Source organism: Tachypleus tridentatus, chromosome 3, assembly GCF_004210375.1.
Source record: "Tachypleus tridentatus isolate NWPU-2018 chromosome 3, ASM421037v1, whole genome shotgun sequence".
NCBI classification, from domain to species: domain Eukaryota; kingdom Metazoa; phylum Arthropoda; class Merostomata; order Xiphosura; family Limulidae; genus Tachypleus; species Tachypleus tridentatus.
In genome coordinates, this window is record NC_134827.1 from 26,565,217 (window position 1) to 26,709,395 (window position 144,179).

A 144,179-nucleotide genomic window follows, 5' to 3' on the forward strand; every position below is an offset into this window, starting at 1 on the left:
TAGTTTAATAGTTTAATAATAGTTTATTTTAAATGGTTAGTTTAATAGTTTTACTTTGTAACTTCATTTTTTTAATATATCAAAATAAGACATCCCCCGAAAATAAGCCCTAGTGTCATATTTTGGAGTGAAAATTAATATAAGCCCTGTCTTATTTTCGGAGAAACACGGTAGTACAAAACATGGTTGGACAAGTAATACTTTTAAAGGTTGGTTGAACACTCACAGTATCAACATTGTTTAAAATGACATTTATTTTATCTTTTAGAAAGAATATATCTGAGTCGCCAAGAGTTCGTTTTGTGGGGTTAGCTAAAAATGTAAATTGAGTTAAAACTTTATATATTCATGTCTAACTTCGACAGGTTTTGCTGGTTATATTAACAATTTCTCTGTTACGAAAAGTGAACTAACAAACTACAATAGCACAGAATCTGTGTTAATTGTAAGTTTTATGTAAGATAATAAATCACAATTTAGAGAAACTTTTTATTATCATCTAGGAAGAGTTTATTCAGAAAATTATGCACATAATGTTTGTTAGATATACATAAACGTTAGTATATCACTTGATTACTATAAACTTTATCATAATTTAACTTCTTCATTTATCTACTTAAGCAAATTTATACTTCACTCCAAAAAACACATACATAGTGTTTTTTCACTCTAAATATTTTCATAATAACATCCTTAATATATATCATATATAACATATATATATTATACAGCAATATACTGAATTACATAAAATATTAAGCCTAACCACACTGTCAACCAAAAGTAACAATCGTTTATATTTAATAACAGAAGTAAGCTAGAAGTGTCACTATTAGAAATATTTCTATTGGTTGTAACTAACATAACAAGATCCTCACTGTCAATCAACAGCTAAGAGCCTGAAATATAAAACACGTTGTTCTTATTGGAGTGGTGAGGTGCTATCTTTTAATATGAATGTCCGTTTCTATGTTCAATCTTGAGCGTGACGTCAGAGACTTGGGTTAATCCTGCTGCTGGAAGAAACTTCAAAGGAACCTGGAGGATACAAACATTAAATTTTAAATATCTGTATAAAAAATAACTTATAAAACAACTAAAAAACTATCGAGAGTTTTCATAATTCATCAGTTAATCAAGCATTATTTCAAATATTGATATATATTATATATACGGTGTAGCTAAAAAAACCACATAATTTTATTTTCAACATATACTAAAGAGCTACAACATATGAACATTTATTTACTAATAGCATATATTCTACAAAATAAAGATCTCAATGTATCACAGAATAATTTCAATGGTTTTCCTGAGAATGATGGTTGTACGCAGACCCACAAAGAACAGAGATCAAAGCACTCTCATACTGAGTACACATACATGTAATATCATAAATCAAAGCTCCATATAGAGAATATATTCAAGCTATCACATTAAAACTGCAGATCAAATATGTCCTATGCATATACAAAGTATATTCCAAAACAGCCCCATACAGTGTATAGACCTAAATAGCCCAATATAAGTACAGACACAAATAGCATAGTCCAATAGAGAGTACCGACGTCAGTAGGTCAATACAGAGTGCACATCAAAGTAATCTCACAGAGAGTAGAAATCCATTAATTCTATCCAGAGAACAGTTCCACGCAAATCAGAAGCATAAAGATCAAAGTAGTCCCACACAGAATACACCATTCAGTTGAGAAACACAATTCGACTGTCTACAAAGTTGACCTAGAGAGGATCAATTTAGATGAAACTTCAGGAAAGAACTTACAGGTTCTCATACCATAAAAAGATATCAGGAAACATGCTGTAAGAATATATAAAGTTAGGCCTTGGGTCAATATCCGTCATGATAATAGTATTTAAAGTAAATTTAACATTTATGATGCTACTTTAAGTAAGGTCACTTGTAAAAATCCAAGAAAAACAACAAATTAACACATAATAAAATATAAGAATAATTAAGGTTTGGTTATCTAAAGGATTTTCTGTATTTTGACAATTTACTGTCAATCGTAATCCAAATAAACTACATCGGAAACAGAATAATGCTTTAAAAACTGTTAATTTTCGAAGTTGTAGGATTATCAACTAGTGCTATGTGATTTTAAGTAATGAAGCTAAGTTAAACTGTAAGTAATCAAGTTTGTATATGTTATTATTATCATACAATATCTCGATATCTTTCTTAATAAACTACCAAACCTAATGGCTCAAAATAAAGCACAATGAGTTAAAATATTAATTTCTAAAAAAAACTTTTAATCACTAAAATAATAGTACTTTAAAGGGAATTTTAAATCCTTATAATAAACAGACAACTTTTAATCATTTAAGTAATAGTGTTCGAAATTGATATAAAGTACCTGTAAGAAACAATAACAACTTTCAGAAACTAAAGTAGTAGTGCTCCTAATCGATACGACTCAACAACATCAATGAAAAGACTTTATTTATTTACATATAGCTACTTTCTTAATTTCTCAATCTACAAAAATAAAGGATCGTTTTATGTAAAATAAAGAAAACTCATCTTTACCTCAGTTTCAGAACAAGGTACAAAACGCAAATGACGTAGGATGTGGACCAAACATAATTTTATTTCCATTAGAGCAAATCGCACTCCTATACAGTTCCTGGGACCAGCCCCGAATGGTATGTAGGTGTATGGTACAATGTTGGATTTTTTTCAGGAAGAAATCTGCATGTGTATCTGTATCAGATCTGTATCTGGTCTCTAAAACTTATATTTGATCTCATTAAAATTATCCAATATATTTCTTGACTTTTTGTTTTAATTCATGGAAGACAGCTCTTCCCACATTAACATAATTTTAACCTAATGTTCTTAAGGCAATATGTAAAATGAGGTCAGAATAATGAAAGTATATAGATAAATTATTATGACTTAATGAGAGTCTTTTGTATTTGTCACTCGGACTGATGTTACAGAAGAACAATAAAGTGCAAAACAGAATGAAACAATTGAACCTAATTTAAACCTAAAATCAAAGGTATTTTGAGTGTAAAAGGTGTTTTAATAGGTTGAATTAAATCATTGTGTAGTAAAGTCCAGAAAATTAGAATGGAAACAAATATAAACGATATGTAACAGAATTCATTCCTGTCAGTACTCATTGAAAATCAGTATTAGTTCTTCTTTGAAATTCCAGATGGAGTGGAACTTCTCTTTTTATATTAATTCTTTTTTTCCCGGAAACTGGTACTTGGTTCCATTAGTTTTTGCAAAGTTTGATAACTTCGTTTGAAAAGAAAATCGAAATGTAACGTTATTTTCCAAGTATCCTGGTAGTAAAATATTAGTTTAAATGGTGCACGGTAGTAAATACGAAGAGTTTCTTTACGAGTCCTAATGAAGAAGGGCTATTATGGTCATGTGATTAAGGCACTCGACTCGTAATCCGGGGGTCGCGGGTTCTAATCTCCGTCACACCAAACATGCTTGTTCTTTCAGCTGTGGGATCGTTATAATTGAACCGTCAATTTTACTATTCATTGGTAAAAGAGTAGCCCAGTAGTTTGGCTATAGTGGTGATGACTAACTGCCTACCCTCTTGTCTTACTCTTTAAAATAGGGACAGCTAGCGTAGATATCATTATTGTAGCTTTGAGCGAATTTCGAAAACAAAACAAATCCTGGCAAAGATCAACAACTGTACCAGTTTTAAATATAATTTGACCACTGATAGTTCATGAAACTTAAAAATGTTGAGGTAAATATAGTAGAAGGTCAGAATGGGAAATAGAAGTTGAACGTAATGTAATGAAATATCTAAGATAAATATTTAGTGATTCTCCTGATAATAAGAGTAGACTATTTAATAACATGCAGTAATCAAGTTCCACCATTTCTTTGAGTTTCGTTTTTATTCTGAAAGCACTGTGTACAACTAACTAATGCTTATATACAGACACTAACGTCTCGTGTTATATCAAATATCTATAGAATATCTTTTACGGTATCAGCTGTTGCTTACAGCGATGAAGGAGGATAGATTTGAATACTTTCACATACAACTGCATCCAAGTATTTCATGGAACAGACAGTTTTCTTCTTCCTAGACAATACAGGTATTACAACACTTTAATTCAGTTAAAGTTCCTGTCCTTAACATACAGCTAGAATATATATTGTCTGTGTAAAAAACGCAATTAATCATTAATTATAAAATTCGACTGTTTTTAAAATATAAGGAACAATTTCTCACTATACCACACTTGTGTTAAACAAACTTTGAACTTTTGTGACACTCTTAATTTACGGCACTTTCACTATCATAATTTCAGAGGATCACAATTCATAGTAAACTGACGGATATTTTTCTAATGGTTTATGTAGTTATCTTGTTCTGTGTCTTTATTATACTTTTCTAATTCGATGAACATTTTTACTGGAATATTTCTCGTTTTACTAAGTTAGTTTTATGTTTTATACACACAACATGTTTTATTTATTACATATTTCCTGTCATTATTGCCTTGAAATTGAATTTTAGGCTTATCTGTGAATGTAAGGTTTCATCTGTTTCCTGATATAATTTATTTTGGCAATCCTGATTTAAAGCCAACAGATACACAATGTATGATAAAGCACTAGACGTAGTCTCGTAACCAGCCAAGAAGAATATAACGCATTGAGCTACAAGCTCGTCTTCGGTCAAATCTGGAACAGTAATTATATAGTAAAGTGTATTTGTTCATGTTCGATAACAAATTCAATAACATAAAGATATATAAATAAATCGAACAAATGTCGAACTTTCTCGCACGCGTAAAACTAATAAATTCAATCAGTAAGAGCTTTACTGAGTTAGCTAGAGCTTGTACAGCTGGAAACAGGATTAGTTAAATAATGATGGTGTAGAATTTGTTATATAATATAAATACTTTTCTTAAAGGCTTATAATGCTAACATTCATGGTTTGATGAATCAATTGTGTAGCTTTATGTTTACCAACAAACTCTTCCGTAAAAGAAAAAACTAAAAAAGAATGTACCTAAATAAAACCTAAACAAATTACAATATAATCAACAGTTATCAATATTATGTCACAACATTGTACAATTAAATTATTAAAGTATCCTTTGTACACATATAGAAGGATTAAACTCATGATACAACACGATTTATCGTAATTCAATACAATGAAGTTCTTTAATAAAATCCTGTCTTTACTAATTACAACCTTAAAAATAATTAAAAATAAAGAATGAACATCAAACAATATGTTACGAATCAATTAAAATCCAACAACGTTTGTATTTCTGTCGCTAACAATGCTGTTTATAGTACGAAATTACCTTCACTCGAAGTAACAGTAGACACGACAGATAGACTGATGTGGCTTCACTGTAAGAAAACAAAAACACACACATCCTCGACGTAAAAACCAATGTCTCACAAATAATTTAACTTTTTATCTTAATCCTTATTTATTTGATTGGACAAGGGTATTTAGGAGTTTGTTATGAAACTAAAAGTATATTTGATTTGTTGTCATGAGAGTTTATATTAAGTTATCTTGCTTAATATAAAAAGACACTAAATATCATATAAATATTTTAAAAATTAATAAATTCCACGCTGTTTCAATTTGTTTAAAATTAAACAATTAAACACTAAACAAAATAATGGAGAGTAGTGGATTCTGGAACTTTATATTTCTATCAAATATTATTTATATTTTAAGAGGCGTTAGAATAAAACAAAAAGTTCTCGGTATTAGAGTACAATCTCCTTTATGTTCAAATAGCAGCAGTTTAAGTTGTTAGTTTTACAGTTACAGTCAAACCTTATTTAGATTCATATAACATTGGTTTAAGTAGACAGTTTCACAATTAAAGTAATATGTTCTTTATATTCATAAAGTAAAAGTTAAAGTAGTCAGTTTCACTGTTTCCATAAAACCTTGTTAATATTCATATAAAAAACCTAATTGTGATTTCCATGACTATTAAATGTTTACTGTCGCCACAAGTTCAGTGAAACAGTGACTTAGCCATTACGATTTCAGACTTTCGGTAAAATTTTACAATCGTCAGTCAGATCGTACAAATAACAGTTATAACGGCTGTCAAAATGTGTTTTAGAACTCGTGAAAACAAAACTCAAACTATTACATTTGATTCTCTAGGTCAAGTCTAAACACATTTTTAAATTTTCTCAAATTTATTTTGTAGCCTGTTGTTGAAGAATTTAAAGTTTCCTTCTTCGTATCCATAATTGTTGACATAAATTAAACAATATATTATTTTATTGTATTTCAGATATTACATGTACATTTTATAATAGTTTTATTTAACAATTAAAAAATATCTGTAATAGATTTTGAGTAAGGATTTTGAATGTAATATCAAAAGGAGTATAACAGATTCCACTACAATGCGAATTCTGCTGCAACACGATGAAATGTGTTGTTTATTTTCAGTAAATGTTAAATAGAAGTGGAAGACAAGAAGAAGGACAGCTTATCATCACAATCCATCGCCAACTGTTGGGCTACTCTTTTACCAACGAATAGTGGGATTGACCTTTCACATTATAATGGCTGCCAAGTCCAATAACTCACGGCATTTTTACATGCTATCCTTGCCACTTATGTGATTCTGATTGAGAAAGAGATTCTCTTTGAAAGCTATGCATGACACAGATTTAATTCTTACTCAAACGACACCAACACGCAATTCACATGCAAGTAAATATCGCCATCTGTTGGCAGAAATAAAAGCTTTTTTGGCAAATTGAGTAAAAGCATTGTCAGGGTTTCTTAGAGCATTTGTTTTAGTTTCGAAAGAACAGCTGGCAATCACATCCATGGTGAATGCACCAAAATAACTGGAGGAAAAAGAAAGCACAAAAAACTTTAATTACTTGTGAATATAAACTTTTCAAGACAAATAAATTAAAAATGCTAAAGGTCAAAATAAAAGAAGCTGTTGAAGCTGTGTTTACCCCAAAATTACCTTTCACAGCCGGTAAGATCAATATATGACGTAGTAATCAGTCTCTCATTTTTCTTCTATTAGAACTTTTGTCTGAAAGAACTAATCAAAACAACTGAGAAAAATCACTAATTTGCAATTTAAAATACGAGGACTTTTCTAAAAACTCGGGATCCAACATAAAAATTATTTTCTATTTCATATATGATTTATTTTCAACATAACCTATTGAGTCGGTAGACTCGTACGAAAGATGCTTTAAGGTCTGTATGTCCTTTTGAAAGAATTTGTCGTCGACCCGTGATTTAACATATCAGACCATTAATAATCTGAATTCTTTTTGCATTTCAAAGGGATTTTAAGGTTACCGAATTAAAAAATGTCACTTGAAGCTACATTCGGTGTGTAAAAGAATAGTGAACGATATGGGGCATTGTCCTCATAAGATGGCAGTTTTTGTTATCGAAGAGAACAATGTTCTGACGGAACAGCACATTCTCCTCTTGGAAAACAACATCGTCCTTATGGAACATTACACCTATTTATCAGCAATCGTTTTCTATTTTTTTATTTCTCTTAATAGTTGTTGATTTACCATATACAATAATCTACTATGAAAGGTTTAGACATCTCTAAATAATCAACTACTTAAACGTTTGACATCCCAAAGAATTGATTACATTACCTTCCTTGCAGAGAAGGTAGATGAACTTGAAGGACTCCATTCCAAAATTTAAATTTTTCTATCTTGATTAAAGTATTGAACCCACGTTTAATCCACAGTTATAACACTAACGACAAAATGATGAAACGTTTTGAATAGAAATTGAATAGAAACAAAACATAATTTTTCAGTATAGTGAAAGTCTATCGTCGAAGTAAGAGAATTGGATATGCATATTACATAATTAAACATGGTCTCTAGAAGCAACTGCAGGAAGTCTATTCGCTTTGTCTGAAATCATCGGAAACCTTTCGTTATTGAAAAAAAACATGTGACATTAATAACTAATGTTGAATAAAAGAAAATTTTTTTATTATTATTTTAAAACACATAATAACACTATTACACGCCCCTAGAAAACAGAGATTAAATATTAATTACCTCAGGACTGTGTTTACGTTGGTCAATTATCTTGAGAGTCAACTTTTTGGAAAACTCCATACCCGATGGGTCGATCATGGAGATTTTAAACAGTTTCATGATGCTAGGAAAGGCAACTAAAAGAAGAAAGGTAATTCATTAGAATGTTATTGTGTAATTTAGACAATATATTATTTTCATACATTTCAAAATATACATGAGCATTTTATAAAAGTTTTGCTTAACAATTAAAAACACAGCTATAATAGATTTTGAGTATTACTTGGCAACGCTTATAAATGTTATATGGAAGGGAGTGTTGGACATTTCAAGAAACTGTAAATCTCCTGGAACGCGATGAAATGTGTTGTTTAATTTTCAATCCAGTAAATGTTAACTATCAGTGGAAGACTAGAAAAAGGGCACCTAATCATTACAACCAATCGCCAACTCTTGGGTTACTTGTTTTTGTTTGTTTTTGAATTTCCCGCGAAACTACTCGAGGGCTATCTGCGTTAGCCGTCTTTAATTTAGCAGTGTAAGAATAGAGGCAAGGCAGGTAGGCATCACCACCCACCGCCTACTCTTGGGCCACTCTTTACCAACGAATAGTGAGATTGACCGTAACGTTATAACGCCCCCACGGCTGAAAGGGCGAGGATGGTTTGGTACGACCGGAATTCGAACCCGCCACTCTCGGATTACGAGTCGAACGCCCTAACATGCTCGGCCATGCCAAGCCTTTGGGTTACTCTTTTACCAGCGAATTGTGGGATTCATCGTTCACATTATAATGGCCCCCAAATCCAATAAATCACTGCATTCTTACATGTTATCCGTGCCACTGAAGTGATTCTGATTCAGAAAGAGATCCTGTTTGAAAGCTGTGCATAACGCTATGTTAATTCTTATTCAAACTAAAGCAACTGGCTACTCACGTGCAAGTAAAAATCGCCATCTGTTAGCAGAACTAAAAGCTTCTTTGGCAGTTTTAGTAAAAGCATTGTTAGGGTTTCTTAGAGCATTTGTTTTAGTTCCAAAAGCACAGCTGGCAATCACATCCATGGTGAATGCTCCAAAATAACTGAATGGAAGAGAAAACACAAAAAACTTTAATTATTTGTGAATTTGAACTTTTTCAAGGCAAATAAATTAAAATGGTAATAAAAAAATATAGAAAGCTATTAAAGGTGTTTTTACCCCAAAAATTACATTTAACTGTTGTTATGATCCTAATATTTTTTAATACTCATTAATGTCTTTTATTTTTTTATATTAGAACTTTTGTTTCAAAGAACTGATCAAACCAACTGAGTAAAATCACTGATTTGCAGTTTAAAATACGAGAACTGGAAGAAAAACCCCGGGATTCAAACTAAAAATTAAATACTATTTCAACTATGATTTGCTTTCATCATAACCTAGTGAGTCTGTAGACTCGTGCTTGAGATATTGTAAGGCCTGTATGACCTTCTGAAAGAATTCTTCCTCTCTGTTTTCGGTCCGTGATTAAACTTCACGGGTAAGATCATTAATAATCTGAAATCTTTGGCATTTCAGACTGATTTGTAGGTTACCGAAAAAAAAAATTGTCACTTGAAGTTACAGCAAGTGAGTAAAAGAATAGTGTACGATATGGGGCATTGTATTCATAAGATTGCTCTTTGTGAGAAGAGAACAATGTTCTGACGGAACAGCACATTCTCCTCTTGTCCCAATGGAACATTACACCTATTTATCAGCAATCGTCTTCTATTATTTTATTTCTCTTAATAGATGTTGATTTACCATGTACAATAATCTACTATGAAAGATTTAGACATCTCTAAATTATCAACTACTTAAACGTTTGACATCCCAAAGAATTGATTACATTACCTTCCTTGCAGAGAAGGTAGATGAACTTGAAGGACTCCATTCCAAAATTTAAATTTTTCTATCTGGATTAAAGTATTGAACCCACGTTCAATCCACAGTTATAACACTAACGACAAAATGGTGAAACGTTTTGAATAGAAATTGAATAGAAACAAAACATAATTTTTCAGTGTAGTGAAAGTCTATCGTCGAAGTAAGAGAATTGGATATGCATATTACATAATTTTAATTAAACACAAACTTAACGTTTCGATTACCATTAATTGGGAAGAAAAGAGGTGATTGTTTTTTTTATTTGTGAAGTTAAAGTATTAAGCACTGCATATTATTATGAATCTCAAACGTGTTATAAATAACATGTCAAAAATTAATAGTGACTTTACGGTAGTTAGTGTTATGACAAAGTGTAGCTTAGAGGTGGTTGTGTTTTTTTTAATTTTAAGGTACTAAAATGTCACTTCTGAATTGTATGTCACAATTTCGGAGTTACGGTGTTTATACAGTTTACATGGAGACGAGTAATTACAGATTATATTGTGGTATTTGAATGTACATTAAGATGTTTAAACGTTGATCAACCATGTCACATCTTTAAACAAATGCCAAATGAGATTATTCTACTACACTCGGTGCATACAAGTCCAAAAGAATTATGAGCTAAATGCATTCTTATAGTTCAAAGTTACTTTCGTGTCATATATTTAATATTATGTGCAGGGTATCAAAACTAAAATTCTAGAATCCTATGCCTGTTTACTTTCAACTGAGCCACTAGACTAGATCGGGTATTTAGAATTTACAAAACAGTAATATACCTTGTTCGTAATGGAAATGAAAAATAAAACATGAGGAACAATTCGTTTAAATTACTAGACGAAACATCTATACATTTCGGAACGATCTGAATCTTGAAAGGTGTACTTAAAATTCTTCTCCTACATGGATGATGCAAAGCAATTAGAGAGGAATATTAAGCTTAGGAGATGACAGCCTTACTACTGAACGTATTATTGTGGAAACTTGTCTGCATGGTTGCTATCGAGCGGTGTGGTTATTAGATAAAGCATCACAAGACTTGATGATCTGGTATGTTTGGTGATTTTCCAAAACTGTTTTAGTATAATGTACACAATCATTTGTATCTTTAAATGTATACAAACAGAGTTAAATTTTGTGGTAAAAATGTGTACATTTTAACAATTATAGCACATGAAGATGAAGTACAAACATTACAATATCTTCAGTAGATAGTTATATCCAACATCTTACCCATTACACTCAACAGCTTTTCCATCTTTTGCAATCTTTAGAAAGTTTTCAGTTAATGTGTCAGCACACTCAAGAACTCAACTTTGCATCTATAAAGAAACAAATACGGTAAAGATATGGTTGGTGGATAAAAAATAGCGTTGAGATGTTTTTTGGTTTCTTTTCACTTTGACAAAAAAAAAGGTAAAATTGTCATTAGAACAAATAATTTGTTTTAAAAAATCAAGACCATTATATTTTTATGGCCTTACCTTTCGACTAGCACTTCTAGCAATTAAAAAATGTCTTACCAGGTGGCGCTATAGCTTAATAGCCCTTTGTATCAGTTGATTGAACTCTAGTCTTGAGTGTCAGGTCTTGGGATAAAATTCAATGCTAGGAAATATATAACAAAATAAAAAGTGCTTCTTTTATTTGGCAGATGCCAAACGCATTTCCTGAGGGCAATGCTATAAAAATTTTGATATAATATGAAAGTAGTGCATAACAAATATGTTGGTTAAAATAAAATAAAGTTTGTTTGTTGCAAAGCACATACACACTAATTGGATCACCTGTCCTGTTCAAACCTCACAGATCGATCCTTTAACTCCATATTGAAATAATATTTTCCCTATTTTACCAGAAGTGTAACACAAGAGAAAAGACAGATAATCGTCATAACACACCGCCAACGCCTGGGTTACACTTTTACGAATAGTGGGATTGACTGGAACTTAATAACACCCTCATCACTGATAGAGCAAACATGTTTGAGGAAACAGGAATTCGAACTCTTAACCCTTAGATCACGGGTCTGGTGCCTTGACCAACTCGTCATGTAGGATCCACACTGAAATACCATCGTTTTGTAACAAGCAATCAAAGGTGAAATTGTCAGCAGGTGTCTTGTGGAGCGTGATCTGTCTCTTCTGTCTTTAATACCGACCAGAAGACTTGTGAAACAACGTCCTATTAATAGGTGCTACTTCTATAAAATATTTCTCCAAGACTTCCACCATAAGAGTCACGATGTACTAGACAGTTACTACCAATTTTGTCTTTGTTTATTCTTAATGAAGACTGGGCATAAAATCAGTTGTAAAATAAAAAATTGATGAAGATCCATAAACGGTAAGTGAAGTGGTGAGGCAAAAATCCCGCAAAAACATAAATGAAACCGAGGAATGAAAAACATGAAAACCTATGTGTATTTCAACCTGCATTTAATGATCCTCCACGTCAATTTTAGTGAAGATCCATCCACTCTCTGCGAAGTATTTACATGGGCATACAACAGACAGAACTATTATATTTACATAGATGGGGCTGGTGCATTAGATCCGCGTGAGACGTATTCATTACGTCATATCTGCACACTGAAAATTGAAAAATCATAAACTTCACCGTAATAAGTACTAGAGGCGAAATGGAACATTTGTGACCCATACTGCGAATCTACATACATACGAGAATAAAAATTCGTGAAGTGTAAATTTGCACATAGAGTATTAAAAAGAAATTTCTCGTATAACATAAACAAGATTTATATTATAGTATGATTACTAATATAATGCTTACCCATATAATCGTCCATATTTCACATAATTATCTTGTTCCAAAATATGGAGAGGCTAGAAAAACAAAAGTGATATAATGTTCTACTTAAAGATTTCAGTGTTCAGAAAAATAAATAATTTTCATAAATCTTAATCAAAAGTACTTTAGTTTGAACAGATACAATTGCACAAAGCCATCCAAAACGTAGACGTTTCACAAAAAAGAAAGAAACCCAGACAACAACACTGACAGCCAACACTTCGGCCACTCGTGTGTAACCGAATAATACGTTTGACCTTTTATAAACTTCCTCACCAGAAAGTTTAATTTCATTTTTTATTGTTATCTCTATTCTACAATAGCAATATTGCAGTACACTTCCTGTTACAATTGAAAACATTGTAGTGTAAAATAGCCATAAACATTAAATTCGAGACCAGAATTGGTTTCAATAATCTATTCGTAGATCCCCATCACATCTTGTATCTCCCTTTACTGGGTAACCCCTTAATACAAATAAAGTAAACCCCTGGTAACGTCTAGGCACTGGTTTTTAAAACTAGAAGTTTATACACCAACTATATGTTAGTAATACTGCCGACATGCAAAATATATTACTGAAGAAACAGTGTGTTTTATTTTAATTTATAAAACTGTTTGAAACGATGGTATAAACCTGTTAAATTCACGTTTTAACATAAGTTATATAGAAACTGTTTATTCACCTGTAAAGTCCGATGATCACCGCAACAGCACAAAGAAACCAAGGAGGATGGATGGTAATGCAGGTAGATCCATAGTTAGACAACTTTCTAATCAACAACATAAAGAGCACAGTGACAGATTAATAAACCTTTGTACAAATATATTCTTAGATGTTACACACTAGGATAAAAGTTCAAGGACACACTGATAGAAAAACAAATATATATATAGAACACATGCTACACTGGGATCAAAAGTGAATGACAATGCGCATCACTTCAGAAGTGATAACGTCACACAGTCTCTGGTATGATCGTATATTATCGATCTGTACTGATTTAGTTGTTTATGATTTCTAAGTAAGCAATAACATATTTTTAGTTGTATTTAATAATTCAAAGTGAAAAGAAACTAGAGGAGTGACTGATGAAAGAAATTATGAAGGACAATGATAATTATGTTATTATATATATATATACACACAACAATGATAATTATGTTAGTATACCTATATATATACACACAACAATGATAATTATGTTATTATATGTATTTATATACACACAACAATGATAATTATGTTATTATATGTATTTATATACACACAACAATGATAATTATGTTATTATATGTATTTATATACACACAACAATGATAATTATGTTATTATATGTATTTATATACACACAACAATGATAATTATATTATTATACCTATATATACACACACAACAATGATAATTATGTTATTATACGTATTTATACATATATATATATAAATACACACACACAAATATTTTATGTCGAATATCTACGCTAGTTATATGTAATTTAGAAGCAACAGATTAGAGTGAAGACATCTAGCTGCCATCTTTTCAACTCTTATTTTATCTACGAATAGTGGGACTGACCTTTACGTTTCAACACCTCTACTTCTGAATATGCGAACATGTTTGGTTACGGAGATTCGAACCCTTGACTTACAGGTTGCGAGGCTAGCGTTCTAACCACCAAGTCAAGCCATGTCGCGAAATTTATTATTTCTTTAAAGACACTGTAAAAAGTACTTTTAATACAAAAACACACTGTTATAATAAATCACTGATACTAAAGGCTTCACGTCAATATTTACCTTTGTATCATGTCCCCATTGTTATACATTCTCGTGCCTAAGTGGTCACGATAACATTGATGTTACTTATCACGAATCTACTCTCGTATTGCTGCAGGTCTGATTATAGAAAAATAATATATGTTAATGGATCAAATTAAAAAACTGAACAACAATCGATACACTCATATGAAAAAAAAACATTTGTGAGAGATCCCTTGCCCAGTGGCACAATAGTATTTCAGTTAACTTACAACACTAGAAACCTGGTTTAGATACCCGTGGAGCGAAGAGCACAGACAACCAGTTGTGTAAAGAACATACTCTTCCCAATACTCATAACATCAAACAAACTAAACCCTTATGTCAACACCAGTTTTAAATAATTTTGTTTACTTTCCCTTCACCTATGTACTTTATGTAAGTCAAAAAGAACAAAGGTCTTTAAACAGAAGTACCTCACATGTGACATTAATCAACTTTGTGATTGTTTGTTTTTTGAATTTCGCACAAAACTTCTCGAGTGCTATCTGTGCTGGCCGTCACTAATTTTGTAGCATTGTGTAATTTTGTGGTCATCACCACCCACCGTCAACTCTTGGGCTACTCTTTTACCAACGAACAGTGGGATTGACCGTGAACATTATAACGCCGCCACGGCTGAAAGGAAGAGCATGTTTGGGGGATGCAAACCCGCAACGGTTTGATTACGAGTCGCACGTCTTAACAATTTGAATTCTCAGATTTCAAGTTTTTATTTTGTAAATCGATAATAATTCTATTAAGAAGCTAAAGTTATTTGTATAATATAAAACAGAATGTACTAGTTTTAATTAAATCAGTTTTCATTTAGATTTATAAAAAATCGTAATTTTTGAGAACGCTGAATACTTCTAGTAGATCATTGTTTCATTTTTTAGCCTCTCCATATTGTGGAACAAGAGAATTAAATGAAATATGGACGACTACACGGGTAAGTTTTCATATCACTTACTATACTATAACGGAACTCCTGCTTGTATGATATTCGATAAAAAACATTATTACGCGACATACAAACCCCCAGTTTCCGGAAATGTTTATTCCATGTGCCTGAATATTTGCTATAAGGGTCACGATTTTCCCTATTTGCCTCCTTTTCCCATCAGAGATAACTTTATTTGTCTCCATTCTTAAGATGCATATATGACATCATGAGTACGTCACAATAGGATCTAATGCACTAGCGCTGTATATATAAATATAATAGTGCTGTCTGTTGTACGTACATGTAAATATTTCGAATGGTGTTCATAGCTCTTCATCAAATTGGTATGGAGACTCGTTATATTCTTGGAAAAATACATACACATTTGAAATTTTTCTTTTGTCTGTTTTTATGTGATTTTGTACCACTACTTCGAATCTTTTGATGGATCTTCACCAAATTTTCCATAAAGGTTTGATTTGTCCATAGACTGTGTATATACATATATAACTTAGAAACGTTGTCGTAGGTTAAGGACTGGAATTTTAACTGAATTAAACTATTGTAATACCTGTATGGTCGAGCAACACGAGACATACGAAGCTGTCAGCTCTATGAAATACTTGGATGCAGTTGTATGTGAAAGTATTCGAAGCTACCCTCTTGCAACAGTGTAAGTAACAGTTAATATCGTAATAGATATTCTATGGATATTTGATATAACACGAGACTTTAGCATTACTTAGTTGTACACAGAGCTTTCAGAAATAAAACGAAACTTGAAGATATGGAAGTGGATTATTGCATCTTAATAAATAGTCTACTCTTACCTTCAGAAGAATCACTTAATATTTATCAATAAATCTCTCTTTCAATTGTTTATCTATTTCTTATCCTGACATTCTATAATATTTACCTTAACATTTTCAAATTTTATGAAGTATCAGTTGTCAAATTATATTTAAAACTAGTACAGTTACAGATCTTTGCCAGGTTTTGTTTCGTTTTTAAAATTCGCTCAAAACTACAACAACGATATCTGCGCTAGCCTTTTATATTTTTACAGAGTAAGAATAGAGGGAAGGCAGGTAGTCACCACCATTACCGCCAACTTTTCCGCTGCTGTTTTACCAACGAATAGTAGGAGTGACCGTCACATTATAACATCTCGACTACTGAAAGGAGGAGCATGATTGGTGAGAGCGGAATTCGATCCCCGATCTTTGCTTTACGAGTCGAGTGCCTTAATCACCTGACTATAATAGCCCGTCTTTGCTAAGCTTGTAGAGAAACTCTTCGAATTTACTACCGTGCACCATATAAGCTAATATTAGATTACATGGAAGATAACGGTACAATGTCAATTTTTTCAAACTAAGTTATGAAACTTTACAAAAACTAACGGAACTCAGTCCAGATTTCCATGAAAAAAAGAATTAACATAAAAAGCGAAGATCCGCTCCATCTGGTGTTCCAAAGATGAACTAATACTGATTTTCAATGAGTACTGACAGGAATGACTTCTGTTAAATATTGTTTATATTTGTTTCCATTCTAATTTTCTGGACTTTACTACACAATTATTTAATTCAACCTATAAAAACACTTTTTCCAGTTAAAATACATTTGATTTTAGTTTTAAATTAGGTTTAATTGTTTTATTCTCTTCAACAAATTATATCTTTCTGTAACATCAGTCCAAGTGACTTGTCTCAAAAAACAAATACAAAAGACAAGCATTAAGTCATAATAATTTATCTGTATATTTTAATTATTCTGACCTCATTTTACATGTTGGCTTAACATTAGGTTCAAATTATGTTCATGTGGGATGAGCTGCCTTCTATGAATTAAAACAAAACGTCAAAAAATATATTGGATATTTTTATTAGGTCAAATACAAGTTTTAAAGACCATTCATTGTTTAGTTGTTATGTATTACAATTTCAAATAGCCTGATTTTACAACTTTAGTGAATAGCCTAGAATTTCGCAATGCATATTTAATAGTATGAGTGAGATTCATTTTTAAATATAAATTTAACTTTAACAAACGTTAATATTAAAATAAATACACAATGTGTAATGTGATTTGATTGGTAACATCTTAATATTTATAAAGTAAATTACTAGTTCTTATTGTTTAACTATTACATGGAGCTTATTTAATTATTTTTACAGTGGGGAAAGACGTGCTTTGGAAGATTATACGTTTGATGATATAGGGCTGACTATACCTAAAGACACACCAGTGAGGTTCCCAATATACGCCATGCACCATGACCCTAAAAACTTTCCAGACCCGGAGAAATTTGATCCAGACAGGTAACGGCATATTTTATTTTACACAGAAAGATAACAGTTGCACAAACGTGCCACGGCTGTTTTTTTTTATATATTCCAAACAAGTATGAGTTAGTTTTATCCGAACTGGATGGGCAACAGCTATTTTATTTTGCTCTCTAGAAGTGAGAGATTTTGTTGTTTAGGAAAAGTAATATGTCTTTTCAAGTGGTTCCGAGAAGTTACTGTTGGTTTCATGTGATACAGTCAGGTAACAGGTGATTGTCATTTAATAACTTGCTGGTGTGACTTTACTTTTTTAGTTAGTTGTTCTTAATAATTACGTGGTTATTTAAAAAAGTCTTACCTTAGATCTCCAATTAAAATTAAAGTATCTGTTAAATACAAGAGTTACCACTTAAGATAGAGACCAAAGTCCATTACAGACAACATTCTTATGTCTGACGTTGTAAGTCAGAACATTATATAAAGTGTGTAAACATGGACGTTTTGTTTATTGTTTCTTAACTTTATTAAAACATATTTATTTCACTATAAAGTCATAAACTTGTCAAATGTAATATAATTATATGTGTTGGAAATACTGGTTGAATCTGACTATTAATGTGTGTTAACAATACTTATGGAACCTCACTATTAATGTGTGTGTTAAGAATACTTGAGTTTCAATCTTGTTGAGTGCCAGGTTTATTCTAAATTTTTCAATTTTGTTGTTATTTTGATATCTACAATTGTAACACAGCTAACTCCAAACAGAGATAATTTTCATATCTTTAACTTCGTGTACATATTTCTTTGGTGAGATATGTACACATTTTAGACACCTGGACACTAATTTACAGATTTTGTTTTTACATTAACCTTGTGAACAAAATGATTTACGCTGATTTCCATACTTTTCTTCACAATCGAGGTACGAGTCCAGGCTGATTGTATCTTCTACAAAATAATTTAGAATAAATATTGCGTGAGGAAAATAAATGGTTGAACATTTAAATTACATGTTTAAAAAATTCATTTCGTAATTTGTCCATTACTATTATTAATATTTTGTTTTAGGAAATTTCAAATATTGAAAGTCGAAATAAACTTCTTGTACATACAGATTTCTTCCTGAGAACAAATCCAACATTGTACCATACACCTACATACCATTCGGGGCTGGTCCCAGGAACTGTATAGGAATGCGATTCGCTCTAATGGAAATAAAATTATGTTTGGTCCACATCCTACGTCATTTGCGTTTTGTACCTTGTTCTGAAACTAAGGTAAAGATGAGTTTTCTTTATTTTACATAAAACGATCCTTTATTTTTGTATATCGAGAAATTAAGAAAGTAGCTATATCTAAATAAAAAAGTTCATTGTTTTGTTCAGACATATGGCTTAAGAGCACTGTTACTTTAGTGATTAAAAGCTGTTGTTGTTTTTTACACATGCTTAATATCAATTTAGAACACTATCACCTTAATGACTAAAAGTTCTTATTGTTTCTTAGAGATACTTTATATCAATTTAGAACACTGTTACTTTAGTTACTGAAAGTTGCAATTATTTTTTACAGATGTTTTATATCAATTTGAAACACTATACTTAAGTGATTAAAAGTTTTTTTAACAATAAATTTTCCGCGCTGTGCTTTATTTTCAGTCTTTGGGTTTGATAGTTTATTTACAAAGAGATCGAGATATTATCTGAAAATAACAACATTTCCAAACTTCATTACTTTCAGTTTAACTTAGTTTCATAACTTAAAATCACTTAGCACTAGTTGATAATCCTACAACTCTTTGTCACGTGCAGTTCATTTGATTTACGATTGACAGTAAATTGTCAGAATCCAGAAAATCCTTTAGATAATCAAATCTTAATTATTCTTATATTTATTATGTGTTAATTTGTTGTTTTTTTTGGATTTCTACAAGTGATATTACTTAAAGTAGCATCATAAATGTTAAATTTATTTTAAATACTATTACCATAACGAATATTGAAATTTATATATTCTTACAGACTGTTTTCTGATATCTTTTTATGATATGAGAACCTGTAAGTTCTTTTATGAAGTTTCATCTAAATTGATCCTCTCTAGGTCAACTTTGTAGACAGTACGAACTGTGTTTCTCAACTGAATGGTGTATTCTGTGTGGGTCTACTTAGATCTGTATTGTTTCTGGGATTGCGTGGACCAGTTCTCTGAATAGAATTAATGAATTTCTACTCTCTGTGAAATTAATTGGGTGTGTACTCTGTATTCACTTACCGACTTCGGTACTCTCTATTTGTCTATTTAGGTCTATACTCTGTATTTGGCTGTTTAGGTATATACACAGTATAGGATGTTATTATAAATGACAAGTGGAGGAGATAATGTATGGTAATGTTTATAGTAACAAGTGATAAACTAACGTTTATGTATTTGTAACAAACACTATGTTGATAGTTTTCTGAATAAACTCTTCCTAGATGATGATAAAAAGTTTCTCCAAATTATGATTTATTATCTTACATAAAACTTATAATTAATACAGATTCTGTGCCATTGTAGTTTGTTAGTTAACTTTTTGTAATAAAGAAATTTTGAAAATTACTAGAAAAACCTATCGAAGTTAGACATGAATATATAACGTTTTCACTCAGTTTACATTTTTAGCTAACCACACAAAACGAACACTTGGCGACTCAGATATGTTCTTTCTAAAAGTTAAAACTAAATGTCATTTTAAACAATGTTGATACTGTGAGTGTTCAACCAGCTTTTAAAAGTATTAGTTGTCCAACCATGTTTTGTACTAGTTAATAGGATATTCATGCCACGGTAAAATATTGAATTTGCAAACAAAGTTTTATGAAACTACACAGTAAAACTGTTCAAGACTCAAATAAAATCAAAACATGAACAAACAGTCTTTACTGAAGTAGTATTGAAGCTACTTATCGTACGATTTAGTTATATATTTAATTTTAGCATATTATTCTGTATATCTAAAAGTTATTAACTTCTGGTCAAACTTTGGTAATGGTTTCTTACTTGACCTCATACATAAACAATAACTTTTGTTGTAGTGCTTTAGCGGAGATATTTATGGCATTTCATTTGTTAAAAACATTTTTATGGAGGGGTTTTGAAAGGTTTGTTTGTAAACAGTAGCATCATGTTTGATAATTAATATTACATTAGTTTTTGAAGATAACGGATGTTTGTTTTGTATTACATAAATAATGTATAAACAGTTGTTTCTTTATTATCATTTTTATTCATACTATTGGTTAAATGTTTAACATAGCGAATTTTATTACCTTTTTGCTGTACTTTTATTATAGGGATTATTTTGTACTGTTAGCCTGCGGTGTATGGATTTAGAATTAACCTAAATCATCTGAACAAAATATCGTTTAACGGAATGGTACCAAACTGATAAAGTAATAGACTATAACCTTTAGAAGTAAGATAGTAAAAGATATACATTTAATTAACTTTTCTCATTACCAAGTTAAGGTTCTGTCTTTTCCTAAGTAGGTAGCGTGCTCTGATCAGAAACCAATATAGACAGTATAGAAACATGTAATATTTACAGCATTCTAGTAGTCTTTATTTCTAATGCTTCTTGACAATTAATCTTTTATACACCAGGTTTCGAAATCTTATTTTAACATTGGTGTCTGATTTGAACCCATTTGATAAAATTTGCGCTCTGTAGCTAAAAATAAGGAATAAGAAATGATCACGAGATCAGTTGGGCTACAAATAATATCAGATTGAATTTAATCACGTTGTAGTATGGTGTTCACAAAACAAAATATAAATAAAACATGGATCCAACCTGACTAAAGTGTGATCTTCTCAGATTATCCAGAAGTTGGGTGGTTACGTTCTTGAAAGAATTGGATTGTAACCAAATACACGATCAAGGTTTTATATAAAACTGTAAAAAAATGCAAAGAATTTGATAAATAGATATCTATATCTTAACTGTAAATAGAGAACAAGGAAACCTAGCACTTTATTCAATAATGAAAGTTCTGATCCGTGTAACAGTTAAATCCGAGGTGTTCTCCCGGATGCCCTCATCAACAACTCAATGTCCTTTATTAACTAATGAGCCCAAGACTGAAGAACAGAAAAATCTAAATGTAGTAGAAACTGGGTGGATGGAAAGAAGCAAAGGGTTGTTATTTATGTGGTTCACACAAACTTGATTAATGTCACAAGTGAGGTACTTCAGTTTTAATACCTTTGTTCTTTATGATTTACATAAAGCACATAGGTGAAGGTAAGGTAAACAAAATTATTTAAAACTGGTGATAAGATTATGGCGTAGTCTGTTAGTTGTGATGAGTATTGGGAAGAGGATGTTCTTTTACACATGGATTTAGTTTATTTGGTGAGTTGAGAAAATAAACAGGTGGATTTTTGTATTAAAATACATACAAGGTGATGTATGCCAGAAAACTCTAAAATCTACAACATCAACAGGATGGAGCTCACATTTTAAATATCCATTATGTAATTAATATTATTATTTTTTTAATTTTCGTACTCCAATAATCTATGAGCCTATATTTCAAAGGAGTTTCTGTCATTAAAATAGTCTAAACTTAACCACATTTCAATTATACCGCTATACAGTGTACCCAAATCTTCACTCTTATACCTCAATGAACAATTTATTCGACCATTAAGGTACGTATTATATTATTATTAATACTGTCTATGAATCACATTGTCACCTTCAAACCAGTTATTCTTTCAATAAGTTTCCGTGAAAATTTTTCAATTTTAGCATCTCTATTTCTTTTAAAATTCTCTCTTTTGGTGCCATATCTTAACTTGATAGACATTTAATGTAAAAAGATATTTAATTCGAGAAGACCGAATATCCTAATTTTATTGGAATGGTACCGATACAGTTAAAATTTATTATTCAATAATTACTAAAGATAATAACGAAATGTTAAATTAAATGTTTAAGTTCAGATTCTATTATTTCCGCGCGTTGGAATAAAGCGCGTCCTCTACTAATACGTATCGTTTTGCCAAATTGTAAATAATAATAATAAAACACAAAATAATTAACTCCATCAATTGCAATAATCCCTTAAGACAGAATTTTTTAAGCATTATGATGTGAAATACAGAAAATAAATTTTTAGTTAAACATACATCATAATCCTTTTAAAATAACTGATTTAGACAAACTTATCTGTAATATAAACAAAAATAGCTTCATGGTTGGCAAAGCTTTTCAGCCTTTCGTCGTTTGGGGTCTGTTATAGTTTGGTCGTTGAGGCTCGATGTTATGTTAAGTTACGTTATTTTGAATCTCGCGCAAAGCAACTCAATGGCTATCTGCGCTAGCCGTCCTTAATTTAGCATTGTAAGACTAGATGGAAGGCAGCTAGTCATCACTATCCACCGCCAACTCTTGAGCAACTCTTTTACCAACGAATAGTGGGATTGACCGTCACATTATAACGGCTGAAAGGGCTAGCATGTTTGGTGCGACCAGGATTCGAACCCTTGGATTACGAGTCGAACACCTTAACCCACCTGGCCATGCCGGGCCCGTTGGGGCTCTATCACCATTCGTTGCTAAAAGAATAGTCCAAGAGTTGGCGGTGATTGGTGATGACTAGCTGTCTTATACTTCTAAAATAAGGACGGCTAACGCAGATAGCCCTCGAGTAGCTTTGCGCGAAATTCAGAACAAAACATAAACCTTCCAAAAACTCGAATTTAAGCAAACGAGTCACACACAAAAAAAATTCAAAGCTTGAAAGATATTAAAGTCCGTATTGATTGTTAAAGACAATACTGAGTGAATGATAAGTAGTGAGCAGACACAATCTTAGAACTTGTCTCATATATTAGTTTAATAAGGTTTCATCACAGGTACTGTTTGCTGCACAATAGGTTGTCTGTGCTCTTCCCACCACGGGTATCTAAACCAGGTTTGTAGTGTTGTAAGGTTACAGGAATACTATTGTGCCACCGGGGAAGGGATCTGTTACAAAAGTGCATCGATTTTTGTTCAGTTCTGTTTTTTGATCCATTCACATATATTTTTCTTTCCATAATCAGACCCACAGCAATGCGAGAGTAGATTTTATGATAAGTAACATGAATATTATCGTAACCATTTAGGCACGAGTATGTATAACAATGGGGACATGATACAAAGTAAATGCTGACGTGAAGCCTTTAATATCAGTGATTTATTATCACATTGTGATTTTGTGCAAGAAGTACTTTTTCCAGTGTCTTTAAAGAAATATTAAATTTCGCGACATGGCTTGACTTGGTGGTTAGGACGCTAGCCTCGCAACCTGTAAGTCAAGGGTTCGAATCTCCGTAACCAAACATGTTCGCACTTTCAGAAGTAGAGGTGTTGAAACGTAAAGGTCAGTCCCTCTATTCGTAGATAAAATAAGAGTTGAAAAGATGGCAGCTAGATGTCTTCACTCTAATCTGTTGCTTCTAAATTACATATAACTAGCGCAAATATCCTTTGTGTAGTTTTACGCAAATTTGAAAATTAATGAAACCAACATTCAGTTTATATATTGAGTTTATATATATATTCAGTATATATATATATATATATATATATACGTATAGTAACATAATTTTTTCTTTCATCGGTCACTCCTCTAGTTTCGTTTCACCCCGAATTATTAAAAAAAACTAAAAATATGTTATCGCTAACTTAGAAATAACAAACAACTAAATCAGTACAGATCAATAATATACGAGCCCAACAACGCCTGTGTAACCTTATCACCTCAATGGTGATGCGCAATGTCCTTGACTTTTAATCCTAGTATAGCACGTGTGATATATATATATATATATTTGTACAGAAGACGTGTTTTCAATCAGTGTGCTCTTTATGTTCTTGATTAGGAAGTTGTTTAACTATGGATCTTCCTGCATTACCATCCATCCTCCCTTGGTTTTTTTGCGCTGTTGCGGTGATTATCGGACTTTACAGGTGAATAAACAGTTTCTATGTAACTTTTGTTGAAGCCTGAATTCAACAGCTTTATACTATCGTTTTAAACAGTTTTATAAATTAAAATAGAATAAATTGTTTCGCTAAGTAATAAAATGTAGTTAATATTACAAACATAGAATTGATGTATAAACTTCTAGTTCTAAAAACCAGTATCTGTAGATGGTTAGTTAGTTTCTTTTATATCTTATTATCCAGCTATCTCACCAGGAACTATGGCTTTTGGGAATCAAAAGGAATTCCTACGGTTAAAACAAAATTTCCTTTGGAGAATTTATGGAAAGGGTACAAAATGGTAAGTAGAAATATGTAAAAAAAATTGTATGCAGATTAGAAGTTGCCAGGGGGTTACCCGATAAAGGGAGATAAAAGATGTGATGGGGAACTACCAATAGATTACTGAAACCAAATCTGGTACCGAATTTAATGTTTCTGGCTCTTTTACACTACAATGTTTTCAATTGTAACGGGAAGTGTAATGCAATATTGCTCTTGTAGAATAGAGATAACAATAAAAAATGAAATTAAACTTTCTGGTGAGGAAGTTTATAAAAGGTCAAACGTATTATTCAGTTACACACGAGTGGCCGAAGTGTTGGCTGTCAGTGTTGTTGTCTGGGTTCCTTTCTCTTTTGTGAAACTTCTACATTTTAAATGGCTGTGTGCAATTGTATCTGTTCAAACTAAAGTACTTTTGATTAAGATTTATGAAAATTATTTATTTTTCTGAACGCTGAAAACTTTAAGTAGAACATTATATCACTTTTGTTTTTCTAGCCACTCCATATTGCGGAACAGGATAATTATGTGAAATATGGACGATTATACGGGTAAGTATTTATATTAGTAATCATACTATAATATAAATCTTGTTTATGTTATACGGAATTTTTTTGTTTTATTTCGTGATGTGCAAATTTATACTTCATGAATTTTTATTTTGTATGTATGTAGATCTACAATTTGGGTCACGAATTTTCCATTTCGCCTCTGCTTCCCATTACGGATAACTTTATAGTTTTCAATTCTCAGTGTGCATATATGACGTCATGAATAAGTCACACGCGGATCTAATGCACAAGCCCCATCTATGTAAATATAATAGTATTGACTGTTGTATACCATGCAAATACTTCGCAGAGAGTGGATGGATCTTCACTAAAATTACTGTGGAGGATCATTAAATGCAGGGTGAAACACACACAAGTCTTGCACCGTTACTTCACTTACTCTTAATGGATCTTCATCACATTTTTAATGAAGGGTTGCTGGGTCCATGAGGAGATACATGTTTCCCACTAGTACAGCGGTGAGTCCACGGATTTATAAAACAGGTGTTCATGTATTAGTTGGATCTCTTCACCAACCTTCGTGGCTCTTTCATTTTTCTTCATATTCTTGTTAATTACCACGTACGTCATCTCTACCATCCGCTAGTTAGCCAATAGCCCCGCCCTCTCCAAATTAGAATAAAACGAGAGGATATACGAGTATTTATTACCATGATATTACAATGTAACATAAAAACGAGCTCCGTAGCAACATCTAAATTTAACGATGTAACTGAGAAATAAAACGAAAGAAACAACAACAATGGAAAACATAAATCTGTGGTAAAATATATACATGTTGTTATTTGTTGCATGGTTGTAGTCTTCTTGGTCTGGGATCTGAAATGGAAATGTTTATAAATGTTAAGTGGTTGCAGTTTACTGACTTGATACAGATGTGTCCTGGTGGTGTAAGATGTGAGTCAATATGCTTTCCTGGCGTTTCTGAATTGTTGATACTAAAAGAAGTTATACATGCGTTTTTAACTGTTACATATTATCATGCTATCATATAGAATGGTATAGTTTAAACTTTGTCGTATTTATTTTAAGCATGTCAGAAAATTGATTATTGAGATTTAATATTCGACTAAATAAGTTATCCTCAAGAATTTAACAGAGTTAAGTTTAATAATAACTTTGTTTATTATTTCTACGATTTATGAAACAAAGTCGTTTATGTTTGTTGCAGTGTTACGACTACACGCCAGGTGTTGCACCATTTTATCACATTGTTTAGAGTAATGCTTTTAAAACACAGATCCGTGAAATGTCGACGAAAAGTCTAATAAAACATTATCTGTTTGTTTTTATACACAAAGTAACACAAAGAGCTATCTGTACTCCACCTACCAGGGTTATCTGAATCCGGTTTGTTTTTACAAAAATAACAATTTTTGAAAATCATTATTCAGTTCTTATACGGCATATTATAATCGTATACCAATTTACAGCTTTATGTAAACAATTACTGTCACTTTCGTGTTTCGTTAAGTTCATTTTATAAAGAAAACACTGGGAAACTGATCACATATCAGTATAAATATATAGAAAAATAATATTCTGCCTCAGGTAATAAGCAAACTTAAGATGGACTAGAACCCTTGTCTCTCACCTTAGTAAAAGGACGGTTATGATTTGTATCCATAACATTCAAAACTGAAACTCAGTCATTACTTTATGAAATTTATTTTGTATTTATATTTTCAGGAATATGGCGAGTTGTGATTTTCTATTAAAGTTGTTTAAGACACAAAAAACAACAACAAAGGATGGAATATTTTTATATTGAAAATACTTTTTAAATCCTGGAATGAGAATACCTATTTCATTATTTGTAATAATTGTATTTTCAAGGTAGTATTATATATTTTAATGTACCCTACCGTTTCCTCAGCTATAAATTTAAGGGCTTTCCACACTAAAAGCCGGATTTTGATAACTAAGGTGAGCATAGCATAAATAGCCTCTTGTATAGCTTTACCCCAAACAACAATAAAAATAGAAATAAATAACAACAACTGAAAATATCTTTTTTGTTGTGCCTCGTTTTTACACAATGGGCTAAATGTGCTCTATTCTGAAGGGTATCTAACCCTGGTTTTTACTATTGTAAGTCAACAGATATATGGTTGTGTTACTAGTGGGCCGAAGTTAATGAACGTTAAACTTTTAACTTGAAACAAATTACACTACTACTGGAGTTTAAAATATCAATACCCATTTAATTAACTAAAAATTTAGTGCAAAACGACCGAATGATCAAAGTTACTTGTGTTTGTTTCAAATTACAAAACACAATAGCCTGAGTTCTTTATTTTACTAAAAAAACTGCTTTATTGAATGAAACTTAAAAGATCACCTAAACAATAAAAGAACTGATATTTTTTTATTTAAACTTTAAGATAAAAACAAGAAAAAAAAAACACGATAATATTTTTTCAAGTAGTTGATGATCTCCTGATTGACACTCTGAATACAAAAAAAATGTGGCCTTGTCACTCAGGGCTTATCTCTCTCGGTGTATAAGCTTACGATAAATGTTACTAATATTATGATTTGAAACTTAACCTTCGATATTATAAGATAAAAATATCTATAGGTCGACCACAAAGCATACACGAGTGAAAACACTGTCACTTTACATTGGTTATCACCCCCATTACCCAGTGACATAGCAACCCCAATTAAATAAAATCCTTCCCAAAAAGGACCAAAGTTCGTTAACAGAACAATACCAATTGGAAATTCTAATATATTTTCTTTCATTGTAACTTCTGGCTGTTGTAACTTGGTTTGTTTAATGAAGTATCCAAAATTATTTTAATATAAGATGCTCCAACGTGTATTATTGGAGCTTGTCGGCCTTTTCATGTGAAATTTACATTTGTAGGCAACCAATGAATTACAATAACACAATATCCCAAAAAAACTGTCTTTACTGCAAGCACTAACTAGAATTTCTGAATAACATAATAATTATACGGACTTATGTATCCATAGATGTTATCAGAATCAGATGACATCATGTTTAATTAACTAGCCAGTTAGTGCACCCAGAAACAATACTTATTATACATCATGTCATTAAATGGAGTTTTTTTAAAAAATAATAATTGTCTAAAGGAGTATTAATATTACGTTAATGATTATTCTTCACAAAGAATGTCGGTTATTAAAGTAATTTAATGCTTTAACTACTGGTAGTGTCATGGTGACCCTAATGACCTGTCGAATTCACTATTCCGCTGCCCTTATTATACAAAGTGGTTTTTACCTCTTTAAATGCTATTTGAAACAATCGATGACGTATGCAACATTGTATTGTGGTAACAAATTTAACATTTTTATCTTAATTTGAACCGTAAATCATGGTTTTTCTCTAGTGCCCAGTAGTAGGATGTTCCCCAGTCCCGGCTGCTTGCTTGACGTCAGACTACTGAGAAGTGAATAATAAACACAATAAATGAAAATAAGAGGTTTTGTTTCGTTTCCTTCCTCTTGGTTGGTTTGTTTCACCTTTTTATTTCTTCTCTACATAATATTTCGGGATCTTCTGTTCCTGTGAATAATTTTAAATTTATTTTCTGTGCATCATTGTGACTCCAAACAAACCAAATCTTTGTGTGACTGTATATGCAATCTTAATTCGTCTTAGGGTTAATGATCATCCATTAGTATTATTTAAGAGAAGAATTTTACTTTTTTATTTCAGGTTCTATGATGGAACACAACCAGTTCTATATCTTGCAGAACCACATTTACTGAAGACCATGTTAGTGAAAGATTTCCACATTTTCACAGAACGAAGAGTAAGTCACATAGTTTTATTTCAATCTCGTATAAATATACACGATTCCATACATATTTTAATAACAATATTATATTATAGTGATACATTCACTGAATAATTTGGATTTACATTCAAAGCAACAAATTTTTGTTCTTGACAAAAGTAGAAAGAAGATAAAACAAACAAACAAACAATTAGTCTTACAAAATAACAAATCATGTTTATAATGATAATATGAAAATAATAATATTTCATTCGATGCAAATTATTCATTATTTTTCTACGCTCTTTCTGCTGTTAGGCTTAGGAGTTATTATTTAGTCTTTGTTTTATTAATATTGTTATATACTTATTAAGTGTAGAAGTATCCTGTACTTATATAAATCTGTTTTTCTTTCACACGTACATGTATTGCTAGATATCGCAACAACTATTTAGTAAAAATAAGAACAAATCCAAATATGACTAAAGTAAGAATATTTTACACAGCTAAACTTTCAAATTTTCATTAGAAATTACGTAACAAACGACATCATAAATTTAGCTGTTTTTACAAATTTTATGAACTTTTGATATCAGTTACTCTAATTATCTCTCTAATCAGTTGTAAATGTCTTTTGCATTTACGTCATATTGTAACACAAACAAACTTACTATAGTTTTAAGATACATAATTTACTTAGACCCAAGATTGCTATTGATCACTTTGAAGTTTCAGAGCATCGCAAAGTATGTTGACTGTTAGCGCCATCTGATAAACAGGAAAACTTTATTTCGCTGCTGGTTAAGAAATGAAATGAGGGACCTTAAAAAATTAAAACGTTTTAATGGTATTCCGGTTTTCAAAAGTTAAGTTGTTGCATGTATGTTAGTTACATAAATTCTGTGGTAAAAATGCATTATTTAACAAGTTAATGTATACAGCTTTCTTCCTATAATTTATGAGTGGGTCAGGTGATACGTACAAACAATGTAATAAAATGAGTCGTACATTATAAGAACGATGTTCCATTTCCCGTGATGTCCTTAGAAATACTTATGACCATGACCTCTCGCTATAAAAAGTTACAAACTTCTGCGAAGGACCATGAAGTCTGTCTTGCACACTTATCAGCTTATAAGACCACATTTAACCAACTATCTGACACAAAACTCGTGTGGTGTTGCATTGAAGAACTTCAAATGTCCGTGAACAACTGTGATTTGTTTTCTTCAGATATCGTTCTTAACAAAACAATCGTTGATTTAGAATTGTGGCTGGAACTATGTTAGCCTTTGTTAACTAGCAGATGTTGTGAGTACAATCATAAAATGCAGAACTTAAATAATGTATATTAATAACTTACGGACTTTCAAGTGCTTTATACACCCATATCAATATTGTCTATACACAGTGTTGTTTTTGGACTAGGACTTTCACTTCGGACACTCGATAGCAGACAACATGCTTTTCTCTTTAAAAGGAGATTCCTGGAAGCGAGTCCGAACCATCATTACACCTGCTTTAACTTCGGGGAAAATGCGTAAGGTATGGTATCTTATATTTATGGCAAAACTGTTTAGACTAAGTACCTCTGTCCTTATTTTGGATCTACCCACCAGAAGGAAGAGAGCCATTTAGAAGCATCTATCATCTACGTTAAGGAACTGACTGCCACTCTTGTAACGCTGCTATAGCTAATATTTTTTATTTCATTTTTAGAGAAAATCGAACCTGCTTATCTGCTTTGATACCAGTACAGATACATTTTGCTCCCTTTTGATACTAAGCAACATAGATGATAGTGTTTTAGGTGTAACATCATATCATTACACGGGTTTTATTTTACAACTGATTTTAAGCCCAGTCTTCACGAATAAACAAAGATAAAATTGGTAGTAACTGTTTAGTATAGCGGGACTTTTCTCGAAGAAGTCTTGGAGGAATATTTTACAAAAGTAGCACCCATAAAAAGGACATTGTTTCAAAAGTCTTCCGGTCGGAACTAAAGACGGAAGAGAGAGATCACGCTAAACTAGACACTTGCTGACAATTTCATCTTTGTATGTTCGTTACAAAAGGATTTTATTTCAGTATGAGGTGGTTAAGGCAATTACTCGTTATCTAAGGGTCACGAGTTCGAATCCCTATCACCTCAAACATGCTCGCCCTTTCAGTCAGGAAAACATTATTGTGTTTCAGTAAATCGCACTATTCGTTCGTAAAAGTGTAGCCCAGGCGTTGACGATGTGTGATGACGACTATCTATCATCTCTCTAATCTTATACTTCTGGCAAAATACGGAAAATATCATTTCAGTATTGAGTTAAAGGTTCGGTGTATAAGATTTGAACACGTGCTGTTCAATCACAGACCGAGGACAAACAGAAAGAATTCTTTCAGAAGGACATATAGACCTTAAGGAATCTCTAGTACGAGTCTACAGACTTGCTAGGTTATGTAGAAAATAAACCATAGTTGAAATATTATCTAATTTGTAGGTTGGATCCCGGGTTTTTCGAACAGTCTTCGAATTTTAAATTGCATATGAGTGATTTTACTCAATTGTTCTGAGCAGTTCTTTGAAACAAAAGTTCTAATAGAAGAAAAATGAGAGACATTACTGAGTACTATGTAGTATGTGGATGATATTGGTGAAAGGTAATTTTAGGGGTAAAAACAGATTTAATATCCTCTTATATTTTTTTATAAGCATTATTAATTTATTTGCTTTGAAAAAGTTCATATTTAGAAATAATTAAAGTTTTTTTGTTTTCTTTTCCATTTAGTTATTTTGGAGGATTCACCATGGATGTGATTGCCAGCTGTGCTTTTGGAACTAAAACAAATGCTTTGAGAAATCCTGACTGCGTTTTTACTAAAACTGACAAAGAAGCTTTTAGTTCTGCCAACAGATGGCGATTTTTAATTGCGTGTGTGTAGCGTGTTGGTATTGTTTAAGAATTAACTTTGTGTTATGCATAGCTTTCAAAGAGGATCTCTTTATCAATCAGAATAACTTTAGTGGCACGGATAGCATGTAAAATTGCCGTGATTTATTGGACTTGGCGGCCGTTATAATGTGAAAGGTCAATCCCACTATTCGCAGATAAAAGAGTAACCCAAGAGTTGGCGATGGGTTGTGATGATTAGCTGCCCTTCTTTTGGTCTTCCACTGATATTTAACATTTACTGGCCTGGACAAAAAAAAACAAACACATTTCATCGTGTTCGAAAAGATTTAAAGTTTTCTGAAATGCGTAACACTCCCTTCGATATTACATTCTAAATCCTTACCAAGTAATACTCAAAATCTATTATAGGTATATTTTTAATTGTTAAATAGAACTTTTATAAAACTATATGTATGTTCTGAAATATATTAAAATAATACATTTTGTTCAAGTTACACAATAACATTCTAAAGAATTACCTTTTTTTCTTTTAGTTGCCTTCCCTAGCATCATGAAACTGTTCAAAATACCCGTGATTGACCCATCAGGTATGGAGTTTTTCAAAAAGTTGACTCTCAAGATAATTGACCAGCGTAAACACAGTCCTGAGGTAATTAATATTTAATCTCTGTTTTGTAGGGGCGTGTAATAGTATTATTATGTGTTTTAAAATTATAATAAAAAAATACATTTATTCAACATTAGTTATTAATGTCACATGTTTTTCTTCAAAAACGAAAGGTTTCCGATGATTTCAGACAAAGCGAATAGACTTCCTGCAGTTGCTTCTAGAGACCATGGACAACAAACTGCAGAACTCCAAAGAGGACATTAAAAATGTCAACAATTATGGATACGAAGAAGAAAACTTTAAATTCTTCAACAACAAGTTACAAAATAAATGTGAGAAAATTTAAAAATGTGTTCAGACTTGACGTAAAAGATTAAATGTAATAGTTTGAGTTTTGTTTTCACGTGTTCTAAAATATATGTTGAGAACTTTTACAACTGTTATTTGTACGATCTAACTGACGATTGTAATAATTTACCGAAAGTCTGAAATCGTTATGACTAAGTCACTGCTCCACTGAATTTGTCGCAACAGTAAACATTTAGTAATCATGGAAATCACCGTAAACTATTTATATGGATGCTAAGCAGGTCGCTTGTGATATTAATATCTTAACTGGTTCACGTATTTTGTTATTAACCTTGTGTATAATTTCTGTTACATTAATCTGAATAAGGTTTTACTGTAATTGTGAAACTCACTACCTTAACTTTTGTTATATGAATCTGAAGAAGGTTGTAATTTATTTGTGTAATCGATTAATTTGATTTCTCCCATATGAATCTAAAGTAGGTTTCACTGTAACTGTGAAACTGACTACTTTAACTTCTGCTATTTGAACATAAGGGATATTGTGCTCTAATACCGAGAACTTTTTGTTTTATTCTAACGCCTCTTAAACATTAATAATAAAGAACATTTGATACAAATATAATGTTCAAGATTCCACTACTCTTCCTGCTATGTTTAGTGTCACACTGACCTGATTGAATTCTAAGTAAATTAAAACAGCATGGAATTTATTAATTTTTAAAATATATATATGATATTTAAAGAAAGATAACTTAATATAAACTCTCATGACAACAAATCAAAAATACTTTTTGTCTCATAACAAACTTCTTGAGACCCTTGTCCAATAAAATAAATCCGAAGTATGATAAAAAAGTAAAATAATTTGTGAGAGACTAGTTTTTTTATGTGTGTTTTTGTTTTCTTACAATGAAGCGACATCAGTTTAACTGCCTTGTTCACCGTTACTTCGAGTGAAGGTAATTTCATACTATAAACAGCATTGTTAGCGACAGGAATATAAACGTTGTTGGATTTCTTCTTGGGTGATTAGTAACATATTGTTTAATGTTCATTCTTTATTTTTAAATATTTTTAAGGTTGTAATTAATAGAAACAGGTTTTTATTAAAGAACTTCATTGTACATGAATTTTGATAAATCGTGTTGTATCATGAGTTTAATCCTTCTATATCTGTACAAAGGATATTTTAATAATTTAATTGTACAATGTTGTGACATAATATTGATAACTATTGATTATATTGAAATTTGTTTAGGTTTTAGTTAGGTACATTCTTTTTTACTCTTTTCTTTTAAGTAATAATTTGTTGTTAGACACAAAACTACACGATAAGTTATCAAATCTTGAATGTTAGCATTATAAGCCTTTAAGAAAAGTAATTATGTTGTATAACAAATTCTACACCATGATTAGTTAACTAATCCTGTTTCCAGCTGTACAAGCTCTAGCTAACTCAGTAAAGCTCTTACTGATTGATTGAATTTATTCGCTTTACGCGTAAGAAAAAGTTCGAGACGAATTCGATTTATTCATATACCTTTATATTATTGAATTTCTTATCGAACATGAACAAATACACTTTATTATATAATTACTGTTCCAGATTTGACCGAAGACGAGCTTGTAGCTCAATGCGTTATATTCTTCTTGGCTGGTTACGAGACTACGGCTAGTGCTTTATCATACATTGTGTATCTGTTGGCTTTAAATCAGGATTGCCAAAATAAATTATATCAGGAAATAGATGAAACCATACCTTCACAGGTAAGCCTAAAATTTATTTTGAAGGAAGTAATGATAGGAAATATATAATAAATAAAACATGCTGTGTGCATAAAACATAAAACATAAAGTTAGTGTAAAGAAAAATATTCCAGTAAAAAATGTTTATCGAATTAGAAAAGTATAATAAAGACACAGGACAAGATTACAACATAAACCATTAGGAAAAGATCCGTCAGCTTACTATGAAATGTGAATCTTGTTAAATTATGATGATTGAAAGTGGTATTATAGTAAGAGTGTTATAAAAGTTCAAGTTTTGTTTAATACAAGTGTGGTATAGTGAGAAATTTGTTCCGTATATTTTAGAAACTGTCGAATTTAATTTCTTTCATAATTTAGAATTAACGCATAATTTATTTTTATCAGACTGTGAATATACGGATATAATGCAGAAACGTTGTCGTATGTTACGGACCAGAATTTTAACTGAATTTAACTGTATGGTCTAGGAACACGAGACTTACGAAGCTATCAGCTCTATGAAATACTTGGATGCAGTTGTGTGTGAAACTACTCGAATCTACCCTCCTGCATCACTGTAAGTAACAGTTAATATCGTAACAGAGATTCTACATATATTTGATATAACACGACACGCTATGTATGTCTGTATGTAAACATCAGTTTGTTCTACACAGGGCTTTTACAATAGAAAAGGATCTCTTAGATATAAGATATTTGATATAAAACGAGACGTTAGTGTTTGTATATAACCATTAGATAGTTGTACCCATGAACTCGCACAAATGGTGGAAATTGATTATTGCATGTTATTAAATAGTCTACTCTTACATTCATGACAATCACTAAATATTTATCTTAGATATTACATTGTTTATCTATTTATCATCTACTCAACATTTTCAAATTTCATGAACTATCAGTGGTTAACTAGTACAATAACTGATCTTTGCTAAGTTTTGTTTCGTTTTTGAAATTCGTTCAAAGTTACAACAAGGATATCTGCACGAGCCGTTCCTAATTTAACAGAGTGAGACTAGAGGGAAAGCAGGTAGTCATTACTACTACCGCCAACTCTTGGGCAACTGTTTTAACAACGAATGGCAGGATTGATCAGCACGTTATAACGATCTCACAGCTGAAAGGACAAGTATGTTTGGTGTGACGAAGATTCGAACTCTCGACCTTCGGATAACTAGTCGAGTGTCTAAATCACCTGGCCATAATAGCCCTTCTTTGCTAAGCTTGTAGAGAAACTCTCCGAATTTACTACCGTGCACCACACAAACTAGTATACCAATATTAGGTTACATGGAAAATAACGGCACATTTTTATTTTATTTTCAAACTAAGTTATCAAACTTTACAAAAACTAACGGAATTCAGCACTGGAAGAAAAGAATTAATATAAAAAAGAGATGTTCCACTCCATCTGGAGTTTCAAAGAAGAACTAACACTGATTTTTGATGAGTACTGACAGAAATTACTTCAGTTACATATCGCTTATATTTGTTTGCAATTATAATTTTCTGGTCTTTATTACATAATTATTTAATTTAACGTACAGAACACCTATTCCAGTTAAATACTTTTGATTTTAGGTTTAAATTAGGTTTAATTGTTTCATTTTGTTTAACAAATTATATCTTTCTGTAACATCAGTCCGAGTGACTCGTCTGAAAAACAAATATAAAAACACTCATTAAGTCATAATAATTTATCTATATAATTTCATTTTTCTGACCTCATTTTACATATTGTCTTAAGAACATTAGGTTCAAATTATGTATATGTGAGAAGAGCTGTCTTCTATGAATTAAAACAAAAAGTCAAGAAATATGTTGGATAATTTTTATAAGATCAAATACAAGTTTTAAAGACAATTCGTTGTTTAGTTGTTACGTATTACAATTTAAAATAGCCTGATTCTACAACTTTAGTGAATAGTCTCGAATTTCGCAATGCATATTTAACAGTATGAGTGAGATACATTTCTAAATATAAATTTAACTTTAACAAACGTTAATATTAAAATAAATACAAAATGTTTAATGTGATTTGATTGGTAACATCTTAATATTTATAAAGTAAGTTACTAGTTCTTGTTGTTTAAATATTACATGGAGCTCATTTAATTATTTTACAGTGGGGAAAGACGTGCTTTGGAAGATTATACGTTTGATGACATTGGGCTGACTATACCTAAAGACACACCAGTGAGGTTCCCAATATACGCCATGCACCATGACCCTAAAAACTTTCCAGACCCGGAGAAATTTGATCCAGACAGGTAGTGGCATATTTTATTTCACACAGAAAGATAACAACTGGACATACATGTAACAGCTGTTTTTTATGTAGTCCAAACAAGTATGAATTAGTTTTATCCTAACTGGTTAGGCAACAGCTATTTTATTTTGCTCTAGATAAGTGACAAGTGTTGTTTTTTATGACAAGTAATATTTCTTTTCAAGTGGTTCCGAAAAGTAAGTAACTGTTGGCTTTATGTGACATAGACAGGTAACAGGTGATGGTCATTTAATAACATGGTTATGTCGCTTTACTTTTTTATTTAATTGTTCTGTTGATCAATTACCACGTATTTATATATTTAAACAAATACTTACGTTAGAACTCCAGTTGAAATTAAAGCATCTGTTAAATACAAGAGTTACTTCTTTAGATAAAGACCAAAGTCCATTATAGACAACATTCTGATATCTGACGTTATAAGTCAGAACATTATATAAAGAGTGTAAACAGGGACGTTTTCTTTATTGTTTCTTAACTTTATTAAAACAGATTTATTTCACTATGAAGTTATACACTAGTAAAATGTAATATAGTTATATGATTTGGAAATACTTTTGGAACCTCACTATTAATGTGTGTTAACAATACTTATGGAACCTCACTATTAATGTGTGTTAACAATACTTATGGAACCTCACTATTAATGTGTGTGTTAAGAATACTTGAGTTTCAATCTTGTTGAGTGCCAGGTTTATTCTAAATTTTTCAATTTTGTTGTTATTTTGATATCTACAATTGTAACACAGCTAACTCCAAAGAGAGATAATTTTCATATCTTTAACTTCGTGTACATATTTCTTTGGTGAGATATGTACACATTTTAGACACCTGGACACTAATTTACAGATTTTGTTTTTACATTAACCTTGTGAACAAAATGATTTACGCTGATTTCCATACTTTTCTTCACAATCGAGGTACGAGTCCAGGCTGATTGTATCTTCTACAAAATAATTTAGAATAAATATTGAGTGAGAAAATAAATGGTTGAACATTTGAATTACATGTTTAAGAAATTCATTTTGTAATTTGTCCATTATTATTAATAATTTGTTTTAGAAAATTTCAAACATTGAAAGTCGAAATAAACTTCTTGTACATACAGATTTCTTCCTGAGAACAAATCCAACATTGTACCATACACCTACATACCATTCGGGGCTGGTCCCAGGAACTGTATAGGAATGCGATTCGCTCTAATGGAAATAAAATTATGTTTGGTCCACATCCTACGTCATTTGCGTTTTGTACCTTGTTCTGAAACTAAGGTAAAGATGAGTTTTCTTTATTTTACATAAAACGATCCTTTATTTTTGTAGATTGAGAAATTAAGAAAGTAGCTATATGTAAATAAGAAATATTATTTACTGATGTAATTGAGATATTTCGATTAAGAGAACGGTTACTACAGTGGTTTAAAGTTGTTATTTTTTACAGATGTATTACATCAATTTAGAACACTACTACTTAATTTTGAGTCTTTGGGATTGATAGTTTATTTACAAAAGTATCGATGTATTGTCTGAAAATAATAACATATCCAAACTTGATTACTTTCAGTTTGACTTACCTTCATAACTTAAAATCACTCAGCAATAGTTGATAATCGGACAACTTCAAAATTTAACATGAATTATAGGTGTATTCAGATTGAGAGTAAGTTTCCAGAATACAGAAAATCCTTTATATTAACCAAACCTTGATTATTCTTATATTTACTATGTGTTAACTTGTTGTTGTTTTTCTCGAATTTCTACAAGTTATCTAACTTAAAGTTGTATCATAAATGTTAAATTTAATTTAAATACTATTACCATAATGTATATTGACCCAAGGCCTAACGTATTATCAAAGTACTTTATATATTCTTACAGCCTGTCTCCCGACTTATTTTTTACGGTAAGATTTTTATGGTATCAGGACATGTAAGCATTTTCGTCAAATTGTTTCTTGTAAATTTGTTTACTCACGGTGAACTTTGTAAACAGTGTGAGTTGTATTTCTTAACTGAATACTTGAAATTAATTACAATACTTAAAAGAAATTAATAATCATGTTACATATTTAATTAAAAACTCTTGTACAAGTAAGCCAGTGGCTTCTTATTTTTTAAACACAACATAATGTTGTTTTTTAGACACTGAAGTTAAGTATTTCGCTCAAAAATAATTGGTTATAAAACTAATGTGTCGTTGCTTTCATGGGCAATAACATTTTAGAAGTTAAAGGTTAGATCAAGTAATTTATAATCTAACGTACCTATTGTTCACTAGTGGGGATCACTTGTAGCAGTTGTACAGGTAGAATGATTAAAGGCACGGATCACTTGTAGATCTTGTACGAGTACAATCTCTAAAGACCGTTCTAAAGTAAACACAGTAATAATTGTAAACATCTGTAATTGTTACAGATTAAACGGACTCTGTGTCACACAAGTAAACGAGACTAACTGTGTCACGTGCAGTCACACTGTATAGTACACCACAAGTTAACATGACCAGTATCTTTTTTTTTTCTGTGCTACACATGCATTCCACAGTTGATTTGTGTTTGCCTTTGCTTTAGCAATGAAACACTTCATTACAAAAGTTTCTTGTATTCTGAATTATCAACTCTGTCTTAGGGAATCCCATCTACACAGGAAAATTCCCTCAATATGTGAGTTTTATAGTTACACGGTATATATATATATATATTAATATTTGAAATAATGCTTGATTAACTGATTTATTATGAAAACTCTCGATTGTTTTTTGTTGTTTTACAAGTTATTTTTTATACAGAGATTTAAAATTTAATGTTTGTATCCCACAGGTTCCTTTGAAGTTTCTTCCAGCAGCAGGATTAACCCAAGTCTCTGACGTCACTCTCAAGGTTGAACGTAGAAACGGACATTCATATTAAAAGATAGCACCTGACCACTCCAATAAGAACAACATGTTTTGTAATTCAGACTCTTAGCTGTTGATTGACAGTGAGGTTCTTGTTATGTCAGTTACAACCAATAGAAATATTTCTAATAGTGACATTTCAAGCTTACTTCTGTTATTAAATATAAATAATTGTTACTTTTGTTTGCCAATGTGGTTAGGCTTAATATTTTATGTAATTCATTTACATATTCAGTAATTCAGATATATATATATATAAAGGATGTTATTATAAATGATAAATGAAGAAGATAAAGTATAGTAATGTTTATAGTAACAAGTGATAAACTAACGGTTATGTATTTGTAACAAACATTATTTTGATAATTTTCTGAATAAACTCTTCCTAGATGATAATAAAAAGTTTCTCCTTATTGTGATTTATTATCTGACATAAAACTTGTAATTAACACAGATTCTGTGCCATTGTAGTTTGTTAGTTTACTTTTTGTGATACAGAAATTTTGAAGTTACTAGAAATACCTATCGAAGATAGACATGAATATACAAAGTTTTCATTCAGTTTACATGTTTAGCTAACCACACAAAACGAACACTTGGCGACTCAGATATGTTCTTTCTAAAAGTTAAAACTAAATGTCATTTTAAACAATGTTGATACTGTGAGTGTTCAACCAGCTTTTAAAAGTATTAGTTATCCAACCATGTTTTGTACTAGTTAATAGAATATTCATAGCACGAGAAAAGATTGAATTTATAAACAAAGTTTCATGAAACTACACAGTAAAACTGTTCAAGACTCAAATAAAATCAAAACATGAACAAACAGTCTTTACTGAAGTAGTATTGAAGCTACTTATCGTAAGATTTAGTTATATATTTAATTTTAGTTTATTATTCTGTATATCTATAAGTTATTAACTTCTGGTCAAACTATGGTGATGGTTTATCACTTGACATCATACATAAACACCAACGTTTGTAGTAGAGCCTTAGCGGAGTGATTTATGGTATTTTATTGATTAAAAACACTTTTAGGTAGTTTCTCATTGGTTAGAAATATTTGTAAGGAGGAGTGTTTTAAGTTTTTTTCACACATGGTAACATCATGTTGCATAATTAACATTACATTAGTTTTTGAAGGTAACGGATGGTTGTTTTCTAGTACGTAAATACAGTATAAACAGTTGTTTCTTTATTATCATTTTTATTCATACTATTGGTTAACACTTTTAACATAGTGAATTTTATTACCTTTTCGCTGTACTTTTATTATAGTTATTATTTTGCATTGTTAGCCTACGGTGTATGGATTTAGGACTAACCTAAATCATCTGAACGATACATCGTTAAATCTAATGGTACCAAACTGATAAAGTAATGGACTAAATCCTTTAGAAGTAAGATAGTAAAAGATATATATTTAATTAACTATTTTCTTTCCAGGTTAACGTTTTACCTTTGTCGAAGTAGGTAGCGTGCTCTGATCAGAAGCCAATATAGACAGTATAGGAACATGTAATATTTACAGCAATCAAATAGTCTTTATTTCTAATGCTTCTTGACGATTAATCTATTATTTACCAGTATCTTAAAGCTTGTATAAACAATGCTGTCTGATTCAAATATGGTTGATTAAATTTGCGCTTTGTAGCTAAAAATAAAAAATAAGAAATAATCATGAAATCAGTAGAGAAATCAATAATATCAGATAGACTGAATTTAAACATTTTATAGTATGATATACACAGATCAAAATATAAAAAAAAACATGGATCTAACCTGATTGAGGTGTGACATTCTCACACTATCTAAAAGTTTGGTAGTTAAGCTCTTAATGGACCTGGCTTTTGATAGTGTCCATGAATGAGAAACTTTTCATACAGACTGAAAATTATTAGAACTCTTTTTCAAAATGACTTCAAACTGAGAAGCATATCCATTTTATATTTACAATACAAATAATAGTCTATAATTATAACAAGTATTCTTAATTTTCACGCACTAACCAAATAATAAACCCGAATTTGTTTTCTATATGCAGAGAAAAATAAAATAAGATAGAAATTAATAACTGAAATAACATAACTATAAAACACTGTTCAGACTAAAAATGTTTATTTCTTTGATCGTGATGTTTATCTTAGCTCAATAAAATTATGTACAACTCATAAGCATTGTGACCAAAACATGACCAATGTTTTACATAAAACTGTGAGAAAAATTCACAATATTTTTTTTTATGAAAGTAAATTTGTAGAGCGTTATTAAACCGTTTTATTACGTCATATACTGGCAATATGTATTAGCTCCTTGTTCTTTCTAGCTTCTTTCTATATAGTTAAAAACAGTTTATGGTATAGCATGATATTTAATTCGGACTCTTAAGTTTGATCAGCATGTTTATTTTGGGAGACCTCTTTTGACCTGACCTTGGTAAAAGTACATGGGAATGTTAAATAATGACAAGTACATTCAGACTGGTTCGTTCAGTTATCAACAGAGGTCAGCGAAGTGTTACAGTAGTGTTGAAATTCATTTTAAGTAATGGCATGGAAAAAATAGCACCATGAAATATAAATAACGAAGAACTGTTTTCTTGTCCTAACATTCCTATGCAGCACTGTGCTATGGGATGATAAGAACTCATGTGGTTGATGATTACTCTCTGAAGAGATGACCTTATGTTTATATACATAGTGATTAACTTTCTTAGTGTCCATTCAGCTTCAGCATACTGAGAATTACCCCTTATAGTCATGTGAAAAAGTGAGGACACCCTATGAAAGCCTGTGTATTTGTGTAACATTTTTGGATATATAGATATTTAATCTCAATTTCAATAATACTGAGATATTATAGGAATATAACTAAACAATTAAATCTGAAGAAAAGACTTTTCAAGATCTTCTGTAAACATAATTCTACAAAAATGCATATTCTAACTGAAGAAAAAGTTAGGACACCTTACTCCCTAATAGCTAGTGTTACACCGTTTGGTTGAAATAACTGCAGTGAGACGCTTCTTGTAGCCATCTACCGGTCTCTGACATCGGTCTGAAGAAAGTTTGCCCCACTCCTCAACGCTGAATTCTTTCAGCTGTGAGATGTTTGAGGGGTTTCTTGCATGTACAGCCCATTCCAAGTCACCCCACAGCATCTCAATGAAATCAAGATCTGGGTTTTGTCTCGGCCATTTCAGGGCTCTCCATTTTTTAGTTTTCAGCCAGTTCTTGTGGATTTACTGGTATGTTTTGGGTCATTGTCGTGTTGCAGGATCCAGTTCCGCTTCAGCTTTAATTTTCGTACAGATGGTCTCACATGATCCTCAAGCACCCTTTGATACACAGTAGAATTCATGGTGGATTCTATGATTGTGAGTTGTCCAGGTTCTACTGCAGCAAAGCAGCCCCAAACCATTACACTTCCACCTCCATGCTTCACAGTTGATACGAGGTTTTTTTCCTGGAATGCTGTATTTGGTTTACGTCAAACTCGCCCTCTATTCTGGTGTTCAAATAATTCATTTTTGAACTCATCTGTCCAAATAATATTATTCCAGAAGTCCTGGTCTTTGTCTACATTCTCTCTAGCAAACATCAGTCTGGCCTTGATGTTTCTCTTAGAGAACAAAGGTTTCCTCCTTGTACACCTCCCATGCAAGTTAAACTTGTGCAGTCTCTTTCTGATTGTAGAGGCATGTACTTTCACATCAACAGTAGCCAGAGCCTGCTGTAGGTCCCAGGTCCCGTGATGACATATTAGTGTGTTTGGAGACCTGTTTTAGCATCTTGGGGTCTGTTCTTGGGGTGAACTTGCTTGGACGACCAGACTTGGGCATGTTGGCAGTTGTTTTGAAAGCCCTCCACTTGTTGACTATTTTCTGGACAATGGAATGGATGATTTCAAATTCTTTTGGGATCTTTTTAAATCGCTCACCAGTCTTATAAGCTGCTACAGTTTTCTTTCTGAAGGCCTCAGACAGCTCTTTTGCTCTCACCATGGTGCTCACTCTCACTTCAACAGTCAGGAGCACATCAAACTAAATATCTGAGGTTTAACTAGGGCAAACCTCATTTCAAATTCTGAGTAACAATCTTCTAATCATGTGCACCTGGTGTAATACACCTGTGTGTGAGTTGAGCCATTTTAAGTGGGAATAAATGTGGGTTGTCCTAACTTATTCCTCAGTTAGAATATGCATTTTTGTAGAATTACATTTACAGAAGATCTTGAAAAGTCTTTTCTTCAGTTTTAATTGTTTAGTTATATTCCTAAAACCTCTCAGTATTGTTAAAATTGAGATTAAATATCTATATATACAAAAATATGGCCCGGCATGGCCAAGCGAGTTAAGGCATGCGACTCGTAATCTGAGGGTCGCGGGTTCGTATCCGCGTCGCGCCAAACATGCTCGCCCTCCCAGCCGTGTGGGCGATATAATGTGACGGTTAATCCCACTATTCGTTGGTAAAAGAGTAGTCCAAGAGTTGGCGGTGGGTGGTGATGACTAGCTGCCTTTCCTCTAGTCTTACACTACTAAATTAGGGACGGCTAGGTGCAGTGGGCTAACAACCTACTCACTTAAAAACCAGCCTGTTACGGAAACCGCAGTGATTGCGGCCCTATGTTCCTTAAGGAATCGAGTGGCAGATGATGTTGATGATATACAAAAATGTTACAAAAATACACAGGCTTTCATAGGGTGTCCTAACTTTTTCACATGACAGCATACAGATCATTCACCATCTCGTAAAAAAAAAACAAAGCCACTGTACTTCACTTTCTTTACACATGCCTGTCATGTTGAATAAATAAACATTTTTTTACTTCATAATAACTCTTCATATGATTTTCATCCACTCCGCATTTCCTTGTGTTCGTGGGGCTTTCACAAGTCTTCTTGTATGAGTGCATCGATTTTGTTCAGTTTCTATTTCAGTCCTTTTACATACATTTTTATCAGTAAACAGACCTTTAGCAATACGAGAATAAATTTTATGGTAAGTAAGAGAAATATTATAGTAAATGTTTATGGAAGAGAATGTGTAATAATGGTATAATTATATAAAAGTAAATATTGACGCACAGCCTTTAATATAACTGTTTTATTTCCATATTGTGATAATGTACTTGTTCTTTAAAGAAACAGTAAATTAGGCGACCTACTGTGGCTTGTTTGTAAGAACGATCGACTAGCAACTTGTAGGTCACAAGTTCGAATCTCCGTCATCGTGAATGTTCACAGTTTTACTAGTGTGGATGTTGTAATGTGATGGCCACTTCCACTATTCGTTCAAGTATTTGCTGCTAGATGCCTACACTCTAGTCTACTGCTACTAAGTTAAGGATAACTAAAGTAAATATCTCTCGTGTGGTTTAAGTAAAATTAAAAACTAATCAAACCAACATTCAGTTTATATATTTGTATATATTATATATGTATACTTTTGTATATATTATATATTATATATGTATACTTTTGTATATATTATATATTATATATGTATACTTTTGTATATATTATATATTATATATGTATACTTTTGTATATATTATATATTATATATGTATACTTTTATTGTTAATCATGTTTTTGGGTTTCATCGGTGACTCCTCCAGTTTATTTTGACGAGGAATTATTACATAAAAGTAAAAATTATTATCGCTTATTTCGAAATCACTAAGAATAAGGTGTGTAGAGGCCAGTAATAAGTGAGCTCAAAGGCGCTTGGGTGACATTACCACTTCTGTGACGTTGTGTTTTTTCCTTGACCTTTTATCCTAGCGTGTAACATCTAAGAATATATTTGTACAAAGGTTTTTTAATGCGTCAGTGTGCTCTTTATGTTGTTGATTAGGAAGTTGTTTAACTATGGATCTTCCTACATTACCATCCATCCTCCCTTGGTTTCTTTGTGCTGTTGCGGTGATCATCGACCTTTACAGGTGAATAAACAGTTTCTATATAACTTATGTTTGATAACCTTTGATTTTAACATCGTAAATCCGTAGACTTTCCGCTGTACTTGCGGTGAGCTTAATGTGAAGGAAGATACTGTTATGTTGAAACCATCTTATGAATGTCTGTTTTAAATAAGATCCGGCTCCAACTTTATTTTATTTATATATTTCCAGTTCATTTGGTCAGTCCAAACAGAAATCAACTGGCAACGGTGACAAGCACACAACAAATTTACATGATGAAATTAATATTAATTAAAATTATTAATTTGTGATTTACATATTTCACTATATTAGTTTGATAGTGTTTCAGTATTTATTGTATTCTATCAGTAATTAGTAATTTCATAGATTTATGAATGCAGTCCACAGTTTAGAAACCTCTGCTTCAGTTCAGATATGCACGTATTCACGTAAATATTTTACCATACATTTTATAATTAACACTAAACAACACAAGACTACTCTCCTGAATTCATCCATAACTTTTAAGTCGGAGACTAAAAGTAAAACAGCTATTCAGCATCGATAACTGAAGGCCTACCCTTGTTAGAGTAAATAGTTGGGTTTGACAGTTGCTCTTATAACGTGCCCAAAGTGATTAGTAACTTGTGTTTTTTTAATGGGAGGTAGTAACGGGATTTATATATAAAATGGATATTATTTAAACCAAATTGACACAACTATTCTTCTCCCAATATCATAACGAGATAACATAACAGTGATGTTAAATACTTAAAATTAACATTCAATTTTCTATAATCTACCTATTTTTATAGTTTATTGATTCTTTGACCTACATTTCCCGTGAACTGACATGAGGGCTATCTGCGCTAGCCGTCCATAATTTAGCAGTGTAATGCTAGAGGGAAGGCAGCTGGTCATCATCACCGACCTCCAACTCTTCGGCTACTCTTTTACCAACTAATAGTGGGATTGACCGTAACAATATAACGCCCTCACAGCTGAAAGAGCTAGCATGTTTGGTACGGCGGGGATTCGAACCCGTGATCCTCAGAGATGGCGGTGGGTGGTGATGACTAGCTGCCTTCCCTCTAGCCTTACACTGCTAATTAGGTACGACTTGTGCAGCTAGCCATCGTGTAGCTTTACCATAAATAGAAACAAGCAATCAAAACGATTTTGTCTGTCTTATAGTAAAATATATTTTCTTGTTGTTATATGTCAGTTTATTGTGAAATATAGGATAATAGATTAAGACAAAAAAACTGAACTTCAGTTGTTATATAAACACAAACTTTAGTTCCGTCAAAAAACCACTAATTCTAACGAGAGAAATAACATTTACAACAAAGAATATAGTTCTTGTAATTCCTACCGAACCAGTACGTTACATCTACTCCATTAATAATCTCCTTTAAAACGTCACAGTTTATTTTCAAACATGAGACGCCTACGATAGAAATTGTCTAAATGTCTTTACCAAAAAGCTTAATTTGTTTTTTTTTATCGATCTCTATCCTATGAAAGGAATTTTAAGTGTTCGTTACCATTGTAAACACTGTAGTACAAAAGAACCAAAAACAATAAATCCGATTCCATATTTGGCTTCAGTGACATTAAAATCCCACTCTTAGGACTTATCTTTTGTGCCTCCATTAGGTTTCCCCGAAATATAAATAAAGTAACCCATGGCCACTCCTTGTTGTCTTGCGTGTTTTAGTGCAAGAACGTTAATCAATATAGCAGTGCAGAGTTATGTAACGGTTTGTATACTTGATAAGTTACTAAACATTTACAGATAAAACTAATACTAGGGTGCTGGTTAATTTGGATTTTCATACACCTATTGTTGCCTCTCAATGGCATGTAGCGATAAAATACTGGTTTCAATTTTAAACTGGAAACATCAACGTTTTAATTACCTACGGACAAATTTAAAAATAAACCTTAACAAAAATACATTTAACAAGTTGCCATTTTTGAACAAGGTTTTAGTCCTTGCAAGAGACTCTCATTGTACAACTTTACAACAAATAAACCAAATACAATTTGTTGTCACATGTTTCTACTTAACATTTTGTACCCTTTCCATAAATTCTGCAAAGGAAATTTTGTTTTAGCCGTAGGAATTCCTTTTGATTCCAAAGAGCCATAGTTCCTGGTGAGATAGCTAGATAATAAGATATAATGGCCCGGCGTGCGACTCGTAATCTGAGGGTCGCGGGTTTGCATCCCCGTCGCGCCAAACATGATCGCCTTTTCAGACGTGGGGCGTTATAATGTGATGATCAATCCCTCTATTCGTTGGTAAAAAAAAAGTAGCCCAAGAGTGGGTGGTGATGACTAGCTGCCTTCCCTCTAGTCCTACACTGCAAAATTAGGGACGGCTAGCCAGGGACAGATAGCCCTCGTGAAGCTTTGGGCGAAATTAAAAAAACAAACAAACTGTTCTGTTTCGATTTTTCGATGGTTGTCCAAAACGTTTGTGGTTCGATGTAAAAGAAACAAGTAAATTGAGTTTTGTTCTGATAAATATTAACCGTGAAACTTCTTGTGAGTGAATATAAATTCACTAAGGAAATTCACAAAGACGTTGAGACAGCATTATGAAATGTCGATACAACACATTCAACAAAGAAGCGTGGTGAACAAACATTAAAGTATTGTTGGTACAAGTCTGTAGACTCACCAGGAGGTTACGTTGAAAAATAAATCATTGTTGAACTGGTATCTTTTTGTAGGTCACGTTTTCTTTCGAACAGTCCTCGAATATTAAATTCCAAACGTGTGATCTTACTCAGTTGCTCGAATATTAAATTCCAAACGTGTAATCTCACTCAGTTGTTTTATTCAGTTCTTTAAAACAAAAGCTCAAATAGAACAACACCAACAGACATTACTCAATATGACGTAATATACGGATCTCACGGGCAGCAAAAGGTAATTTCATAGGTAAAAACAGCTTTAATAGCTTATTATATTCTTTGTATAACAATATAAATTTATATGCCTTAAAAAGTTGACCTTCACAAACAGCTAAAGTTTCTTTGTGATTTCTTATTTATCCTGTTATTTTGGAGCATTCATCTTTGCGACTGCTTTTAGAACTAAAACAAACGCTGTAAGAAACTCGGACAGTGATTTTAAATTTTAAGTGGCTGAAAATTACACGAACGGTTAATATGAAGTAACAAAATGACAGTTTATTTATTCAACATGACTGTCATGTGTAAAGAAAGGGAAGTACAGAAGAATTTTTTGTAGGAGATGGTGAATGATCTGTGTATGTGGTAATTGTGATTAGACTGAAGCTGAATCAAAACTAAGAAAGTTAATCACTATGTATGTAAACACAAGGTCATTTGGACAGAGAGTATTCATTAATCACTATGTATATAAACACAAGGTCATCTCGACAGAGAGTATTCATTAATCACTATGTATATAAACACAAGGTCATCTCGACAGAGAGTATTCATTAATCACTATGTATATAAACACAAGGTCATCTCGACAGAGAGTATTCATTAATCACTATGTACATAAACACAAGGTCATCTCGACAGAGAGTATTTATTAATCACTATGTATATAAACACAAAGTCATCTCGACAGAGAGTATTCATTAATCACTATGTATATAAACACAAGGTCATCTCGACAGAGAGTATTCATTAATCACTATGTATATAAACACAAGGTCATCTCGACAGAGAGTATTCATTAATCACTATGTATATAAACACAAGGTCATCTCGACAGAGAGTATTCATTAATCACTATGTATATAAACACAAAGTCATCTCGACAGAGAGTATTCATTAATCACTATGTATATAAACACAAGGTCATCTCGACAGAGAGTATTCATTAATCACTATGTATATAAACACAAAGTCATCTCGACAGAGAGTATTCATTAATCACTATGTACAGAAACACAAAGTCATCTCGACAGAGAATATTCATTAATCACTATGTATATAAACACAAGGTCATCTCGACAGAGAGTATTCATTAATCACTATGTATATATACACAAGGTCATCTCGACAGAGAGTATTCATTAATCACTATGTATATAAACACAAGGTCATCTCGACAGAGAGTATTCATTAATCACTATGTATATAAACACAAGGTCATCTCGACAGAGAGTATTCATTAATCACTATGTATATAAACACAAGGTCATCTCGACAGAGAGTATTCATTAATCACTATGTATATAAACACAAGGTCATCTCGACAGAGAGTATTCATTAATCACTATGTATATAAACACAAGGTCATCTCGACAGAGAGTATTCATTAATCACTATGTATATAAACACAAGGTCATCTCGACAGAGAGTATTCATTAATCACTATGTATATAAACACAAGGTCATCTCGACAGAGAGTATTCATTAATCACTATGTATATAAACACAAGGTCATCTCGACAGAGAGTATTCATTACCCGTATGAGTTCTTACCTTCCCATAGTACAGTACTGTATAGGAATGTAAGTACAAGAAAACAGTTCTTCATTATGAACATTTCATGATGCTAATTCGTCCCTGCTATTACGTAGAATGAATTTCAACCCTCCTGAACCACTGCACTGACCTCTGTTGACAACTGAATGAACCAGTTTGAATGTTTTTATCATTCTTTAAAATTCCCATGTATGTTTACCAGGTCAGGTCACAAGAAGTCTGTTTAAATGAACATGCTGATGAAACATAGGGTCTGAAATAAATGTCCTGGCACTCGTGCTGTGTTTTAACTATATAGAAAGAAGTTAACATATGGTTCCAGTGTATGCTAATAGAAATCAATTTATTAACACTCTACAAATTTACATTGACAAAAAATGTTTTGTATTTTGCTCACTGATGTATGTAACACATTGGTCATCTTTTTTGTTAGAATTCTTATACTATTTAATTACTAATTTCTATCTTAGATTATTTTGTCTACATATAGAAAACAAATTCTGGTGTATCATTTGACTAGTGGGTGTAAATTAAATACATGCTATAATTATAGACTATTATTTGTATTGTAAATGTAAAGTGGATATACTTCTTAGTTTGAAGTATTTTTAGGTTAGTTCTAAATCCACACACCGTAAGCTAACAGTGAAAAATAATCATTATAATAAAAGTATAGCGAAAAAATAATAAAATTCGCTATGTTAAACATTTTAACCAATAATATCAATATAAATGATAATATAGAAACAACCGATGACATTGATAATTGTGTAATACAAAACAAACATTCGTTACCTTCAAGAACTAAAGTGATATTAATTATCTAACGTGATGTTACCGTTTTTAAACAACACTTTCAATATCACTCCCTAAAAATGTTTTTAATCAATGAAATACCATAAAAAGTTCCGTCAAAGCACAACTACAAACGTGACTGTTTTAGGTATGGTGTCATCCTTAATATATATATATATATATATTTATATATATCATATAGTAATATACTGAATTACATAAAATATTGTGCCTAACCACACTGGCAACCAAAAATAACAATCATTTATATTAAAAAACAGAAGCTAGAAGTGTCCCTTTCAGAAATATTTCTATTGGTTGTAACTAACATAACAAGATCCTCACTGCCAATCAACAGCTAAGAGCCTGAAATATAAAACACGTTGTTCTTATTGGATGGTCAGGTTCTATCTTTTAATGTGAATGTCCGTTTCTACTTTCAACCTTCAGAGTGACGTCAGAGACTTGGATTATTAATACTGATGGAAGAAACTTTAAAGGAACCTGGAGGATACAAATATTTAATTTGAAATCTCTGTATAAAAAATAACTTATAAAACAACTGGAAAACAATCGAGAGTTTTCATAATTCATCAGTTAATCAAGCATTATTTCAAATATTGATATATATTATATATACGGTGTAGCTAAAACACTCACATAATTTTATTTACAACATATACTAAAGAGCTACAGCATATGAACATTTATTTACTCATAGCATATATTCTGCAAAATAAAGATCTCAATGTATCACAGAATAATTTCAATGGTTTTCCTGAGAATGATGGTTGTACGCAGACCCACAAAGAACAGAGATCAAAGCAGTCTCATACTGAGTACAGATCCATGTAATGCCATAAATCAAAGCTCCATATACAGTATATATTCAAGCTATCACATTAAAACTGCAGATCAAATATGTCCTATGCATATACAAAGTATATTCCAAAATAGCCCCATACAGTGTATAGACCCAAATAGCCCAATATCGAGTACAGACACAAATAATCCAATAGAGGGAACCAACGTCAGTAGGTCAATACAAAGTACACACCCAAGTAATCTCACAGAAAGTAGAAACCAATTAATTCTACTCACAGAACATGTCCACGCAACCCCAGAAGCAATACAGATCAAACTAGTCCCACACAGAATACACCAATCAGTTAAAAAAGAAATGCAACTTGCACTCTCTACAAAGTTCACCGTGAATGGACGAATTTAGATGAAACAACTTGATGAAAGATCTTACAAAACCTGAAATTATTAAGGATTTACAGGTCCTGAAACCATAAAAAAGAAGTCGGGACACAGGCTGTAAGAATATATAAAGTACTTTGATAATACGTTAGGACTTGGGTCAATATCTATTATGGTAATACGTTAGGACTTGGGTCAATATCTATTATGATAATACGTTAGGCCTTGGGTCAATATCCGTCATGATAATAGTATTTAAAGTAAATTTAACATTTATGATGCTACTTTAAGTAAGATCACTTGTAGAAATCCAAGAAAAACAACAAATTAACACATAATAAATATAGGAATAATCAAGATTTGGTGTATCTAAAGGATTTTCTGGATTGTGACAATTTACTGTCAATCGTAATCCGAATAAACTACACCGGAAACAGAATAATGCTGTAAAAACTGTTAATTTTCGAAGTTGTAGGATTATCAACTAGTGCTAGGTGGTTTTAAGTTATGAAGCTAAGTTAAACTGTAAGTAATCAAGTTTGAATATGTTATTATTATGAGCCAACATCTCGATATCTTTCTAAATAAACTATCAAACCCAAAGACTCAAAATAAAACACAATGCGTAAAAATATTTATTTCTAAATAAAACTTTTAATCACTAAAGTAATAGTACTTTAAATCGAATTTTATTCTTTATAATAAACAAACAACATTTAATCACTGAGTGTTCTAAATTGATACAAAGCATATGTAAAGAACAATAACAACTTTTAGTAACTAAAGTAATTGTGTGTTATATTGATATAAGGTACCTGTATAAAACATCAAATTTAGTTACTACAGTAGTAGTGTTCATAAACCATATGGCTCAACAAAATCAATGAAAATACTTTTTAGTTACATATAGCTACATTCTTAATTTCCCGACGTACAAAAATAAAGGATCGTTTTATGTAAAATAAAGAAAACTCGTCTTTACCTTAGTTTCAGAACAAGGTACAAAACGCAAATGACGTAGGATGTGGACCAAACATAATTTTATTTCCATTAGAGCGAATCGCATTCCTATACAGTTCCTGGGACCAGCCCCGAATGGCATGTAGGTGTATGGTATAATGTTGGATTTGTTTTCAGGAAGAAATCTGTATGTACAAGAAGTTTATTTCGACTTTCAATATTTGAAATTTTCTAAAACAAAATAATAATAATAATGGACAAATTACGAAATGAATTTCTTAAACATGTAATTCAAATGTTCAACCATTTATTTTCTTCACTCAATATTTATTCTAAATTATTTTGAAGATACAATCAGCCTGGCCTAGTACCTCGATTGTAAAGAAAAGTATGGAAATGAAGGTAAATGATTTTGTTCACAAGGTTAATGTAAAAACAAAATCTGTAAATTAGTGTCCAGGTGTCTAAAATGTGTACATATCTCACCAAAGAAATATGTACACGAAGTTAAAGATATGAATATTATCTTTGCTTGGAGTTAGCTGTGTTACAATTGTAGATATCAAAATAACAACAAAATTGAAAAATTTAGAATAACACTGGCACTCAACAAGATTGAAACTCAAGTATTCTTAACACACACATTAATAGTGAGGTTCCATAAGTATTGTTAACACACATTAATAGTGAGGTTCCATAAGTATTGTTAACACACATTAATAGTGAGGTTCCATAAGTATGTTCCAAATCATTTATAACTATATTACATTTTACTAGTGTATAACTTCATAGTGAAATAAATCTGTTTTAATAAAGTTAAGAAACAATAAACAAAACGTCCCTGTTTACACTCTTTATATAATGTTCTTATTCATAACGTCAGACATCAGAATGTTGTCTATAATGGAATTTGGTCTTTATCTTAAGAAGTGACCGATGCTTTAACTGGATTTCTAACGTAACTGTAAGTAACGTAAGTTTTTTTAAATATCTAAATACGTAGTAATTGATCAACAGAACAATTAAATAAAAAAGTAAAGCGACATAACCATGTTATTAAATGACCATCACCTGTTACCTGTCTATGTCACATGAAGCCAACACTTACTTTTCGGAACCACTGCAAAAGAAATATTACTTGTCATAAAAAACAACACTTGTCACTTATCTAGAGCAAAATAAAATAGCTCTTCCCAGCTAGTTCGGGTAAAACTAACTCATAATTGTTTGGACAACATAAAAAAAACAGCTGTTACACGTATTCCAGCTGTTATCTTTCTGTCTTAAATAAAATATGCCACTACCTGTCTGGATCAAATTTCTCCGGGTCTGGAAAGTTTTTAGGGTCATGGTGCATGGCGTATATTGGGAACCTTACTGGTGTGTCTTTAGGTATAGTCAGCCCTATATCATCAAACGTATAATCTTCCAAAGCACGTCTTTCCCCACTGTAAAAATAATTAAATGAGCTCCATGTAATATTTAAACAACAAGAACTAGTAACTTACTTTATAAATATTAAGATGTTACCAATCAAATCACATTAAACATTTTGTATTTATTTTAATATTAACGTTTGTTAAAGTTAAATTTATATTTAGAAATGTATCTCACTCATACTGTTAAATATGTATTGCGAAATTCGAGACTATTCACTAAAGTTGTAGAATCAGGCTATTTTAAATTGTAATACGTAACAACTAAACAATAAATGGTCTTTAAAACTTGTATTTGATCTCTTAAAAATTATGCAATATATTTTTGACTTTGTATTTTAATTTATAATTAACACAACATGAACCTAATGTTCTTAAGACAATATGTAAAATGAGGTCAGAAAAATGAAAATATGTAGTTAAATTATTATGATTTAATGAGTGTTTTTATATTTGCTTTTGAGAGAAGTCAACTGGTGTTACAAAAAGATATAATTTGTTAAACAGAATAAAACAATTAAATCTAATGTAAACCTAAAATCAAATGTATTTTAACTGGAATAAATGTTTTCATAGGTTGAATTAAATAATTATGTAATCAAGACCAGAAAATTAGAATTGCAAACAAATATAAACGATAAGTAACAGCAGTAATTTCTGTCATTGAAACTCAATGTTAGTTCTTCTTTGGAACTCCAGATGGAGTGGAACTTCTCTTTTTTTATATTAATTCCCTAGAATTTTTTTCCCTGGAAATTAGCACTGTATTACTTTAGATTTTGTAAAGTTTGATAACTTAGTTTGAATAGAGGATGAAAATGTACCGTTATCTTCCAAGTAACCTGATATTAGAATATTAGTTTATTTGGTGCACTGTAGTAAGTTCGAAGAGTTTCTGTACGAGTCCTAGGAAAGACAGGCCATTAAGGCCTTGTGATTAAGACACTCGAGGGTCGTACGTTCGAATCCTCTTCGCACCAATAATGCTCGCCCTTTCAGCCGTCCACTTGTTATAATGTGACGGTCAATCCCACTATTCGGTGGTGAAAGAGTAGCTCAATAGTTGGTGGTTGGTGGTGATGACTAGTTTCCTTCCCTCTAGTCTTACACAGTTAAATTAGGGACGGTTAGTGCAGGTACCCTTCTTGTAGCTTTGAGCGAAATTCAGAAATAAAACCAAACATAGCAAAAATCAGTAACTGTACTAGTTTTAAATATAATTTGATCACTGATATTTCATGAAATTTGAAAATGCTGAGGTAAATATAGTAAAGAGTCAGGATAGGAAACAGATAAACAATTAAAAGAGTGATTTATTGAACGTAATGTAATGAAATCTAAGATAAATATTTAGTGATTCTCCTGAAGGTAAGAGTAGACTATTTATTAACATGAAATAACCAATTTTCACCATTTGTGCGAGTTCCTGGGTACAACTCTCTAATGGTTATATACAAACACTAACGCCACGTGTTATATCAAATATCCATAGATTATCTTTTACGGTATTAGCTGTTACTTACAATGCAGAAGGAGGGTAGATTCGAATACTTTCACACACAACTGCATCCAAGTATTTCATAGAACTGACAGCTTCGTAAATCTCGTGTTCCTAGACCATACAGATATTACAAAAGTTTAATTCAGTTAAAATTCTTGTCTTTAACATACGACAACGCTTCTGCATTATATCCGTATATACACAGTCTGATTAGAGAAATAAATTATGTGTTAATTATAAATTATGAAAGAAATTAAATTCGACAGTTTCTAATATTTAAGGAATACATTTCTCACTATACCACACTTGTATTAAACAAACGTTGAAATTTTATGACACCCTTACAATAATATCACTTTCAATCATTATAATTAACAAGATTCACATTTCATAGTAAACTGACGGAACTTTCTCTTATTGTTTATGTAGTAATATTGTTCTGTATCATCAATATGCTTTTGAACTTCGATAAACATTTTTACTGGAATATTTCTCGTTTCACTAACTTAGCGTTTTATACACACAACATGTTTTATTTAGTATATACTTTTCAAAAAAGAAACGCAAAAGGCAAAATATGAGATAAATTGTTAATAAGTTTATTCCGGGTAGTTCTGTATGACATGTGTAAAACTTTGCACATTCACTGCTGAACATCCAAAATCTGCAAAGGCGAAGTCCACGCTCACTAGTTAATGTTTAACGTCACTCAACGTCAATAACGAGTATGCCCCCCGTGAGCATCAATAACTACTTGGCATCTCCTGCCCATGGAAGCGATGAGATGACGAATCACATCATGTGGAATGGCTGTCTACTCAGCCTGCAAAGCTGCTGCAAGCTGAGGTAGAGTCTGTGGTTGAGGTTGTCGCCGTCGCAGACGTCGGTCCAACTCGTCCCAAAGATGTTCGATGGGGTTTAAATCTGGTGATCTGGAGGGCCAGGGAAGAACGTTGATGTTGTGGTGTCTCAAGAAGACAGTGGTGAGTTGGGCTGTGTGAGGACGGGCGTTGTCATGTTGAAAACGTCGTTGACGTTCACCATGATTGGTTGCACATGGGGCATAATTATCTCGTCGACGTGTCGTTGAGCCGTAAGATTCCCTCGAATGTGCAAAAGGTCTGTTCTGGCATTGTAGGCTATGGCAGCCCACATCATGACGCTGCCACCACCAAATCTGTCAACATCCTGCACACGAGGTCTGCCAGATCGTGGACAGTCACGAGTTGATCCATGTTGTTGGTGACGATTACATAGCTTTGTGATGGTGCTTGGGTGGACATTCACAGCTCTGGCAACATCTGATCGAGATTCGCCTGCTTCCAAGCGACCAATGGCGTTGTTGCGTTGTGCTTCAGTCAGTCTTGGCGTATTGAGTGTCGGTGGTTTAACATTGAGCTATGGAAACCGAGATCCCGTCACTTTTATAGGGATTTTGCACATGTTGCACTTGCAGAACATGCAGGTCTCTCAACCAAATTTATTGGACACGCATGCGTTTTGGCGAAAAATCCGATGTTTTCCTCCGTTATCAAAGTGCACAACTTTTATTGTCATTTTGGAATGACAATCAGTGCCTTAACACGTGTAACATCACATACTCTGAGCTTGTAACGTTATTACATATATTTCTCTTTAAAATAAAAAAATATCCCTTTTGCGTTTCTTGTTTTGAAGAGTATATATTCCTGTCATTACTGCCTTGAAAATAAATTTTAGGCATACCTGTGAATGTAAGGTTTCATCAATTTCCTGATATAATTTATTTTGGCAATCCTGATTTAAAGCCAAGAGATAAACAATGTATGATAAAGCACTAGCCGTAGTCTCGTAACCAGCCAAGAAGAATATAACGCATTGAGCTACAAGTTCGTCTTGGGTCAAATCTGGAACAGTAATTATATAGTAAAGTGTATTTGTTCATGTTCGATAAGAAATTCAATAACATAAAGATATATAAATAAATCGAATTACTTTCGAACTTTCTCTCACGCGTAAAACTAATAAATTCAATTTATCGGCAAGAACTTAACTAAATTAGCTAGAACTACAGCTGGAAACATGATTAGTTAACTAATCATTGTGTAGAATTTGTTATATAATATAACCATTATATTGATAACATTCAGGGTTTGATAACTTATCGTGTAGCTTTGTGTTTACCAACAAATTATTCCGTAAAAGAAAAGAGTAAAAAAAAGTGTATCTAACTAACACCTAAACAAATTACAATATAATCAATAGTTATCAATATTATGTCACAACATTGTACAATTAAAATATTAAAATATCCTTTGTATCAAAGTTAAAATTTAAGAGGGTTTTTATTCCTGTCACTAACAATGCTCTTTACCTTTCGAAACTATCTTCACTCGACGTAAAATTTACTTCGTGGTTTAAATGCTCGAAGATTAACACGATACAAATTTTAACTATTCAAACCAAAATCTCACAAATAAATTTTACTTATTTTTAACTTGCGTCCGTTTTATCTCATTTCACACAGAATTCAAGACGGTTTCTAAGAAATTAAACATATCTTTGATTTGTTGTCATAAAAGTTCATATTATTTTCTCTTCCTGAATATAACAAACACGAAAAATCATGTATTTTTTTAAAAAATTAATAAATTCCGTGATGTTTCTTTAAAATTCATTCAGATCAATGTGACCCTAAACATTATAAAAATCTGGAACATTATACTTCTCTCAAATATTATTTAATATCTTTAAGAGACTTTACATTAAAAACAAAGTCTGAGAATTAAAGCAAAATCTTCTTAATGTTCATATAACAGAAGTTAAAGAAGACAGTTTCACAATTAAAGTAATACGTTTTTTGTCTTCATAAAGTAAAAGTTAAAGTGTCAGTTTCACTGTTACAATATAACCTTCTTTAGATTCATATAACAAAACTTAATTGTGATTTCCATGACTACTAAATGTTTACTGTCGCCACAAATTCAGTAAAACAGTGACTTAGCCATGAAGATTTCAAACTTTTGGTAAGTTATTACAATCGTCAGTTAGATCGTACAAATAACAGTTTTAACGGTTGTCAAAATGTGTTTTAGAACTCGTGAAAACAAAACTCAAACTATTACATTTGATTCTCTAGGTCAAGTCTAATCACATTTTAAAATTTTCTCACATTTATTTTGTAACTTGTTGTTGAAGAATTTAAAGTTTTCTTCTTCGTATCCATAATTGTTGACATTTTTAATGTCCTCTTTGGAGTTCTGCAGTTTGTTGTCCATGGTCTCTAGAAGCAACTGAAGGAAGTCTATTCGCTTTGTCTGAAATCATCGGAAACCTTTCGTTATTGAAGAAAAACATGTGAAATTATTAACTAATGTTGAATAAACGTAATTTTTTATCATTTTTATTTTAAGACACATAATAATACGCTTAAACACCCCTGCAAAACAGAGATTAAATATTAATTACCTCAGGACTGTGTTTACGTTGGTCAATTATCTTGAGAGTCAACTCCTTGAAAAACTCCATACCTGATGGGTCAATCGCAGGGATTTTGAACAGTTTCATGATACCAGGGAAGGCAACTAAAAGAAAAAAGGTAATTCTTTAAAATGTTATTGTGTAACTTGAACAAAATGTATTATTTTATTATATTTCAGATATTACATGTACTTTTTATAAATTTACATAATTATAAAAGTTTTATTTAACAATTAAAAAATACGTATAATAGATTTTGAGTATTATTTAGTAAGGATTTTAAATGTAATATCAGAGGGAGTGTTTCACATTTCAGAAAACTGTAAATCTCCCGGAACACGATGAAATGTGTTGTTTTTTTCAGGCCAGTAAATATTAAATATCAGTGGAAGACTAGAAGAAAGGCAGCTAATCATCACTACCCATCGCCAACTCTTGGGCTACTCTTTTACTAGTGAATAGTGGGATTGACCGTTCACATTATAATGGCCCCCAAGTCCAATAAATCACGGCAATTTTACATGCTATCCATGCCTCTAATGTGATTCTGATTGAGAAAGAGATCCTGTTTGAAAGCTATGCTTAACACAAAGTTAATTCTTACTCAAACTATACCAACACGCTACTCACATGCAAATAATAATCGCCATCTGTTGGGAGAACTAAAAGCTTCTTTGGCAAATTGAGTAAAAGCATTGTCAGGGTTTCTCAGAGCATTTGTTTTAGTTCCAAAAGCACAGCTGGCAATCACATCAATGGTGAACGCACCAAAATAACTGGATGAAAAAGAAAACACAAAAAACTTTAATTATTTGTGAATATGAACTTTTTGAAGGGAAATAAATTAATAATGCTAATAAAAATATATATAAGAACCTATTAAAGCTGTTTTTCCCCAAAAAATTACCTCTCACAGCCGGTGAGTAAAAGAATAGTGAACTCGGGTCCATCTTTGCTCTGACGACAACATTTTTGAAACCAAACTGGTACAAAATTTACTCATGCTAGAAATGTCACTCAGAATGATTGGTACAAGACTTTTCTAAATTAAAACTTACTATGCTAATTTTTAAATGAAAATTCTTTTATCGTACAGCCACAGCCAATTGATTAATGTGTTCTTATAATCGACACAGTCACAGATCATCATGTTATTTTGTGTGTGTGTTTATATACAGTTTTAAACAATGTAATTTCAAGATACATGGGGTTCTGTGTGAAACCTACTCACAATTATTGGGAGAAACGCGCCATCTATTGTTCAATATTGCACAGCACTTATGACTTCTGAAAATAAATCACTAAAAAATTCCGATAAATACAAACTGTCTAAAAGGTGCTGTTCATTTCGTTTCCTGTTATGGGAAAAAAGTTTAAGGAAAATATAATGTTCAAATTCATATAATTGTAAATAAATAATAATTATCTAAATGGTCAGTGTATTCTACAGTTTAATTGTCATAGATACCTATTCTAAATGTAATTTAGCTTATGTACGTTCCTTAAACATTAAACTGAACCAAAGTAAAAACAATCATTGTTTAATTGGAATAACAACTAAAAAATATTTGTTATTCCATATATTTATTTCAAGCTTCTCAAGTTGTATATGAGTTAGTCGTTCCCTAATGTTGAACTCGCAGACTAGAGACAAAAGCAGCTAGCTTTTAATGCTCTTGAAAACCAGAATCATATGGTAAGATTCCACAGACACATTTTAAAGATTACATGAATGAATGTAACAACGTTTTAAAAACAATATTAAAAGAGGGTGGCTAACCAACCCCACCCCCAGTAAGTCACCCACTACATTGATCTTTGTACACACAGTCAGGTTTTGTTTCAATTTTGTAAATAATAATAATAATAATAACAAAACATAATATATCAGTACAGTAAAAGTCAATAGTCGATGTAAAAGAATTACATACTATTAATTAAACAAAAACTTAACGTTTAGATAGCTATTAATTGGGAACAAAAGAGGTGATTGTTTTCCTTATTTGTGAAGTATTAAGCACTGCATGTTACTTATGATTCTCAAAAATGTATTAAAGAGAACATGCCAAACATTAACAGTGATTTGATGGCAGTTAGTGTTATGACAAACGAGTATAGCTTATAGGTGGTTGTGAGATTTTTTTAGTTTTAAGATACCAAAATATCACTTTTGAAATGTGTGTCACAAATTAGGAGTTACGGTGTTTATACAGTTAACATGGAGACGAGTTAGTATAGATTATATAGTAGTATTTGGATGTACATTAAGATGTTTAAACGTTAATCGACCATGTCACATCTCTAAACAAGTGTCAAATGAGATTATTCTACTACACTCGGTGCATACAAGTCCAAAAGAGTTATGAGCTAAATGTATTCTTATAGTTCAAAGTTACTTTCGTGTCATATATTTAATATTACGTGCAGGGTATCAAAACTAAAATTTTAGAATCTTATGCCTGCTTACTTTCAGCTGAGCCACTAGATTAGATCGGATATTTAGAATTTTCAAAACAGCAATTGTTCGTAATGGGAATGAAAATAAAGCAATATGGGTCAACTTAGGACACCAAAACCATCGAGAAAAATACATCTGAAACAAGTCGTATCATAGATCAGAATATATGAATACATGGGTAAGAAGCAGATGTTCACACGCCCCAGAAATTTTACGCGAAATAATAAATTAGGATTTAAGTTTCAGAAAGTGACATAAGTCACGAAAACAAAAGCTACATTCACATCACATCCATTCAACAGTTGTGCACCTTAAACAGACAGAGAAGGAAACCAGATTTTATGATATTTTTAAAGGAAGAATTTGTTTAAGTTACTATCTATATATTTCAGAGCAATTTGAATATTCAAACGTGTACTTAAAACTCTCCTCCAACATGGTTTATGCAAAGCAGTTAGAGAGGAATGGTGAGCTTAGGACATGACACCCTTACAACTGAACGTATTAATGTGAAAACTGATCTGCAAGGTTGCTATCGAGGGGTGTGGTCATTAGATAAAGCATGACTAGACCTGATGACATGGACTGTATAGTGAATTTACAAAACTGTTTCCATATAATGTACACAATCATTTCATAGTTAAAGTTTTTTGAAATGTATTCAAAGAAAGTGATCTCTAACACCTTACACTTTACAGTCAATATATTTTCCATCTTCTGCAGCCTTTAGAAAGTTTTCAGTTAATGTGTCAGCACACTCAAGCACTAAACTTTGCATCTATAAAGAAACAAATACGGTAAACTAAAGAACTAGATTTTCAGTAACACATTTCTAATACTATTTATATCAAGTATAAATAACATCAAAGATGTTTAACATTATTATAAGTTTAATAATTATCTTTCATTGCCATTGTTATCTTCCGAGTTTCTGACAATAATAATACAACCTTATAATTTATCTTATAACTTATACATTGTGTGCTTTACGTACATAAATATTTATTTTACCGATATTTTCTCTGAGACCTATTGTTATTATACATCTGGTATTGGCCTGGGATGGCCTAGCGCGTTAAGGCGTGCGCTTCGTAATATGAGGGTCGCGGGTTCGCTCCCGAGTCGCGCCAAACATGCTCGCCCTCCCGTCCGTGGGGCGTTATAATGTAACGGTCAATCCCACTATTCGTTGGTAAAAGAGTAGCCCAAGAGTTGGCGGTGGGTGGTGATGACTAGCTGCCTTCCCTCTAGTCTTACACTGCTAAATTAGCGACGGCTAGCACAGATAGCTCTCGAGTAGCTTTGTGCGAAATTCCAAAACAAAAAAACAAACAAACATCTGGTATTACTCATTAATTATATTAATTATTACTTGTAATAAGAATAACAATTCGTGCAGTTAATCAGAGGTTGTAGTAATTTTGCTCATGATGTAATAACTTTACAAATATTACATAAACTAAATACATACGGTTAACCACTTTAGTTTTTGTTTTAATCACTTAGCAACTTTAAATTATATGATGCGTTTGTGTGTTTTCTTATAGCAAAGCCACATCGGGCTATCTTCTGAGCCCACCGAGGGGAATCGAATCCCTCATATAGCATTATAAATCCGAAAACATTCCGCTGTACTGACGGGATGCGATAAATTATATGATTCAAAAATTTAAACAATTAGTTCTGGAATAATTTTTTTCATGATGAAGTGGTAAAAGCTTTAAGAAAGGAAACTTTGACTGTTGTAAGTGACAAACCCAATATTTGATTTACACTGTCATTATCAGCAACTATTATAGTTGTCACAGAGGTTTAGTATTTACATCTTTCTAATTACATTTAACGTACTTGATCCAAAACCACAAAGACTAGTGGCGCTAGCTGTCTTAACACTGAACTCCTCTTTTGTTTCGCAGATACCAAACATTTTTCCTGAGAGAAATGTTGGAGAGATGATGGTATAACAATAACAAATATGTTGGTTAAAATAAAACAAAGATTGATTGTTGACAAGCACATACACATTTACTGGATCATCTGTTCTGTTGAAACCTTTGGATCGAACCTTTAACTCAAAACTGAAATAATATTTTCCGTATTTCTCCAGAACGGTAGGGCTAGAGGGAAGACAGGTAGTCTTGATAACGAACCGCCAACGCCTGGGCTACACTTTTACAAACGAATAGTGGGATTGACTGTCACACAATAACGCCATCGTGAATGATAGGGCAAACATGTTTGAGGAAACACGGATTCGAACTCATGTCCCTTACATCACGGGTATATTGCTTTAACCACCTCACCTTGTAGGGCCCATACTGAAAACAAATCCTGTCGTAACAAACAACCAAAGATGAAAGTGTCAGAAAGTGTTTAGTTCAGCGTGATCTGTCTCTTCCATCTTTAGTTCCGACTTTTGAAACAACGTCCTTTTCATGGGTGCTACTTTTGTAGATTATTCCTCCAAGACTTCCACCATAAGAGTCACGCTATACCAGACAGTTTCAACCAATTTCATCTTTGTTTATTCTTCATGAAGACTGGGTTTAAAATTAGTTATAAAATAAAACCCTTATAATGATATGATCTTACACCTAAAACACTGTCAGCTATGTTGGGTAATATCAAAAGGGAGCAAAATACCTCTGTACTGGTTTCTTAGTAGGTGATCGGGTTCGATTTTCTGCAATAATGCAAAATATTTCATACTCTATAAGCTATAGCTGCGTTGTAACAGACAATTCCTTAACGTAGATGATAGGTGCTTCTAAGTGGCTCTCTTCCCTCTGGTGGGTAGTCATAAAATAGGGACGGTGGTAGGTAGTCTAAACAGTTTTACCATAAATATAAGATACCATACCTTACGCATTTTTCCCGAAGTGAAAGCAGGTGTAACGATGGTTCGGACTCGCTTCCAGGAATCTCCTTCTAAAACGAAAAGCATGTTGTCTGCTATCGAGTGTCCGAAGTGAAAGTCCTAGTCCAAAAACAACACTGTGTATAGACAATATTGATATGGATGTATAAAGCACTTGAAAGTCCAAAAGTTATTAATATATATTATTTAAGATCTGCATTTTATGATAGTTCTCACAACATCTGCGAGTTAACAAAGGCTAACAAAGTTCCAGCGACAATTCTAAATCAATGATCGTTTTGTTAAGAACGATATCCGAAGTAAACAAATCACAGTTGTCCACGGACATTTACAGTTCTTCAATGGAACTTTTGTGTCGGATAGTTGGTTAAATATGGTTTTAAAAGCTGATGATCTCGTGCAGTAAGATGATCTACAGATATTTTGTCAATCTGTGGAGTCCAAGACAGACTTCACGGTCCTTAACAAAAGTTTGTAACTTCTTATAGCGAGAGGTCATGGTTATCATAGTTATTTTTAAGGACATCACGGGAAATGGAACATCGTTCTGATAATGTACGACTGATTTTATTACATTGTTTGTACGTATCAGCTGACCCAATAACAACTTATAGGAAGAAAGCTGTATATATTAACTTGTCAAATAATGTGTTCTTACCACAGAATTTATGTAACTAACATGTATGCAACAACTTAACTTTTGAAAAGCAGAATACCATTATCACGTTTTAAATTTCTTTACCACCAGCAAAATAATGTCTTCCTGTTTATCAGATGGCACAAACATTCCACACACTTTGCGATGCTCTGACACATCAAAGTAATCAATAGCAATCTTCAGTCTCAGTAAAGCATGTGTCTTAAAACTGTAGTAAATTTGCTTGTGTTGACGTAACACAATATGACGTAAATGCAAAAGACATTTACAATTGCTTAGTAACTGATTTCAAAAATTTATAAAATTTGTAAAATCAGCCAAATTTATGATGTCGTCTGTTACGGAATTTCTTATGGAAATTTGAAAAGTTAATTATGTAAAACATTCTTACTTTGCATTTATTCTTATTTTCACTAATTGGTTATTACGATATCTTGCAATATATGTATGTGTGAAAAGAAATATTATAATTTTCACATTATTATTATAAACATGATTTGTTGTTTTGTAAGACGAATTGTTTGTTTGTATTATCTTCTTTCTACTTTTGTCAAGAACAGAAATTTGTTGTTTTTAATGTAAATCCACATCTTTCAGTGATTGTATCACTATAATATAATATTGTTATTAAAATCAGGATGGAATCGTGTGTATGTTTATACAAGACTGAAATAAAACTATGTGACTTACTCTTCGGTCTACAAAAATATGGAAATCTTTCACTAACATAGTCTTCAGTAAATATGGTTCTGCAAGAGATAGAACTGGTTGTGTTCCATCATAGAACCTGAAATGAATAATAAGGTTCTTCTATTAAATAACACTAATGGATGATTATTAATTTTAATATAAATTAAGTTTGCATTTACAGGGTACTCACATAAATATTTGGTTTGTTTGGAGTCACAATGATGTCCAGCAAATAAATTTAAAATTATTCACAGGAACAGAAGATCCCAAAATATTATGTAGAGAAGAAATAGAACACTGATAGTAAAAGAAATAAAAAGGGAAAACAAACCAACTAAGAGTAAAGAAACGAAACAAAATCTTTTATTCCCTTTTATTGTGTTTATGATTCACTTCTTATTTGTTTGATGTCAAGTAAACTGCCGGGGTACGATACAGAGACAAAAACATGATTTACGGTTCAAATTCAGATAAAAATGTTAAAGTTTGTTACAATTATACAATGCAGCATACGTCATCGTCTGTTTCGAAGAGCATTTACAAAGGTAAAAACCACTTTGTATAATAATTGGAGGGGAATAGTGAGTTCAACAGGTCATTAGGGTCACCATGACACTACCAGTAGTTAAAGCATTAAATTACTTTAGTAACCGACATTCTTTGTAAAGAATAATCATTAACGTAATATTAATACTTTTTTAGATAATTATTATTTTTTTAAAAAGTCTATTTAATGACATAATGTATAATAAGTCTTATTTCTGGGTGCACTAACTGGCTAGTTAATTAAACATGATGTCATCTGATAACATCTATGGATACACAAGTCGGTATAATTATTATGTCATTCAGAAATTCTAGTAAGTGCTTGCAGCAAAGACAGTTGTTTGGGACATTGTGTTATTGTAATTCATTGGTTGTCTACAAATGTAAATTTCACATGAAAAGGCCGAAAAGCTCCAGCAATACACGTTGGAACATCTTATATTAAAATAATTTTGGATACTTGGTTAAACAAACCATGTTACAACAGCCAGAAATTACAATGAAATGAAATATATTAGAATTTTCATTTGGTAACTTTGGTCTTTTTTGGGAAGGATTTTATTTGATTGAGATTGTTTGCAATTTATCAGAAAGCAACGTGTGGGTTATGTGAACGATTCCAGTTAATTGGATTCACGATCAAATTTTCCTTGTAAATATATTTATATTGCAAAGCTTGGACTAATCAATTACGTCAATGATAAAGCTTCACAATGGGTTAACCAAAGATGCACAATGGGTTATCAGTGGTCTACCCACCAAGAGTGTTGAAACCCAGTTTCTTGTGTTCTAAGTCCAAAGTCGTACTGCTGTTTCACTGGGTAGTGGGGGTGAAGACCAATGTAAAGTGACAATGTTTTCACTCCTGTATGGTCTGTGTTCGACCTTTAGATATTTTTATCTTGTAATAACCTAATACTTCGATAGAGATAAACCCTGAGTGACAAGGCCACATTTTTTTTCTATCCAGAGTGTCAGTCAGGAGATCATCAACTGCTTGAAAAAATCGTATTGTATTTCTTTAAATTCGTTTTTTGTTAATGTGTGAATGGAAAATATCAGTTCTTTCATCGCTAAGGTAATGTTTATAAGTTTCATTCAATAAAGCAGGATTTTTTTAGTAAAATAAAGAACTCAGGCTATTGTGTTTTGTAATTTGAAACAAACACAAGTGACTTTGATCATTCGGGCGTTTTGGGTTTGGCTTGACTAGGTGGGTTAAGGGTCGCACCAAACATTTCGCTTTTTCAACCGTGGGGGCGTTATAACATGAGGGTCAATCACACTCTTCGTTGGTAAAAGAGAAGCCCAAGAGTAGGCGGTGAATGGTGATGATTAGCTGCCTTCCCTCTACTCTTACACTGCTGAATTAGAAACGGCTAGCGCAGATAGCCTTGGAGTAGCTTTGCGCGAAATTCCAAAACAAAGAAACAAAAACAAATCGGGCGTGTTTCACTAAATTAAGTGGTTGTTGATAATTTAAACACAAGTAGTAGTGTAATTTGTTTCAAGTTAAAAATTTAACGTCCATTAATTTCGGCCCACAAGTAACATGTTGACTTGCAATAGTAAAAACCAGGTTTGGATACCGATCAGGGCGGAGCACATTTAGCCCATTGTATAGAAACCAGGCAGAACGAAAAAGACATTTTATGTTGTTGTTATTTGTTTTATTTTTTATTGTTGTTCGGTGTAAAGCTACACAAGAGTTTATTTGTGCTATGGTCTCCCCAGTTATCAAAACCCGGCTTTTAGTGTGGAAAGTCCCCTAATTTACAGCTGAGCAACCGGTCGGGAGCAATAAAATATATAAAACTACACTCAAAATAGAATTATAACAAATAATGGATTAGGTATTCTCATTCTAAGGTTTAAGAAATATTTTCAGTACAAAAATATTCCATTATTTAATGTTGTTTTTTGTTTTTTATAACAACTTTAATAAAAAATCATAACTCGTCATTTTCCTGAAAATGTAAATACAAAATAATCTTTATAAACTAATGACTGAAGTTCAGTTTTGAATGTTAGGGACACACACCATAGCCGTTCCTTCACTAAGGTATGAGACAAGGGTTCCAGTTCATATTAAGTTTGGTTATTACTTTAGGTAGAATATTATTTTTCTATATATTTATACTGTATGTGATCAGTTACCCAATGTTGTTTACAGTAATTGTTTACATAAAATTGTAAAGAGGTATACAATTATAGTATGCCGTATATAAACTGAATAATGATTGTCAAAAACAACCAAACAAGTTGTAAACGAATTGACTGTCTGTGTGAAAGTTTGCTTGAAGTCGTTGCGAAACGTCGTTCTTTCAACAAGAGCGACTTCTGTAGATTAGTTAACCAGGACTTTCTTATCAAGTGTAACTACAAACTAATCCCTTGCTGCCCATTCCAACTTTATCCGTTCACCATGCCCTGTAAAAGAATTACAGTCTTACACTTTTGTGTTTTTGGGGTGAGTGGGTATACATGGATTTTAATTATAATGCAAGAGACAACTTCGAACAAATACAGTTCATGACACAATTATAAAATCTCAGAAATAATAAGACCCAGAAAACAGACCTGTAACCTTCCTCAGAAGTAACAGTAGTGTAACAAAAGCACATAGTTCATATTTGTGATGTATAGAAAGTCTTGTGTTTCCCAAATAACATTTCAGGAACGTTTAACTTACTGTGTTTTGCATGAAAGCCAATGCTGTTTTGAAAACATTTTATGGGCAATTTCAATCTCTTTGTGCTATTCATTATTTTAGCTATTTTTGTTAAAATGTCTGAGGTGTATCCTATGGTGTGAGTGTGTAAGCGTGTGTGTTTTCTTATAGCAAAGCACATCGGGCTATCTACTGAATCCACCGAAGAGAATCGAACCCCTGATTATAGCGTTGTAAATCCGTAGACTTACCGCTTTACTAGTGGGTTTCTCCTCATGGACCCAGCAAACCTTCGTCCAAAATTTGATGAAGATCCACAAACTCTAAGTGAAATGGTGGAGCAAAAACCTTAATGAAACCGAGGAATGAAAAACATGAAGACTTGTGTGAATTTCAACCTGCATTTAATGATCCTCCACATCAATTTTAGTGAAGATCCATCCACTCTCTGCGAAGTATTTACATGGTCATATAACAGACAGAACTATTATATTTACATAGATGGAGCTAGTGCATTAGATCCGCGTGTGACGTATTCATGACGTCATATTTGTACACAAAGAATTGAAAATATAAGGTTCTCCTTAGTGGTAACCAGAGGAGAAATGGAAAATTCGTGACCCATATTGCAAATCTACATACATACAGAATAAGAATTCATGAAGTGTAAATTCGCACATCGCGAAATAAAACAAAAAAATTCCGTACAACATAAACAAGATTTATATTATAGTATGATTAATAATATAAATACTTACCCGTATAATCGTCCATATTTCACATAATTATCTTGTTCCAAAATATGGAGAGGCTAGAAAAACAAAAGTGATATAATGTTCTACTTAAAGTTTTCAGTGTTCAGAAAAATAAATAATTTTCATAAATCTTAATCAAAAGTACTTTAGTTTGAACAGATACAATTGCACACAGCCATCCAAAACGTAGAAGTTTCACAAAAGAGAAAGGAACCCAGACAACAACACTGACTGCCAACACTTCGGCCACTCGTGTGTAACCGAATAATACGTTTGACCTTTTATAAACTTCCTCACCAGAAAGTTTAATTTCATTTTTATTGTTATCCCTATTCTATAATAGCAATATTACATTACACTTCCCGTTACAATTGAAAACATTGTAGTGTAAAAGAGCCAGAAACATTAAATTCGGTACCAGATTTGGTTTCAGTAATCTATTGGTAGATCCCCATCACATCTTTTATCTCCCTTTACCAGGCAACCTTTTAATAGAAATAAAGTAACCCCCTGGTAACTTCTAATCTGCATACAATTTGTTGTCACATGTTTCCACTTACCATTTTGTACCCTTTCCATAAATTCTCCAAAGGAAATTTTGTTTTAACCGTAGGAATTCCTTTTGATTCCCAAAAGCCATAGTTCCTGGTGAGATAGCTAGATAATAAGATATAAAAGAAACTAACTAACCATCTACAGACACTGATTTTTAGAACCAGAAGTTTATACACCAACTACATCTTAATAATACTGCTGACACTTAAAATATATTACTCTGGAAACAGTGACTTAATTTGTTTTATTTTAATTTATAAAACTTTGTTTAAAATGATAGTATAAAGCTGTTGAATTCACGCTTCAACATAAGTTATATAGAAACTTTTTATTCACCTGTAAAGTCCGATGATTACTGCAACAGCACAAAGAAACCAAGGGAGGATGGATGTTAAGGTAGGAAGATCCATAGTTAAACAACTTCCTAACGAACAACATAAAGAGAACACTGATAGAAAAACATACCTGAGGTACAAATATATATAAATACACACGTGCTACACTGCGCATACGACAATGCGCATCACCTTAAAAGTGATAACGTCACACAGGCTCTGTTGTGATCGCATATTATCGATCTGTACTGATTTAGTTGTTTGTAAATTCTCAGTAAGCGATAACATATTTTTAGTTTTATTTAATAATTCAGAGTGAAAAGAAGCTAGAGGAGTGACTGATGAAAGAAATTATGAAGGACAATGATAATTATGTTATTATATATATATATATACACACACCAATGATAATTATGTTATTATACGTATATATATACACACAACAATGATAATTATTTTATTATACGTATATATATACACACAACAATGATAATTATGTTATTATACGTATATATATATACACAACAATGATAATTATGTTAGTATACCCATATATATACACACAACAATGATAATTATGTTATTATACGTATATATATACACACAACAATGATAATTATGTTATTATACGTATATATATATACAACAATGATAATTATGTTATTATACGTATATATATATACACAACAATGATAATTATGTTATTATACCTATATATATACACACAACAATGATAATTATGTTATTATACTTATATATATACACACAACAATGATAATTATGTTATTATACGTATATATATACACACAACAATGATAATTATGTTATTATGTATATATATATACACACAACAATGATAATTATGTTATTATACGCCTATATATATACACACAACAATGATAATTATGTTATTATACGTATATATATACACACAACAATGATAATTATGTTATTATACCTATATATATATACACAACAATGATAATTATGTTATTATGCATATATATATATCACAACAACAATAATTATGTTATTATACGTATATATATACACACAACAATGATAATTATGTTATTATATATATATATATATACACACAACAATGATAATTATGTTATTATACGTATATATATACACACAACAATGATAATTATGTTATTATACGTATATATATACACACAACAATGATAATTATGTTATTATACGTATATATATATACACAACAATGATAATTATGTTATATATATATATACACAACAACAATGATAATTATGTTATTATACGTATATATATACACACAACAATGATAATTATGTTATTATACGTATATATATATACACACAACAATGATAATTATGTTATTATATATATATATATACACACACAAAACAATGATAATTATGTTATTATGCGTATATATATATGTTATTATACCTATATATAATAACAATGATAATTATGTTATATATACAAAGATAATTATGTTATTATATATATATACACACACAACAATGATAATTATGTTATTATATATATATATACACACAAAACAATGATAATTATGTTATTATACGTATATATATATACATACACACAAACAATGATAATTATGTTATTATACGTATATATATACACACAACAATGAAAATTATGTTATTATACGTATATATACAAACACAACAATGATAATTAAGTTATTATACGTATATATATACACAAGAAAGATAATTATGTTATTATACGTGTATGTATATACACACAACAATGATAATTATGTTATTATACGTATATGTATATACACACAACAATGATAATTATGTTATTTTATACATATATATATATACGCACACCAATATATAAACTGATTGTTAGTTTCATTAATTTTCAAATTTGTATAAAGCTACACAGGATATTTGCGTTAATTATATGTAATATAGAAGCAACAGACAAGAAGGAAAATATATATTTGTCAACTTTTCAACTATTATTGTATATATGAATAGTGAGGCTAACCTTCACGTTACAACACCTCACTTTTGAAAGCGCAAATATGTTCGGTTATGGAAATTCGAGCCCTTGACATACAGGTTGCAAATCTATCGTCCTAAGCACCAAGTCAAGCCATGTCGCAAAATTTATTATTTCTTTAAAGACACTGTAAAAAGTACTTTTAATACAAAAACACACTGTGATAATAAATCACTGATACTAAAGGCTTTACGTTAATATTTACCTTTGTATCATGTCTCCATTGTTATACATTCTCGTGCCTAAGTGGTTACGATAACATTGATGTTACTTATCATGAAATCTACTCTCGTATTGCTGCAGGTCTGATTATAGAAAAATAATATATTTGAATGGATCAAATTAAAATACTGAACAACAATCGATACACTCATATGAAAAAAAAAACATTTGTGAGAGATCCCTCCCCCAGTGGCACAATAGTATTTCAGTTAACTTACAACATTAGAAACCTGGTTTAGATACCCGTAGAGCGAAGAGCACAGACAACCAGTTGTGTAAAAAACCATCCTCTTCCCAATACTCATAACAACAAACAAAAAAACCCTAATCTTATCACCAGTTTTAAATAATTTTGTTTACCTTCCCTTCACCTGTGTACTTTATGTCAATCAAAAAGAACAAAGGTCTTTAAAACAGAAGTACCTCACATGTGACATTAATCAACTTTGTGATTGTTTGTTTGTTTGTTTTTGAATTTCGGAAAAAGCTACTTGAGGGCTACTTGAAACTGAAGTATGTGACCTTAATCAACTTTGTGTGAACCACATAAATAATAAACCCTTTGATTTTATCCATCCATCCGGTTTCTACTATATTTAGATTGTTATGTTGTTTAGTCATAAGCCCGTTTCGAAGAGAACCATGAGGATGGAAAGGTTGTCGTATTAGGACAGTTTGAGAGATGGCATTCATAACAGTGTTAAAAATTATTTGGTTGTATTAATTAAAAACATTGAAATAGTTATTCTCTCGTGAAACATGGGTAGTTAAAATAATGAAAAATAGTAATAATCAAAAAACTAATTTTCATTTATTTCTCATTTTCATGAATCATGAAATTAATTGTTTGGCTTCAACAAGTTCTGATGAACTGGAAATATGGGTAATCGTAATGGCACTATTATGACTACTAAATTATTGGAATGGTTGAAAGCTCTATTAATTGGGGATATTAATTTTAAATAATTTCTCTTTATTATTAAGTAATAATTTTAAATCATCGAATTTAGACGTCAATACTCATGAAGTACAAAAACCAAAGATGGTCTTGATAATATACCTTAAAAATTTGACATTTAACACCACATGGATGGTCTTGATATGACCTTAAAAATATGACATTTAAAACCACATGGATGGTCTTGATATGACCTTAAAAATATGATATTTAACACCATTACACATATGTACATAATAATAGTCTATACAAAAGTAAGCAACACTTTCTAAGTTCACTTTATAACACAATAAGAATAATTCATAATGATTATGCTGAGTGAACACTGCCCAGGTGCTTATAACTACATTAAAGTGAACCCTATGTGGCGTCTATAGTGAACAACATTCTGACGGTCCACTCTAAATATTTTAAAAGTACCGGTTGTTGGGTTTTTTACATGAGTTTTGATGTTGTTACATATTTGCCATGTTATATGTCTGATATACATGAACATTTTTGTTGTGGCTAACAGTTAATAACATATTTCATGTGTGTTGGTCCATAACGAAATTTAAAACTGAATTTTATGCCTTATATTTGCTTGCACGTCTGGTCATTGTTAGTATTCATATAAAACCTAGAAATTGAAAAATGTAGTTATAAGTTATTACAGTAATGTGACGAATGTTATTACATAAAATTAATCACAAGATATAATTATCACACGATTACTTTGTATTGGTTTATGATTATTACATTTTATGTTCACTTTGTCATGACTTGTTTTAACATGTAATTGTTTCCATATTCTCTGTTTACAGTTAAGATATAGATATATCTTCATAAAATTATTTGTATTTTCCTCAGTTTTATATAAAACTTTGGTCGTGTTTTTGGTTATAATCCCGTTCCTTTAAGAACGTAACCAACCAACTTCTGGTTAATGTGAGAACATCCCACCTCAGTCAGGTTAGATCCATGTTTTATTTATATTTTGTTCTGTGTATATCATACTATAAAATGTTTAAATTCAGTCTATCTGATATTATTGATAGCTCTACTGCTCTCATGATCATTTCTTATTTTTTTATTTTTAGCTAAAGATCGCAAATTTGATCGACTGGGTTCAAATCAGACACCAATGTCAAAATAAGATTTCAAAGGCTGGTGTATAAAAGATTAATTGTCAAAAAGCATTAGAAATAAAGACTATTTGATTGCTGTAAATATTACATGTTTCTATATTGTTAATATTATATTCTAATCAGAGCACGCCACCTACTTAGAGATGGATAGGACAGTAACCTGGTAATCAGAAGAGCTAATTAAACACTTCTAAGGTTTATAGTCCATAACTTTATCAGTTTGGTACCATAACATTTAACGATATTTCGTTCAGATGATTTAGATTAGTCAAAAATACATTCACCGTAGGCTAAGAATGGAAAATAATCACTATACTAAAAGTATAGAGTAAAGGTAATAAAATTCGCTATGTTAAACATTCAACCAAGGTATCAATAAAATGATAATAAAGACACAACTCTTTATACCGTATTTATGGAATACAAAACAACCATCCGTTACCTTTAAAAACTAATGTAATGTTAATTATGCAACATGATGTTACCGTTCTTAATCAACACTTTCAACACCCCTCCCTAAAAAATGTTTTTAACCAATGAAATACCATAATTATTTCCGCTAAGGCACTACTTCAAACGTTGCTGTTTATGTATGAGGTCAAGTAAGAAACCATTACCAAAGTTTGACCAGAAGTTAATAACTTATAGAGATACAGAATAATAAACTAAAATTAAATATATAACTGAATCACACGATAAGTAACTTCAATACTACTTCACTAAAGACTGTTTGTTCATGTTTTGATTTTATTTGAGTCTTGAACAGTTTTACTGTGTAGTTTTTTAACACTTTGTTTATAAATTCAATCTTTTCTCGTGGTATGAATATCCAATTAACCAGTACAAAACATGGTTGGATAACTAATACTTTTAAAAGCTGGTTGAACACTCACAGTATCAACATTGTTTAAAATGACATTTAGTTTTAACGTTTAGAAAGAACATATCTGAGTCGCCAAGTGTTCGTTTTGTGTAGTTAGCTAAAAGTGTAAACTGAATGAAAACTTTGTATATTCATGTCTAACTTCGACAGGTTTTTCTAGTAATTTTCAAAATTTCTTTATTACAAAAAGTTAACTAACAAACTACATTGGCACAGAATCTCTATTAATTATAAGTTTTATTTAAGATAATAAATCACAATAAGGAGAAACTTTTTATTATCATCCAGGAAGAGTTTATTCAGAAAATTGTCAAAACAATGTTTGTTACAAATACATAAACGTTAGTTTATCACTTGTTTACTATAAATATTACCATACTTTATCTTCTTCATTTATCATTTATAATAACATCCTTTATATATATACCATATAGTAATATACTGAATTACATAAAATATTAAGCCTAACCACACTGGCAACCAAAAGTAACAATCATTTATATTTAATAACAGAAGTAAGCTTGAAATGACACTATTAGAAATATTTCTATTGGTTGTAACAAACATAACAAGAACCTCACTGTCAATCAACAGATAAGAGTCTGAATTACAAAACATGTTGTTCTTATTGGAGTGGTCTCTTAATATGAATGTCCGTTTCTACGTTCAACCTTGAGAGTGACGTCAGAGACTTGGATTAATCCGACTGCTGGAACAAACTTCAAAGGAACCTGTAGGATACAAACACTAAATGTGAAATACGTTTATAAAAGTAACTTGTAAAACAACTGAGAAATAGTGGAGAGTGGTCACCATTCATCAGTTAACCAAGCATTATTTCAATATTGTTGTATGTATTATATACACGGTGTAGCTAAAAAACTCACATAATTTTATTTACCACATATACTAAAGAGTTACAACATATGAACATTTATTTACTAACAGCATATATTCTACAAAATAAAGATCTCAGTTTACCACATACTTTTTCAGTGGATTTCCTGCGAATGATGGTTGTACGTAGACCCACAACGAATAGAAATCAAAGCACTCTCATACAAGTACAGATCTATGTAATGCCATAAATCAAAGCTCCATATACAGTGTGTATTCAAGCTATCACATTAAAACTGCAGATCAAAGATGTCCTGTGCAGAGTATATTCCTAAATAGCCCCATACTGTGTATAAACCTAAATAGCCCAACATAGAGTACCGATACAAATAGTCCAATATGGAGTACCGACGTTAGTAGGTCAATACAAAGAGTACAAGTCCAATAATTATATTCAGAGAGCAGATCTACGCAATCCCAGTACCAATATGGATCTAAGTAGTCTCATACAGAATACACCATTGAGTTGAGAAACACAATTCGTTCTTTCTACAAAGTTGAACGAATTTAGATGAAAGAACTTACAGATCCTAATACCATAAAAAGAGATCAGGAAACAGTCTGTAAGAATATATAAAGTCAGGTTTTGGGTCAATATCCGTAATGGTGATAATATTTAAAGTGAATTTAACATCGATGATGCCAATTCAGGTAAGATCACTTGTAGAAATTCGAGAACAACAATAACAAGTTAACACATAATAAATATAAGAATAATCAAGATTTGGTGTATCTAAAGGATTTTCTGGATTCTGACAATTTACTGTCAATCGGATTCCGGATGAACTACGCCTCACACAGAATACAGCTTTATTTGCTGCTAATCCTCGAAGTTATAGGATTATCAACTAGTGCTATGCAATTTTAAGTTATGAAACTAAGTTAAACTGTAAGTAATATAAGATTCGAAATGTTGTTATTTTCAGATAATATCTCGATATCTTTCTAAATAAACTATCAAACCCAAAGACTCAAAATAAAGCACAATGTGTAAAAATATTTATTTTTAAAAAACTTTTATGACCAAAGTAATAGTACATGAAATCGAATTTTAAATCCTTATAATAGACAAACAACTTTGTAAAAAACAATAACAACTTTTAATCACTAAAGTAACAATGTTCTAAATTGATATAAATCATCTGTAAAAAACAATAACAACTTTTAATCACTAAAGTAACAATGCTCTAAATTGATATAAATCATCTGTAAAAAACAATAACAACTTTTAATCACTAAAGTAACAGTGTTCTTAAGCCATATGGCTTAACAAAATCAATGAAAATATATTTTTTTATTTACATATAGCTACTTTCTTAATTTCTCAATATACAAAAATAAAGGATCGTTTTATGTAAAATAAAGAAAACTTATCTTTACCTCAGTTTCAGAACAAGGTAGAAAACGCAAATGACGTAGGATGTGGACCAAACATAATTTTATTTCCATTAGAGCGAATCGCATTCCTATACAGTTCCTGGGACCAGCCCCGAATGGCATGTAAGTGTATGGTACAATGTTGGATTTGTTCTCAGGAAGAAATCTGTATGTACAAGAAGTTTATTTCGACTCTCAAAATTTGAAATTTTCTAAAACAAAATAATAATAATAATGGACAAATTACAAAATGAATTTCTTAAACATATAATTCAAATGTTTAACTATTTATTTTCTTCTCTCAATATTTATTCCACATTATTTTATAGAAGATACAATCAGCCTGGCCTAGTACCTCGATTGTAAAGAAAAGTATTGAAATAAGCGTAAATTATTTTGTTCACAAGGCTAATGTAAAAACAAAATCTGTAAATTAGTGTCCAGGTGTCTAAAATGTGTACACTTCTGATCAAGGAAATAAGCACACGTAGTTGAAGATATGAAAATTATCTTTACTTCTTAACACACATTAATAGTCAGTTCAACCAGTATTTCCAACACATATAACTATATTACATTTTACTAGTGTATGACTTCATAGTGAAATAAATCTGTTTTAATAAAGTTAAGAAACAATAAACAAAACATCCATGTTTACACTCTTTATATAATGTTCTGACTTATAACGTCAGTTATCAGAATGTTGTCTGTAATAAATTTTGGTCTTTATCTTAAGAGGTAACTCTTGTATTTAACCGATGTTTTAATTGTAACTGCAGTTCTGAGGTAAGCGACTTTTAACTAATTAAATACTTAGCAATTGAGCAATAGAACAACTAAATATAAAAGTAACGTCACACCATGTTATTAAATGACAATCACCTGTTACCTGTCTATGTCACATGAAGCCAACACTTACTTTTCGGAACCACTGCAAAGAAATATTACCTGTCCTAAAAAACAACACTTGTCACTTGTCTGGAGCAAAATAAAATAGCTGTTGCCCATCCAGTTCGGATAAAACTAATTCATACTTGTCTGGACTACATAGAAAAACAGTTGTTGCACGTAAGTCCAGCTGTTATCTTTCTGTGTTAAATAAAATATGCCACTACCTGTCTGGATCAAATTTCTCCGGGTCTGGAAAGTTTTAGGGTCATGGTGCATGGCGTATATTGGGAACCTTACTGGTGTGTCTTTAGGTATAGTCAGCCCTATATCATCAAACGTATAATCTTCCATAGCACGTCTTTCCCCACTGTAAAAATAATTAAATAAGCTCTATGTAACAGTTAAACAATAAGATCTAGTAATTTACTTTATAACATTTAAGATGTTACCAATCAAATCAATTAAACATTGTGTATTTATTTTAATATTAACGTTTGTTAAAGTTAAATTTATGTTTAGAAATGCATTTAACGTATACTGTTAAATATGCATCGCGAAATTCCAGGCTATCATTAAAGTTATAGAATCAGGCTATTTGAAATTGTAAAATGTAACAGCATAACAGTGAATGGTCTCTAAAAGTTATATTTGATCTAATAAAATATGTTCAATGTATTTCTTGACTTTTTTTTTAATTCATTCAAGGCAGCTCTTCCCACATGAACATAATTTGAACCTAATGTTAAGCCAACATGTAAAATGAGGTCAGAATAATGAAAATATACAGATAAATTATTAAGACTTAATCGTGTTTTTTGTATTTTGTATTTGTCACTCGGACTGATGTTACAGAAGGATATAATTTGTTAAACAAAATGAAACAATTAAACCTAATTTAAACCTAAAATCAAATGTATTTTAACTGGAAATGGTGTTTTATAGGTTGAATTAAATAATTGTGTAGTAAAGTCCAGAAAATTAGAATGGAAACAAATATAAACGATATCTAACAGAAGGTATTTCTGTCAGTACTCATCGCAAATTAGTATTTGTTTATCTTTGGAACACCAGATGGAGTGAAACTTCTCTTTTTTATATTAATTCCTTTTTTCCAGTACTGAATTCCGTTAGTTTTTGTAAAGTTTGATAACATATTTTGAAAATAAAATAAAAATGTACCGTTACCTTTCAAATAACCTGATATTAGAATATTTGCTTTCAGCCGTCGAGTTGTCATAATGTGATGGTCAATACCACTATTCGGTGGTGAAAGAGTAGCTCAACAGTTGGTGGTGGGCGGTGTTGACTATTTGCCTTTCCTCTAGCCCAACACTGTTAAATTAGGGACGCCTAGCGCAGATACCCTTCTTGTAGCTTCGAGCGAATTTCAAAAACGAAACAAAACCTGGCAAAGATCAGTAACTGTACTACTTTTAAATATCGTTTGACAACTGATAGTTCATGAAATTTGAAAATGTTTAGATAAAAATATAGTAAAATGTGAGAATAGGAAACAGATAAACAATTGAAAGAGTGGTTTATTGAACGTAAAGTAATGAAATATCTAAGATAAATATTTAGTGTTTTTCTGAAGGTAAGAGTAGACTATTTAATAACATGCAATAATCCATTTCTGCGAGTTCGTTTTTGTTGTGCAAGCACTGTTTACAACTGTCTCATGGTTATGTACAGGTCCTAACGTCTCGTGTTACATCAAATATTTATAAAATCTCTAATACGATATTAGCTGTTACTTACAGTGATGAAGGAGGGTAGATTCGAATACTTTCACATACAACTGCATCCAAGTATTTCATAGAGCTGACAGATTCGTAAGTGTCGTGTTCCTAGACCATACAAGTTTTACACTTTAATTCAGTTAAAATTCCTGTCTTTAACATACGACAACGTTTCTGCATTATATCCGTATATACACAGTCTGATTGGAGAAATAAATTATGCGTTAATTCTAAATTATGAAAGAAATTATATTCGACAGTTTCTAAAATATAAGGAACAAATTTCTCACTATACCACACTTGTATTAAACAAACTTTGAAATTTTATGACACTCTTACCATAATACCACTTTCAATCATCATAATTTAACAGGATTCACATTTCATAGTAAACTGAAGGAACTTGTTTTAATGGTTTATGTAGTAATATTGTTCTCTCTTTTTTTTATACTTTTGTGATTCGATAAACTCTTTTTTTACTGGAATATTTTTCTTTTTATTAACTTGGTGTTTTATACACACAACATGTTATTACTGCTTTCATAATAAATTATAGGCTTACCTGTGAAGGTATGGTTTCATCAATTTCCTGATATAATTTATTTTGGCAATCCTGATTTAAAGCCAACAGATACACAATGTATGATAAAGCACTAGCCGTAGTTTCGTAACCACCCAAGAAGAATATAACGCATTGAGCAACAAGCTCGTCTTGGGTCAAATCTAGAATAGTAATTATATAATATAAATATTATTTGTTCATGTTCAATAACAAATTCAATAACGTAAAGATATATAAATCGAATTTCTTTCGAACTTTCTCTCACGCGTAAAACGAATAAATTCAATCAATCAGTAAGAACTTAAATAAATTAGCTTGAGCTTGTACAGGTGGAAACAGGATTAGTTAACTAATGATGGTGTAGAATTTGTTATATAATATAAATACTTTTCTTAAAGGCTTATAATGCTAACATTCATGGTTTGATGAATCAATTGTGTAGCTTTATGTTTACCAACAAACTATTTGGTAAAAGAAAAGAGTCAGAAAGAGTGTACCTAAATAAAACCTAAACGTATTTCAATATTATCATTGGTTATCAGTATTATATTACAACCTTAAAAATATTTAAAAAGTATGAATGAACACTAATCAGTATGTTACGAATCAACCAAAATTAAAGTTTAACAGTATTTATATTCCTGTCGTTAACATTACTGTTTATGGTTCCAAACTATATTCACCTGACGTAAAATTAACTTCGTGGTTTAAATGCTCGAAGACCATCATGCACGAATTGTCACAATTCCAACCAAAATCTTAAAAATTATTTTACTTCTTTTAACCTGCTTAGCTACTTAGTGATAACGATTTCACACTTTCTGTAAATTATTACAATCGTCAGTTAGATCGTACAAATAACATTTGTCAAAATGTGTTTGACAACTCGTGAAAACAAAACTCAAACTATTACATTTGATCTTCTACGTCATGTCTGACCATATTTTTAAATTTTCTCACATTTATTTTGTAACTTGTTGTTGAAGAATTTAAAATTTTCTTCTTCGTATCCATAATTGTTGACATTTTTAATGTCCTCTTTGGAGTTCTGCAGTTTGTTGTCCATGGTCTCTAGTAGCAACTGAAGGAAGTCTATTCGCTTTGTCTGAAATCATCGGAAACCTTTTGTTATTGAAGAAAAACATGTGAAATTATTAACTAATGTTGAGTAAATGTCATTGTTATCATTTTTATTTTAAGACACATAATAATACTCCCAAACACCCCTGCAAAATAGAGATTAAATATTAATTACCTCAGGACTGTGTTTACGTTGGTCAATTATCTTGAGAGTCAACTTCTTGAAAAACTCCATACCCGATGGGTCGATCATGGAGATTTTGAACAGTTTCATGATGCTAGGGAAGGCAACTAAAAGAAGAAAGGTAATTCATTAGAACGTTATTGTGTAACTTAGACAATATATTATTTTCATACATTTCAAAATATACATGAGCATTTTATAAAAGTTTTGCTTAACAATTAAAAACACAGCTATAATAGATTTTGAGTATTACTTGGCAACGCTTATGAATGTTATATCGAAGGGAGTGTTGGACATTTCAAGAAACTGTAAATCTCCTGGAACGCGATGAGATGTGTTGTTTAATTTTCAATCCAGTAAATGTTAAATATCAGTGGAAGACCAGAAAAAGGGCACCTAATCATTACAACCAATCGCCAACTCTTGGGTTACTTGTTTTTGTTTGTTTTTGAATTTCTCGCGAAACTACTCGAGGGCTATCTGTCTGCGTTACCCGTCTTTAATTTAGCAGTGTAAGACTAGAGGCAAGGCAGGTAGGCATCACCACCCACCGCCTACCCTTGGGTCACTCTTTTACCAACGAATAGTGAGATTGACCGTCACGTTATAACCCCCCCCACAGCTGAAAGGGCGAGGATGGTTTGGTACGACCGGAATTCGAACCCGCCACTCTTAGATTACGAGTCGAACGACCTAACAAGCTCAGCCATGCCAAGCCCTTGGGTTACTCTTTAACCAGTGAATTGTGGGATTGATCGTTCACATTATAATGGCCCCCAAATCCAATACATCACTGCATTCTTACATGTTATCCGTGCCACTGAAGTGATTCTGATTCAGAAAGAGATCCTGTTTGAAAGCTGGGCATAACGCTATGTTAATTTTTTTTCAAACTATACCAACTGGCTACTCACGTGCAAGTAAAATCGCCATCTGTTAGCAGAATTAAAAGCTTCTTTGGCTTTAGTAAAAGCATTGTCATGGTTTCTGAGAGCATTTGTTTTAGTTCCAAAAGCGCAGCTGGCAATCACATCCATGGTGAATTTTCCAAAATAACTCAAAGGAAGAGAAAACACAAAAAACTTTAATTATTTGTGAATTTGAACTTTTTCAAGGCAAATAAATTAAAATGGTAATAAAAAAATATAAAAAGCTATTAAAGGTGTTTTTACCCCAAAAATTACATTTAACTGTTGTTATGATCCAAATATTTCTTAATACTCATTAATGTCTTTTATTTTTCTTATATTTGAACTTTTGTTTCAAAGAACTGATCAAACCAACTTAGTAAAATCACTCATTTGCAATTTAAAATACGAGAACTGGTAGAAAACCCGGGATTCAACCTAAAATTAAATACTATTTCAACTATGATTTACTTTCATCATTACCTAGTGAGTCTGTAGACTCGTGCTTGAGATATTGTAAGGCCTGTATGACCTTTTGAAAGAATTCTTCTTCTCTGTTGTTCGGTCCGTGATTACACTTCACGGGTTAGATCATTAATAATCTGAAATCTTTGGCATTTCAGACAGATTTGTAGGTTACCGAAAAAAAATTGTCACTTGAAGTTACAGCAAGTGAGTAAAAGAATAGTGTACGATATGGGGCATTGTATTCATAAGATTGCTCTTTGTGGTATCAAAGAGAACAATGTTCTGACGGAACAGCACATTCTCCTCTTGAAAACAACATTGTCCTAATGGAACATTACACCTATTTATCAGCATTCGTCTTCTATTATTTTATTTCTCTTAATAGTTGTTGATTTACCATATACAATAATCTACTATGAAAGATTTAGACATCTCCAAATAATCAACTACTAAAACGTTTGACATCCCAAAGAATTGATGACTTTACTTTCCTTGCAGAGAAGGTATATGAACTTGAGAGATTCCATTGCAAACTTTGAATTTTTCTATCTTGATTAAAGTATTGAACCCACGTTCAATCCACAGTTATAACACTAACGACAAAATAATGAAACGTTTTGAATAGAAATTAGTTTGACAGAACTCGGGTCCATCTTCGCTCTGACGATAACATTTCTGTAACCAAACTGGTACGAAACTTACTCATACCAGAAATGTCACTCAGAATGATCGGTCCAGGACTTTTCCAAATATTCACTTTCTCTGCTAATTTCTAAATGAAAATTCTTCTATCGTCAGCCACAGTTAATGGATTGATGTCTTTTTATAATCAGTCATAGATCATCAAGTTATTTGGGTCGTGTGTGTGTGTATAAACATATATAGTTTCAAACAATGTAATTTCAAGATCTATGGGGTTCTGTCTTAAACCTACTCATAATTATTGGGAAAAACGAGACATCTATTGTTCAACATTGCACAGCACTTGTGACTTCTGTAAATAAATCACTAAAACATTTCGATAAACATAAACTCTCCCAAAGGTGTTCTTCATTGTTTCCACTGTTATGGGAAACATTGTGAGGAAAATATAATGTTCAAAATCTTAAGGTTGTAAATAAATAATATTTATCTAAATGGTCAGTGTATTCTACAGTTTTGTTGCCATAGGTACCTATTCTAAATGTAGTTTAGCTTACGTACGTTCCTTAAACATTAAACCTAACCAAAGTACAAACAATCATTGTTTAATTAGAATAACAACTGAAAAATATTTGTTATTCCATATATTCATTTCAAGCTTTTCAAGTTGTTCATGTGTTAGTCGTTCCATAGTGTTGAACTGGTAGTCTAGAGACAAAAGCGGCTAGCTTTTGATACTGCAGAAAAACCCGAATCATATGGTAAGATTCCACAGACACATTTTAAAAGATACCTGAGAGAATGTGACAACGTTTTAAAAACAATATAAAAGAAGGTGGCTAACCAACCCCACCCCCAGTAAGTTACCCACTACATTGATCTTTGTACCCACAGTCAGGTTTTGTTTCAATTTTGTAAATAATAATAATAATAACAAAACATAATATATCAGTACAGTAAAAGTCAATAGTCGATGTAAAAGAATTACATACTATTAATTAAACACAAACTTAACGTTTAGATAGCTATTAATTGGGAACAAAAGAGGTGATTGTTTTCCTTATTTGTGAAGTATTAAGCACTGCATGTTACTTATGATTCTCAAACATGTATTAAAGAGAACATGCCAAACATTAACAGTGATTTGATGGCAGTTAGTGTTATGACAAACTAGAATAGCTTATAGGTGGTTGTGAGGTTTTTTTTAGTTTTAAGATACCAAAATATCACTTCTGAAATGTGTGTCACAATTTAGGAGTTACGGTGTTTATACAGTTAACATGGAGACGAGTTAGTATAGATTATATAGTAGTATTTGGATGTACATTAAGATGTTTAAACGTTGATCAACCATGTCACATCTTTAAACAAATGTCAAATGAGATGTATTCTACTACATTCGGTGCATACAAGTCTAAAAGAATTATGAGCGAAATGTATTCTTATAGTTCAAGGTTACTTTCTTGTCATATATTTAATATTATGTGCAGGGTATCAAAACTAAAATTCTAGAATCCTTTGCCTGATTACTTTCAGCTGAGCCACTAGATTAGATCGGGTATTTAGAATTTACAAAACAGTAACATACCTTGTTCGTAATGGAAATGAAAAATAAACAATAGGGATCAACTTGGGAAACCAAAACCATAGAGAAAAATACAAGTCGTATCATAGATGAGAATAAATGAATACATGGGTAAGTAGCAGATGTTCACACGTCCCAGAAAACTTTATGCGATATAATAAATAAAGATTTTCGTTTGAGAAAGTGACATAAGTCACAAGTAGAAAAGTTCCATTCACGTCACATCCATTCAACAGTTGCGTGCCTTGAAGAGATAGAGAAAAAACTGGTATTCAAGCTATTTTTGCAGGAACAATCCGTTTAAGTTTCTGGACTAAACATCTATACATTTGAGAGCGATCTGAATCTCTAAATGTGTACTTAAAACTGTCTTCCTACATAGATTATGCAAACCAATAAGAGGGGGATGGTGAGCTTAGGACATTAGAGCCTTTCTACTGAACGTATTAATGTGGAAACTTGTCTGCAAGGTTGCTATCGAGCGGTGTGGTTATTAGATAAAGCATTACAAAACCTGGTGACACGGATTGTATGGTGAATTTCGAAAACTTTTTTCATATAATGTATACAATCATTTGTATTTTTAAATGTATTCAAAACGGGTTTAAGTTTATTGTACAAAGCTGCACATTTTAACAAGTATAACACATGAAGATGAAGTAGAACCAATACAATATCTTCAGTAGATAGTTATCTCCAACATCTTACCCTTTACAGTCAATAGATTTTCCATCTTCTGCAGCCTTTAGAAAGTTTTCAGTTAATGTGTCAGCACACTCAAGCAGTAAACTTTGCATCTATAAAGAATCAAGTACAGTAAACCAAACAACTATATTTACGGTAATACATTTCTAATACTATTTATATCAAGTATAAACAACATCAAAGTTGTTTAACATTATTATAAGTTTAATAATTATCTTTCTTTGCCATTGTTACCTTCTAAGTTTCAAACAATAATAATACAACCTTATAACTTATCTTATAACTTAACCGGAATAATTTTTAATGGTGAAGTGGTAAAAGCTTTAAAAAGGGAAACTTTGACTGTTGTAAGTGACAAATCCAATATTTGATTTACACTATCATTACCAGTAACTACAATAGTTGTCACCCATATATACCAGAGTTTTAGTATTTACATCTTTCTAATTACATTTAACATACTTCACTCAAAACCACAAAGACAACATGCGCTAGCTGTCTTAATACTGAACTGATATACTAGTACCTGGACACACAGCTTTTACATACAGCTCTTGTTCCATTCTTATAAAAAATCTTTGTGATCAACTTTATAGCCGAGAATCAACGTTTTCTCAACGTTAAAACAAAACAAAAAAGGTAAAAATGTCATAAGAACAAGTAATATAAATTTACAATAAACAAATAATTATTTGTATTAAACATTTAAGTCCATTATATTTCTTTGCCTTACCTTTCTGGTAAATGCAAGTATTTATTTTGCGAGTTCTTCTAACAATTACAAAATGTCTTACTAGGTGGCGCTATAATTTAATAGTCCTTTTTGTCAGTTGACAGAACACCAGTCTTGAGTGTGGGGAATTGGGATATAATTCATTGCTGGGAAATATATAATGAAATAAATAGCGACTCTTTGTATTGGGCAGATGCCAAACATTTTTCCTGAGAGAAAGTTAGAGAAATGATGATGTTGTAATATGAAAGTTGTGCATAACAAATATGTTGGTTTACATAAAACAAGGATTGTTTGTTGACAAACACATACACACTCACTGGATCATCTGTTTTGTTCAAACTTTACAGATCGATCCTCTAACTCAATTCTGAAATAATATTTTCCCTATTTTACCAGAAATGTAAGACTAGAGGGATGACAGATAGTCGTCATAACACACCGCCAACGTCTGGGCTACACTTTTAGAAACGAATAGTGGGATTGACTGGAACACAGTAACGCCCTCATGACTGATAGGGCAAACATGTTTGAGGTGACAGGGATTCGAACTTGTAAACCTCAGATGACGAGTGTATTGCCTTAACCACGTCACCATGTTGGGCCCATACAGAAAAAAAAAATCTTTTCTCAACGAACAAACAAAGGTGAAATTATCAGCAAGTGTCTAGTTCAGCGTGATCTGCCTCTTCCGTCTTTCGTTCCGACCGGAAGACTTGTGAAACAACGTCCTTTTCATGGGTGCTACTTTTGTAAAATATTTCTCCAAGACTTCCTCTAAAAGAGTCATGCTGTACTAGACAGTTACTACCAATTTCATCTTTGTATATTCTTTATGAAAACTGGAGTTAAAATCAGTTATAAAATAAAACCCTTTAATGGTATGATGTTATACCTAAAACACTGTCAGCTATGTTGCTTAGTATCAAAAGGGGGCAAAATGCCTCTGTACTGGTGTCTAAGCAGGCGAGCAGGTTCTTTAGTAAGCAATAGCTGCGTTACGTAGTTGATAGGTGCCTTCAAATGGGTGTCTATCCTCTGGTGGATAGTTACAAAATAGGGACGGCGGTACCTAGTCTAAACAGTTTTGCCATAAATATAAGATACCATACCTTACGCATTTTCCCCGAAGTAAAAGCAGGTGTAATGATGGTTCGGACTCGCTTCCAGGAATCACCTTTTAAAGCGAAAAGCATGTTGTCTGCTATCGAGTGTCCAAAGTGAAAGTCCTAGTCCAAAAACAACACTGTGTATAGACAACATTGATATGGGTGTATAAAGGTAGTGAAAGCACTTGAAAGTCCGAAGGTTATTAATATACATCATTTAAGTTCTGCATTTTATGATAGTAGTTACTACATCTTCGAGTTAGCAAAGACAAACAAAGTGTGAAAGGAAATTAAATTTATATAAGTACGCCGCCTACAGGATACTTCTACACTTAATAAATGTATAACAATTTTAATAAAACAAAGAATTTAGAAAATAACTCCTAAGTGAAACAGCAGAAAAAGCATAGAAAAATAATGAATAATTTGTATTGAAAGAAATATTATAACTTTCATGTTATTATTATAAACATGATTTGTTGTTTTGTAAGACGAATTGTTTGATTTAACCTTCTTTCTACTTTAGTCAAGAACAGAAATTTGATGTTTTTAATGTAAATCAAATTGTTCAGCGAATGTATCACTATAATATAATATTGTTATTAAAATATGTATGGAATCATGTGTATGTTTATACAAGACTGAAATAAAACTATGTGACTTACTCTGTGATCTGTAAAAATGTGGAAATCTTTCACTAACATGGTCCTCAGTAAATGTGGTTCTGCAAGAGATAGAACTGGTTGTGTTCCCCCATAAAACCTGAAATGAAAAGTAAGATAATTCTATTAAATAATAGTAATGGATGATTATTAACCCTAAGACGGATTAAGATTGCATTTACAGGGTACTCACAGAAACATTTTGTTTGTTTGGTGTCCTAATGATGTCCAGCAAATAAATGTAAAATTATCCACAGGAAATATTATGTAGAGATGAAATAGAACTCTGACAGCCAAAGAAATAAAAAGGTGAAACAAACCAACCAAGACTAAAAAAACGAAACGAAATTTCTTGTTTCCTTTGTATAATGTTTAAGATTCACTTCTCAGTAGTCTGACGTCAAGAATAATCATTAACGTAATATTAATACTGCTTTAGACAATTATTATTATTTTAAAAAACTTCATTTAATGATATGATGTATAATAAGTCTTATTTCTGGGTGCACTAACTGGCTAATTAATTAAACATGATGTAATCTGATAACATTTATTTATACTTAAGTCGGTATAATAATTATGTTATTCAGAAATTCTAGTTAGTGCTTGCAGTAAAGACAGTTGTTTGGAACATTGTGTTATTGTAATTTATTGGTTGTCTACAAATGTAAATTTCACATGAAAAGACAGAAAAGCTCCAATAATACACGTTGGAGTATCTTATGTTAAAATCATTTCGATACGCGATTAAACAAATCAAGTTACAACAGCTGGAAGTTGAAATGAAATCAAACATATCGGTATTTTTAATTGGTTTTGTTCTGTTAACAAACTTTGGTCTTATTTTGGAAAGGATTTTATTTGACTTGGGTTGTTTGGAATTTATCAGAAAGCTACATGAGGGTTATGTAAATGAGCCCAGTTAAACTGATTCACGAAAACATTTTGCTTGCAAATATATTTGTATACAAAAATATATTTATATTGCCAAGTTTTGATAAATCAATTTCGTCAAGGACTAAGCTTCACAAGTGACAGTGTTTTCACTCGTGTATGTTCTGTGGTAGACCTATAGATATTTTTATCTTATCATATCGAAGGTTAAGTTTCAAATCATAATATTGGTGACATTTGTCGTGAGCTTATACACCGAGAGAGATAAGCCCTGAGTGATAAGGCCACATTTTTTTTCTATCAGAGTGTCAGTCAGGAGATCATCAACTGCTTGAAAAAATCATATTGTATTTCTTTTATCTCGTTTTTTGTTGATGTGTGAATGGAAAATATCAGTTATTTCATTGTTTGGGTGATATTTTTAAGTTTCATTCAAAAAAGCAATATTTTTCTTGGTAAAATAAAGAACTTAGGCTATTGCTCTTGTAATTTGAAATAAAGACGACTAACTTTGACCATTCGGGCGTTTAGCTCATTGTATAGAGACCAGGCAGAACAAAAAAGATATTTTAAGCTGTTGTTATTTGTTTCTATTTTTTTATTGTTGTTTGGTGTAAAGCTATACAAGAGGCTATTTGTGCTATGCTCACTCCAGTTATCAAAACCCGTCTTTTTGTGTTGAAAGCTCTCAAATCTACAGCTGAGCAACCGGTAGGGTACATTAAAATATATAAATCTACAATAAAAATACAATTATAACAAATAATGCATTAGGTATTCTTATTCCAGGATTTAAGAAATATTTTCAATATGAAAATTTTCCATCCTTTGTTGTTGTTTTTGTTATTTTGTAACAACTTTAATAGAAAATCACAACTCGCCATATTCCTGAAAATATAAATACAAAATAAACTTCATAAAGTAATGATTGAGTTTCAGTTTTGAATGTTATGGATACAAATCATAACCGTCCTTTTACTAAGGTGAGAGACAAGAGTTCTAGTCCATCTTAAGTTTGGTTATTACCTGAGGCAGACTATTATTTTTCTATATATTTATACTGATATGTGATCAGTAAGTGACAGTAATTGTTTACATAATATTGTAAATTGGTATACGATTACAGTATGCCGTATATCAACTAAATAATAATTTTCAATAATAACCAAACAAGTACCAAACGAATTGACTTCTGGGTGAAAGTTTGTTTGAAGACGTTGCGAAACGTTTATCTTTCAACAAGAGCGACTTCTGTAGATAAGTTAACCAGGACTTTCTTATCAAGTGTAACTACAAACTAATCCCTTGCTGCCCATTCCAACCTTATCTATTCACCATGTCCTGTAAAAAGAGTTATACGCTTACACTTTTGTGTTTCGTTTTAGGGGGTATACATGGATTTTGATTATAATGCAAAAGACAACTTGGAACAAATACAGTTCATGACACTATTATAAAATCTCGGAAATAATGAGACCCAGGAAACCCAGTTACTCAGGATTTTCTTGTTAAGTTCATTTCATCAAGAAAAAAGTTGTAATTTAGTATACGATTACAGTACGCCGTGTATCAACTGAGCAGTGATTTTCAAAAATATATTTAGTCCTTGACTGATCAGCAAACAATAATTGAACAAACAAAAACCAATATTTATTGTTATTTTTTGTTGGTGGTTCCCCAGTGATACAATGGAATGTCTGCGGACTTAAAACGCTACAAACCGGATACAGATAACCCTGGTGGGTGGAGCATAGATATCTCTTTTTGTTACTTTGTGCGTAAAAACAAACAGATAAATGTTTTATTAGAACCTCCGGTCGGAATTTCACGGATCTGTGTTTGAAAAGCACTGCTTCAAACAATGTTATAAAATGGTGCAACACCTGGCGTGTAGTTGTAACACTGCATAAATCACAAACAACTGTATTTCACAAATCGAAGAAATAATAAACAAAAGTTATTCCCAAACTTAACGCCCTTAAATTTTTGAGGATAAATTTTTAGCAAAAAATTAAATTTAAATTGTCTCTCTTCTAAAATGCTTAAAATAAATATGACAAAGATTAAACTATACTATTCCATATGATAACATGATAATGTGTAACAGTTAAAAACGCCTATATAACTTATTTTAGCATCAACAACTCAGAAACGTTAGGACAGCCTATTGACTCACATCTAACACTACCAACACACATCTCTATAAGGCTAGAGAACTCCAATCACATAACCTTTATGATATGTTTGTTTCTTTTGAATTTCGGGTAAAGCTATTCGAAGGCTATCTACTCTAGCCGTCCCTAATTTAGCAGTGTAAGACTAGATGGAAGGCAGCTAGTCATCACCACCTACCGCCAACTCTTGGGCTACTCTTTTACCAACGAATAGGGGGATTGACCGTCACATAATAACGACTCTACGGCTGAAAGGGCAAGCATGTTTGGTGCAACGGGGATTCGAACTCGTGACCCTCAGATTACGAGTCGAATACCTCAACACGCTTGGCCATGCCGGGCTCCCTAACCTTTATGAACATTTCTTTTTCAGATCCCAGGCCAAGAAGACTGCGACCATTCAACGAATAACAACATGCATATATTTTACCACAGACATTTATGTTTTCCAATGTTGTTGTTACTTTTGTTTTATTTCTCAGTGCCATCGTTAAATTTAGATTTTGTCATGAAGCTTGTCTTTATGTTATACTATAATATCATGGTAATAAATATATCATCTCGTTTTATTGCAATTTGGAGCTTTTTTGGAAAGGGCGGGTCTACTGGCTTCCTAACAGATGGTAGAGAATGCCTACGTTGTAATGAACCAGAATAAAAGAAAAATTAACAAACCACGAAGGTTGGTGAAGCCAGCCAGCTGATATATAAACACCCGTGGGGCAGCTCTACTGGACATATGTCATGGACAAACTAAAATGGTACAAGCTAATAATGAAGATGAAGAGATTGACAAAACAAAACATTTTTTTATCATGTTCCAACGTTTTGAAATGCATTTATTTCATCTGTAGCGAAATCCGTAAATAGTGTTACACAGATATTGTATTACCTGAAACTATAGTATAATTAATGACTCGTTAAATTTGTTATTACGTTAAGGGGTAAACTGAAACTTGTAGATATGATACCAAACAGTTCAGCTTTAAGTGTGCATAAATTTGTTCCACATGTAAAGACCTATGTAAGACGAGAAAAGTCTTTAGCGACGATCGAACGATGACTAACTTAAAGTTCAAGGTCTGAAGGTCCTGTAATGATGACAGAGGGATCGTTTATTGAAATATTATGATCCATCATTCCAGCATGTGAACGAAGCGATTTGTTTTCCCGATCACGAGTTCTTTGCCAGTGATGCGAAACGTCGTTCTTTCAACATGAGCGACTTCTGTAGATCAGTTAACGAGGACTTTCTACTCAAGTGGTACTCTAAACTAGGCACTTACTGCTCATTTCAACTTTATCTGTCCAACATAAAGGTTGGGCCTAAATCATCCATAAAATAATTAACAGTTTATGTTTGTTTGTTTGTTTTTATGGTGGTATCCATGGATTTTAATTCTAATGTAAGAAAGACCTTCGAATAAATACTTTTTGCTGAAGCTTTTATAAAATCTTGGAAACCCAGAAAACTAACCTCTGACCTCTAGAAGTAATGATAGCGGAATATAAGTGAGTAGTTTATTTTTTTGATGTATACAACGTTAAATTTAATTTGTTTTACATAAAAGCCAATGTTGTTTTAAAAACATTTTATGAACGTTGTAGAAGTCTCAGTGTTATTCCTTATTTTATCAACTATTAGAATAAGTAGCTGTGGTACCCATATCAACGACGGAAGTTATGTACAGTTATGATCAATGAAAAGATTACTTAAGACATGAAAAGCTTATATATACATAATAAAAAAAAAACCAAAAACGCCCATGAAAACAACAAAGCACAAAATATGAAACCGTAAATTTCCATGTATCTCCCTGTGGATCAATCAAACCTTTTTGCAAAATTTGGTGAAGATCCATCAAAAGGGGCGAAGTAGTGGTACAAAATCACATAAAAACATATAAAGGAAAAATTTCAAAATTGTGTGTATTTTTCCAAGAACATAACGAGCCTCCATGCCGACTTTGCTGAAGAGCTATGAACACCATTCGAAATATTTACATGGACGTACAACAGACGTTGTAAATATTATATTTATTTATTCACCGCTCGTGCATTAGATCCTAAGGCGATGTATTTATGATGTCATATATGCATCTTAAGAATGGAGAGACATAAAGTTATTTCTGATGGGAAACGGAGGCGAATAGGGAAAATAGTGACCCCTACAGCAAATCTACAGGCATATAGAATAAAGATTTCCGGAAACTGGGGGATTGCATATCGCGTAATAATTTTTTTTTCCAGTATCATATAAGCAGGAGTTCTGTTATAATATAATAAGTGATATGAAAACTTACCCGTGTAGTCGTCCATATTTCATATAATTCTCTTGTTCCACAATATGGAGAGGCTAAAAAATGAAACAATGATCTACTAGAAGTATTCAGCGTTCTCAAAAATAAAAATTTTTCATAAATCTAAATGAAAAGTGATTTACTTAAAACTAGTACATTCTGTTTTATATTATACAAATAACTTTAGCTTCTTAATAGAATTATTATTGATTCACAAAATAAAAACTGGAAATTTGAGAATTCAAATTTATTGTGTCAGTGTTATTACAATGTAAATAACTTTATGACAAACTTATAGTGTAGTGATTGCCAGATTCTTCCAACAGACAGACCCCGTCAATTTCCTCACATTATTGGAGGACCACCTTCCATTAAAATTAGTTTTTATGATGTGTGTATTTTACTTCCTCTACAGTTTGTGTCTATTTGTAAGAAATGAACAATGAAAATAAATATAAATTTGGGAAATTAAACATTAAAATTTACTATAACTTGAATGCGTGTATGTTTCTAAAAGCAAATCTACATCGGGCTATCTGTAGAGCCAACCGAGGGAAATCCAACCTCTGATTTTAACATCGTAAATCCGTAGACTTACCGTTGTACTAGCGAGAAGGTTAATGTGAAGGAAGATACTGTTATGTTGAAACCATCTTATGAATGTCTGTTTCAAATAAGATCCGGCTCCAACTTTATTTTATTTATATATTTCCACTTTATTTGGTCAGTCCAAACAGAAATCAACTGGCAACGGTGACAAGCACACAACAAATTTACATGATGAAATTAATATTAATTAAAATTATTAATTTGTGATTTACATATTTCACTATATTAGTTTGATAGTGTTTCAGTATTTATTGTATTCTATCAGTAATTAGTAATTTCATTAATTTATGAACGCAGTCCACAGTTTAGAAACCTCTGCTTCAGTTCAGATATGCACGTATTCACGTAAATATTTTACCATACATTTTATAATTAACACTAAACAACACAACACTACTCTCCTGAATTCATCCATAACTTTTAAGTCGGAGACTAAAAGTAAAACAGCTATTCAGCATCGATAACTGAAGGCCTACCCTTGTGAGAATAAATAGTTGGGTTTGACAGTTGCTCTTATAACGTGCCCAAAGTGATTAGTAACTTGTGTTTTTTTAATGGGAGAATTTATATATAAATATTATTTAAAACAAATTGACACAACTATTCTTCTCCCAATATCATAACGAGATAACATGAGAGTGATGTTAAATACTTAAAATTAACATTCAATTTTCTATAATCTACCTATTTTTATAGCTTATTGATTCTTTGACCTACATTTCCCGTGAACCGACATGAGGGCTATCTGCGCTGGTCGTCCATAATTTAGCAGTGTAATACTAGAGAAAAAGCAGTTAGTCATTACCTCCGACAGCCAACTCTTAGGCTACTATTTTGCCACCGAGAAGTGGGATTGATTTCACATTATTACGCCCCCGCGGCTGAAAGGGCGAGCATGTTTGGTATAGTGGGGATTCGAACCCGCGATCCTGAGAGTTGGCGGTGGGTGTCGATGACTAGCTGCCTTCCCTCTAGCCTTACACTACCAATTAGGTACGACTTGTGCAGCTAGCCATCGTGTTGCTTTGCGATAAATAGAAACAAGCAATCAAAACAATTTTGTCTTACTTTTTACGAAATATATTTTCTTGTTTTTACACGTCAGTTTATTGTGAAATATAGGATCATAGATTTAAACAAAGGAAACTGAACATCATTTGTAATATAAACACAAACACGAATTCTGTCAGAAAACCATTAATTCTAATGACAGAAATAACATTTTAAACAAAGTTCATTCTTGTAATTTATATCAAACCAGTGCGTTACATCTACTCTACTAATGATCTCCTTTAAAACGTCACAGTTTATTTTCAAACCAGAGACGCTTACGATAGAAGTTGTCTTAATGTCTTTAACAGAAAGCTTGATTTGTTTTTTTTTATTCCTTTTCTATAAAAGGAACTTCAAGTGTTCGTCACCACTGTAGACACTGTAGTGCAAAAGAACCAAAAACAATAAATCCGGTTCCATATTTGGTTTCAATGACATTAAAATCCAACTTATAAGACTCATCTTTTGTACACACATCCGGTTTCCCTGTAATATAAATAAAATAACCCATGGCCACTCCTTGTGTGCTTGCGTGTTTTAGTGCAAGAACGTTAATCAATATAGCAGTGCAGAGTTATGTAACGGTTTGTATACTTGATAAGTTACTAAACATTTACAGATAAAACTGATACTAGGGTGCTGGTTAATTTGAATTTTCATACACCTATTGTTGCCTCTAAATGGACTGAAGTGATAAAATACTGGTTTCAGTTTTAAACTGGAAACATAATAAACGTTTGAAATACCTACGGACTAATTAAAAAATAAACCTCAACAAAAAATACATTTGACGAGATACCATTTTTGAACAGTGTTTCAGTCCTTGCAAGAGATTATTTCACCAACATCCCAATGTACAACTTTACACATTACAGCAAGTTAACCAGTTACAACTTGTTGTCACATGTTTCTACTTACCGTTTTGTACCCTTTCCATAAATTCTCCAAAGGAAATTTTGTTTCAACAGTAGGAATTCCTTTTGATTCCCAAAAGCCATAGTTCCTGGTGAGATAGCTAGATAATAAGATATAAAAGAAACTAACTAACCATCTACAGACACTGATTTTTAGAACCAGAAGTGTATACACTAACCTTTACTTCGTAAACCTGCCGACATTTAAAATATATTACTCAGATATAACTTTGTTTTATTTTAATTTATAAAACTTTGTTTAAAACGATAGTATACAGCTGTTGAATTCACGCTTCAACATAAGTTATATAGAAACTGTTTATTCACCTATAAAGTCCGGTGATTACTGCAACAGCGCAAAGAAACCAAGGCAGGATGGATGGTAACGCAGGTAGATCCATAGTTAGACAGGTTTCTAATCAACAACATAAAGAGCAGACTGATAAAGAAACATACCTCGTGTACACGTATGTATAAACACATACATTCTATACCAGGATCTAAAGTCAAGATCAATGCGCATCGCCTAAGAAGTGATAACGTCACACAGGCGTTGATGAGCTCGTATATTATTGGTTCACACATGTTACTTTGTTTGTGATTTCGAAATATGGGATAATATATTTTTAGTTTTATTTAATAATTCCTCGTCAAGAGAAACTACAGAAGTGTGTGTGTTTTTCTCATAACAAAGCCACATCAGGGTATCTGCTGAGACCTTCGAAGGGAAACTAACCACTGATTTTAGCAGACTTACCGCTGTACTCGAGACTACTACATAAATGATTGATGGAACAAAGCCTATGAAGAACAATAGAAAGTGTGTATTATTATACGTATACACACAAACACACGCATGCAGATATAAACTGAATATTGGTTTGATTAGTTTTCAGTTTTGCGTAAAACTACACAAGACTTATTTGCTGTAGTCATTTGTAATTTAGTAGAAACATTAGCCAACTCTTAAACTATTGTTTTATCAACGAATATTGGGACTGCCCATCACGTTTCACACTAATAAAAGTGTGAACATGTACGGTGACGGAGATCCGAACCTATGACCTACAAGTTGCGAGTCGAGCTTCCTTTCAACCAAGCCACGCTAGGCCACCTAATTTAACGTTTCTTTAAAGACACTAGAACAAGTACATCTGGTACATTATCACAATGTGGTAATAAAACAGTTATATTATATTATAAGGCAGTTCGTCAATATTTATTTTTATATCAGTATTCCTTTATTATACATTCTCGTGTCTGAACGTAACGATAATATTTCTGTTAGTCATCATAAGGGTCTGGCATGGCCAAGCGCGTAAGGCGTGCGACTCGTAATTCAAGGGTCGCGAGTTCACGCCAAACATGCTCGCCTTCCCAGCCGTGGGGGCGTTATAAGTGTCCGTCAATCCCAGTATTCGTTGGTAAAAGAGTAGCCTAAGAGTTGGCGGTGGGTGGTGATGACTAGCTGCCTTCCCTCTAGTCTTACACTGCTAAATTAGGGACGGCTAGCCCAGATAGCCCTCGAGTAGCTTTGTGCAAAATTCCAAAACTATCTTCACTCCACGTAAAATTTACTTCGTGGTTCGGATGCTCGAAGACTACCATATACAAATTGTCACTATTCAAACCAAACTCTCACAAATAAGTCTACTTCTTTTAACTTGTTTCCGGTTTATTTCATTTCACACAGGATTCAAGAAGGTTTGTAAGAATTTAAACATATCTTTGATCTGTTGTCATAAAAGTTTATATTATTTTCTCTTCCTCAATATAAAAAAAACACACAAAAACCCATGTAATTTTTCTCACATTTATTCTGTAACTTGTTGTTGAAGAATTTTAGTTTTCTTCTTCGTATCCATAATTGTTGAGATTTCTAAGGTCCTCTTTGGAGTTTTGCAGCTTGTTGTCCATGGTCTCTAAAAGCAACTGCAGGAAGTCTATTCGCTTTGTCTGAAATCATCGGAAACCTTTCGTTATTGAAGAAAAACATGTGACATTAATAACTAATGTTGAATAAAAGAAAATTTTTGTTATTATTATTTTAAAACACATTATAATACTATTACACGCCCCTACAAACCAGATATTAAATATTAATTACCTCAGGACTGTGTTTACGTTGGTCAATTATCTTGGGAGTCAACTCCATAAAAAACTCCAGACCTGATGGGTCAATCACGGGAATTTTAAACAGTTTCATGATGCTAGGGAAGGCAACTTAAAGAAAAAAGGTAATTTTTAGAATGTTATTGTGTAACTTAGACAATATATTATTTTAATATATTTCAAAATATACATGAACTTTTTATAACAGTTCTATTTAACAATTAAAAATATTTCTCTAGTAGGTTTTGAGTATTACTTGGTAAGGATTTTGAATATCGAAGGGAGTGTTGCACATTTCAGAAAATTGCAAATTTCCGGAACACGATGAAATGTGTTGTTTGTTTTCAGGCCAGTAAATGTTAAATAGAAGTGGAAGACTAGAAGAAAGGCAGCTAATCATCACAACCCATCGCCAACTCTTGGGCTACTCTTTTACCAACGAATAATGGGATTGACCTTTCACATTATAATGGCTGCCAAGTCCAATAACTCACGGCATTTTTACATGCTATCCGTGCGACTTATGTGATTCTGATTGAGAAAGAGATCCTGTTTGAAAGCTATGCATAACACAAAGTTAATTCTTACTCAAACAACACCAACACGCAACTCACATGCAAGTAAAAGACACCATCTGTTGGCAGAACTAAAAGCTTTTTTGGCAAATTGAGTAAAAGCATTGTCAGGGTTTCTTAGAGCATTTGTTTTAGTTTCGAAAGCACAGCTGGCAATCACATCCATGGTGAATGCACCAAAATAACTGGATGAAAAAAAAAACACAAAAAACTTTAATTACTTGTGAATATAAACTTTTCAAGACAAATAAATGAAAAATGCTAATAAGCAAAACAAAAGAAGCTGTTGAAGCTGTGTTTACCCCAAAATTACCTTTCACAGCCGGTAAGATCAACATATGACGTAGTAATCAGTAATGTCTCTCATTTTTCTTCTATTAGAACTTTTGTCTGAAAGAACTAATCAAAACAATCATTAATTTGCAATTTAAAATACGAGGACTTTTCGAAAAACTCGGGATCCAACATAAAAATTATTTTCTATTTCATATATGATTAATTTTCAACATAACCTATTGAGTCTGTAGACTCGTACGAAAGATGCTTTAAGGTCTGTATGTCCTTTTGAAAGAATTTGTCGTCGACCCGTGATTTAACGTATCAGATCATTAATAATCTGAAATCTTTGGCATTTCAGACAGATTTTAACGTTACCAAAGAGTAAAATGTCACTTGAAGCTACATTCGGTGAGTAAAAGAATAGTGTACGATATGGAGCATTGTATTCATAAGATTGCTCTTTGTGGTATCGAAGAGAACAATGTTCTGACGGAACAGCACATTCTCCTCTTGGAAAACAACATTGTCCTAATGGAACATTACACCTATTTATCACCAATCGTCTTCTATTATTTTATTTCTCTTAATAGTTGTTGATTTACCATATACAATAATCTACTATGAAAGATTTAGACATCTCCAAATAATCAACTACTAAAACGTTTGACATCCCAAAGAATTGATTACATTACCTTCATTGCAGAGAAGGTAGATGAACTTGAAGGACTCCATTCCAAAATTTAAATTTTTCTATCTGGATTAAAGTATTGAACCCACGTTTAATCCACAGTTATAACACTAACGACAAAATGATGAAACGTTTTGAATAGAAATTGAATAGAAACAAAACATAATTTTTCAGTATAGTGAAAGTCTATCGTCGAAGTAAGGGAATTGGATATGCATATTACATAATTTTAATTAAACACAAACTTAACGTTTCGATTACCATTAATTGGGAAGAAAAGAGGTGATTGTTTTTTTTATTTGTGAAGTTAAATTATTAAGCACTGCATATTATTATGAATCTCAAACATGTGTTATAAATAACATGTCAAAAATTAATAGTGACTTGACGGTAGTTAGTGTTATGACAAACTCGTGTAGCTCAGAGGTGGCTGTGTTTTTTTAATTTTAAGATACTAAATTGTCACTTCTGAATTGTATGTCACAATTTCGGAGTTATGGTGTTTATACAGTTTACATGGAGACAAGTTATTACAGATTATATTGTGGTATTTGGATGTACATTAAGATGTTTAAACGTTGATCAACCATGTCACATCTTTAAACAAATGCCAAATGAGATGTATTCTACTACATTCGGTGCATACAAGTCCAAAAGAATTATGAGCTAAATGCTTTGTTATAGTTCAAAGTTACTTTCTTGTCATATATTTAATATTATGTGCAGGGTATCAAAACTAAAATTCTAGAATCCTATGCCTGTTTACTTTTAACTGAGCCGCAAGACTAGATCGGGTATTTAGAATTTACAAAACAGTAATATACCTTGTTCGTAATGGAAATGAAAAATAAAACATGAGGAACAATTCGTTTAAATTACTAGACGAAACATCTATACATTTCGGAATCTTGAAAGGTGTACTTAAAATTCTTCTCCTACATGCATTATGCAAAGCAATTAGAGAGGAGTATTAAGCTTAGGACATGACAGCCTTACTACTGAACGTATTATTGTGGAAACTTGTCTCCAAGGTTGCTATCGAGCGGTGTGGTTATTAGATAAAGCATCACAAGACTTGATGACCTGGTATGTTTGGTGATTTTCCAAAACTGTTTTCGTATAATATACACAATCATTTGTATGTTTAAATGTATACAAACAGAGTTAAATTTTGTGTTAAAAATGTGTACATTTTAACAATTATAACACATGAAGATAAATTACAAACATTACAAAATCTTCAGTAGATAGTTATCTCCGTCATCTTACCCATTACAGTCAACAGCTTTCCCATCTTCTGTAATCTTTAGAAAGATTCCAGCTAATGTGTCAGCACACTCAAGAACCTAACTTTGCATCTATAAAGAAACAAATACGGTAAAGATATGGTTGGTGGAAAAGTAATAGCGATGTTTTTTGGTTTCTTTTCACTTTGACAAAAACAAAAAATGTAAAAATTGTCATTAGAACAAATAATTTGTTTTAAAAAATCAAGACCATTATATTTTTATGGCCTTACCTTTCGACTAGTACTTCTAGCAATTAAAAAAGGTATTACCAGGTGGCGCTATAGCTTAATAGCCCTTTGTATCAGTTGTTTGAACTCTAGTCTTCAGTGTCAGGTCTAGGGATAAATTTCAATGCCAGGAAATATATAACAAAATAAAAATTGCTTCCTTTATTTGGCAGATGCCAAACGCATTTCCTGAGGGCAATGCTATAGAAATTTTGATATAATATGAAAGTAGTGCATAACAAATATGTTAGTTAAAATAAAATAAAGTTTGTTTGTTGCAAAGCACATACACACTAATTGGATCACCTGTCCTGTTCAAACCTTACAGATCGATCCTTTAACTCCATATTGAAATAATATTTTCCCTATTTTACCAGAAGTGTAACACAAGAGGGAAGACAGATAATCGTCATAACACACCGTCAACGCCTGGGTTACACTTTTACGAATAGTGGGATTGACTGGAACTTAATAACACCCTCATCACTGATAGAGCAAACATGTTTGAGGAAACAGGAATTCGAACTCCTGACACTTTGATCACGAGTCTGGTGCCTTAACCACCAAGTGGAGCTCATACTGAAAATAATTCTTTTGTGACGAACAACCAAAAATGAAATTGTCAGCAAGTGTCTTCTTCAGCGTGATCTCTCTCTTTTCTGTCTTTAATACAGACCAGAAGACTTGTGAAACAACGTCCTTTTCATAGGTGCTACTTCTACAAAATATTTCTCCAATACTTCCACCATAAGAGTCACGATGTACTAGACAGTTACTACCAATTTTGTCTTTGTTTATTCTTTATGAAGACTGGGCGTAAAATCAGTGGTAAAATAAAACACTTGTAATGATATAATGTAACACCTAAAACACTATCGGCTATGTTGATTGATGTCAAAACAAGACAAAATGCCTCTGTACTGGTATCGAAGCAGGTAAGCTGGTCCGAGTATCTCTAATAATAAAATAAATATTTCCCACTCTATAAGCTATAGCTGCGTTATAAGAAAGGCAGTCAATTCCTTAACGTAGATGATAAGTGCTTCTAAACGGCTGTCTTCCTTCTGGTGGGTAGGTCCAAAATAGGAACAGAGGTACCTAGTCTAAACAGTTTTTCCATAAATATAAGATACCATACCTTACGCATTTTCCCCGAAGTGAAAGCAGGTGTAACGATGGTTCGGACTCGCTTCCAGGAATTTGCTTTTAAAGCGAAAAGCATGTTGTCTGCTATCGAGTGTCCGAAGTGAAATTGCTATTCCAAAAAGACAAAAACAACACTGTGTATAGACAATATTGATATGGGTGTAAAAAGCACTTGAAAGTCCGTAAGTTATTAATATATATCATTTATGTTCTGCATTTTATTATAGTACTCACAACATCTGCTAGTTAACAAAGGCTAACAAAGTTCCAGCCACAATTCTAAATTAAAGATTGTTTTGTTAAGAACGATATCTGATGTAAACAAATCACAGTTGTCCACGGACAAGTTCTTCAATGCAACACCACACGAGTTTTGTGTCAGATAGTTGGTTAAATATGGTCATATAAACTGATATTCTAGTGGAGTAAGATGATCTACAGATATTTTGTCAATCTCTAATGTCCAAGACAGACTTTACGTTCCTTCGCAGAAGTTTGTAACTTTTCATAGCGAGAGATCATGGTTATCATAATTATTTCAAAGGACATAACGGGAAATGGAACATCGTTCTGAAAATGTACGACTGATTTTATTACATTGTTTGTACGTATCAGCTGACCCATTAATAACTTATAGGAAGAAAGCTGTATATATTAACTTGTCAAATAATGCAATGTTACCACAGAATTTATGTAACTAACATACATACAACAACTTAACTTTTGAAAACCGGAATACCATTAAAACGTTTTAAATTTTGTACGGTCTCTATTTCATTTCCTGACCAGCAGCGAAATAATATTTTCCTGTTTAACAGATGGCGTTAAATGCCCTCATTCTTTGCTATGCTTAAAAATTTTCACAGTAATCAATAGCAATCTTCAGTCAATTATGTATCTTAAAAATATTGTAAGTTTGCTTGTGTCATAATATGAAGTAAATGAAAAAGAGATTTACAATTGCTTAGGAACTGATTTCAAAAGTTTATAAAATTTGTAAAAACAGCAAAATTTATGAGTTCGTCTGTTACGGAATTTCTTATGAAAATTTGAAAAGTTAACTATGTAAAATATTCTTACTTTGTATTTATTCTTATTTTCACTAATTGGTTATTGCGATATCTTGCAATATATGTATGTGTGAAAAGAAATATTATAATTTTCACATTATTATTATAAACATGATTTGTTGTTTTGTAAGACGAATTATTTGTTTGTTTTATCTTCTTTCTACTTTTGTCAAGAACAAAAATTTGTTGTTTTGAATGTAAATCCAAATTATTCAGTGAATGTATCACTATAATATAATATTGTTATTAAAATCAGTATTGAATCGTGTGTATGTTTATACAAGATTGAAATAAAACTATGTGACTTACTCTTCGGTCTGTGAAAATGTGGAAATATTTTACTAACATGGTCTTCAGTAAATGTGGTTCTGCAAGAGATAGAACTGGTTGTGTTTCATCATAGAACCTGAAATGAAAAGTAAGATTCTTCTATTAAATAATACTAATGGATGATTATTAACCCTAAAACGAATTAAGATTGCATTTACAGGGCACTCACAAAAAGATTTGGTTTGTTTGGTGTCACAATGATGTCCAGCAAATAAATTTAAAATTATCCACAGGAACAGAAGATTCGGAAATATTATGTAGAAATGAAATTGAATGTTGACAGAGAAAGAAATGAAAAGGTAAAACAAACCAACCATGACTCAAGAAACGAAACTAAATCTCTTATTCCCTTTTTATTCTGTTTATGATTTACTTTTCAGTGCCCCCCAGTGGATCCGCGGTACGTCTGTGAACGTTAAAAACCGGGTTTCTCTACCCGTTGCAGAAAGAGTAGTCTGACCTCAAGAAAGTTGTCGGAACTGGGGAACTTCCTACCACTGGGCACGAGACAGACACAAAGAACATGATTTACGGTTCAAATTAAGATAAAAATGTTAAATTTGTTATCACAATACAATGCTGCATACGTCATCGATTGTTTCAAATAGCATTTAAAGAGGTAAAAACCACTTTGTATAATAAGGGCAGTGGAATAGTGAATTCAACAGGTCATTGGGGTCACCATGACACTACCAGTCGTTAAAGCATCAAATTACTTTAATAACCGACATTCTTTGTGAAGAATAATCATTTACTGTAATATTAATACTCCTTTAGACAATTATTATTTTTTTTTAAACTCCATTTAATGACATAATGTATAATAAGTCTTATTTCTGGGTTCACTAACCAGCTAGTTAATTAAACATGATGTCATGTGATAACATTTATGGATACATAAGTCGGAATAATTATTATATTATTCAGAAATTCTAGTAAGTGCTTACAGTAAAGACAGTTGTTTGGGACATTGTGTTATTGTAATTCATTGGTTGTCTACAAATGTAAATTTCACATGAAAAGGCCGAAAGGCTCCAGCAATACACGTTGGAACATCTTATATTAAAATAATTTTGGATACTTCGTTAAACAAACCAAGTTACAACAGCCAGAAGTTACAATGAAAGGAAATATATTATGTTTGTAGTTTATCAGAAAGCTACATGATTGCAATGCAAACGAGCCCAGTTAATTCGACCCAGGAACACATTTAATACATCTGTATTAACAAGCTTGGATAATTACGTCAATGACAAAGGTTTACAATGGGTTAACCAAAGATTCACAATGGGTTATCAGTGGTCTACCCACCAAGAGTGTTGAAACCCAGTTTCCTGTGTTCTAAGTCCAAAGTCGTACTGCTGCGTCACTTGGTAGTGGGGGTGAAAACCAATGTAAAGTGACAGTGTTTTCACTCGTGTATGCTCTGTGTTCGACCTATAGATATTTTTATCTTGTAATAACCTAATACTTCGATAGAGATAAGCCCTGAGCGAAAAGGCTACATTTTTTTTCTATCCAGAGTGTCAGTCAGATCATCAACTGCTTAAAACAATCGTATTGTATTTCTTTTATCTCGTTTTTTGTTAATGTGTGAATGGAAAATATCAGTTCTTTCATTGTTTAGGTGATCTTTTTAAGTTTTATTCAATAAAGTAGTTTTTCTTAGTAAAATAAAGAACTCAGGCTATTGTGTTTTGCAATTTGAAACAAGCATAAGTAATTTTGGTCATTCGGGCGTTTTGTACTAAATTTCAAGTCAATAAAATGGTTGTTGATATTTTAAACTTCAGTAGAAGTGTAATTTGTTTCTATTTAAAAATTTAACGTTCATTAACTTCGGCTCCACACCCATATATCTGTTGACTTACAATAGTGAAAACTATGTTAGGATACTCCTCAGAGCAGAGAACATATAGCCCATTGTATTGAAATCAGGCAGAACAAAATGATATTTTAAGTTGTTGTTATTTGTTTCTCTTTTTTATTGTTGTTTGGTGTACAGTTTCACAAGAGGCTATATGTGCTATGCTCACCTTAAATATGAAAACCCGGCTTTTAGTGTGGAAAAACCTCAACTTTATAGCTGGGCGACCGGTAGTGTTCATTAGAATATATAAAACTACACTGAAAATAGAATTACTACAAATAATGCATTAGGTATTCTCATTCCAGGATTTAAGAAATATTTTCAATATGAAAATATTCCATCCTTTGTTGTTGTTTTTGTTTTTTTGTAACAACTTTAATAGAAAATCACAACTCGCCATTTTCCAGAAAATGTAAATACAAAATAAACTTCATAAAGTAATGACTGAGTTTCAGTTTTCAATGTTATGGATACAAATCACAACCGTCCTTTCACTAAGGTGAGAGACAAGAGTTCCAGTTTATCTTAAGTTTGGTTATTACCTCAGACAGACTATTATTTTTCTATGTATTTAGAATGATATCTGATCAATTACCCATGGTTTTCGTAATGAAATGAACTTAACCAAACACGAAAGTGACAATAATTGTTTACATAATATTGTAAATTGGTATACGATTACAGTACGCCGTATATCAACTAAATAATGATTTTCAAAAACAACCAAACAAGCACCAAACGAATTGACTTGTAGGTGCAAGTTTGTTTGAAAACGTTGCGAAACGTTGTTCTTTCAACAAGAGCGACTTCTGTAGATTAGTTAACCAGGACTTTCTTATCAAGTGTAACTCCAAACTAAGCCTTTGCTGCCCATTCCAACTTTATCTATTCACCATGCCCTGTGAAAGAATTATAGACTTACACTTTCGTGTTTCTTTTAGAGGATATACATGAATTTTGATTATAATGCAAAAGACAACTTCGAACAAGTCGAACAAGTGCAGTCCATGACACTATTATAAAATCTCGGGAATAATGAGACCCAGGAAACACACCTGTAACCTTCCTCAGAAGTAACAGCAGTGTAACAAAATCACTTAGTTCATATTTGTGATGTATAGAAAGTCTTGTGTTTCCCAAGTAACATTTCAGGAACGTTTAACTTACTGTGTTTTGCATAAAAGCCAATGCTGTTTTGAAAACATTTATGGGCAATTTCAATGTCTCAGTATTATTCATTATTTTAGCTCTTTTTGATAGAATGACTAAGGTGTAACCTAGGACGAGAGTGGGTGACCGTGTGTGTTTTCTTATAGCAAAGCACATCGTGCTATCTGCTGAATCCATTGAGGAGAATCGAACTCAGCAAACCTTCGTCCAAAATTTGATGAAGATCCATAAACGGTAAGTGAAGTGGTGAGGCAAAAATCCCGCAAAAACATAAATGAAACCGAGGAATGAAAAACATGAAGACTTGTGTGTATTTCAACCTGCATTTAATGATCCTCCACGTCAATTTTAGTGAAGATCCATCCACTCTCTGCAAAGTATTTACATGGGCATACAACAGACATAAGTATTATATTTACATAGATGGGGCTAGTGCATTAGATCCGCGTGTGTCGCATTTATGACGTCATATCTGCACAATGAAAATTGAAAAAACATAAAGTTCCCCGTAATAAGAACCAGAGGAGAAATGGAAAATTCGTGACCCATACTGCGAATCTACATACACACAGAATAAAAATTCGTGAAGTGTAAATTTGCACATAGAGTATTAAAAAGAAATCTCTCGTATAACATAAGGAAGATTTATATTATAGTAGGATTACTAATATATATACTTATCCGTACAGTCGTCCATATTTCACACAATTATCTTGTTCCAAAATATGGAGTGGCTAGAAAAACAAGATAGATCCCCATCACATCTTGTATCTCCCTTTACTGGGTAACCTATTAATACAAATAAAGTAACCCCTGGCAACATCTAGAGACTGGTTTTAAAACTAGAAGTTTATACACCAACTATATGTTAGTAATACTGCCGACATGCAAAATATATTACTGAAGAAACAGTGTGTTTTATTTTAATTTATAAAACTGTTTGAAACGATGGTATAAATCTGTTAAATTCACGTTTTAATATAAGTTATATAGAAACTTTTTATTCACCTGTAAAGTCCGATGATTACTGCAACAGCGCAAAGAAACCAAGGGAGGATGGATGGTAATGTAGGAAGATCCATAGTTAAACAACTTCTTAATGAACAACATAAAGAGCACACTGATAGAAAAACAAATATATATATATAACACCTGCTACACTGGGATCAAAAGTGAATGACAATGTGCATCACCTAAGAAGTGATAACGTTACACAGGCTCTGGTATGATCGTATATTATTGATCTGTACTGATTTAGTTGTTTGTGATTTCTAAGTAAGCAATAACATATTTTTAGTTTTATTTAATAATTCAAAGTGGAAAGAAACTAGAGGAGTGACTGATGGAAGAAATTATGAAGGACAATGATAATTATGTTATTATATAAATATATATACACACACCAATGATAATTATGTTATTATACCTATATATATACACACAACAATGATAATTATGTTATTATACCTATATACATACACACAACAATGATAATTATGTTATTATACTTATATATATACACACAACAATGATAATTATGTTATTATACCTATATATATATAGACAACAATGATAATTATGTTATTATACCTATATATATACACACAACAATGATAATTATGTTATTATACCTATATATATACACACAACAATGATAATTATGTTGATATACCTATATATATACACACAACAATGATAATTATGTTATTATACCTATATATATATACACAACAATGATAATTATGTTATTATATGTATATATATATATACACACAACAATGATAATTATGTTATTATACCTATATATATACACACAACAATGATAATTATGTTATTATACCTATATATATACACACAACAATGATAATTATGTTATTATATGTATATATATATACACACAACAATGATAATTATGTTATTATACCTATATTTATACACACAACAATGATAATTATGTTATTATACCTATATATATACACACAACAATGATAATTATGTTATTATACCTATATATATACACACAACAATGATAATTATGTTATTATATATATATATATATACACAACAATGATAATTATGTCATTATACCTATATATACACACAACAATGATAATTATGTTATTATACCTATATATATACACACAACAATGATAATTATGTTATTATACCTATATATACACACACAACAATGATAATTATGTTATTATATATATATATATACACAACAATGATAATTATGTTATTATACCTATATATATACACACAACAATGATAATTATGTTATTATACCTATATATATACACACAACAATGATAATTATGTTATTATACCTATATATATATAGACAACAATGATAATTATGTTATTATACCTATATATATACACACAACAATGATAATTATGTTATTATACCTATATATATACACACAACAATGATAATTATGTTGATATACCTATATATATACACACAACAATGATAATTATGTTATTATACCTATATATATATACACAACAATGATAATTATGTTATTATATGTATATATATATATACACACAACAATGATAATTATGTTATTATACCTATATATATATACACACAACAATGATAATTATGTTATTATACCTATATATATACACACAACAATGATAATTATGTTATTATATGTATATATATACACACAACAATGATAATTATGTTATTATACCTATATTTATACACACAACAATGATAATTATGTTATTATACCTATATATATACACACAACAATGATAATTATGTTATTATACCTATATATATACACACAACAATGATAATTATGTTATTATATATATATATATATACACAACAATGATAATTATGTCATTATACCTATATATACACAACAATGATAATTATGTTATTATACCTATATATATACACACAACAATGATAATTATGTTATTATACCTATATATACACACACAACAATGATAATTATGTTATTATATATATATATACACACAACAATGATAATTATGTTATTATACCTATATATATACACACAACAATGATAATTATGTTATTATACCTATATATAGACACACAACAATGATAATTATGTTATTATACCGATATCTATACACACAACAATGATAATTATGTTATTATACCTATATATATACACACAACAATGATAATTATGTTATTATACCTATATATATACACACAGCAATGATAATTATGTTATTATACCTATATATATACACACAACAATGATAATTATGTTATTATATATATATATACATACAACAATAATAATTATGTTATTATACCTATATATATACACAACAATGATAATTATGTTATTATACCTATATATATACACACAACAATGATAATTATGTTATTATACCTATATATATATACACAACAATGATAATTATGTTATTATACCTATATATACACACACAACAATGATAATTATGTTATTATATATATATATACACAACAATGATAATTATGTTATTATACCTATATATATATACACACAACAATGATAATTATGTTATTATACCTATATATATACACACAACAATGATAATTATGTTATTATACCTATATATATACACACAACAATGATAATTATGTTATTATACCTATATATATACACACAACAATGATAATTATGTTATTATACCTATATATGCACACACAACAATGATAATTATGTTATTATAACTATATATATACACACAACAATGATAATTATGTTATTATACCTATATATACACACACAACAATGATAATTATGTTATTATACTTATATATATACACAACAATGATAATTATGTTATTATACCGATATCTATACACACAACAATGATAATTATGTTATTATACCTATATATATATACACAACAATGATAATTATGTTATTATACCGATATCTATACACACAACAATGATAATTATGTTATTATACCTATATATATACACACAACAATGATAATTATGTTATTATACCTATATATACACACACAACAATGATAATTATGTTATTATATATATATATATATACACACAACAATGATAATTATGTTATTATATATATATATATACACACAACAATGATAATTATGTTATTATATATATATATATACACACAACAATGATAATTATGTTATTATATGTATTTATACATATATATATATATACACACACAAATATTTTATGTCGAATATCTACGCTAGTAATATGTAATTTAGTAGCAACACACTAGTGTGAAGATATCTAGCTGCCAACTTTTCAACTATTATTTTATCTATGAATAGTGGGACTCACCTTCACGTTACAACAGCCAAAGTTCTGAAAGTGCGAACATGTTCGGTTACGGAGATTCGAACCCTTGACTTATAGGTTGCGAGGCTAGCGTCCGAACCACCAAGTTAAGCCATGTCGCGAAATTTATTATTTCTTTAAAGACATTGTAAAAAGTACTTTTAATACAAAAACACACTGTTATAATAAATCACTGATATTACAGGCTTCACGTTAATATTTACCTTTATATCATGTCCCCATTGTTATACATTCTCGTGCCTAAATGGTTACGATAATACTCATGTTACTTACGAAATCTGTTCTCGTATTGCTGCAGGTGTGATTATGGAAAGAAAATATGTGAATGAATGAAAAACTGAACAAAAATCGATGGACCCATATAAGGAAAAAATTTGTGAGAGATCCCTTGCCCAGTGGCACAATAGTATTTCAGTTAACTTACAACACTAGAAACCTGGTTTAGATACCCGTGGAGCGAAGAGCACAGACAACCAGTTGTGTAAAGAACATACTCTTCCCAATACTCATAACATCAAACAAACTAAACCCTTATGTCAACACCAGTTTTAAATAATTTTGTCTATTTTCCTTTTACCTATGTACTTTATGTAAGTCAAAAAGAACAAAGGTCTTAAAACAGAAGTACCTCACATGTGACATTAATCAACTTTTTGATTGTTTGTTTGTTTGTTTTTTGAATTTCGTACAAAGCTTCTCGAGGACTATCTGTGCTAGCCGTCACTAATTTTGTAGCACTGTGTAATTTTGTGGTCATCACCACCCACCGTCAACTCTTGGGCTACTCTTTTACCAACGAACAGTGGGATTGACCGTGAACATTATAACGCCGCCACGGCTGAAAGGAAGAGCATGTTTGGGGGATGCAAACCCCCAACGGTTTGATTACGAGTCGCACGTCTTAACAATTTGAATTCTCAGATTTCAAGTTCTTATTTTGTAAATCGATAATAATTCTATTAAGAAGCTAAAATTATTTGTATAATATAAAACAGAATGTACTGGTTTTAATTAAATCAGTTTTCATTTAGATTTATAAAAAATCGTAATTTTTGAGAACGCTAAATACTTCTAGTAGATCATTGTTTCATTTTTTAGCCTCTTCATATTGTGGAACAAGAGAATTAAATGAAATATGGACGACTACACGAGTAAGTTTTCATATCACTTACTATACTATAACGGAACTCCTGCTTGTATGATATTCGATAAAAAACATTATTACGCGACATACAATGTTTATTCCATGTGCCTGAATATTTGCTATAAGGGTCACGATTTTCCCTATTTGCCTCCTTTTCCCATCAGAGATAACTTTATTTGTCTCCATTCTTAAGATGCATATATGACATCATGAGTACGTCACAATAGGATCTAATGCACTAGCGCTGTATATATAAATATAATAGTGCTGTCTATTGTACGTACATGTAAATATTTCGAATGGTGTTCATAGCTCTTCATCAACTTGGTGTGGAGACTCGTTATATTCTTGGAAAAATACTCACACATTTGAAATTTTTCTTTTGTCTGTTTTTATGTGATTTTGTACAACTACTTCGAACCTTTTGATGGATCTTCACCAAATTTTGCATAAAGGTTTGATTTGTCCATAGACTATGTATATACATATATAATGCAGAAACGTTGTCGTAGGTTAAGGACTGGAATTTTAACTGGATTAAACTGTTCTAATACCTGTATGGTCGAGCAACACGAGACATACGAAGCTGTCAACTCTATGAAATACTTGGATGCAGTTGTATGTGAAAGTATTCGAAGCTGTCCTCTTGCAACACTGTAAGTGACTGTTAATATCGTAATAGATATTCTATGGATATTTGATATAACACGAGACGTTAGTATTTTTTAGTTGTACACAGAGCTTTCAGAAATAAAACGAAACTCGAAGATATGGAAGTGGATTATTGCATTTTAATAAATAGTCTACTTTTACCTTCAGAAGAATAACTAAATATTTATCAATAAACCTCTCTTTCAATTGTTTATCTATTTCTTATCCTGACATTCTATAATATTTACCTTAACATTTTCAAATTTTATGAAGTATCAGTTGTCAAATTATATTTAAAACTAGTACAGTTACTGATCTTTGCCAGGTTTTGTTTCGTTTTTGAAATTCACTCGAAGCTACAACAAGGATATCTGCGCTAGCCTTTTATATTTTTACAGAGTAAGACTAGAGGGAAGACAGGTAGTCACCACCATTACCGCCAACTCTTCCGCTGCTGTTTTAACAACGAATAGTAGGAGTGACCGTCACATTATAACAACTCGACTACTGAAAGGAGGAGCATTATTGGTGCGAGCGGAATTCGATCCCCGATCCTTACATTACGAGTCGAGTGCCTTAATCACCTGACTATAATAGCCCGTCTTTGCTAAGCTTGTAGAGAAACTCTTCGAATTTACTACCGTGCACCATATAAGCTAATATTAGATTACATGGAAGATAACGGTACAATGTCAATTTTTTCAAACTAAGTTATGAAACTTTACAAAAACTAACGGAACTCAGTCCAGATTTCCATGAAAAAAGAATTAACATAAAAAGCGAAGATCCGCTCCATCTGGTGTTCCAAAGATGAACTAATACTGATTTTCAATGAGTTCTGACAGGAATGACTTCTGTTAAATATCGTTTATATTTGTTTCCATTCTAATTTTCTGGACTTTACTACACAATGATTTAATTCAACCTATAAAAACACCATTTCCAGTTAAAATACATTTGATTTTAGTTTTAAATTAGGTTTAATTGTTTTATTCTCTTCAACAAATTATATCTTTCTGTAACATCAGTCCAAGTGACTTGCCTCAAAAACAAATACAAAAGACAAGCATTAAGTCATAATAATTTATCTGTATATTTTAATTATTCTGACCTCATTTTACATGTTGGCTTAACATTAGGTTCAAATTATGTTCATGTGGGATGAGCTGCCTTCTATGAATTAAAACAAAACGTCAAAAAATATATTGGATATTTTTATTAGGTCAAATACAAGTTTTAAAGACCATTCATTGTTTAGTTGTTATGTATTACAATTTCAAATAGCCTGATTTTACAACTTTAGTGAATAGCCTAGAATTTCGCAATGCATATTTAATAGTATGAGTTAAATTCATTTTTAAATATAAATTTAACTTTAACAAATATTATAATATTATTATAATATTAAAATAAATACACAGTGTTTAATGTGATTTGATTGGTAACATCTTAATATTTATAAAGTAAATTACTAGTTCTTATTGTTCAAGTATAACATGGAGCTCATTTAATTATTTTTACAGTGGGTAAAGATGTGCTGTGGAAGATTATACGTTTGATGATATAGGGCTGACTATACCTAAAGACACACCAGTGAAGTTCCCAATATACGCCATGCACTATGACCCCAAAAAATTTCCAGACCCGGAGAAATTTGATCCAGACAGGCAACGGCATATTTTATTTTACACAGAAAGATAACAGTTGCACAAACGTGCCAAGGCTGTTTTTTTTATATATTCCAAACAAGTATGAGTTAGTTTTATCCGAACTGGATGGGCAACAGCTATTTTATTTTGCTCTCTAGAAGTGAGAGATTTTGTTGTTTAGGAAAAGTAATATGTCTTTTCAAGTGGTTCCGAGAAGTTACTGTTGGTTTCATGTGATACAGTCAGGTAACAGGTGATTGTCATTTAATAACTTGCTGGTGTGACTTTACTTTTTTAGTTAGTTGTTCTTAATAATTACGTGGTTATTTAAAAAAAGTCTTACCTTAGATCTCCAATTAAAATTAAAGTATCTGTTAAATACAAGAGTTACCACTTAAGATAAAGACCAAAGTCCATTACAGACAACATTCTTATGTCTGACGTTGTAAGTCAGAACATTATATAAAGTGTGTAAACATGGACGTTTTGTTTATTGTTTCTTACCTTTATTAAAACATATTTATTTCACTATAAAGTCATAAACTTGTCAAATGTAATATAATTATATGTGTTGGAAATACTGGTTGAATCTGACTATTAATGTGTGTTAACAATACTTATGGAACCTCACTATTAATGTGTGTGTTAAGAATACTTGAGTTTCAATCTTGTTGAGTGCCAGGTTTATTCTAAATTTTTCAATTTTGTTGTTATTTTGATATCTACAATTGTAACACAGCTAACTCCAAACAGAGATAATTTTCATATCTTTAACTACGTGTACATATTTCTTTGGTGAGATATGTACACATTTTAGACACCTGGACACTAATTTACAGATTTTGTTTTTTACATTAACCTTGTGAACAAAATCATTTACGCTTATTTCAATTCTTTTCTTCACAATCGAGGTACTAGGCCAGGCTGATTGTATCTTCCACAAAATAATTTAGAATAAATATTACGTGAAGAAAATAAATGGTTAAACATTTGAATTACATGTTTAAAAAATTCATTTCGTAATTTGTCCATTACTATTATTAATATTTTGTTTTAGGAAATTTCAAATATTGAAAGTCGAAATAAACTTCTTGTACATACAGATTTCTTCCTGAGAACAAATCCAACATTATACCATACACTTACATGCCATTCGGGGCTGGTCCCAGGAACTGTATAGGAATGCGATTCGCTCTAATGGAAATAAAATTATGTTTGGTCCACAACCTACGTCATTTGCGTTTTGTACCTTGTTTTGAAACTAAGGTAAAGACGAGTTTTCTTTATTTTACATAAAACGATCCTTTATTTTTGTAGATTGAGAAATTAAGAAAGTAGCTATATGTAAATAAATAATGACTAAAAGTTCTTATTGTTTCTTAGAGATACTTTATATCAATTTAGAACACTGTTACTTTAGTTACTGAAAGTTGCAATTATTTTTTACAGATGTTTTATATCAATTTGAAACACTATACTTAAGTGATTAAAAGTTTTTTTAACAATAAATTTTCCGCGCTGTGCTTTATTTTCAGTCTTTGGGTTTGATAGTTTATTTACAAAGAGATCGAGATATTATCTGAAAATAACAACATTTCCAAACTTCATTACTTTCAGTTTAACTTAGTTTCATAACTTAAAATCACTTAGCACTAGTTGATAATCCTACAACTTTGAAAATTAACAGTTTTTACAGCATTATTCTTTGTCACGTGCAGTTCATTTGATTTACGATTGACAGTAAATTGTCAGAATCCAGAAAATCCTTTAGATAATCAAATCTTAATTATTCTTATATTTATTATGTGTTAATTTGTTGTTTTTTTTGGATTTCTACAAGTGATATTACTTAAAGTAGCATCATAAATGTTAAATTTATTTTAAATACTATTACCATAACGAATATTGAAATTTATATATTCTTACAGACTGTTTTCTGATATCTTTTTATGATATGAGAACCTGTAAGTTCTTTTATGAAGTTTCATCTAAATTGATCCTCTCTAGGTCAACTTTGTAGACAGTACGAACTGTGTTTCTCAACTGAATGGTGTATTCTGTGTGGGTCTACTTAGATCTGTATTGTTTCTGGGATTGCGTGGACCAGTTCTCTGAATAGAATTAATGAATTTCTACTCTCTGTGAAATTAATTGGGTGTGTACTCTGTATTCACTTACCGACTTCGGTACTCTCTATTTGTCTATTTAGGTCTATACTCTGTATTTGGCTGTTTAGGTATATACACAGTATAGGATGTTATTATAAATGACAAGTGGAGGAGATAATGTATGGTAATGTTTATAGTAACAAGTGATAAACTAACGTTTATGTATTTGTAACAAACACTATGTTGATAGTTTTCTGAATAAACTCTTCCTAGATGATGATAAAAAGTTTCTCCAAATTATGATTTATTATCTTACATAAAACTTATAATTAATACAGATTCTGTGCCATTGTAGTTTGTCAGTTCACTTCTTGTAATCAAGAAATTTTGAAAATTACTGGAAAACCTGTCGAAGTTAGACATGAATATACAACGTTTTCACTCAGTTTACATTTTTAGCTAACCACACAAAACGAACACTTGGCGACTCAGATATGTTCTTTCTAAAAGTTAAAACTAAATGTCATTTTAAACAATGTTGATACTGTGAGTGTTCAACCAGCTTTTAAAAGTATTAGTTGTCCAACCATGTTTTGTACTAGTTAATAGGATATTCATGCCACGGTAAAATATTGAATTTGCAAACAAAGTTTTATGAAACTACACAGTAAAACTGTTCAAGACTCAAATAAAATCAAAACATGAACAAACAGTCTTTACTGAAGTAGTATTGAAGCTACTTATCGTACGATTTAGTTATATATTTAATTTTAGTTTATTATTCTGTATATCTAAAAGTTATTAACTTCTGGTCAAACTTTGGTAATGGTTTCTTACTTGACCTCATACATAAACAATAACTTTTGTTGTAGTGCTTTAGCGGAGATATTTATGGCATTTCATTTGTTAAAAACATTTTTATGGAGGGGTTTTGAAAGGTTTGTTTGTAAACAGTAGCATCATGTTTGATAATTAATATTACATTAGTTTTTGAAGATAACGGATGTTTGTTTTGTATTACATAAATAATGTATAAACAGTTGTTTCTTTATTATCATTTTTATTCATACTATTGGTTAAATGTTTAACATAGCGAATTTTATTACCTTTTTGCTGTACTTTTATTATAGGGATTATTTTGTACTGTTAGCCTTCGGTGTATGGATTTAGAATTAACCTAAATTATCTGAACAAAATATCGTTTAACGGAATGGTACCAAACTGATAAAGTAATAGACTATAACCTTTAGAAAAAAGATAGTAAAAGATATACATTTAATTAACTTTTCTCATTACCAAGTTAAGGTTCTGTCTTTTCCTAAGTAGGTAGCGTGCTCTGATCAGAAACCAATATAGACAGTATAGAAACATGTAATATTTACAGCATTCTAGTAGTCTTTATTTCTAATGCTTCTTCACAATTAATCTTTATACACCAGGTTTCGAAATCTTATTTTAACATTGGTGTCTGATTTGAACCCATTTGATAAAATTTGCGCTCTGTAGCTAAAAATAAGGAATAAGAAATGATCACGAGATCAGTTGGGCTACAAATAATATCAGATTGAATTTAATCACGTTGTAGTATGGTGTTCACAAAACAAAATATAAATAAAACATGGATCCAACCTGACTAAAGTGTGATCTTCTCAGATTATCCAGAAGTTGGGTGGTTACGTTCTTGAAAGAATTGGATTGTAACCAAATACACGATCAAGGTTTTATATAAAACTGTAAAAAAATGCAAAGAATTTGATAAATAGATATCTATATCTTAACTGTAAATAGAGAACAAGGAAACTCAGCACTTTATTCAATAATAAAAGTTCTGATCCGTGTAACAGTTAAATCCGAGGTGTTCTCCCGGATGCCCTCATCAACAACTCAATGTCCTTTATTAACTAATGAGCCCAAGACTGAAGAACAGAAAAATCTAAATGTAGTAGAAACTGGGTGGATGGAAAGAAGCAAAGGGTTGTTATTTATGTGGTTCACACAAATTTGATTAATGTCACAAGTGAGGTACTTCAGTTTTAATACCTTTGTTCTTTTTGATTTACATAAAGCACATAGGTGAAGGTAAGGTAAACAAAATTATTTAAAACTGGTGATAATATTACAGCATAGTCTGTTAGTTGTGATGAGTATTGGGAAGAGGATGTTCTTTTACACATGGATTTAGTTTATTTGGTGAGTTGAGAAAATAAACAGGTGGATTTTTGTATTAAAATACATACAAGGTGATGTATGCCAGAAAACTCTAAAATCTACAACATCAACAGGATGGAGCTCACATTTTAAATATCCATTATGTAATTAATATTATTATTTTTTAAATTTTCGTACTCCAGTAATCTATGAGCCTATATTTCAAAGGAGTTTCTGTCATTAAAATAGTCTAAACTTAACCACATTTCAATTATACCGCTATACAGTGTACCCAAATCTTCACTCTTATACCTCAATGAACAATTTATTCGACCATTAAGGTACGTATTATATTATTATTAATACTGTCTATGAATTACATTGTCACCTTCAAACCAGTTATTCTTTCAATAAGTTTCCGTGAAAATTTTTCAATTTTAGCATCTATATTTCTTTTAAAATTCTCTCTTTTGGAAAACGGGCCTGGCATGGCCGAGCGCGTAAGGCGTGCGACTCGTAATCCGAGGGTCGCGGGTTCGCGCCCGCGTCGCGCTAAACATGCTCGCCCTCCCAGCCGTGGGGGCGTATAATGTGACGGTCAATCCCACTATTCGTTGGTAAAAGAGTAGCCCAAGAGTTGGCGGTGGGTGGTGATGACTAGCTGCCTTCCCTCTAGTCTTACACTGCTAAATTAGGGACGGCTAGCACAGATAGCCCTCGAGTAGCTTTGTGCGAAATTCCAAAACAAACAAACAAATCTTTTGGAAAACAACGGTGCCATATCTTAACTTGATAGACATTTAATGTAAAAAAGGATATTTAATTCGAGAAGACCGAATATCCTAATTTTATTGGAATGGTACCGATACAGTTAAAATTTATTATTCAATAATTACTAAAGATAATAACGAAATGTTAAATTAAATGTTTAAGTTCAGATTCTATTATTTCCGCGCGTTGGAATAAAGCGCGTCCTCTACTAATACGTATCGTTTTGCCAAATTGTAAATAATAATAATAAAACACAAAATAATTAACTCCATCAATTGCAATAATCCCTTAAGACAGAATTTTTTAAGCATTATGATGTGCAATACAGAAAATAAATTTTTCGTTAAAAATACATCATAATCCTTTTAAAATAACTGATTTAGACAAACTTATCTGTAATATAAACAAAAATAGCTTCATGGTTGGCAAAGCTTTTCAGCCATTCGTCGTTTGGGGTCTGTTATAGCTTGGTCGTTGAGGCTCGATGTTATGTTAAGTTACGTTATTTTGAATCTCGCGCAAAGCAACTCAATGGCTATCTGCGCTAGCCGTCCTTAAGTTAGCAGTGTAAGACTAGATGGAAGGCAGCTAGTCATCACTATCCACCGCCAACTCTTGAGCAACTCTTTTACCAACGAATAGTGGGATTGACCGTCACATTATAACGCCCCCACGGCTGAAAGGGCGAGCATGTTTGGTGCGACCAGGATTCGAACCCTTGGATTACGAGTCGAACACCTTAACCCACCTGGCCATGCCGGGCCCGTTGAGGCTCTATCACCATTCGTTGGTAAAAGAATAGTCCAAGAGTTGGCGGTGATTGGTGATGACTAGCTGTCTTATACTTCTAAAATAAGGACGGCTAACGCAGATAGCCCTCGAGTAGCTTTGCGCGAAATTCAGAACAAAACATAAACCTTCCAAAAACTCGAATTTAAGCAAACGAGTCACACACAAAAAAAATTCAAAGCTTGAAAGATATTAAAGTCCGTATTGATTGTTAAAGACAATACTGAGTGAATGATAAGTAGTGAGCAGACACAATCTTAGAACTTGTCTCATATATTAGTTTAATAAGGTTTCATCACAGGTACTGTTTGCTGCACAATAGGTTGTCTGTGCTCTTCCCACCACGGGTATCTAAACCCGGTTTGTAGTGTTGTAAGGTTACAGGAATACTATTGTGCCACCGGGGAAGGGATCTGTTACAAATGTTTTCCTTATACGAGTGCATCGATTTTTGTTCAGTTCTGTTTTTTGATCCATTCACATATATTTTTCTTTCCATAATCAGACCCACAGCAATGCGAGAGTAGATTTTATGATAAGTAACATGAATATTATCGTAACCATTTAGGCACGAGTATGTATAACAATGGGGACATGATACAAAGTAAATGCTGACGTGAAGCCTTTAATATCAGTGATTTATTATCACATTGTGATTTTGTGCAAGAAGTACTTTTTCCAGTGTCTTTAAAGAAATATTAAATTTCGCGACATGGCTTGACTTGGTGGTTAGGACGCTAGCCTCGCAACCTGTAAGTCAAGGGTTCGAATCTCCGTAACCAAACATGTTCGCACTTTCAGAAGTAGAGGTGTTGAAACGTAAAGGTCAGTCCCTCTATTCGTAGATAAAATAAGAGTTGAAAAGATGGCAGCTAGATGTCTTCACTCTAATCTGTTGCTTCTAAATTACATATAACTAGCGCAAATATCCTTTGTGTAGTTTTACGCAAATTTGAAAATTAATGAAACCAACATTCAGTTTATATATTGAGTTATATATATATACGTATAGTAACATAATTTTTTCTTTCATCGGTCACTCCTCTAGTTTCGTTTCACCCCGAATTATTAAAAAAAACTAAAAATATGTTATCGCTAACTTAGAAATAACAAACAACTAAATCAGTACAGATCAATAATATACGAACCCAACAACGCCTGTGTAACCTTATCACCTCAATGGTGATGCGCAATGTCCTTGACTTTTAATCCTAGTATAGCACGTGTGAGTATATATATATTTGTACAGAAGACGTGTTTTCAATCAGTGTGCTCTTTATGTTCTTGATTAGGAAGTTGTTTAACTATGGATCTTCCTGCATTACCATCCATCCTCCCTTGGTTTTTTTACGCTGTTGCGGTGATTATCGGACTTTACAGGTGAATAAACAGTTTCTATGTAACTTTTGTTGAAGCCTGAATTCAACAGCTTTATACTATCGTTTTAAACAGTTTTATAAATTAAAATAGAATAAATTGTTTCGCTAAAAAATAAAATGTAGTTAATATTACAAACATAGAATTGATGTATAAACTTCTAGTTCTAAAAACCAGTATCTGTAGATGGTTAGTTAGTTTCTTTTATATCTTATTATCCAGCTATCTCACCAGGAACTATGGCTTTTGGGAATCAAAAGGAATTCCTACGGTTAAAACAAAATTTCCTTTGGAGAATTTATGGAAAGGGTACAAAATGGTAAGTAGAAATATGTAACAAAAATTGTATGCAGATTAGAAGTTGCCAGGGGGTTACCCGATAAAGGGAGATAAAAGATGTGATGGGGAACTACCAATAGATTACTGAAACCAAATCTGGTACCGAATTTAATGTTTCTGGCTCTTTTACACTACAATGTTTTCAATTGTAACGGCAAGTGTAATGCAATATTGCTATTGTAGAATAGAGATAACAATAAAAAATGAAATTAAACTTTCTGGTGAGGAAGTTTATAAAAGGTCAAACGTATTATTCAGTTACACACGAGTGGCCGAAATGTTGGCAGTCAGTGTTGTTGTCTGGGTTCCTTTATAACAATAAAAATTTTTGTGAAACTTCTACATTTTACACACGATGGCTTTGTGCAATTGTATCTGTTCAAACTAAAGTACTTCAAACTAAAGTACTTTTGATTAAGATTTATGAAAATTATTTATTTTTCTGAACGCTGAAAACTTTAAGTAGAACATTATATCACTTTTGTTTTTCTAGCCACTCCATATTGCGGAACAGGATAATTATGTGAAATATGGACGATTATACGGGTAAGTATTTATATTAGTAATCATACTATAATATAAATCTTGTTTATGTTATACGGAATTTTTTTGTTTTATTTCGTGATGTGCAAATTTATACTTCATGAATTTTTATTTTGTATGTATGTAGATCTACAATTTGGGTCACGAATTTTCCATTTCGCCTCTGCTTCCCATTACGGATAACTTTATAGTTTTCAATTCTCAGTGTGCATATATGACGTCATGAATAAGTCACACGCGGATCTAATGCACAAGCCCCATCTATGTAAATATAATAGTATTGACTGTTGTATACCATGCAAATACTTCGCAGAGAGTGGATGGATCTTCACTAAAATTACTGTGGAGGATCATTAAATGCAGGGTGAAACACACACAAGTCTTGCACCGTTACTTCACTTACTCTTAATGGATCTTCATCACATTTTTAATGAAGGGTTGCTGGGTCCATGAGGAGATACATGTTTCCCACTAGTACAGCGGTGAGTCCACGGATTTATAAAACAGGTGTTCATGTATTAGTTGGATCTCTTCACCAACCTTCGTGGCTCTTTCATTTTTCTTCATATTCTTGTTAATTACCACGTACGTCATCTCTACCATCCGCTAGTTAGCCAATAGCCCCGCCCTCTCCAAATTAGAATAAAACGAGAGGATATACGAGTATTTATTACCATGATATTACAATGTAACATAAAAACGAGCTCCGTAGCAACATCTAAATTTAACGATGTAACTGAGAAATAAAACGAAAGAAACAACAACAATGGAAAACATAAATCTGTGGTAAAATATATACATGTTGTTATTTGTTGCATGGTTGTAGTCTTCTTGGTCTGGGATCTGAAATGGAAATGTTTATAAATGTTAAGTGGTTGCAGTTTACTGACTTTATACAGATGTGTCCTGGTGGTGTAAGATGTGAGTCAATATGCTTTCCTGGCGTTTCTGAATTGTTGATACTAAAAGAAGTTATACATGCGTTTTTAACTGTTACATATTATCATGCTATCATATAGAATGGTATAGTTTAAACTTTGTCGTATTTATTTTAAGCATGTCAGTAAAGTGATTATTGAGATTTAATATTCGACTAAATAAGTTATCCTCAACAATTTAACAGAGTTAAGTTTAATAATAACTTTGTTTATTATTTCTACGATTTATGAAACAAAGTCGTTTATGTTTGTTGCAGTGTTACGACTACACGCCAGGTGTTGCACCATTTTATCACATTGTTTAGAGTAATGCTTTTAAAACACAGATCCGTGAAATGTCGACGAAAAGTCTAATAAAACATTTATCTGTTTGTTTTTATATACAAAGTAACACAAAGAGCTATCTGTACTCCACCTACCAGGGTTATCTGTATCCGGTTTGTAGCGTTTTAAGTCCGCAGACATTCCGTTGTATCACTGGAGGATCTTACAAAAAATAACAATTTTTGAAAATCATTATTCAGTTCTTATACGGCATATTATAATCGTATACCAATTTACAGCTTTATGTAAACAATTACTGTCACTTTCGTGTTTCGTTAAGTTCATTTCATAAAGAAAACACTGGGAAACTGATCACATATCAGTATAAATATATAGAAAAATAATATTCTGCCTCAGGTAATAACCAAACTTAAGATGGACTGGAACCCTTGTCTCTCACCTTAGTAAAAGGACGGTTATTATTTGTATACATAACATTCAAAACTGAAACTCAGTCATTACTTTATGAAATTTATTTTGTATTTATATTTTCAGGAATATGGCGAGTTGTGATTTTCTATTAAAGTTGTTTAAGACACAAAAAACAACAACAAAGGATGGAATATTTTTATATTGAAAATATTTTTTAAATCCTGGAATGAGAATACCTATTTCATTATTTGTAATAATTGTATTTTCAGTGTAGTATTATATATTTTAATGTACCCTACCGTTTGCTCAGCTATAAATTTAAGGGCTTTCCACACTAAAAGCCGGATTTTGATAACTGAGGTGAGCATAGCATAAATAGCCTCTTGTATAGCTTTACCCCAAACAACAATAAAAATAGAAATAAATAACAACAACTGAAAATATCTTTTTTGTTGTGCCTCGTTTTTACACAATGGGCTAAATGTGCTCTATTCTGAAGGGTATCTAACCCTGGTTTTTACTATTGTAAGTCAACAGATATATGGTTGTGTTACTAGTGGGCCGAAGTTAATGAACGTTAAACTTTTAACTTGAAACAAATTACACTACTACTGGAGTTTAAAATATCAATACCCATTTAATTAACAAAAATTTAGTGCAAAACGACCGAATGATCAAAGTTACTTGTGTTTGTTTCAAATTACAAAACACAATAGTCTGAGTTCTTTATTTTACTAAAAAACTGCTTTATTGAATGAAACTTAAAAAGATCACCTAAACAATAAAGAACTGATATTTTTTATTTACACTTTCTAGATAAAAACAAGAACAAAGAAACACGATAATATTTTTTCAAGTAGTTGATGATCTCCTGACTGACACTCTGAATACAAAAAAATGTGGCCTTGTCACTCAGGGCTTATCTCTCTCGGTGTATAAGCTTACGATAAATGTTACTAATATTATGATTTGAAACTTAACCTTCGATATTATAAGATAAAAATATCTATATGTCGACCACAAAGCATACACGAGTGAAAACACTGTCACTTTACATTGGTTATCACCCCCACTACCCAGTGACATTGCAACCCCAATTAAATAAAATCCTTCCCAAAAAGGACCAAAGTTCGTTAACAGAACAATACCAATTGGAAATTCTAATATATTTTCTTTCATTGTAACTTCTGGCTGTTGTAACTTGGTTTGTTTAATGAAGTATCCAAAATTATTTTAATATAAGATGCTCCAACGTGTATTATTGGAGCTTGTCGGCCTTTTCATGTGAAATTTACATTTGTAGACAACCAATGAATTACAATAACACAATGTCCCAAAAACTGTCTTTACTGCAAGCACTAACTAGAATTTCTGAATAACATAATAATTATACCGACTTATGTATCCATAGATGTTATCAGAATCAGATGACATCATGTTTAATTAACTAGCCAGTTAGTGCACCCAGAAACAATACTTATTATACAACATGTCATTAAATGGAGTTTTTTAAAAAATAATAATTGTCTAAAGGAGTATTAATATTACAGTAAATGATTATTCTTTACAAAGAATGTCGGTTATTAAAGTAATTTAATGCTTTAACTACTGGTAGTGTCATGGTGACCCTAATGACCTGTTGAATTCACTATTCCACTGCCCTTATTATACAAAGTGGTTTTTACCTCTTTAACTGCTATTTGAAACAATCGATAAGGTATGCAACATTGTATTGTGGTGACAAATTTAACATTTTTATCTTAATTTGAACCGTAAATCATGTTTTTTCTCTAGTGCCCAGTAGTAGGATGTTCTCCAGTCCCGGCTGCTTGCTTGACGTCAGACTACTGAGAAGTGAATAATAAACACAATAAATGAAAATAAGAGGTTTTGTTTCGTTTCCTTACTCTTGGTTGGTTTGTTTCACCTTTTTATTTCTTTGACTGTCAGCGTTTTATTTCTTCTCTACATAATATTTCGGGATCTTCTGTTCCTGTGAATAATTTTAAATTTATTTTCTGTGCATCATTGTGACTCCAAACAAACCAAATCTTTGTGTGACTGTATATGCAATCTTAATTCGTCTTAGGGTTAATGATCATCCATTAGTATTATTTAAGAGAAGAATTTTACTTTTTATTTCAGGTTCTATGATGGAACACAACCAGTTCTATCTCTTGCAGAACCACATTTACTGAAGACCATGTTAGTGAAAGATTTCCACATTTTCACAGAACGAAGAGTAAGTCACATAGTTTTATTTCAATCTCGTATAAATATACACGATTCCATACATATTTTAATAACAATATTATATTATAGTGATACATTCACTGAATAATTTGGATTTACATTCAAAACAACAAATTTTTGTTCTTGACAAAAGTAGAAAGAAGATAAAACAAACAAACAAACAATTAGTCTTACAAAATAACAAATCATGTTTATAATGATAATATGAAAATAATAATATTTCATTCGATGCAAATTATTCATTATTTTTCTACGCTCTTTCTGCTGTTAGGCTTAGGAGTTATTATTTAGTCTTTGTTTTATTAATATTGTTATATACTTATTAAGTGTAGAAGTATCCTGTACTTATATAAATCTGTTTTTCTTTCACACATACATGTATTGCTAGATATCGCAACAACTAATTAGTAAAAATAAGAACAAATCCAAATATGACTAAAGTAAGAATATTTTACACAGCTAAACTTTCAAATTTTCATAAGAAATTCCGTAACAAACGACATCATAAATTTAGCTGTTTTTACAAATTTTATGAACTTTTGATATCAGTTACTCTAATTATCTCTCTAATCAGTTGTAAATGTCTTTTGCATTTACGTCATATTGTAACACAAACAAACTTACTATAGTTTTAAGATACATAATTTACTTAGACCCAAGATTGCTATTGATCACTTTGAAGTTTCAGAGCATCGCAAAGTATGTTGACTGTTAGCGCCATCTGATAAACAGGAAAACTTTATTTCGCTGCTGGTTAGGAAATGAAATGAGAGACCTTAAAAAATTAAAACGTTTTAATGGTATTCCGGTTTTCAAAAGTTAAGTTGTTGCATGTATGTTAGTTACATAAATTCTGTGGTAAAAATGCATTATTTAACAAGTTAATGTATACAGCTTTCTTCCTATAATTTATGAGTGGGTCAGGTGATACGTACAAACAATGTAATAAAATCAGTCGTACATTATAAGAACGATGTTCCATTTCCCGTGATGTCCTTAGAAATACTTATGACCATGACCTCTCGCTATAAAAAGTTACAAACTTCTGCGAAGGACCATGAAGTCTGTCTTGCACACTAAAGATTGACAAAATATCTGTATATCATCTTACTGCACGAAATCATCAGCTTATAAGACCACATTTAACCAACTATCTGACACAAAACTCGTGTGGTGTTGCATTGAAGAACTTCAAATGTCCGTGAACAACTGTGATTTGTTTTCTTCAGATATCGTTCTTAACAAAACAATCGTTGATTTAGAATTGTGGCTGGAACTTTGTTAGCCTTTGTTAACTAGCAGATGTTGTGAGTACTATCATAAAATGCAGAACTTAAATAATGTATATTAATAACTTACGGACTTTCAAGTGCTTTATACACCCATATCAATATTGTCTATACACAGTGTTGTTTTTGGACTAGGACTTTCACTTCGGACACTCGATAGCAGACAACATGCTTTTCTCTTTAAAAGGAGATTCCTGGAAGCGAGTCCGAACCATCGTTACACCTGCTTTTACTTCGGGGAAAATGCGTAAGGTATGGTATCTTATATTTATGGTAAAACTGTTTAGACTAGGTACCTCTGTCCCTATTTTGGATCTACCCACCAGAGGGAAGAGAGCCATTTAAAAGCATCTATCATCTACGTTAAGGAACTGACTGCCACTCTTGTAACGCAGCTATAGCTAATATTTTTGATTTCATTTTTAGAGAAACTCGAACCTGCTTACCTGCTTTGATACCAGTACAGATACATTTTGCTCCCTTTTGATACTAAGCAACATAGCTGATAGTGTTTTAGGTGTAACATCATATCATTACAAGGGTTTTATTTTACAACTGATTTTAAGCCCAGTCTTCACGAATAAACAAAGATAAAATTGGTAGTAACTGTTTAGTATAGCGGGACTTTTATCGAAGAAGTCTTGGAGGAATATTTTACAAAAGTAGAACCCATAAAAAGGACATTGTTTCAAAAGTCTTCCGGTCGGAACTAAAGACGGAAGAGAGAGATCACGCTAAACTAGACACTTGCTGACAATTTCATCTTTGTATGTTCGTTACAAAAGGATTTTATTTCAGTATGAGGTGGTTAAGGCAATTAACTCGTTATCTAAGGGTCACGAGTTCGAATCCCTATCACCTCAAACATGCTCGCCCTTTCAGTCATGAGGGCATTATTGTGTTCCAGTAAATCGCACTATTCGTTCGTAAAAGTGTAGCCCAGGCGTTGACGACGTGTGATGACGACTATCTGTCATCTCTCTAATCTTATACTTCTGGCAAAATACGGAAAATATTATTTCAGTATTGAGTTAAAGGTTCGGTGTGTAAGATTTGAACAGAACAGGTGATCTAGTGAGTGTGTATGTGCTTGTCAAAAAAGAATTTTATTTTAACCAACATATATGTTGTGCACTCCTTTTATATTTTATATCATCCTCAGGACAAATGTTTGGCATCTGCAAGATAAAAGAGGCAATTTTATTTTATTATATATTTCCTTCCATTGAAATTGATCCAGAGAGCTAACACTCAAGACTAGTGTTCTGTGAACTGATACAAAGGGCTGTTAGACCATAGCGCCACCTAATAAGACGTTTTTTAATTGTTAGAAGTTCTCGTTGAATAAATACTTACAGTTTCCAGAAAGGTTAAACCATTAAAATATAATGGTCTTGATTTTTCTTAAAGAAATTATTTGTTTTTGTGCATTCAGATTGCTCGTTCTTAAGACATTTTTACCTTTTACTGTTTTTGTCAACATAAAACAAAACCAAAAAATCATCGCAACGCTATTTCTCTTCCACCAATTATATATTTCAAGCATGTAAACATTTCATATTAAACTCAATTTTTGGAAGGTTTACATACTAGAAGTTTGATCCGTAAAAGAGCCGGGTGTGTCCAATTAGTTAACGTGCCAACTTGTGGTTCCGAGGGCTCGATATTTTGATTAGAATGGCACAAGAGTTGATGGTAAAAGCTGTTAAGTTGGTGTTCAGGTTTTAGTATATCAGTTCAGTATTACGACAGCTAGCGCATGTAGTTTTTGTGGCTTTGAATCAAGTACGTTAAATGTAATTAGAAAGATGTAATTACTAAACCTCTGGTATATATAGGTGACAACTATTATAGTTACTGATAATGATAGTGTAAATCAAATATTGGATTTGTCACTTAGAACAGTCAAAGTTTATCTTCTTAAAGGTTTTACCACTTCGCCATGATAAAATTATTCCAGTACTAATTATTTAAATTTTTGAATCCTATAATATGAATTAAATCATATAATTTAAAATTGCCAAGTGATTAATACAAAACCTGAACTGTTTAAAGTGGTTAACTGTATGTAATGAGTTTACAGTTTCTAACGTAAACTTGTGAAGAGTTATTACATCGTAAGAAAAATTCTGTAACCTCTGATTAACTGTACGAATTGTTAATCAAGTACTTATTAAAGGTAATAACTGATATAATTAATGAGTAATACCAGTGTATGAGTCATAATTAACTGTAGGTCTCAGAGAAGGTGTCGGTAATATAAATATTTATGTACGTAAAGCACACAATGTATAAGTTATAAGATAAATTATAAGGTTGTATTATTATTGTCAGAAGGTAACAATGGCAATAAAAGATAATTATTAAACTTATAATAATGTTAAACAACTTTGATGTTCTTTATACTTGATATAATTAGTATTAGAAATGTATTACTGTAAATATAGTTGTTTAGTTTACTGTACTTGATTCTTTATAGATGCAAAGTTTACTGCTTGAGTGTGCTGACACATTAACTGAAAACTTTCTAAAGGCTGCAGAAGATGGAAAATCTATTGACTGTAAAGGGTAAGATGTTGGAGATAATTATATACTAAAGATAATTTATTGTTCGTACTTTATCTTTATGTGCTATAATTGTTAAAATGTACACATTTGCACCATAAACTTTAACTATCTTTGTATACATTTAAACATACAAAGGATTGTGTACATTATATGGAAACAGTTTTAGAAATTCACCATACAGTCCATGTCATCAGGTCTAGTAATGCTTTATCTAATAACCACACCCCTCGATAGCAGCCACGCAGATCAGTTTCCACATTAATACGTTCAGTAGTAAGGCTGTCATGTCCTAAGCTCACCATTCCTCTCTAATTGCTTTGCATAATCCATGTTGGTGGAGAGTTTAAAGTACACGTTTAAAGACTCAGATCGCTCTAAAATGTATAGATGTTTCGTCCAGTAACTTAGACGGATTGTTCCTGCAAAAATAGCTTGAATACAGGTTTATTTGTCTGTCTGTTTAAGGCATGCAACTGTTGAAATGATGTGACTAGGGAACGACTAATGCACATACAACTTGAGAAGCTTGAAATGAATATATGAAATGACCAAATATTTTTCAGTTCTTATTCCAATTAAACATTGACTGTTGCTACTTTGGTTCAGTTTAATGTTTAAGGAACGTACGGAAGCTAAACTACATTTAGAATAGGTATCTATGACAATTAAACTGTAGAATACACTGACGATATAGATAAATATTATTTATTTACAATTTTACGACTTTGAACATTATATTTTCCTTACTTTTCTCCCATAACAGTAGAAACAATGAACAACAAGTTTCAGAGAGTTTGTATTTATCGGAATTTTTTAGTGATTTATTTTCAGATGACATATGTGCTGTGCAATATTGAACAATAGATGGCTCGTTTCTCCCAATAATTATGAGTAGGTTTCACACAGAACCCCATAGACCTTGAAAATTCATTGTTTAAAACTATATATATATACACACACGCTAAATATTTTGATGATCTATGTCTGTGTTGATTACAAGAAGACATTAATCCATTGGCTGTGGCTGCAAGATAGAAGAATTTTCATTTATAAATTAGCAGAGGAAGTGAAAATTTAGAAAAATCCTGGACCGATCATTCTGAATGACATTTCTGGCATGAGTAAGTTTAGTACCAGTTGGGTTCCAAAAATGTTGTCAGAGCGAAGATGGACTCGAGTTCTGTTTAGCGAATTTCTATTCAAAGCGTTTCATTATTTTGTCGTTAGTGTTATAACTGTGGATTGAACGTGGGTTCAATACTTTAATCAAGATAGAAAAATTCAAAGTTTGCAATGGAATCTCTCAAGTTCATCTACCTCCTCTGAAAGTAAGGTAATGTCATCAATTCTTTGGGATGTCAAACGTTTTATTAGTTGATTATATGGAGACGGTTAAAACCTTTATAGTAGATTATTGTGTATGGTTAAATAACAACTAGTATAAGAAATCAAAGAAAATAGAAGACGATTGCTGAAAAATAGACGCAATGTTCCTTCAGGACAATGTTCTTTTCCAACAGAAGAATGTGCTGTTCCATCAGAACATTGTTCTCTTCTATTCCACAAAGAGCCATCTTATAATGACAAAGCCCCATATCATTCACTATTCTTTTACTCACCGAATGTAGCTTCAAGTGACATTTTACTCTTCGGTAACGTTAAAATCTCTCTGAAATGTCAAAAATTTCAGATTATTAATGATCTGACACGTGCTGTTCAATCACAGACCGAGGACAAACAGAAAGAATTCTTTCAGAAGGACATATAGACCTTAAGGCATCTCTAGTACGAGTCTACAGACTTGCTAGGTTATGTAGAAAATAAATCATAGTTGAAATATTATCTAATTTTTAGGTTGGATCCCGGGTTTTTCGAACAGTCTTCGAATTTTAAATTGCAAATGAGTGATTTTACTCAGTTGTTCTGAGCAGTTCTTTGAAACAAAAGTTCTAATAGAAGAAAAATGAGAGACATTACTGAGTACTATGTAGTATGTGGATGATATTGGTGAAAGGTAATTTTAGGGGTAAAAACAGATTTAATATCCTCTTATATTTTTTTATAAGCATTATTAATTTATTTGCTTTGAAAAAGTTCATATTTAGAAATAATTAAAGTTTTTTTGTTTTCTTTTCCATCTAGTTATTTTGGAGCATTCACCATGGATGTGATTGCCAGCTGTGCTTTTGGAACTAAAACAAATGCTTTGAGAAATCCTGACAGCGTTTTTACTAAAACTGCCAAAGAAGCTTTTAGTTCTGCCAACAGATGGCGATTTTTAATTGCGTGTGAGTAGCGTGTTGGTATTGTTTAAGAATTAACTTTGTGTTATGCATAGCTTTCAAAGAGGATCTCTTTTTCAATCAGAATAACTTTAGTGGCACGGATAGCATGTAAAATTGCCGTGATTTATTGGACTTGGCGGCCGTTATAATGTGAAAGGTCAATCCCACTATTCGCAGATAAAAGAGTAACCCAAGAGTTGTCGATGGGTTGTGATGATTAGCTGCCCTTCTTTTGGTCTTCCACTGATATTTAACATTTACTGGCCTGGACAAAAAAAAAAAACACATTTCATCGTGTTCCTAGAGATTTAAAGTTTTCTGAAATGCGTAACACTCCCTTCGATATTACATTCTAAATCCTTACCAAGTAATACTCAAAATCTATTATAGGTATATTTTTAATTGTTAAATAGAACTTTTATAAAACTATATGTATGTTCTGAAATATATTAAAATAATACATTTTGTTCAAGTTACACAATAACATTCTAAAGAATTACCTTTTTTCTTTTAGTTGCCTTCCCTAGCATCATGAAACTGTTCAAAATACCCGTGATTGACCCATCAGGTATGGAGTTTTTCAAAAAGTTGACTCTCAAGATAATTGACCAGCGTAAACACAGTCCTGAGGTAATTAATATTTAACCTCTGTTTTGTAAAGGCGTGTAATAGTATTATTATGTGTTTTAAAATTATAATAATAAAAAATACATTTATTCAACATTAGTTAATAATTTCACATGTTTTTCTTCAATAACGAAAGGTTTCCGATGATTTCAGACAAAGCGAATAGACTTCCTGCAGTTGCTACTAGAGTCCATGGACAACAAACTGCAGAACTCCAAAGAGGACATTAAAAATGTCAACAATTATGGATACGAAGAAGAAAACTTTAAATTCTTCAACAACAAGTTACAAAATAAATGTGAGAAAATTTAAAAATGTGTTCAGACTTGACGTAAAAGATTAAATGTAATAGTTTGAGTTTTGTTTTCACGTGTTCTAAAATATATGTTGAGAACTTTTACAACTGTTATTTGTACGATCTAACTGACGATTGTAATAATTTACCGAAAGTCTGAAATCGTTATGACTAAGTCACTGCTCCACTGAATTTGTCGCAACAGAAAACATTTAGTAATCATGGAAATCACCGTAAACTATTTATATGGATGCTAAGCAGGTCGCTTGTGATATTAATATCTTAACTGGTTCACGTATTTTGTTATTAACCTTGTGTATAATTTCTGTTACATTAATCTGAATAAGGTTTTACTGTAATTGTGAAACTCACTACCTTAACTTTTGTTATATGAATCTGAAGAAGGTTGTAATTTATTTGTGTAATCGATTAATTTGATTTCTCCCATATGAATCGAAAGTAGGTTTTACTGTAACTGTGAAACTGACTACTTTAACTTCTGCTATTTGAACATAAGGGATATTGTGCTCTAATACCGAGAACTTTTTGTTTTATTCTAACGCCTCTTAAACATTAATAATAAAGAACATTTGATACAAATATAATGTTCAAGATTCCACTACTCTTCCTGTTATGTTTAGTGTCACACTGACCTGATTGAATTCTAAGTAAATTAAAACAGCATGGAATTTATTAATTTTTAAAATATATATATGATATTTAAAGAAAGATAACTTAATATAAACTCTCATGACAACAAATCAAAAATACTTTTTGTCTCATAACAAACTTCTTGAGACCCTTGTCCAATAAAATAAATCCGAAGTATGATAAAAAAGTAAAATAATTTGTGAGAGACTAGTTTTTTATGTGTGTTTTTGTTTTCTTACAATGAAGCGACATCAGTTTAACTGCATTGTTCACCGTTACTTCGAGTGAAGGTAATTTCATACTATAAACAGCATTGTTAGCGACAGGAATATAAACGTTGTTGGATTTCTTCTTGGGTGATTAGTAACATATTGTTTAATGTTCATTCTTTATTTTTAAATATTTTTAAGGTTGTAATTAATAGAAACAGGTTTTTATTAAAGAACTTCATTGTACATGAATTTTGATAAATCGTGTTGTATCATGAGTTTAATCCTTCTATATCTGTACAAAGGATATTTTAATAATTTAATTGTACAATGTTGTGACATAATATTGATAACTATTGATTATATTGAAATTTGTTTAGGTTTTAGTTAGGTACATTCTTTTTTACTCTTTTCTTTTAAGTAATAATTTGTTGTTAGACACAAAACTACACGATAAGTTATCAAATCTTGAATGTTAGCATTATAAGCCTTTAAGAAAAGTAATTATGTTGTATAACAAATTCTACACCATGATTAGTTAACTAATCCTGTTTCCAGCTGTACAAGCTCTAGCTAACTCAGTAAAGCTCTTACTGATTGATTGAATTTATTCGCTTTACGCGTAAGAAAAAGTTCGAGACGAATTCGATTTATTCATATACCTTTATATTATTGAATTTCTTATCGAACATGAACAAATACACTTTATTATATAATTACTGTTCCAGATTTGACCGAAGACGAGCTTGTAGCTCAATGCGTTATATTCTTCTTGGCTGGTTACGAGACTACGGCTAGTGCTTTATCATACATTGTGTATCTGTTGGCTTTAAATCAGGATTGCCAAAATAAATTATATCAGGAAATAGAAGAAACCATACCTTCACAGGTAAGCCTAAAATTTATTTTGAAGGAAGTAATGATAGGAAATATATAATAAATAAAACATGTTGTGTGTATAAAACATAAAACATAAAGTTAGTGAAAAGAGAAATATTCCAGTAAAAAATGTTTATCGAATTAGAAAAGTATAATAAAGACACAGAACAAGATAACTACATAAACCATTAGAAAAATATCCGTCAGTTTACTATGAAATGTGAATCTTGTTAAATTATGATGATTGAAAGTGGTATTATAGTAAGAGTGTTATAAAAGTTCAAGTTTTGTTTAATACAAGTGTGGTATAGTGAGAAATTTGTTCCGTATATTTTAGAAACTGTCGAATTTAATTTCTTTCATAATTTAGAATTAACGCATACTTTATTTTTAATCAGACTGTGAATATACGGATATAATGCAGAAACGTTGTCGTATGTTACGGACCAGAATTTTAACTGAATTTAACTGTATGGTCTAGGAACACGAGACTTACGAAGCTATCAGCTCTATGAAATACTTGGATGCAGTTGTGTGTGAAACTACTCGAATCTACCCTCCTGCATCACTGTAAGTATCAGTTAATATCGTAACAGAGATTCTACATATATTTGATATAACACGACACGCTATGTATGTCTGTATGTAAACATCAGTTTGTTCTACACAGGGCTTTTACAATAGAAAAGGATCTCTTAGATATAAGATATTTGATATAAAACGAGACGTTAGTGTTTGTATATAACCATTAGATAGTTGTACCCATGAACTCGCACAAATGGTGGAAATTGATTATTGCATGTTATTAAATAGTCTACTCTTACATTCATGACAATCACTAAATATTTATCTTAGATATTACATTGTTTATCTATTTATCATCTACTCAACATTTTCAAATTTCATGAACTATCAGTGGTTAACTAGTACAATAACTGATCTTTGCTAAGTTTTGTTTCGTTTTTGAAATTCGTTCAAAGTTACAACAAGGATATCTGCACGAGCCGTTCCTAATTTAACAGAGTGAGACTAGAGGGAAAGCAGGTAGTCATTACTACTACCGCCAACTCTTGGGCAACTGTTTTAACAACGAATGGCAGGATTGATCAGCACGTTATAACGATCTCACAGCTGAAAGGACAAGTATGTTTGGTGTGACGAAGATTCGAACTCTCGACCTTCGGATAACGAGTCGAGTGTCTAAATCACCTGGCCATAATAGCCCTTCTTTGCTAAGCTTGTAGAGAAACTCTCCGAATTTACTACCGTGCACCACACAAACTAATATACCAATATTAGGTTACATGGAAAATAACGGCACATTTTTATTTTATTTTCAAACTAAGTTATCAAACTTTACAAAAAACTAACGGAATTCAGCACTGGAAGAAAAGAATTAATATAAAAAAGAGATGTTCCACTCCATCTGGAGTTTCAAAGAAGAACTAACACTGATTTTTGATGATTACTGACAGAAATTACTTCAGTTACATATCGCTTATATTTGTTTGCAATTATAATTTTCTGGTCTTTATTACATAATTATTTAATTTAACGTACAGAACACCTATTCCAGTTAAATACTTTTGATTTTAGGTTTAAATTAGGTTTAATTGTTTCATTTTGTTTAACAAATTATACCTTTCTGTAACATCAGTCCGAGTGACTCGTCTGAAAAACAAATATAAAAACACTCATTAAGTCATAATAATTTATCTATATAATTTCATTTTTCTGACCTCATTTTACATATTGTCTTAAGAACATTAGGTTCAAATTATGTATATGTGAGAAGAGCTGTCTTCTATGAATTAAAACAAAAAAGTCAAGAAATATGTTGGATAATTTTTATAAGATCAAATACAAGTTTTAAAGACAATTCGTTGTTTAGTTGTTACGTATTACAATTTAAAATAGCCTGATTCTACAACTTTAGTGAATAGTCTCGAATTTCGCAATGCATATTTAACAGTATGAGTGAGATACATTTCTAAATATAAATTTAACTTTAACAAACGTTAATATTAAAATAAATACAAAATGTTTAATGTGATTTGATTGGTAACATCTTAATATTTATAAAGTAAGTTACTAGTTCTTGTTGTTTAAATATTACATGGAGCTCATTTAATTATTTTTACAGTGGGGAAAGACGTGCTTTGGAAGATTATACGTTTGATGACATTGGGCTGACTATACCTAAAGACACACCAGTGAGGTTCCCAATATACGCCATGCACCATGACCCTAAAAACTTTCCAGACCCGGAGAAATTTGATCCAGACAGGTAGTGGCATATTTTATTTCACACAGAAAGATAACAACTGGACATACATGTAACAGCTGTTTTTTATGTAGTCCAAACAAGTATGAATTAGTTTTATCCTAACTGGTTAGGCAACAGCTATTTTATTTTGCTCTAGATAAGTGACAAGTGTTGTTTTTTTATGACAAGTAATATTTCTTTTCAAGTGGTTCCGAAAAGTAAGTAACTGTTGGCTTTATGTGACATAGACAGGTAACAGGTGATGGTCATTTAATAACATGGTTATGTCGCTTTACTTTTTTATTTAATTGTTCTGTTGATCAATTACCACGTATTTATATATTTAAACAAATACTTACGTTAGAACTCCAGTTGAAATTAAAGCATCAGTTAAATACAAGAGTTACTTCTTTAGATAAAGACCAAATTCCATTATAGACAACATTCTGATATCTGACGTTACAAGTCAGAACATTATATAAAGAGTGTAAACAGGGACGTTTTGTTTATTGTTTCTTAACTTTATTAAAACAGATTTATTTCACTATGAAGTTATACACTAGTAAAATGTAACATAGTTATATGATTTGGAAATACTTTTGGAACCTCACTATTAATGTGTGTTAACAATACTTATGGAACCTCACTATTAATGTGTGTGTTAAGAATACTTGAGTTTCAATCTTGTTGAGTGCCAGGGTTATTCTAAATTTTTCAATTTTGTTGTTATTTTGATATCTACAATTGTAACACAGCTAACTCCAAAGAGAGATAATTTTCATATCTTTAACTTCGTGTACATATTTCTTTGGTGAGATATGTACACATTTTAGACACCTGGACACTAATTTACAGATTTTGTTTTACATTAACCTTGTGAACAAAATGATTTACGCTGATTTCCATACTTTTCTTCACAATCGAGGTACGAGTCCAGGCTGATTGTATCTTCTACAAAATAATTTAGAATAAATATTGCGTGAGGAAAATAAATGGTTGAACATTTAAATTACATGTTTAAGAAATTCATTTTGTAATTTGTCCATTATTATTAATAATTTGTTTTAGAAAATTTCAAACATTGAAAGTCGAAATAAACTTCTTGTACATACAGATTTCTTCCTGAGAACAAATCCAACATTGTACCATACACCTACATACCATTCGGGGCTGGTCCCAGGAACTGTATAGGAATGCGATTCGCTCTAATGGAAATAAAATTATGTTTGGTCCACATACTACGTCATTTGCGTTTTGTACCTTGTTCTGAAACTAAGGTAAAGATGAGTTTTCTTTATTTTACATAAAACGATCCTTTATTTTTGTACATTGAGAAATTAAGAAAGTAGCTATATGTAAATAAGAAATATTATTTACTGATGTAATTGAGATATTTCGATTAAGAGAACGGTTACTACAGTGGTTTAAAGTTGTTATTTTTTACAGATGTATTACATCAATTTAGAACACTACTACTTAATTTTGAGTCTTTGGGATTGATAGTTTATTTACAAAAGTATCGATGTATTGTCTGAAAATAATAACATATCCAAACTTGATTACTTTCAGTTTGACTTACCTTCATAACTTAAAATCACTCAGCAATAGTTGATAATCGGACAACTTCAAAATTTAACATGAATTATAGGTGTATTCAGATTGAGAGTAAGTTTCCAGAATACAGAAAATCCTTTATATTAACCAAACCTTGATTATTCTTATATTTACTATGTGTTAACTTGTTGTTGTTTTTCTCGAATTTCTACAAGTTATCTAACTTAAAGTTGTATCATAAATGTTAAATTTAATTTAAATACTATTACCATAATGTATATTGACCCAAGGCCTAACGTATTATCAAAGTACTTTATATATTCTTACAGCCTGTCTCCCGACTTATTTTTTACGGTAAGATTTTTATGGTATCAGGACATGTAAGCATTTTCGTCAAATTGTTTCTTGTAAATTTGTTTACTCACGGTGAACTTTGTAAACAGTGTGAGTTGTATTTTTTAACTGAATACTTGAAATTAATTACAATACTTAAAAGAAATTAATAATCATGTTACATATTTAATTAAAAACTTGTACAAGTAAGCCAGTGGCTTCTTATTTTTTAAACACAACATAATGTTGTTTTTTAGACACTGAAGTTAAGTATTTCGCTCAAAAATAATTGGTTATAAAACTAATGTGTCGTTGCTTTCATGGGCAATAACATTTTAGAAGTTAAAGGTTAGATCAAGTAATTTATAATCTAACGTACCTATTGTTCACTAGTGGGGATCACTTGTAGCAGTTGTACAGGTAGAATCATTAGAGACAGGGATCACTTGTAGATCTTGTACGAGTACAATCTCTAAAGACCGTTCTAAAGTAAACACAGTAATAATTGTAAACATCTGTAATTGTTACAGATTAAACGGACTCTGTGTCACACAAGTAAACGAGACTAACTGTGTCACGTGCAGTCACACTGTATAGTACACCACAAGTTAACATGACCAGTATCTTTTTTTTTTCTGTGCTACACATGCATTCCACAGTTGATTTGTGTTTGCCTTTGCTTTAGCAATGAAACACTTCATTACAAAAGTTTCTTGTATTCTGAATTATCAACTCTGTCTTAGGGAATCCCATCTACACAGGAAAATTCCCTCAATATGTGAGTTTTATAGTTACACGGTATATATATATATATTAATATTTGAAATAATGCTTGATTAACTGATTTATTATGAAAACTCTCGATTGTTTTTTGTTGTTTTACAAGTTATTTTTTATACAGAGATTTAAAATTTAATGTTTGTATCCCACAGGTTCCTTTGAAGTTTCTTCCAGCAGCAGGATTAACCCAAGTCTCTGACGTCACTCTCAAGGTTGAACGTAGAAACGGACATTCATATTAAAAGATAGCACCTCACCATCCAATAAGAACAACATGTTTTGTAATTCAGACTCTTAGCTGTTGATTGACAGTGAGGTTCTTGTTATGTCAGTTACAACCAATAGAAATATTTCTAATAGTGACATTTCAAGCTTACTTCTGTTATTAAATATAAATAATTGTTACTTTTGTTTGCCAGTGTGGTTAGGCTTAATATTTTATGTAATTCAGTATATTACTATGTTATATATATATAAAGGATGTTATTATAAATGATAAATGAAGAAGATAAAGTATAGTAATGTTTATAGTAACAAGTGATAAACTAACGGTTATGTATTTGTAACAAACATTATTTTGATAATTTTCTGAATAAACTCTTCCTAGATGATAATAAAAAGTTTCTCCTTATTGTGATTTATTATCTGACATAAAACTTGTAATTAACACAGATTCTGTGCCATTGTAGTTTGTTAGTTTACTTTTTGTGATACAGAAATTTTGAAGTTACTAGAAATACCTATCGAAGATAGACATGAATATACAAAGTTTTCATTCAGTTTACATGTTTAGCTAACCACACAAAACGAACACTTGGCGACTCAGATATGTTCTTTCTAAAAGTTAAAACTAAATGTCATTTTAAACAATGTTGATACTGTGAGTGTTCAACCAGCTTTTAAAAGTATTAGTTATCCAACCATGTTTTGTACTAGTTAATAGAATATTCATAGCACGAGAAAAGATTGAATTTATAAACAAAGTGTTAAAAAACTACACAGTAAAACTGTTCAAGACTCAAATAAAATCAAAACATGAACAAACAGTCTTTACTGAAGTAGTATTGAAGCTACTTATCGTAAGATTTAGTTATATATTTAATTTTAGTTTATTATTCTGTATATCTATAAGTTATTAACTTCTGGTCAAACCATGGTGATGGTTTATCACTTGACATCATACATAAACACCAACGTTTGTAGTAGTGCCTTAGCGGAGTGATTTATGGTATTTTATTGATTAAAAACACTTTTAGGTAGTTTCTCATTGGTTAGAAATATTTGTAAGGAGGAGTGTTTTAAGTTTTTTTCACACATGGTAACATCATGTTGCATAATTAACATTACATTAGTTTTTGAAGGTAACGGATGGTTGTTTTCTAGTACGTAAATACGGTATAAACAGTTGTTTCTTTATTATCATTTTTATTCATACTATTGGTTAACACTTTTAACATAGTGAATTTTATTACCTTTTCGCTGTACTTTTATTATAGTTATTATTTTGCATTGTTAGCCTACGGTGTATGGATTTAGGACTAACCTAAATCATCTGAACGAAACATCGTTAAATCTAATGGTACCAAACTGATAAAGTAATGGACTAAATCCTTTAGAAGTAAGATAGTAAAAGATATATATTTAATTAACTATTTTCTTTCCAGGTTAACGTTTTACCTTTGTCGAAGTAGGT

The 144,179-nt window shown here is 31.5% G+C and overlaps 8 protein-coding genes across 8 annotated transcripts; 3 read left to right on the forward strand and 5 right to left on the reverse strand.

The window, feature by feature from the left end:
- Positions 1-493: 493 nt before the first annotated feature.
- Positions 494-7,605, reverse strand: LOC143247946 (cytochrome P450 3A19-like). Its single transcript, XM_076496495.1, has 5 exons — positions 7,571-7,605; positions 5,335-5,369; positions 4,491-4,696; positions 2,552-2,698; positions 494-1,038 (listed from the first exon to the last, which is right to left on the reverse strand). Exons 1-5 carry the CDS (start codon positions 7,603-7,605, stop codon positions 949-951), a joined length of 513 nt encoding a protein of 170 aa, XP_076352610.1. The 3' UTR covers positions 494-948.
- LOC143246580 (cytochrome P450 3A6-like) lies at positions 7,011-103,211 on the reverse strand. The gene is made up of 4 exons (XM_076493532.1): positions 103,173-103,211; positions 8,998-9,143; positions 8,081-8,196; positions 7,011-7,930 (listed from the first exon to the last, which is right to left on the reverse strand). Exons 2-4 carry the CDS (start codon positions 9,122-9,124, stop codon positions 7,748-7,750), a joined length of 426 nt encoding a protein of 141 aa, XP_076349647.1. The 5' UTR covers positions 9,125-9,143; positions 103,173-103,211; the 3' UTR covers positions 7,011-7,747.
- Positions 17,684-20,058, forward strand: LOC143246037 (cytochrome P450 3A19-like). Its single transcript, XM_076492277.1, has 3 exons — positions 17,684-17,851; positions 18,936-19,098; positions 19,922-20,058. Exons 1-3 carry the CDS (start codon positions 17,799-17,801, stop codon positions 20,027-20,029), a joined length of 324 nt encoding a protein of 107 aa, XP_076348392.1. The 5' UTR covers positions 17,684-17,798; the 3' UTR covers positions 20,030-20,058.
- Positions 24,098-40,632, forward strand: LOC143247875 (cytochrome P450 3A8-like). The gene is made up of 14 exons (XM_076496432.1): positions 24,098-24,231; positions 24,734-24,821; positions 25,041-25,137; positions 25,620-25,672; positions 29,388-29,484; positions 30,877-30,998; positions 32,235-32,380; positions 32,894-33,009; positions 33,158-33,302; positions 34,889-35,049; positions 35,520-35,608; positions 37,179-37,322; positions 38,451-38,613; positions 40,160-40,632. Exons 1-14 carry the CDS (start codon positions 24,192-24,194, stop codon positions 40,247-40,249), a joined length of 1,551 nt encoding a protein of 516 aa, XP_076352547.1. The 5' UTR covers positions 24,098-24,191; the 3' UTR covers positions 40,250-40,632.
- LOC143247876 (cytochrome P450 3A8-like) lies at positions 51,594-98,724 on the reverse strand. The gene is made up of 23 exons (XM_076496433.1): positions 98,577-98,724; positions 98,254-98,350; positions 95,677-95,729; positions 90,309-90,405; positions 89,647-89,763; positions 87,805-87,893; positions 84,408-84,549; positions 82,230-82,280; positions 81,715-81,775; positions 71,547-71,634; positions 71,216-71,312; positions 70,659-70,711; positions 66,684-66,780; positions 65,318-65,434; positions 63,147-63,235; positions 60,630-60,775; positions 59,988-60,103; positions 59,692-59,836; positions 58,266-58,426; positions 56,563-56,651; positions 54,908-55,051; positions 53,626-53,788; positions 51,594-51,944 (listed from the first exon to the last, which is right to left on the reverse strand). The coding sequence occupies exons 1-23, from the start codon at positions 98,648-98,650 to the stop codon at positions 51,855-51,857; spliced, it is 2,376 nt and encodes a 791-aa protein (XP_076352548.1). The 5' UTR covers positions 98,651-98,724; the 3' UTR covers positions 51,594-51,854.
- On the reverse strand, positions 77,035-81,272 carry LOC143246581 (cytochrome P450 3A19-like). Its single transcript, XM_076493534.1, is given in 5 exon segments — positions 77,035-77,494; positions 79,041-79,203; positions 80,153-80,186; positions 80,189-80,295; positions 81,114-81,272. Coding segments are annotated over 4 exon segments (378 nt in total). The 5' UTR covers positions 80,280-80,295; positions 81,114-81,272; the 3' UTR covers positions 77,035-77,404.
- On the reverse strand, positions 100,092-106,490 carry LOC143247947 (lithocholate 6-beta-hydroxylase-like). Its single transcript, XM_076496496.1, has 7 exons — positions 106,426-106,490; positions 105,945-106,041; positions 104,558-104,674; positions 103,173-103,249; positions 100,976-101,121; positions 100,357-100,472; positions 100,092-100,205 (listed from the first exon to the last, which is right to left on the reverse strand). Exons 1-7 carry the CDS (start codon positions 106,488-106,490, stop codon positions 100,092-100,094), a joined length of 732 nt encoding a protein of 243 aa, XP_076352611.1.
- Positions 106,491-123,374: 16,884 nt separating this feature from the next.
- On the forward strand, positions 123,375-143,106 carry LOC143246576 (cytochrome P450 3A8-like). Its single transcript, XM_076493522.1, has 15 exons — positions 123,375-123,429; positions 123,897-123,984; positions 124,204-124,300; positions 124,814-124,866; positions 128,643-128,739; positions 130,175-130,291; positions 132,519-132,607; positions 134,750-134,895; positions 135,407-135,522; positions 135,673-135,817; positions 137,403-137,563; positions 138,035-138,123; positions 139,697-139,840; positions 140,934-141,096; positions 142,639-143,106. The coding sequence occupies exons 1-15, from the start codon at positions 123,390-123,392 to the stop codon at positions 142,726-142,728; spliced, it is 1,635 nt and encodes a 544-aa protein (XP_076349637.1). The 5' UTR covers positions 123,375-123,389; the 3' UTR covers positions 142,729-143,106.
- Positions 143,107-144,179: the final 1,073 nt, after the last annotated feature.

What these genes read in the sequence shown, in the direction of transcription:
- LOC143247946 (XM_076496495.1), bottom strand. Translation starts at nt 7,605, where the DNA reads ATGTCTAAACCTTTCATAGTAGATTATTGTATATG. An exon ending in CAATAATGACAGGAAATATG is followed by an intron (nt 2,699 to 4,490) that starts TAATAAATAAAA and finishes TCTTCCTGAAAA; the next exon opens with AAATCCAACATTGTACCATA. An exon ending in TACCTTGTTCTGAAACTGAG is followed by an intron (nt 1,039 to 2,551) that starts GTAAAGATGAGT and finishes TGTATCCTCCAG; the next exon opens with GTTCCTTTGAAGTTTCTTCC.
- LOC143246580 (XM_076493532.1), bottom strand. Translation starts at nt 9,124, where the DNA reads ATGGATGTGATTGCCAGCTGTGCTTTTGGAACTAAAACAAATGCTCTA. An exon ending in ATGGCGATTTTTACTTGCAC is followed by an intron (nt 8,197 to 8,997) that starts GTGAGTAGCCAG and finishes TTCTTCTTTTAG; the next exon opens with TTGCCTTTCCTAGCATCATG. An exon ending in AACGTAAACACAGTCCTGAG is followed by an intron (nt 7,931 to 8,080) that starts GTAATTAATATT and finishes CGATGATTTCAG; the next exon opens with ACAAAGCGAATAGACTTCCT.
- LOC143246037 (XM_076492277.1), top strand. Translation starts at nt 17,799, where the DNA reads ATGCACCATGACCCTAAAAACTTTCCAGACCCGGAGAAATTTGATCCA. An exon ending in GAGAAATTTGATCCAGACAG is followed by an intron (nt 17,852 to 18,935) that starts GTAACGGCATAT and finishes TTGTACATACAG; the next exon opens with ATTTCTTCCTGAGAACAAAT. An exon ending in TACCTTGTTCTGAAACTAAG is followed by an intron (nt 19,099 to 19,921) that starts GTAAAGATGAGT and finishes GATCCTCTCTAG; the next exon opens with GTCAACTTTGTAGACAGTAC.
- LOC143247875 (XM_076496432.1), top strand. Translation starts at nt 24,192, where the DNA reads ATGTTCGCACTTTCAGAAGTAGAGGTGTTGAAACGTAAAG. An exon ending in AGAGGTGTTGAAACGTAAAG is followed by an intron (nt 24,232 to 24,733) that starts GTCAGTCCCTCT and finishes GTTCTTGATTAG; the next exon opens with GAAGTTGTTTAACTATGGAT. An exon ending in CAACAAGTTACAAAATAAAT is followed by an intron (nt 33,303 to 34,888) that starts GTGAGAAAATTT and finishes TTACTGTTCCAG; the next exon opens with ATTTGACCGAAGACGAGCTT.
- LOC143247876 (XM_076496433.1), bottom strand. Translation starts at nt 98,650, where the DNA reads ATGGATCTACCTGCGTTACCATCCATCCTGCCTTGGTTTCTTTGCGCT. An exon ending in GTAATCATCGGACTTTACAG is followed by an intron (nt 71,313 to 71,546) that starts GTGAATAAAAAG and finishes CTTATTATCTAG; the next exon opens with CTATCTCACCAGGAACTATG. An exon ending in CAACAAGTTACAAAATAAAT is followed by an intron (nt 58,427 to 59,691) that starts GTGAGAAAATTT and finishes TTACTGTTCCAG; the next exon opens with ATTTGACCCAAGACGAACTT.
- LOC143247947 (XM_076496496.1), bottom strand. Translation starts at nt 106,490, where the DNA reads ATGTTCTTTGTGTCTGTCTCGTGCCCAGTGGTAGGAAGTTCCCCAGTT. An exon ending in GTTCCGACAACTTTCTTGAG is followed by an intron (nt 106,042 to 106,425) that starts GTCAGACTACTC and finishes TTTTCATTTCAG; the next exon opens with GTTCTATGATGAAACACAAC. An exon ending in CTTCGGGGAAAATGCGTAAG is followed by an intron (nt 103,250 to 104,557) that starts GTATGGTATCTT and finishes ATGCAAAGTTAG; the next exon opens with GTTCTTGAGTGTGCTGACAC.
- LOC143246576 (XM_076493522.1), top strand. Translation starts at nt 123,390, where the DNA reads ATGTTCGCACTTTCAGAAGTAGAGGTGTTGAAACGTAAAG. An exon ending in AGCGTAAACACAGTCCTGAG is followed by an intron (nt 135,523 to 135,672) that starts GTAATTAATATT and finishes CGATGATTTCAG; the next exon opens with ACAAAGCGAATAGACTTCCT. An exon ending in CAACAAGTTACAAAATAAAT is followed by an intron (nt 135,818 to 137,402) that starts GTGAGAAAATTT and finishes TTACTGTTCCAG; the next exon opens with ATTTGACCGAAGACGAGCTT.